The following is a 144,179-nucleotide window of genomic DNA, read 5'->3' as shown; positions in this document are numbered from 1 at the left end:
GGAAAGCACTATTTCCCTTGCTTGAGCTCGTGTACACATGTGCGCCTATTTTTTTCTATTTGCTTCTTCCTTAATTAATATACGCATTCCTTACTAATTTGTCAGGCACCGCCGGTGCTTCTCTGGATTTTTCCATATACCGACTATATATAAAGGTAGGCCAAAAAACACCACCCCAACATGAAACACCTTTTTAAGACTCTCTATCCAGGATTGCAAGTAGGTTAAACGAGCATGTCTTATGCGCGACGTGGTGCCTTCGGCATTTTTTGGTGCAAGAGAATCCGCCGTGAATTTCTTCGCAACTGTTTCACATTGAAACACGGCGTTTTATTTCGTACTTCTCAAACTCGCGGGAATGCTATACAGAGGTTCTGACACCGCATAGTCGCGACCATTGAGTTAAGCGCTTAAGCCACAAATTAACATCGTCTGGCACTAAAGTAACACAGCTAACGCGCACATCAACTGAGACCATGGCCTCAGAACGTTTAACCTTCCTTGTCCCGAGTTCTATGCATGCAACAGGCGCTTCACTTCTATGCGGATGCCTTGTAAAACGTAATTCTGATGCGCCGTTTGATAGACGACACAGACAAAAGCGGAAGTAGCATTCGCGTACCATTTTGCCTCCTGTTATGAATATGTGGAGGCGTTCCTTTTGGAGACAGCGTAGCGAAATTCCCTGAGTTCTCTATTCTTCAGGTGCGTGCACCATGATATACGTATACCTGGATTACATGGCAATTCGCAATACCACGCTTTGAGTAAGCATCTGTTAGGTCCTTTTATTTAACGAAAATTTGCACGACGTTGAACCTGCCAGCCGACCGCAAAGCTGTTCGTGTCAAATTGTAAACGCGAGCATGCAGGTAAGGCTAAACGCGAGAAGAAACGCAAGGTGCACACAGTTTTCGGCTGCGGTGTATATGACAGACAAGGATAGAAGAAAGGTGGTGGGCGCTTTCTTACGTTCTTCTATTTCTTGAGTTCTGTCCTGCGCAGCAGCCCAAAATACGCTCAACAAACTAACCCACTCACCATCTCGTACATTACGGTAAACTTCATTCGTGCGCAGCAATGCGACTGAAAGAAATAATAAGGATAGCGCTGTCAGTGGCCAAGAAGCCACATACAGACACCAGGTCGAGGCCCAAAGAAATAAAGAGAGGAAAATGTTTCTGCCTCATCACCTAGAGACATGAATCGCTCCACATACGTGGCGGCGAAGTGGGCGCATTACCGGGAAGCGTGGCTTCACTGGAAGCAGGAAGCGCCCGTTCCGCAGCCGGGTTCATTTATACCGCTCGCACGGCTAGCGCTGCTCGCAGTGACTCATTTTTTCGCGTCGCACTATCAAGGATCAGGCGCACCCGGTCACAACGGGGACGCTTTCTTCGGCGAAGCCCCCCTCGGCGAGTCGTGCTGGCTGGAGTCCCTCGTGGGAGTCTGTGTTGACATTCTCGGGAGTCTCTGGCCGGGCTGCGCGGACGCCTGTGGGCGCGTGTTGCGTATGTGTGTACGCATGTATTGGAGTGCATATGTGTAGCGTGTGTGTGTATGGGTGAATACATGTCCAGGAGTGAAGGTGTGCGCGAGAACAGTGAAAGAAAGGGGCGAGTACGCGTACGGGCAAGAATGAGTGTATGAGAGTGAGAAAGCGCAATAAGAAAGTGTGCGTATGCGCGTATTTGCTCGAGAGCGAAAGCGTGTGTGAGGAGAGTGAGTGAATGCGTGCGTGCATGAGTGCGTGCGCTTTGATCGTCGAAGCCTTGTTCTGTGTGTTCCAGAATAGATCAGTATATCAGTGGTCGTTGTGTTCGTGCTGCCATCCTGAGGGTGTTTTCTCCCCTCCTCTTCCTCCAAGCCTTCCTTTCTCTGTTTCTTTTTCCTTCTCCCCGCTTTGTCTGTAGTGACGACCGTGGTCTTTTGCGACTCACGACAAAGAACTGCAAACACAATTTCCCGCAATTATCCTCCTCCTCCTCACAGGCGGGGCTTTTCCTTCCAGTGAGCGAGGGAAACCGCGCTCGCCGTCGAGGCGAGTGCGCGTTGTGTCTCCGCGTCGCATATCTTGGCGGGCTGCCCGCGAGGCGCGCGTGAACCGAGGAAAACTAAAACCCACCGCCGAAACACGACGGTGCTTGGGTCGTCCCTTCTGCGTGACGACGAACACATACACACACTCGGCGCGCGCACACACACACACACTTCGACGAGGAAAGAAGAGCTCCCATGTGTGTGCGAGCGACCTGCCCGCTGTCTCGTCGCAGGGGAGGCCCCCTCCTTCACGGCGTCAAGCGACGCGAGGAATAGCGCGGCTGGGGAAGCGGAGGAGCGCTCCCGCCGCCTCGTTCGTTCGTCGTCAGGTCTGGTCTAGGTTGGCGCTAGTGCCTCCGTATATTTGACGTAACGCCATTCATCGCTGACGTCAGAAATATGCTGAACGCATGAAACGGCGTCTCTGCGCGCTGCAGAGCAGCCAATCGCCCCAGTCTCGAGACGGTATACCTTAGCATTATCACAGTTGCGGGGGAGCGCGGCATACGCGACGGTTCGTTCGTTCGTCGTCAGGTCTGTTCTACGCGAGTATGTGGTAACGCTCTCCTGCATATGACTTAACGGAGCCGATCAGTGACGTCAAAAATAGGCTGAATGAATCTGCTCTCGTGCCTGTACTCTGGGCTGTGGCTATCGAGGGATTTCACTAACCGGCGCGCTCTCCCGCTATGAATGCCTAAGTAAAACTGCTGCTCTTAAGGCGTTGATACAGCCCGGCTTAACGTGGTCACGCGCCACGCGCGGCGTAGTTACGCTACGCGCTGCGACAAGTGGACGCCTTACAGCCTAGCGTCCTCCGCGTGACTGGCGAGCGCTCGGGGCGCTTTGACGCTGCCGGCACGCGAAGAGAACGTGCTTTATCTTACGCCTAAGACGCTAGACCAGAATGCATCGCGCGCTAGCTTCGCTGGCCGACGGCATGCTGGCATACAGTTCAGGTGCACTGAAAAGAGTGCACTGAGTTTGCGATTTCACCAAACAAACAAAAGAAAAGCACTTGCTCACTCGCCTGCCGCATATTTGCGCGCACGTGCTTGGTGCAACCACTCAACGCCGCGCTGCTGTGCGATCCTGGCGTCACCGGCGTGGCGTATCCGACTTTCCCGACCGCTGCCCGGCGTGCTGGAAGCGCCGGACTATATCCGTGACTTTACTCGGCCCTAACCAACGCAGACTCTTTACTGTGTTGCCTGCGGGTTTTTTTCTTTTATTTTCGCTTACGCTTATTCCCTCCTAATTAAAATGATGCGCATCTTTTAATGCAGCTTTGAAGCAACCGAGAAGTGCTTGTCATGTGACTTCTTTTACTTCCGCGATCAAGGGCTTGCCAGTCGCACTGCTCTGAGATGGTTAGATGACAGAGAAAGAGGCCTTGGGACCTTGTCTACCTCCTTTTGCATTGCAAAAACCGCCCCCTCCCCCACCTCCACCCCTAAAGAAATAGTGCTGCTGTGATTTTCGAAGAGCACTGGAATATGTGATCGCTTGCGACTGGATGATGAACTCGCGAGCCTGAATGTCTACTCGCCCCCCCACCTATCGGTCTTTCCTCACCGACACGCAGCCAGCCTAACACAGCCTGGTTAACCGTTCTACATTTTTCTTGCCGAACGCAAACACTCTTTCCGCTCCCTCTACGTGAATTTTCGAGTTATTTCTATCATAAGAATCCTACTCAGATTAATTAGAGTTGCGTGTTGCAGTAAATCAGCTTGGTAATATGGGTTTTCAATCTCGTGACAAGCAAAACGAACGAAAAAAGAAAAGAAGCTGTGCTTAGACAGCTTTCATTTAGGAGGGATCATAAACAATACACCATTCGTGAGATTGAATTGTGAGCCGGTAAAGCTAGAAACGGGAGCAGTTGTTACCGATCACTGTGTGTAACCCACTCGGTTAACTGCGGACGACGACGGAAACTTTTCACCTGTTGCTAGCGCGCTCCATTTTTATACGTCATTGCTATTAGTCAGCGCTGAGCACAGATAAAGCGGATCACAGGTGTTGTACTATATATGGTTCAGTAATAGCTCTCCTGTTTACTCGGAAAAGTGAAGCTGCGTCTGTCGCTAACGCGCGCAGCACTTGAGTCACAGGATGACTTTGTGAATAGGACCAGGTGGCGACTAATAGAAAAGTTCTTTTACTCCGCTTCCACAGAGTATAACGGCACAGCGTAACTAAATCTATACCGCCACGACAAAAATATCACCGAACGCATTTTTCTTTAATTTGTCCCAGTCATGCTTCAATCGTGCTTATCGTGCACCCCAGAACTTCGTATTATCATCACTACGTATCTGCCCTTCCCCTCAGTATTTTATACCCTTTGTACCTGCAGCCATAATCATCATCATCGTCGTCGTCGTCGTCGTCGCCATCATCATCATTGTATTTTTACGTACCTTGCAAGGCGAAGGCACCTCCCAGATACCTCAGATTACCCCTACCCTGCACAGGCTGGTCAGGACTAATATTGTAGCCGTAATGCAAGTTTAGTTGACTTCCTATTGTCTGTATTAGGCATTACACGTCCTGGTGAAGATCTCTGGTGTCGCCTGGTTACACGCCAACTCGCGTCTAACCTCAAGCACATATTTTTCGACATAATAACTTTGAGACAATGCTAATTATTTCTCTGTCTCTTGTTGCGGCGTTTTCACGTGCTCTCGTTATCTTCCATGTACCGTTTGAGTTCTATACCTCTTGTGCCTGTTGGGCATAATGACCGAGTCACGCAACCTTTTCTAACCTCCGTATTCAGAAGTGCATCTTAACTTGAAAACCATGGGTTACTTGTTCTAAATTATGCCGGGCGTGAACATGCCCAAGACGCTCATCGCGTTTCCTTCGGCTTCAAGATCAGACGCATTTATGAATACAGAAGTAAGTGATCTTGAACCAAGCACCCCTGGTAGTGTCGTTTCACTGATTTAGAAATATGTTCAGCGTCATAATTTCTTCCACCAGCGATCCTGAGCATTACATCTTGAACGTTCTCATTCCGTTTCTTTTTTCTCGTTTTTTTTTTTCGAGACAGTTTGAGGCTGGCGGTGCCTGATGCTCTAACAGCGTCTCCAAACATGAGCTTGAACATTGTGGCTTGCTTCCGTTCAAAGAAAAAGTCGGTGTGATTCATGAGGTTGTCTATATGGGACCGCTGAACGTGGAAGGTGTCGTCGCGCAGCGTCAATGAAGCAGCGAAGAACTCCTTGCGGTCTCAAGCGCGTTGAAAAAGAACGTTATTCCACGGTGCGGAAATGACAAAGCAAACGCGGCGCTCTGAAAATAAGCTTCCTCTTAATAACCGACCTGCACTCAATTTGCGAACACTCCTTCCATTCGCAAACAACAGGGAAAACATCATCGCCCTGCTGCGGAGGGCAGTCGCGTAGCCAGCGAGCTGACCTCCAAATCTCATCTCAGCCCGGAAGCGAGCAGATAATCAACGAGCGACGCGCGATAAATATTATTCTTTGCAACCGGGCTGCTCATCGGGGGCGCAGCAGCGCACATAGAGTGTATATATGCTCTGCCGGCTCCCTCGCAAGGGCGCTCAATCACCGGGCCGTTTCTCCCGCTGCGCCGACGTCGAGACTCACCGCGCGCTGGCCGTTATCCCGGCGTTGCCCCCGGGGTTCCTGTCGTCGCGTCTACCTCGTCACGCGAGTATTTTTCGCAATAAGGTGGGAACTCGAGCGAACTCGGTTGGCACCCATTATGGCGACACTGCGAATCAGATGGCAACACACCGAGAAGAGAGAGAGAGAGAGGGAAGGAAGTCGGAAATTGAAGGAGGTTAAACTATAGACTTTATCCAAACTGCTACCTCACGCGAGAGGTATAGAAGTTACGTAAACAGGGATGAAGTGCCCCAAGAAAAGGCTGGCTGACCTCTTTGAGGCACTTTATCCCTGTTCACGCAACTTCTATACCCCAGTGTGCCATTGGATTTCCTTACACGAGAGAAAAGGGAGAGTGACGAAAATTCGGCTGATCCCTCGCATATGTGTGATGCGGTGATAAGCGAAGCTTTATATGATGTTTACTGAAATGTCTTCACTTCACTTCTGCACGCCGCGGTAGCTCGACGGCGCTGCGTTGCTCAACTCGAGGTCGCAGGTTCAATACCGGCCGTAGTCGCCGAATATCGATGGGCGCGGAATGCAAAAAAAAAAGCATGTGTTCCGTACATTGGGTGCACATTAAAAACCCCCAAGTGCTTAAAATTATTCTGGAGTCGACCATGACGGTGTGCTTCGTAATCAGATCGTGGTTTTCGCATGCAAAACTCCCCAATTTCACATTTTTCTTTTTCACTTCTTTTTCACGTCTACGTAACTCAGCGCTTAGTGCACGCTTGGGTCTCATTACGCTCAATGAACTACTTTTTTCCACATTAGGCTGCTTTTGTTGCAGACTTCTTTGTAGTTCAACTTGTTCCATTTTCCCTAACCGATACCTCTAGTTCTACTTGTCTGTTCGGGAACCCACCTGCAGCGGCACCCATGCTCTCTGTGCTATCGGCCGCGAATGTTCCCATACCCAGTTATACATGCACATTTGCACAGAATCGTTTTACCATCACATCATCATCAGCCTGTTTGTTTTTTTTTGTGTCCACTGCAGGACGAAGGCCTATCCTAGCGACCTCCAATTATCCACTTCGTGTGCTAGCTGATCCCAACGTGCGTCTGCAAATTGTTTATTGGCACACATAGCCAGTGGCACACGCCACCCAAGTTGTGTAATCAGCAAGAGAACAGCCAGCACCCACAAAACGACAGACTTGAGTACACGACTGTAAAAGCACAGAAGCGGAAACCCACGGGGATAAACCGCTAAACTGTCAACTGAATGTTTAAACTTTCAGATGATTGACTGTTGCACGAGCGCAGATGTGTGGGTGCCACCATGTGTATCTATTAAAACCACGGAATCATTAACCTTTCTATTTAACTTTCCGTGTTTTTGTATATACATTAAACTACCAGTTCAATGCATCTATCAACTGAAGTTTTAATGCACGAATACAATAATCATTCAGGTGCATGCGCGCTGTGCAAGCACAGATGTACATCTCTGCATTTATTCAATGCAAAGGTGCACGCAACTTCGGCTTTATTGCATTCGTTCATTGAAAAAAAAAAGAAAACATTGAAGCAACTCTAACAAAAGTGCATAACCGGAAACGCAGACGTCTCTGTTATGTTTAGTGTGTTTCTTCATTGCAAATAAGTGTTTGATGCACCTGTCCATCGAACGAATGCAGGAAGCGAAAACCTTCGCTTACGTATTTGCGCAGATGCATGGAACTTTCAGTCGTCCACACACTGCCTTGTGATACGTGCGGTTCTTTTTTTTCTGCGCATATCGCCGGCTCCTTTCGGGTCGCTGCCGTCACAATGAGTATTTTCGCTTCCTCCGGCGTCAGTAAAGGCGAGGCAGGGAGTCATTCCCTACCCCCTGCGCAGCGCGGTTGAGGTGTCCTCTGCTGAGAGACAGTTACTGCGCTGCACTTTACCCCAACCTTTCCTTCCCATCATCAAGAATCTCCTTCTCTCTCTCCGCGCGACACTGTACTCGCGGTGCCTGACGCACACGTTCGGGAGGCGACCGAACGGCGTCTAGGGAGCCTCGGGGAGGTGCGCGCTGAGCTGCGCTTCGCCTTCGTGCGTCCTTCCATACGCCAGGGCCGGCGATGAGCGCCCGTGATCGTGGCCCTGCCAGACGCCGACAAAAGGTCGGGCCACACCGGCGCCGCGGCGGCGGAGGAGGAGAGACGACGCGCTTCGAGACGGGCAGGAAAATGAGGAGGAGGAGGAGAAGGATGAGGAGGGCGCGGTTAGAGAGAAAACCACGAGAGGTGCAGGCGAGACGGTCGCGCGGTGCAAGACACAAAGAGTGCGTGGAAAGACAGAGCCTGGAGGAGGGTTGGAGCGCCCAGAACACGAAGCATAAAAGAGAACAGAGCAGAAAGAGGGAGAGAGGGAGAGAGAGAGAGGAAAAGAAAAGAAGACAGTTGGATGAGAGGGACCAGGCAAAATGAAGAAGAAAAAAAGCGGCGGTAGTGGCGAGCACTTGCCGAACTCGGTTCTAATTTTAGGACCGCCCTTCCCGAAAACTGCTGCCGCCTTTCATCTTGTTCTTCGTTCCGTTCCGCGGCCGACGTCAGCGGTGACGTCACCGCTAACAAGGACGGAACGCGAACGGACGGGCCGCGCTCTAGATTCGCACCGAGCCTGGCGGCCTCGAGAGGCCGCGGGTTCGTATACGTTCTCGCCTCGGAGGCATTGTTTCGCGTCGAGTGACCCGGCCGTTCTGCATGCGTTGTCTGACTCTACGTGTTTTGTTTCTTTTGCTACGGGCCAGCCAGAGCGGTGCGGTCTTGTTTAGAGGCGTCCCCATAAAAACGAACTGCTGCATATTCTAGCGCTCTTGAAAGCCCATTGTAACGACCCGAGGACGAGTTGTTTGCAAAGTGAGTTTGCGTTTGGAGAAGGTAGCTTTTCTTATCCCCCGCAGCCTACATTTCAGGTTGTAGCAGACCTATTCGCCCTGCTGCCTTACTGCTGCAGTTGACGTCAGAAGTCTTGACTTACTATTTCACGAAGCTCTATGCAAAGTTTCAACAGTAGGAAAACGAAACGCAAGAAAACTTCGTGTCGAAATTGAGAGCTCATGAAGAAAAGCCCGCTCTTTGCCATTCGCCTGCAGAAAATCTGTGATCTGATATAACGATATCGAAATTTCAAACTTTTGTTCACTTATGCTCACGCGCCCACGCACGCGCGCACATGTGTACGACAGGACAACAACAGCTTAATAGCCTGTAAATCTGGCTACGCCATACGCATTAAAGCTCAAAGTAAAGCTAACTTTACAGTAAATCAATGTTTTGCACGTGGAGTCAGCAAATTGTGAAACAAGCAGCTTACATTGTACGACAATCTGAACAATGGCTCATATTAGTTTTTTTTCGCGGCTTTTTCTAACATCCCTCTCCCTCTACCATCCCCCTTTCCTTAAGAACTGCTCGCTGTAAAAGCGTGCGAGGTAAGATTTCTTAATGTCCTAATCTTTTACTCAAATTACGTTTGCAGAAAATAATAATGGGCTTTCAAATGTAAACCGTGATGATCGTACTGTTCCGATTTATAACCGTTGTTTTACAGACAGACACTTCTACTCTACAAACGGACGCTGATGTATTCCTGCATGCAGCGTAACAGCAGTATAGGATGCTGTGAAGCTAAGCCACACTGCTCGTCAGTTTTGAACTTGACTTGTGATCTGGTCGCAGAACACATATTCACGCCCGTCACATATTGAGAATCAGCGATGAGATTAGGCTCTTGTACTATACTTAACTTCCGCTTTGACCTTCCGCAGCATTTGCCGCGTGATCAATTTGGTCATCGCACGATGAATGGCGCAGCAAACGGTAAACTTGTTCACGTGAATTCAACTGAGTTTGCGTGTTATGTTGAACGATGTTTGTTTGCATCTACCAACATCATGCACTGCAATTTTCACTAGTGATTTCTTTTTGGCCTAGAATAGAAGTGGCGACGCTTTCCAAGCAACGAAGGCCTGGCGGCTGTTATGCTGAAGTCAGTTGGTTGTTGAAAATTCTCTTTTTACGTTTACTGTTTGGTCATTGGCTCGACTTGTTGATTTATTCGTAGTTCACTTCTTTTTCTTTTTGTTCGCAATTTTCTCCTTTTCATGTAATATCAAGCACCTGATCTGAAGTAGTAAGCCCTGAACATAGCAGGGCTGACGTCTCCAGCTTTCGTTAAACTTTTTCTGTCACACATAACCATTTAGGTCTGTTGTGTTACCATCTTACTATGTGATAAATCTTTCACCCGTTACCGAACTTATACTACGGTGGTTGCCTGGGCTTGTTGGTAATTCATAATCAGAATGTGCAGCGCAAAAGACAACACGGGGACAAAAATGAGACGGGACAAGCACTGTCTCCTCCTCCTCCTGCTTCTCCCCCCCCCCCTCCCTCTCGGCACAGCGCTTGTCCCATTTCAGTTTCGTCCCCGTGTCGCCTCTTGTGCTGCAGATCCTCAATAATAATAGCACTGTGCATTTTTTATTTGACTACATACTTCGTTATATTATTTTCAAATATATTTAGTGCTAGTACTCACGTTTAGATTCGTTTCATTCTGGCAAACATCCACATAAAACCTTTTGTTCATCACATAATATTGACATCTGCTGCCTCGCACTGTAGGTGTTGACGGGCGCATCAAACTATTCAAGCAGTTCTTTTTTCGGCCCTCCCCAAATAAAGAACGGAAATAAAGTCAATTCATTACATTGCATTCCTATTCGGAGCGTCTTTAGTATAGCGCATGTCTTGTTCACCTGCCGATGAGGAAGGCAATAACGCAGCTTTTCCGCATTGTAAAGTTACTTTTCGGATCCTTTCGCTTTCCAGGGTACGGCAACATCGCGCCCAAGACGCCCCAGGGCAAGGTGGTGACCATCTTGTACGCCATCGTGGGCATTCCCCTAATGCTGCTGTGCCTGTCGAACATAGGCGACGCCATGGCCCAGAGCTTCAAGTTCTCCTACCGCTACATATGCTGCTCCATTTGTCACCGGAAGGCTGTGCAAAGGGTGAGTTTTAAGAAAAATGCATTAAGAAAAATGAGACGATAATGATGATGATGATGATAATCATGATCATCATCATCATCAGAAGCAGGATGAGGAGGAGTTTTCGCACATGGACCGAACATTGCAAAAGTTGAGCTGCGCCGCACGAGCAGTCATCAAGTGCAGTAAGGTTTGAAGTCCGTGAGATTACATCTGGTAGTAGAATGGCAACCGATAACGAAAGGAATACTAGTGGCTAGGAGGGATTTCAACCCGGGCCCAAAAGGCTGCGCGCCATTCATTCCACGTCAACGCACACTGCTCAATATTCACACTCCAGCTCTGTATCACGGATGAACTTTAGGAGGAGCCGAAGCATCTCCCTTCTAAATATACAGCGTCCTTGCGAGCTGAAAATACCGCTTACCCTTGAGCGTGGGCCCATCTTGCGCTTCGGGCCATCTATAATAACGCTTTACATTCTGCGTCAAATTATGGACATTCTAACAAATAGTTGTCTATGTAATCAATAGCTTTGCAGTGCACACACGACGGTTAAACGGTCATTGCACCTGTCATCGTTTAAAACAGTCCCTTTAATAATATAAAAAACTGGCTACCCCACCTATTGATTACTTAGTAATACTTACGTCGATATGGTTGCCTGATCCACAGAGTCTCTGACTGATCTGTTGTTTATCTGATTTATTCTGTCTCAGGTTGCGGAAATGTTTGCGTGTGCCCTGATTTGCCCTTTCCTTCCCTCTCGAACTCTACGCAGGCTAAAGGACGTTACGCGCGCAAACATTTCCACCATGAACAGCAGCAACGCTACCAGCAGCAATTCCAAATGCAGCCCCGGTCCGTGGGCCGCAACATGGGTCAGGGCGCCGGCGCAGGTCACGGTGAGAGGACTCTTGTCTCGTCATCAGCAGGGCGGTTTCGCAGCGCGTGTTGAATATTCACCCATCCATCGACTCCTTTCCCGATTGCTAATGGCAAAATTTCAATTACGGTTCAAAGGCGAAAGCGCGCAGGAGGGAAGACACACGAAAGGGCAGGCACGTACAGATCACTCAGATTTTGTTACTAGGGTGCAAGAAAAAAAAAGAATCATGCGCTTTTTTAGAGCATGCAGTGGATATCAGTCGGCGTCATTGAGGTATCAACCTAGCCCTCTCATGGTATCGCCGAACTACGCGAACACTCAACAACTATAGGTTTAGGGTAACGCAAAGAAGAGAAGACTCCTCGCTTACCAAGGAGCCAAGCGGTCGACTTCCTTGTTTTGATGCACCTCTCCTATTGGCCATGCCACGACCCCATCTGCACAACATACGTCGAAAGAGCGCCGTCGCTTTTGAAGTGCGTTGCGTATGTGGGAAGGTGAAGGTATATACGATGAGATTGATTTTATTTGTTTTATGAAAGACTTTCCGCCTCTTCTTGTAGCCTTGTTGTTATTTCTCTTTCCTATTTTTGCTTCTAGTCTGTTTTGCAAAGGAGTGATTAAGGTTGTCAGGCATCGACGATTAAAAGAACGCTCCCGTAGAACTAACATCTCGGATGTGAACAGAAAATCCTCGCGAACTTTGTACCCTGCTTGAAAAAGTACTTATTTTATACGAACAATATTATAGCATGCAACGTTCAGTGGAAAACGCGTGTACAACTTACAGTTGGTATGCGTGTGGAAGCGCGTTTACTTTTTTTTAGCGAATCGCGCTGCGTAACGCATCTAGTCTATGGATCCGCAACTAACCAGTGGTTGTGGATACACGTGCGTCAGTTGGAATCAACGTTTCATTTCGTTTCAACGCAGGCTCGTCACTGGCGGCGCCTCCCAGCTACAAAGAGCTGTCCGCGTGCCGTCCGGCGCGAGGTGGCGGTGGATACGCCCCGTCGTCGCGCTTGCCTCCGGGATCGGCGGCGGGCCGGAGGCAAGCCGACATCGAGGCCGCTCGAGTTCCCGTCATCAGCAACAAGTACGCGCTCACAGAGGACGCCGGCGGCCCTGCCCCAGCCCACGACTACAGGACACCGCCCGCCAGGACAGGGTACGTCGTTCCGTACGGTTCTCTACGAAACGACTAGGGCGACATCTGGCGCTGTATCCTGCTATGACACTTTGTACATTATACAGCTCATTGCCTTCAGTCTTTTGCAAAATTAACTCGGAAGCGATTACTCGAGATACCCATCCTGGATACAAAGTCCGGTGCACGCGGAACTGTACGGAAGTGGTTAAATCAGGTTCGTGTCATCCGCTTTATAGAAATTTGTCACTTGAGCTGTTTTGTGACAGAAGTCGGAAAGAAACCTTGAAGTGTGTTTCGGTTGCTTCGGGATTGTGTGAAAACACGGGATGCAGCAGCAACATGGCAATTTACTACACATAGTTGCAGTTTCATCTCTTCGTTTAGGCAATGAATTACAGTTTTTACCGTAGCAAACATGCTGAAATAGTTACTTCATCCACGCACGTGGAGACGTAACCCTTGGCATCTACCCGTGGTATTCACAATTTAAAAATAAAGGAAATGCCTTTCATGTTCGTAACATAACAAATAGGCAATAAAAACCAGCTTAACAAGCGATTATATCCCATAGCTTTGTTCGGGTCTCAAGAGAATATAGCGTTTACGGCAGCTGCAAGCATGCCGTAGCGTGAAAATGATGGGAAGTGCATGGACTTGCCTAAACTTCGTCCTCCTGGCTTCGAACGGCTTTGTGGCTTTTTCAAAGAACGGCGTTATACTGGACTGGCCTGGACCGGAAAACTTTATTGCGGTCCTGCAGGACGCGCTTAGCGCGTACTTCGGCCTTATAAACGCAACGAATCTCACTGATTACGCATGTGCGGCGACTCTTACTGCTTCCGTGCGTTTGGCAAAAAAAATTACGATTGCATGAAAATTTAGGCAAACGAGGGCCAGATAAAGCGCAATAAATGAAACTACAAGAACACATGAAGCCACAAGCGCGAGGGTTAGAAAAGACCTATGTGCTACCCACCATTCGCACTGTATAGCCGAATATTTTTCTTCATCCTCCTGATGATGTGTTCTCGTTCTTCCGTTCGCGGTCGACTACAGACGGCGTGCCTGGCGCGACGACGGTGGCGAGCTGGCAGACGACGAGTCGGTGAACGCGCTCGAGGACGACGACGACGACGTGGGCGACGAAGAAGAGGACGAGGTCGTAGGTTCGGTGCCCATCTGGCTGTGCTGCGCCATCGTCGTCGGCTACATCTGCGGTGGCGCGTGGCTCTTCTACTCGTGGGAAGGCTGGGGCTACCTGGACAGCGCCTACTTCTGTTTCGTCACGCTGACCACCATCGGCTTCGGCGACCTGGTCCCGGGCACGGCACTCTCAGACGACCAGACTGTGACGCTGGCGGTGTGCGCCGTGTACCTGCTGTTTGGCATGGCGCTTCTCGCCATGTCTTTCAACCTGGTGCAAGAAGAAGTGACGCGCTCTGTCAAGTGCGTTGGCCGTAGGCTGGGAATAATTTCGGACAGGGATGACGACCGGTGATTTTTGGCTGCGAGGAGCACGCTAGAGCAGCAGAAGACACGAACCATACATTCGCGACGCCAACCAGACGCGAACCAATAGGTAGTGTTTGATTTTTGGCTGCGAGGAACACGCTAGAGCAGCCGAAGACGCGAACCACACATTCGCGACGCTAGCAGACGCACACGGGAATAGGTAGTGTTTACAAAACGGTGGACACGGTGTCATCAGTCGCTTCACGTCATCAGTTGCTTCCGATGCCGGTGGTACGGCAATGCATGACTTTCAAATTGGTCTCCGTTACTCTGAGTGGGCCGTCGCTGGGGTTGCGATGTGGACACCAACTACTGCAACGACTACTATATCACATGTGACTCAGAGTGGACAGTGCACCGCAGGCAAGTAAGGAAGAGTAGTCTCGCAACAAACTGAGTTCGAATGGGTAAAGCTTCTCATATAACGTCGTCCAGCAATTCTGAACGACGCGATAACGAAAAGAACGGATCCAGTGCTTTTATGAAGCCAAACGAGCGATGAGAAATTTTACGTGTACCTTAAAAAGAAAGTCACCGTCTGACCTAATAAGGTATAGAGTTGTCCGCTTGTCTACAGTCATTTGAAACGTATACGGCAAGCGAGGCAACGAACGATAAAGAGCAAGTGATAATATTCTAATGCGTCGCATAGAGGCAGTGTCGCAGCTGTAAACGCATTGTGTCCGTTTCACGGAGTTGCGCTTCAATGGAAAGAGAGAGAAACATAAAGGCAGAGGAGCACAGACATTTTTGACTTCGTGACCACTATTCAGCTTTAGCGGATTCGTCAATGTAAACTTGGACGACGACAGAAAAGCTACAGCAAAGATTATAGCCACGAGAATGACGCATTTTGTCTGCCATTCATGCGAAGTCTCGAGTGCAACTCAATAAGAGCATAAATAAGTGATAGCGACCAGTTAAACACCGGGAGGTGTGCTGAGCGTGCTCAAAACTTGGTGGGAAGATGCGCGGCTATTCATGAGCATACAAAAGTAAGCATGCTCACGCTTAGGCGTGCCTTGCTTGATGCGACGAACAATGCCCAATTAATTAATGCACAACGCGGTCGACCAACGCGTCATGATGATTACAGAGCCGGCTTTTCTTCATCCTCTCTCCAACGAGATAACTTTGTCGAGAAGTAAGCTGAGAAATGCAGACCAACTAAAGACAACGTTTCTCATTGGACGGCGCTAATTTTCTGCTAAAACATCACTCGCGTCTATCTGAGAGAGATCGCGGAAGATAGCAAAGCTCATCAAATCGTTATGTAGAGTCAGCGTTAATCATCCTCGCACAATAGGCGTACTCGGGTGAGACGAACGATTTTCAAATAAGACTGTTGGAGTGACGTTGCGACATCACCACAAGGTGCCTCCTTCAAACAAGTCGACAAAGACGTCGAGAAGTCAATGTACAGCACGAGGAGAGTGGGTACTGTTTTTTATTATTATTTTAGAAAGTGGTTGTGAAAGACGATCGAAGTGACGAAGATAATATAATGTAGGAGGGTGAAAGTGCCATGACAAGGACGACTATACCTGATATACCTCGATACGCGGCTGCCGTGCGTGGGACAAGAGACACTTGCAGAGACCGCAATTTCTTCTTTTGTTCTTCTTTGTTCTATTGTGCCTTATTTCGCGTTTCGCTTTTCCTTGTGACAATCGTAGGCTCACAGCGTGCTGCAAAACCGTCTGCGGTGGAAGACGACAACACACAACTATTTTTACAGGAGTCGGAGAGCTGTGTGCATATTCCGAATAAAGAAGACAACATTCAGCTCACGTGACCAAACGTTTGCCCAAAAGAGATGTTGTGTTGCTTGGGTTTAATCTCTCAGCCATTCTCTCCTTTCTTTTTCTTTCGACCAAAGACTTAATACATGCATACAAGCGTCATGTTACTACTGACCACTTCTGGGATCAAAAAAGTAAAATTCCGAGGTCTTACGTGCCAGAACCACGATCTTATCATGAAGCGCACCGTTGTGGGAGACTTCGGAATAATTTGGACCACCTGGGTTTTTTCAACGTGCGCTTAAAGGTAAGTACAGGAGCGTGTTTGCATTTACTTCCGGTTGAAATGCAGCCGCCGAAGCCACAAACGAACCCTCGACTTTGAGCTTAGCAGCTTATTGCCATATATCCACAGGCCACCGCCGCGGGTCGCTTCAAGCATATAACCACGAGGTAAACTATAGGCGAGCGAATGCAGAATTCGCTCTTAATGGGATATTAAAGAGAAAAGTGATTTGTTCTGCATCAGTAAATTACCTCTCTAGGACACCAAATACACCCCTCTTACTACGATAAGACGCTTGGTAAGCCAGAAAAAGCGCAAGAACGAAAGACGGGTGGCGATGCCTCCTTGAAGTTCCCGCACCTGGTCGCTGTGACGTCATGGATTTTGGTGGTATCTTCTAGGGCCTACTTAATCATACAGCGGTACAGATTGACTACTTGTGTTCTAAAGGGACCATATATTAAACATGGCAAGTTTCGGCAATCTTTACTCAGTCAACGCGGCCCAAATGCGAAAACGTACTTTAGAATCCCTGACGTTCCACTGACGTACCGGCGTCGGGGATTAGGCGCGAAATTCAAATACTGATACTTCGACCTTCATTTTCTCACCTAATAATCAACCTAATATTTTGAAATGACTGCGTGCAGAGTTCTCAAAAAATGCTTTATTAGTCTAAACTGATTTGTTGTTTCGCTTTAGTGTCCTTTTAAGCAACGATTATATTCTACTTGAAATTACACTATATGACGTATGGCTATGTGCCGTGTAGCCTTATGCCATTGAACGGGGAACGCAAACTCTCTATTTTCGGCACAATGTTGCAGCCACAATTGCATCTTGAATACAAATATTTCACGAGTGTATATGCTTACAATAGTGACGTAAGACCGAACGACGGAAAATACGCACTCAAAGCAAGGATTGTCGTAGTTGCCGTCGTCATCCTAATTTACGTCCACTGCAGGAACGAAGACTTCTCGCTGGGGCCTCCGATTATCTGCGGCTAGCATCAGCGGACTTCACGCTATGCTTGCAAGTTTTCTCATTTCATCGCGCCACCTAATTTTCTGTCGTCTTCGACAGCACCTCCTTTCCTTCGGTACCAGTTCTGTTGTACCATTAGATCACCGGATTCTGCTCAACGCAATATGCCGCCTCCCAAACTCCTTTTTGCTTGAACGCGTTAGAATTCTTAGGTACTTACGCAATTTCCGGTAGCTTCGTGTGTGTGCGCGCGCGCGTGCGTGCGTGTGTGTGTGCGTGTGTGTGTGTGCGTGCGTGCGTGCGTGCGTGCCTGCGTGCGTGCGTGCGTGCGTGCGTGCGTGCGCGCGCATGCACTGGGTTGTCCGTCATCGAGTGGATAGTGTATAGGGCTGCTTTGCTGAATAAACAGTGTTCGAAACAAACCAGTGGACCAACATGAGTAACTGAGTACGAAGGAATATGTACATATGCGCCACTCTCCAACAAACCTTCACTTCGGCAAGGGTCACTATAGATGCGGGACTGGGAAGGTGCCGCTATTCAAAGAAACTCTGACGCTGACTTGGAGCACTCGGTATGCGCCACAGGGCCTGTGCTTGTCTCCAATGAACCTCTCTGACGTCAACTTGGGCCCCTAGATATGTGCCACTGGAAATCTTGCACTCTACAAGGACGAAAAAGATCCCCTAAGCTTCTCCGATAATGAGTGAAGTAGAGACTTCGTGACAAGGGTTCATCAAGGACAGCAACTCAATGCGCCACGAACCGCCCTATTGGCTTTGGTGCTGCGCTGCTAAGCCCGAGGTTGCGGGAACTAATCCCGGCCGCTGCGGCCGCCTTTAGATGTGGGCTAAATCCAAAAACAAACATGTATCGTGAATTGGGTGCACGTTAAGGAACCCCAGGTGGTCAGAATTAACACGGAGCCTCCCACTACGGCGCGCTCAATAATCATACCATGGTTTTCGCATGTAAAATCTTAGAATTTAATTATATTAATAAAGGCACTATGTATGCGCCGCTTTTCAAAGCACGCCTTTCACGCCAGCGCTTTAGTGAGCTGCGCCATGAATTCACTGAGTACGCCCTTCAATGAGCCTCTCGCCAACTTGTGTCACCGAGTATCTGCCATCGAGTGTGCGGAAAGCGAGGGAACAATTCTCAGCGTTAAGAGGAAGCTTTAGCTCCGTTGCTCCTATGTAAAAGGAGAATTCGTTTTTCTCGGCAACCACTGCACCAAATTTGACGAGGTTTGTTGCATTTAAAAGAATAACTTAAAATCTAGTGACTGTTCATTTGGAATTTTTTGAGTTAGGTTGTCAATTTTTTTTTATTAAACACTGGCAACAATAAAAAATTTTCTAAGAATGAAACTATGAAATTTACAACTCTGTAACTCAACATCGAAAAATAATAATGCAATTCTGTGAATTGCATCTAATAGTACACCTAAAGCAGACAAGATTGATATTTACACATGAATATTAAAAAATTTAGTAATATGGAAATACATCCTTCGCGGCACATATGACATGTCGCGACCACATTCGAGCATACGGTTCGAGTTCGGCACCTAGCTGTCATAGCAGAAGGCTGTATCTACTACAGGAAGAGCGGACATGTTATTATACCGCGTGTCCCAATTAACGTTAGCCAAGCTGTTCAATGAAAAAAAATTGAGAAAGTGATGAGCCATTCCACTCTGTGAAGGTGGTTGACCAGCGAAGCTGTTTGGCACACGACAGTGAGGTCACACATAATTTTGAACAAAGGCACGAACTCCTTCTTTGTCTTGATGTGCGGTCATCGTGACGAAAATTCGCACACCCATTTAATGTCTTGATTGGTGGTCATTATTTCCTTCGCTACTGCAATCACATTCTTTGATAACATCAAATCAATGCACGTACACCGCTGGATGGTCGGTTGGGCGGTATCGGTACGGCATGGCAAGGGATGTCTGCAACACGGAACGCGTAAACCACTCCTTTTTCGGTACCGACACATCCACACTGAAATCACCGACAACAATAGGGGTAGTGCCATCGCAGCCAATTCATGCAAAGTGAGTAGCCATGAACCATACAGGACTACTAGTCATTGCACTCTTTGCTTGCTTACAGGGGTATGAGCCGTTACTCACAGAGGTATGAGCTCACGGGGGTATGAGCCATCAATGAGGAGAGTTCTCGACATGGTGTTCTGTATGTTGTATGCGAGATTATAAAGAATTTGAGCACTGTTCGCTTCACTTTTCTGAGTGCTTGTAGCCTCTGCCTTACGGGGATATGAGCCATTACATTTTTTGCTTGTTTACGGGAGCATGAATGCTTACGGGGCTATGAGCCACTGACGATGATAGTTCTTGTTCACGGAGAACAAAAATTCACGGAGCCCTAGCCATAAACAGCTTCGCTCTAAAACACGGTAACATAACATAACGATAACATCGATCCAAAAATAACCAATATTCAGTCACCCGTAGTTAATAGAACCGTCGAAGGGCCGCTAATATCGCAGCAACACGACAGCCAGATGAAGAGCAACGTGCGTCGGCTCCCGGAATAAAGCCCAATACAAACCGAGAGTCGGCGGTGCTGCCGAGCCCGCATCAAAGGGGCGCGCTGCCCTGCAAGAGCGCGAGCTAAATAAAAGATGCAGCTGGTGTGCACGCGCGTGGAACTAATTTCTCACTACACGCGGTGCGTCCTTGCCAACTCCTGCGTAGGCAGACGGGTTCCGCTTTTGGGGCCACACGAGACTATAGGGTTACCGAAAAGAACAAGAGAAACACGGCCAAAAGGCGACTAATTTTGTGACACTCCGATCCATCTATTGAGAATATATATATATATATATATATACATATATATATATATATATATATATATATATATATATATATATATATATATATATATATATGTGTGTGTGTGTGTGTGTGTGTGTGTGTGTGTGAGAGAGAGAGAGAGAGAGAGATGATATTGCACACGGACTCCAACACATTGACTGACCAATTGCCTTTGCGCAAACTTCGCCCGAATCTGTCAATTTCCGTTATCATATATTTTAGCAGCATGGCTGGATGGAAACAACTTTGTTGGCTCACGGGATTTAGCCACGGGGTTGTTAACACCAGCACACAATGTTTTCCTATCGGTTTCCAGCCTATTGCCTTGTGACTCTTGTCGTTCTTTATTTATGATTCTTTTCCCTTCATGCGGTCGGTTTCATTTTTTTTTTTTTTGTACCTGAGACATGCAGTTTAGCCCATTTACGGTGTTCTAGCATTGCTTAAAAGCCATGCTGGGACAGTGTAAATGAAAGTTAACGTTTATCATAACGTTCCTTTGACCACCCGATTCTAGATGGATTCCTCCTATTCGTCATGAGCCAAGAGTGAGTGAAGAAACTTTATTGCAGGTCCGACGAGGATGCGAACTCTTCGTGTACCCGGCTAGTTCAACGTCGGGACGACATGAGCCAAGAAGCTAAATAACGTCAACCGCGTCGACACTGACGCCTTTCTGTCGCTAAAGAAGTATGCGTCAATGAACAGCAAACGAGCAACTAAATGAGAGTGAAATCAAAGCAGAAGTTAACACCTATTTTATACTACGGAAATATTCTTTGCGGCTTCCACAAAAGTAATTTTCACTGTTATAGGAAAACGTGCCTTTTGGATGTAACCGAACAGTCTTGCCTTTACGGGTCAATGGCTCGAGCACGCAGAGGAGGTAGTCAGGAAGCTAGTTGCAGTTGTCACGGCTTACTCAACTGGAACTGTACTCGAACAAGTCGACGAGGATGACAGCTCCTAATACAGTCAGCGGTAGCCGGTCAAATCATACGGCTTATACAATCGGCTAATGCGTATAGTGTAGTATTGAAAGAGTGCCATTGCGTGTTGTTTACTAAACTGTAGTCAATGCGACAATTTGAAAATGTGATACATTCGTTGCGTATGCATCTGACAAATATTGGCCCGTATTGGCAGGAGGTACCACGTCACTACGCAATAGCGACCTGACACCTCAAGCGCGCTTCACGCAATAAGCAGGCATTGATAGCGTATATAGAAACCAAACAACACCGATGGCGCCGAAAAGAAACTCAGAAGCGCAAGAACAAAATGGACACGGAACTATTCCTAACATGTTGTAAATTGTTTTTGTAACATAATCAGCGTGTAAATGCCATTGTACGAATGAAAAATAACGAAGACAAAACCTGCTTCGCAAGAAAGGGGGGTAGGCGGCGAAGTGCCTAATGTGAAACGAGAACGTGGCTTTCTGTTGCAAAAACAAAACGGCCTCTTCGCTACAAAAGCCGTACAAAGGATGATCCGTTTGCCGACCAGTGAGGAGCAGATAACACCAGACTCACACAGCACCTCAAGGAGGTTGAGGGGGAGGGTGGGGAGCGTATTCTGTAAGTGTTCGTCGAGTGGACATGTCCATTCCGTCTGCTGATGCAGTGCTGATTGGATGGGCGCGCCCATCTCCTTCTGACGCATCCCCCAGCCCTGCCAATCAAAACTTCCGCAACAGACGAAACTGACATGTCCACTAAAATGGGTATTTACACGATATCTCACCCTAAAACCACCTATCCAGTCCGTGGACGCAGCACGGCGCGTTTCAGTTCATAGATCGCGTGTGACGTCACTCAGCTTGTCTGGGTTGCCTTTGGCGAGACGCGACTCGGTATCGCTGGGCCTCGTCATGCTTAGTCCTCGGAATGAGTAGGCGATTTCTTACGCCTGAAACTTGAAGATAGGTGCTTCTGCGTCACCTTTGCAACTGTCATAGAAATCGGAGCAAATAATACTGAGGCACAGCGGCCAAAACAGAAACGATACCGCAAAATTTTGTCGCAGCGGTAACGCAATCGGCAAGATAACTTTGGTTTGGTATGACTTCCTTCCAAGTATGGCGCAAGCCTACTATTGGGGATTGGCCAAGCATAGGAAATAGAGAACGGTAATTTTGAGGGGTCATGTCTATAGAGCGAATGCCACAGTGAAAAAAGAACACACAAAAAGAAACAAGTAACAATGTTACAATAATTTAGCAGGCGGTCCTATTCATCGTCTACCTGGCTCGTTTTGTCGTGCTGCAAGCCCTTTCCTAAAAATTCTTTACCAAAGTGGCGAACAACAGGTTTCACAGAGTCACTTAGATGACTGTGGCGTGTAATATTTCGCTCTGATTTGCTTCAAAACGATTGTAAGTTCCATGATGCAAAAATGTTTAAACGTGTCAAAGCAGAAAAAGATGATCTATTCAACATTATCCACACAAATATAGCACAAGTATGGCGTCAAAAAACTCGTGATGTGCGTTCACTCACTTGTTCTGACCCTTGAGTAGACGAGAAAGGTAATCTTGCGAATGCAACAATGAATGAATAATTCCCGGATTGAGTTATAATCAAGCGCACGACAATCAGGATGACGTGGCACCATTGAGAGGCACAGTCTTGGAGAGGACGCGCATAGTCGTCGGAATGCCGAGCGCGGAGGAATAAGAATACAATAGAAAAAAAATAATTTTTTTCTCAGCTATACGGCCAAAGACGGTTGTCACATCGAACTGCCTTCAGGCCACTCACCTTTCACATTTCGTCCCCACCGCCCCACGCGTTCGAGCAGGCCGAGTGAAGGCGTCTATACGCCAGCAGGCGTGACTGGTTCGTTGGAGACTTCACTCCGCATTCATTTATTTATTTATGAGCGCGGCGTGCCCGTTAACGTCTCTCTTCCGGAACGGGCCCCGCGGTCCGCGCATCGGTCATCCCCTGGCGTCGCCGGGCGCCATCCGTCAGCGCGTCGCGACAGCTGACTTTGACGACGCGGTGAGGAGGGTTGGGACTCGGGAACCCAAAACGGACTGCGACCGCGGCCGCAGCAGCAGCCGACGCGAGCTCCTCGGAGCAGACGAGCCGTCTCTGCGGACGAGCTCGCGGCAGCAGACGACGGGATGGATTGCAGCGCCAGGTGGCTTTTTATGACAAGATGGCGCGGTGGGCGCGAGACCGGAGGATCAACCTTAGTCGTCTGTAAGCGTGAAGCAGAACCTAGAAAGCGCGCCTGACAGCGACGCCGCACGGTGGGGGGTCCGGAGATGAAAGAACAGACTATCTGACGCCCTCCGAGTAGCGAGGATGTGGAAGAGGTAGAGAAGTCGGTTGCCCAACTCGCTGCTTAGCGAGGGGAAACATCGTTACGGAGAACGTTGCGCCTTGAGTCGTTCTTCTCTGAAACGAGGCACTTCCTCCGCTAAGAAAGAGCTGTCCGCTGGGGGGGGGGGGGTTACTCCAACAAGACAAGTTCACGGCGGTCGGAGGCTGAGGTACCTCGTTGCAGCTTCCGTGCCTGGAGTGTACGCCTCATACCACTTACTGAAAATTAGTCAGTGGTCGAGTGATTCATACGGAAGGAAAAAGGTGCAGATTTAAAGGCCACGCGGTAAACTTGACGCTTTTGAACAAGAATTTACGCATGCTTTAAACAGTCCCGTGATCGTTATGGCGGCGCCAAGGGTCATCAGTATTGAAAGTCAACAAATCCCAGCTCACAAAACATACGAGAAGAAACACGTCAAACCACAGTAACTTTCGCGCAGCGATCTTAAGAGTGGCCCGCGTTCTGCAACGCGCCGACATACCAATCCCGGAGATAGCGGAGACGCCGTGCCGTGGTGGTGTCCGAGACACGTCGGATCCAACAGCGAAAAACGAAAACAATGGGAATTGAAGTAAATACATGATGTAATGACGCAGCTTCAGATGTTTCTTACACGTAATTTTATCTATTCACAAGTGCTGAACCTTTACGCGGTCTATAGTTACAAGTGGGTTGCAAATGAGTGATATACGGATTATGGAAATCGAAGTATACGATTTCATTTGGCCAACAAAGGTTAATTCTTTTGGATGAACGGCGATTTCAGCGCACAAGTACTGCCTTTCATCTCCCCCAGAAGGTGGTTGCCTTGGTCAGGAATCGAAAGTGCGACTTTAATAATTGTTCTGGGCTGTTGAATGCTCAACAGATGCTGAACCATCGTTCGTTAGTAAACGCACAAAAACGTTTTTTAAAGTATTCATTTTTCGGACAATGCAAGGCATATTGTCCGCGGGTAAGGACAAAAGGAGGTTAAAAGGCTCCTGACGGGGTCCTTTTTGCACTGCGCGCCACAGCAACAGTGTTCAACTTACAAAACGAACGTTTTTTTTTTTTTTTTTTACAAATATGAAGAGTAGTTAGTTCTGTCACACAAAAACGACAGAATTACAGAATAATATCGCGTTACACAATAACAAGGCACTAAAAGCAACGTATTCACACATTTAGTGAACACCGTTGCCACACCTTGTACACAGAATTCGTAACATAAAGAGTGGCATCTTCACATATTAAGTTGCATGTTTCGAATTGAACGAAACTGCAGTTTAAAGACCGGTTTCTCTCACCATGGAAACCGCCTGTGGGTCCTCATCTGGCGGTGTATATAGGGCGTACCAGAAATAGCGGCTTAAACTTGCAGGGTGGCAATGGTTTATACAGATACGGCCCTCATGATCGAGAACACGCCTGTCTAGAGCAATAGACACGTCTTCAGTTACGCCACATCACACTACCTCGCGGCGCTAAGACCAGGTTTCTTTTGAAGCGCCCGACCTCTAAACAGATTACGGACGGCATAGTGAAGTGAAAAAGAAAAAAAAACGGCGTTTGAAAGAGAACACAAGGAAGGATATTGTACCGCTGTTAGCCAAAAACCTGCCTTTCTTTTTTTGTCTTTAAACATGAGCGTCGTGCGTTTACACTAGCGCAAGTGGAAGCCAGATGAAGCATCGCGGGGGTTCTCCGCACGATAGGCGCTTAATATGCTCTCTATACACCATAACAGCAAATGACAAGAAAACAGTAAAGTAAATGCACAAGTGGAAAGCAACCAAAAAAGAAAAGCTTGCTCTTCATAACTAATTATTAATGCAGATACCTTGTGCTGAAGCTCTCCATAGCCAAAACACAAAGCCAATAAGCGAGCGGTTGAAGGAAAATGGGTGTAGCGGGATGCCATTTCGACGGTGACTCCTCCGATCGCTTCTCACGAGGCAATTGTCTGAGATGTGGAAACGTCCAGCTGCGCATGCTCGGTAGTAAACCCGGCATGCTTCCAAACGAGGTCAGAAGCGCGAACACTCCCGAGCTTCAGCCCACCAAAAGCTCGGTGCGTAAGACACAAACGAACGATGATGCGTGGGTCGTTGTCGATTTTAACGTCGCCTCGTTTTTTTCGCGTCGCTCGCGGACAACGTCAGTTACACTGTAATATAATAATAATATCTGGGGTTTTACGTGCCAAAACCACTTTCTGACTATGAGGCACGCCGTAGTGGAGGACTCCGGAAATTTTGACCACCTGGGGTTCTTTAACGTGCACCTAAATCTAAGCACACGGGTGTTTTCGCATTTCGCCCCCGTCGAAATACGGCCGCCGTGGCCGGGATTCGATCCCGCGACCTCGTGCTCAGCAGCCCAACACCATAGCCACTGAGCAACCACGGCGGGTTCAGTTACACTGTGGAAATACGTGAAAAATTCGCATTGCCCACTGGCTGGTGCAAGGTACCGATAGGGCAATTGTTCTATGTAAACTGCGACTGGTCATGATAAAACAGAAGCTCTACAGTATGTCTGAGCGACTCAATTAGTGCGCGTTATTGCTGCGCCGTTTCCCTGGCGCTAAGTCGGACGACAGGAATCATGCTGCGTCACCTTACATGACCTTGACGGATGATCTCAGCGCTGAGTATCGGGACATTCTACGCACTTGTGCTAGAGGTACCCCACGGTTTATTCTCTTGCCTTTCTTGCTTGTGCCGAACGATAAGAAGAACGGAAGCAGAGGGGGCTCGGTTTTTTGCTGGTTACAGTCATGTGAAGCAAACAGACAATGAAACCAGAGAAAGCAAAGGGAAAGCTAAGCATTATACATAATACATAAGGTGTAGAAATAATAAGGAAAATGGAAGTGAAAGTGGACGAACATATAGCTTGTCGCGCAGGTGGCAGCCGAACCCACACCTTCCGCATTACGGAAGCGATGCTCAACACCATTAAGCTACACCTCGACGGTCTTCATCCTGTCAACTTTCTCTGCTTTTCCGTCAACGTTCCCCTTGTGGAAGGAGAAGAGCGCACTTAGGATCCCGGCTCGAATGACGGCGGTAAATGACCGGGAGCGGCGTCGCATTGAGAGAGCATGACTTAGCCCGAAGGTCGGTTATCGTAGTTATTTTTATTTCATTTCATTTTGCTATTATTTTGTTTTTATTTATTTTATTTTTTATTATGCTTCAGGTTGCTCCGGCTCAAAACTTGTCGGACACCGCGTTCTGAAAATTGCATCCACGACAGAAAGAGAGAGAGAGAGAAAAGAATGAAAGGCAGGGAGGTTAACCATGGTAGCGCTCGGTTGCCTACCTTACCCGAGGAGAAAGGGAAAGAAAGATGGGAAGGAGGAACGTCAGTGTGCGCACACTCGTTTCAGCGCAATCATGCGAACTGAGTTCCCTTGCGTGAACTAAGCATTCACTCACGTATAGTGCTGAAGCGCTCTCGTACAGTCCGGTTGCCTTCAAGAAGCCCGTCAGGGCTTCGGGTCTCTTGTGCATAATCAGAGTTTTTGTGCGTGAGTAAAGTTACTTATACCCGTGTCGTCCAGATTAGATATCTATTACCCTATATTTAGAGCGAAGCTGTCTATGGCTGAGATCTGAAGAAGAAACGTGTCCGAGATGTTGACAAAAACAACGCGCCGGAGCGATCCCAACTGTTTCTGCGCGATGTTATCAGTCGCGGCGGTCTTTCTCTATGCATTCTTTTTTCGGGCAGGCAAGTGGAGAGGGAGGGACAAGAAGGAGGGGCAGGTGACAAGCTGTCGATTGTTATCTCGCTTGCGCTCGTTCGTCGCGGGAAGGGCTATGAAGGGCTGGGAAAGGACGCATGCACTTGGGGCAAGCGAGCACCACCCTAGCGACGTTATCAGCACTTGCACTTTGGACCTGCTACGGGCAGGACGCACACAGTTCGCTCTGAGGAACCAGAGCGTGCCCTCAAAGAACGAGAGCAGAAGCGCGAATGGGCGCGAAAGCGACGAGAAGCCAGCGCCAAGGTATATGCAAACTGGTAGCGAAGCTTCCATAGAAGCATAGAGTTTCTCACTATAACACCTAGAGGGTAATCTGGCGCCACCGTCTCTGGGAGTTTCTTAAGGGGGCACCGTGCCGTCATGGGAATGACGGTATATGTGTCTGCGAGGCTCGTGTTGGCTGGTGTTGTAAGAGGCTTCGTCTAAAACGTGGATATGGCTACGCAAATAACGCGTTCTCAAAGTAAAATCTTCTTTAAATATTTCCATTCACCCATATTACATCTTTACTCACCCACGATGCATGACCAAGCGAAGGAAAGCAAGAACAGACGACCAACTGTTTCAAAGCGAGCGCGAACCTTGTCGTCTGTCCTCCAGTTTTAGCGGCCCGCTGATACTTCTTACGTAACATGTAGTCTTACACACAATGACAATTTCTCATAGTTAAACAAAACATGTTTTCGCGTAATAATAAAGCTAAAACAGCTTTTCACGTGCTGTTCAAGTAGAAAATGAATCATTGTGACAGACGGAACGGTACTTGCCAAGCGCGTCTTCAAGGTGTCCTGTCTCTACGAGAATCCACAATATACCGGCATTCCCATGCATACCACAGCGCAGAAGCGCCAGATTTCCCTCTAAGTAATGTGGTGAGAAACTCTATGCATAGAAGCCCACATGCCAACAGAATGGCGGCTCGTTGCAGCCGTCGCCATCTACGTAACAGGGGAGGGGGGGGGGACAACTAACAGCAAGCAAAAAATAAACAATAAAAAGTGACGTCGCAACCGGAAGTGGCAATGGCGTCAATATGGTATGCCTCTTGGCGCGAAATTTTGAATTTCTTTAGCGTCTGGCATTTCGACCGCTACCCCGGCAGTTATTTTTCGTTTCAGGCTGAGGCGAGCTTGGGACTCACCTCGCCTGAAGCGCCAGCATGTCATTAAGCTAATAGGAAGGGCGTATGTCTTGATGTGAACATAATTAGGCTGTTATGAACGGCAAAAGCTCCAGTACGTTCCTTGGGAAGGTGAGGGTATAGGATCGAAATAAGTGACAGTGCCACAAAGGTCTCAAAAGCAACTTCATTTTTATTCGTCTAGAACGATGCAAACGATATAATCGTCCAAATAAAACACGTTTCAAGGGGTGAAAAGTACTATGGCCAGCACACAGTTGTAATGTACAGCGAAATATGCGAAACCTGTTCACAGAATCATTCGCTATTCCACGCGACGCCAGGTATTCAAATCCAACAGTTATAAGACAACATTGCCCCGGATTATTATTTAGAAAAGATTCGACTTACTCATTTTGCTGCCCGTCGGAAACTCGGAGCCTTTGTTTGGGACAGTGAACCAACATAGCGCGACGTTTCTTCGCGGAGCGTCCCGCATTTACCGTCACGACGAGACACAGCGCGTCGGATGCCGCAGCGTGAACTTGCAGGATAACAAAACAACTCCACTCACACCTTTCGCCAATGAAGGGCGTGCGCTAGGTCACGCGAAATTTGAAGTGACGGGCACGCCACACTTTGAACAAAGACGCAAGGAAGTAAAATAATAAAAAAAGCTCGGATGATACCGCCGCGTTCAAGTGAGCAGCGCGATTCCTCACGATATAATAGCTGGTTTGCACAAACTTGCCAAGTCTTGCGCCAGAATTACGGGTTGGTAGGGAACAGCAAGAACGAACTAATAAATTGTGAAATAGAAAAAATAAATTAACATTTCCTGTTTTAGTACAGCAAAAGTATTTGAAACGGAATATTTACTGGTATGACAGCATTTCAATTTAAAATTTTCGAACACCCTTTTTTTTCACATAGCTTTTATAGTTTCAGTGTTTGTCCCCCCTCACCTAGTCGCGCTTCAATCGTGCGCCACTAACTGATATCTTTGGCCATCGGTTTGGCACGTTTTCAGTTCCAAGCTTCGCAACCTATTTAGATGGACCTTGCTGCTGCCGCCGAACGCGCAGCTGCCGACAGGTCAGGACTATCGAGTATGTGCCGTGCAGACGTAAGATGGAGCAATAACCGCCCAAAAGAAGCACTAAAATGAATAGAGAGAGAAACAACTTTATTAGACCAAGGGTTGCGGGCACGTAGGTGCCAGGGTCCCCGCACGACCCCACTGCTTCTACACGTTTGTGAGTTCATGGAGTTCCATGACGTGGGCGGCCCGGTCTAAATCTTTAAGGCGTTTCGGATTCGCTATATACGGAAGCCTTGTTCACAATGGGTTGGAGGAACGTTCATGGAAGCTTATTTATTCTTCATCGCTTGACGCAAGCAGCGCGTGTACGACGGGGGGAGGGTTCCCCCACTTCGGTTGAGCGTGTGACGTGTTTTCTGTATCCCCAGTGGTTCCAGATACAGCCGAGATTTCAGGTTTCTTTCTCGATCGATAATTCTTCAACTTTCCCGTTGCATCCGCATGCTCGGCAAGGGCATTCGAAACTGTTCGTTTCTTTCCGACATCGTTCTGATGCTGCCTCAGTCTCTGTCTAAGACAAAGTTGCCCGATTCGCCGATGTATATGCGTAACCACAATCTGCGCAGGGTATCTTGTAGACTACGCCAGAAGAAGACTATCGGAAGCCTGTCCTTACCGCCCACGTCTGCTGGCCTCAGCTTGCACACGGGCACGTGTGCCACCTCAACGTCATAACTGCGCAGAACGCGAGACAAGGTTGCGCTTATCCCAGGAACGTAGAGTATGGCAGCACGCTTTCTTGGGCGGGGATTCGCCCCGGTCGGACGGAAGGTGGGACTGTCGTCGCGACGGTCTCCGACTACGCCCAAAAGAGACATTGAGACATTTGTAATAGACGCCTTTGGTTGGGTCTCATCCGTCGAAGACAAGTCGATCACCACAGCGGGATACCTTAACGTCGACCCAGCGCGCCCCCACGGCAAGTGGATTGTATCGATCCTGTTGGAAGGGTTTGGAACTGGCTGCTACATGGACGCCAATGTGCTGACCCCGCGTCACCGGTCGCGTATACATATAACCTTTGGCAAGAACGTGTCTAGCATAGCAGTACAACCAGTCGCGGTGCACCACAGCAACGACAAAGCTATGGTCACTGTGGTGACGAATGAGAGAAAATAAAGAGGATAACTACTACGAAGTTACTTGTATGTGTCTTTATTCAATCAACATAGCAAAAACCATATCAGTCAATATAGTTGTCGATATAATCATTCCAATATAGCTTCGCTGGTTATGCTTCTTCACAAAGTGGAAGAGCACTGAACTTTTTTTTCTTTTTCCCCCAAAGAGTACAATCGTATATTGCTCGTGTCCGCTTGCTGATGCTCTGACCATTTGCCGCTCTCATTAGCTTTGAGCTGGAGCACTTCTGGAAGGTGGACATGCCCTCCTGTTCTGGACGAACATGATTGCGAAGGGCATACCTTCGCAATCCATTACAACCTGCTGAATCGTCTCCATATTTATTCTGCCGCAAACACGGGTCTGCGCCATGTGTACTATTCTGGACATGATCAAATTCCGCCTTGTTGTCGAATTCGGTAATGGCGCCATTTTGAGCCAGTCAGAGACTGCGGTGGGCCTCCCTGATTGACTCAAGATGCCGTCGTTACCAAATTCGACACGGTCCAGATTAGCACCACCAGTCATGAATTGTTTACTCCTACAGGTCCTCGTACTCGGGCAGCCAGCTCGGGTCTGGCAAAGTAAGGCACTGTTAAGCCTCCCCTTTGTGCTGCCGTCCAAGTTCTCCATCGTGCTACATGCGCTCCCTCTTGCGTGTCTCTTCTGTCGTCCACTTGATGCAGTGGAGCACCCACAGCGAACTCCCAAGAGTACGCTTCGCCGTGAAGCATAAAAATAACGTCAGCCGTATTCCAGAACCTTGGGAAAGAAAACAAACGAAGGCTCAATGAGGCGTGAAACGGGGGGGGGGGGGGGGGTGCGAGAAAGGCAAGGGGAGGAACAGAATTGAGAGCGACACTGCAGCACCGGCGGGGCGTCTCGAAAAAGCCCCTCACTCTGGCGAGCGCTCCGCCGCCCCTTCTGTCCAATCAAATGCAGCGATCTGTCTAGCACAGATCGCAGAGCTCAGCATAGCTCGGACGGATGACGCAGGCGGAGAAAAGATAGAAAGCGTAGAGAAGGGCCGTGCGGGGTGGGATCCCCCAGCACGTACTGCTCGCCGTCGCTTGTGAACAAAGCCCGGCGCGAATGCCGGCCGCTTCGGTGACAAATTGCCTTTCCCCCTCGGAAGCAACGAGATTTTGGGCGGCGCACTTGTTCGTTTGTTGTCGCTGGCACCGCCCGCCCGCGTTTTTGTTTACGCCGGGATGCCGCCTGTCCTTCTTGTTCCAAGTGAGAGACGACTATAGGCTCCGAGCCTTGGAATTCCGAGAGATGTTCGTTACAAGGACTTCGCCCACCTCCCCCTCCCATTTCTTTTATCTTGTTCATACGTGCCATACTTATCCACAAAGCTTGAAGGTTTTGAGAGTAATCAAACGCAGGGGTGCTGTTTGCAGAAACGTTCGTGCTTGGGCGATGGACCTTGCCGCAACACTCTATCTGAAGAGCAGGACTCTGGTGCGAGTTAGTTGGCTCATTATCTTGAAGTCAACTTCTACCAGCGCGAGGAAAACGAGAAGCTCGTATGTTTGTCTTCGTGTTCCTCGTCCTTCGTGTCGTTTTCTTAACGCTGGTATAAAGTTTGCTTCGAGATCTATACGATCTTCGAGATCTATACAGACGCTGTCACAACCTACGCAACATTATAACTGCACTCTGCACCCAAACGAACAACATGAAGTGCTTCCTGTACTGACACTGTGGACGACGCACTCGAACAACAAGCGTATAGGCTGGCGTGAAAACAAGGCCGGAGTCGGTTCTCGCTGACAAAGTGCGGAGGCACGAATACGTACGAAAGTTGTGCTTATCGATTTTGACTTGACTTAGGAAGAGCTACAACTTTGTAGCAGTTGCTACGATTGGGTGGATGTTTCATTTTCCCCTTTATTAATTCCTTCTCTCTACCTTGCGGATTTCCGCAGGGCTGTTACAACAACATCACCAACCCAAGAATAGCACAAGATGGCAAACAAGATGAAAGAAATATAACGCAACAATGAAAATGCACATATTTAATGAAGTAGATATACGTATCTAATGCAGGATTGTGAATAAAAAACCGCTACACAAATAGGACGGAGGGAGACGTCAACACAGGCCGGTTGTTGGAGGATTCAATGGAGGATTCACACAGGTTTTCTGAATCTTTTGGCAGTACGGAAACACGTCATGCACATCCGTTGGATTCAGGTCGGTTGAGTGAACCCATCCTAAATAGGCATGCACGCAGTACTAAACACACACACACACGCACACACACACACACACACACACACACACACACACACACACACACACACACACACACACACACACACACACACACACACACACACGCACGCGCACACACTTGTCCTTAATGCAGAATAACATGGCACAAGGCGCGTCAAGGCAACAAATAACATACACTGAATACCCTACAAAGTATAAACTAATTACTCAATGTAATTAAAGTAATTAAACACGCAGGCAGAAATGCAATAAAAATGCAAATCATCATATGTAATTGAAATAAGCTCTTTGTGCGTTATGTTTTTGCCATACTTATTGCTGTTAACATAGGTCCATAAAACTCTACTCTTACCAAGTACCCTTTTGTATTCTTATGTAAGTGCCTGTATTACAATGTCTGCAGACCCTTCTAACCCACACCTGTAAAAATCCCTGATGGGATTGACAGTATCACAAAAAAAAGCGTAACAGTTGTGCTCCCCGCCCATTGATCGTTCCACTATATATATATATATATATACAGCATGAGGCCCTGTGACGAGACAACACTGTTAGTGTCAGTGCTGGCTGCATTTGCAGCTGGCGTCTGTAGCTTATGCTGTTCAAGAGAAGGCTGCCGTATGCCGTAGTGACACTGGCCTGCGTCCTTTCCATTACATTAAACCTGGCAGTAACTCCAAACCGCATGATCACTTGACCTGACAATAGCCGCAGTCGTTCTGTTTATAAAGTGGTGACGAAACAGAGAAACCTCAGAATAGCCGACTGGCATTATGCAATCAAGGTAATCGATCGATGAGCCGCACCGTCAACGTCCCGCTCCTGCTAAACTCCTTTTGTTGTAATGAATGAATACGGAGGGTGGCAGTATAGGAATGATAAAACGGCACAAATCGTGAACTCACGATGGAAACAGATTTCTTATTCATTGCGATAACAATTATGTGGACACTCCAAGAGAATTTTCACCGTCGGGTCACCATAAGGTACCGTATAACTTAGGTATATGTACGCTATATGCAATGCAATGCTACATGACATGCGGTGTCTACGCGGGTTATATTGCCACACCTTTCTACCATAAAAGTTGCTCATACAAGGTCTTACATTCTTGAAAATATTATTTCTCGGAATTTTGAGAATGACATCCCACAAACAAATGTCACGAAACAAAACACCGACAGCGCATGCCTTTTATCTTAAACGTTCTTAGACATAAATATGAAATGTGCGAAACAATAATATAGCTCTGACGTGAAAATGATGGAACTTTATTGGCGCGGCTGTGCACTACCTCCGGGATCGGCCCAGGAAAGAGGTTTGAAACATGCCCAATACGAAAAGTGGTGGTATAGTCGCTCGAAAAAGAAGTTGGTTTCAATTATTAGACATAAATGAAATTGTCCGATGGCAGGATCCAGACAAAGGACCCCTAGCACAACGGCTGGCTTTTACGTGGCTTACGTTTGCATTAATTCATACCGCCACTACAGCTACGAGTCTTGCACTTCGTGTAATGTTCTAACATGTTGCCATCGCATTCGGTGCATCGCCCTTATGACGAAAGTGCGATATCTTATTTCACATCCATAAACGAACGCACGGTCTGCGATAGCCTCTAAATAGAGCAACAAGTTCCTTGCTTTGGCCTGCTTCCGCACCGTGTTTATTCCTGCCGAAAGACAACGTCCCAACCGTTCGCGCCCTCTCACCGACACCCTCAACATTTCAACATTACAATCCCCCCCCCCCCCACCCTTCCTTATCACTCGTCGATAAATTGCCCGGCGCAGGAGATTGAAAACTCTAAAAACCTTCCGAGAGTCGTCTCTCAGCAAGCATCCAGCGCCTCGCCAGAAGTTGCGACACCGTCACCGCACCAGCGCCAGCAGCTAGCGCCATTGTCGCGACGATCAGGCTGCCGCAGCTGCTGCCCTTTGTGCTGCCTCCCCATCACCTTCGCCTCCTCCCCCCCACACCGGTCTCCGCCGTCGTCTTCGTTTTGGTTATTTTCGCCCGTTCTTCGGCGCTGCGGCGCTTTCAAAATAGAGCCCCGAGCGCCGTGTCCCAAACGCACGCCCGCGCCGAGCGCGTGCGCCTCGTGGTCCCCGCGCCATCCGGCACACCACGGCGAGGGCGGCGAATCTCTCTTCTTCATCGGGCACCGCGTCGTCGTGCCCCCCCCCCCCTCCCCCCCTCCTCTACTTCCTCGTCACCCCCGTGCCGCCCTCTGTTCTCCTTCTCTCGCTGCCGATGTGGCCCCTCCGGTAGTACGCGATGGTTGCCCCGTGTTGCTGTTGCTGCTGCTGCTGCCGCCTGCTAAATCTGATCGACGCAGCTGTAGCATGACGCGCGGGTTCCTCTGTACCGCGACCAATTGCGAGCTTTGCGTTCCGGCTAAGCGCTCGTGCGTGACGATGGTCGCTCGATCTTTCGAATAGCGTAAAATAGCTGATGACACTTCTCTCTCTGTCTTTAATACCTCTTAACTGCATCATGGTTCTTCTTGTATGACACAAAAGTTACATATTGGTCTAGACGTTTCTATCTCTCTTTAATACCTCTTAACGGCATCATGGTTCTTCTCGTATGACAAAAAAGTTACATATTGGTCTAGACGCTTCTCTCTCTCTTTAATACCTCTTAACGGCATCATGGTTCTTCTTGTATGACAAAAAAGTTACGTATTGGTCTAGACGCTTCTCTCTCTCTTTAATACCTCTTAACGGCATCATGGTTCTTCTTGTATGACAAAAAAGTTACATATTGGTCTAGACGCTTCTCTCTCTCTTTAATACCTCTTAACGGCATCATGATTCTTCTTGTATGAAAAAAAGTTACATATTAGTCTATCTTTTCACAGGGTAATATTTCTTATTTCAGTTTGCCTTTTCCTTGCATTTTCTTATTTCTTTTTTATCGCATTTGTACCTATTTCCCTATCCTCGACTCGTCCCTCATAGCCTATGCGTGTCACAGTTGAAACAACAACAGCAACAACAACAACATCGAGTGAGCCTATTGGCGAATTGCTCGCAGCTGGTATCCCTTTAAGTGGCAACTAGGGCAAGTAAGGCCAGCTCCCGCCATTTTACAGAGGCGTCAGAATAACAGCGATTTTTGCTCCATTCAGGACGGATGAGGAACAAATAGGGAGAGAGGGGGAGGCAAAATAAATGGGGATATAAAAAGCGATAGGTGGTGAACCGTTGGAGCGTGGCCCTTCCTGGCTACACTGGGCTCACAAGGTGTTTAAGCGTCTCTTCGCAAATTTGTGGGCGCAGAATGAATATACTTGAACTAAGCTCGCTCATTTTACCTTTCTCTTTTTTTTTCTCGTCAGCTCGAGCGCGAACCAATTACTGCGAGGCCACTGTGGCCATGAGGTGCAGGCTGGCGTCACGTGGAAGGCGCATCTCGACGGCAGCCGATCTATACGCGTCCAAAACGCAGTGGCGAAGAGCTGACCGTCACCAGGCACGTACCCAGGGGGGGGCCCGGGGGGGCCCGGGCCCCCCCCCCGAAATCAAGTGGCATACCCCCCCCCCCCCTCCCCACCTACGCCACCACTCCCCACACATTCCTAAAGCGCCGCCAGATTAATGTTGAGACTTGGCAGCTATTCATCGGTCAGCCTTATGCTGCCTTTTTCACTCCTTTTAGATGGCGGTAGTTATCGGCATCTCTTGTAATGTGAAGGACAGTTTTCTCATAGATTCCGCCCCCGCGCGATTAACTCGAGATGCGTTCAGTTGTCACCATCTATTCAACCGTCACGCGCATAGCTGTTGCTTTTGTTAGTTCAACCTTCTTTGTTTAGGCTGATCCTGGGACCAGGAGAGGGATGCGGCTGTTACTTAGCTGGTCTGTATACTCTCATGGAACGAGTTGCGGCCGGAGAAAACGCCAATTACGTTTAACTTTTCCCTTTGCTTCATTATTTCCTTGAGTTACGGCTCGCCGCTACGCTGGCAGATGCCCGGAACCATATACACGTGATACGGGTTAGATAAGGTGGGAAATAAAATAATGTGAAAGAGCGTCCATCATGAAACCCTGCAATAACCCTTAAACCAATAAGCAAGATGACTGTTGCCCGTTACCTCGTCTGTTTTTCCCTAATTGTATAGCACTTTTCGTGCAATATTGGCAACTGGAAACAAAAATCGCAAGGAGTTGAGAAATTAAGCGATCTACTAAGCGAGAGAGCCAGCGCTACAACAAAAAATGTTGACCGTTGTTTATGACAATATTTATGGATCAACATCTTTTTATTTAAAAAGGAAGTAGAGGAAACGCCGCCGGAAGTGGAGAATAATTGCTTGCTGTGAATGACGCTTCTACAGCTATCGGTCGAACCGCCTCACGTAGCCACTTCTCTGATGTGCTTATGTGGGTGTTTTTCTAACCTTTCTCGGTGAGCGCAGTACGTCTATAATCGCAGAGTCCTGCGCTCTACGCGGTTGTATGGGACTGGCGGCCGCACACCGTTACGCAATTCGCGGAACTGTCAAAACTGATCCACAAGGCGAAAATAACTGATATTCGAAACTATAACATGAGAAAGACTGAAGAAGCCGTAAAAAAATGAACGCAGCCTGAAATCAGTAAAAAAGAAACCTGGCATAGGACAAACCATGATGTATGCACTAAAAGATAAGAAGGATAATATCATAAGCAATCTCGAAGATACAGTAAAAGCAGCGGAAAAATTCTAAGCTGACCTGTATACAGCACCCAGAGGAGTCACGATACCTCACTTAGAAACAGTAATGAACAGGATACATAAACTCTCCTATAACTAGCGATGAGGTCAGAAGGGCCCTGCAAGACATGAAACGATGAAGAGCGGGATGAGAAGGTGGAATAACAATCCATTTAATCGAAGATGGAGGAGACATAATGCTTGGAAAACTGGCGGCTCTTTATACGAAGTGTATATCGACTGCAAGGGTCCCAGAAAACTGGAAGAATGCAGACATTATACTAATCCACAAAAAAGGAGACGTTAAAGAATTGAAAAATTATAGGACCATTAGTTTGCTCCCAGTATTATATAAGATATTTGCCAAAATAATCGCCTATAGAATAAGGGCAACACTGGATTTTGTCAACCAAGCGAACAGGCTGGCTTCAGGAAGAGATACCATACAATGGATCACATCCATGTCATCAATCAGGTTATCGCGAAATCTGCAGAGTACAATAAGCCTCTCTATGTGGCTTATATAGATTACGAAAATGCATTTGATTCAGTAGAGATACCAGCAGTCTAGAGGCACTACGTAATCAAGGACAACAGAACGCTTACGTAAAAAGCTTTAAAAATATTGCTTTGTTTGTTTGAACGAGGTGCGTGGGCGCCATCACTCCAGAAAAGAGGAGGAAGAACGAACTGGGCTCGCGCTGTGAATATAACCGGTCAGCGCTGTAACCATTGTTGTAAATATAATCTGGAAATAGTTTCTCGCCTTATTGACTCGTCCTTCGCGTAAGAATATATACAGAGGTTCTACAGCTACCTTAATTCTACACAAGAAAAGCAGGGAGATACCTATAGAGAAATGGGTCAAACAGGGAGACACAATTTCTCCAAAGCTATTCACTACGTGCTTAGAAGAATTCAATCTATTAAACTGGGAAGGCTTAGGAGTAAAGATCGACGGCAAATATCTCAGCAACCTTCGGTTTGCCGATGACATTGTTCTATTCAACAACAATGCAGACGAGTTACAACAAATGATTGGAGACCTTAACAGAGAGAGTGTAAGAGTGGGGTTGAATATTAATATGCAGAAGATGACGATAATGATAAATTGCCGGGCAAAGGAACAAGAGATCAGGATCGCCAGTCGGCCCCTAGAGACTGTGAAGGAGCACGTTTACCTAGGTCAATTAATCACAGGGAACCCTGATCATGAGAAGGAAATTCACAGAAGAATAAAAATAGGTTGGATCGCATACGGCACACATTGCCAGCTCCTGACTGGAAGCTTACCATTATTATTGAAAAATAAGGTGTGCAATTAGTGCATTTTGCCAGTGCTGACATATGGGGCAGAGACTTGAGAATGAGTTAAGGACCGCGCAAAGAGCGATCGAACGAAGATTGCTAGGTATAACGTTAAGAGAGAGAAAGAGAGCCGTTTGGATCAGAGAGCGAACGGGAATAGACGACATTCTAACTATCATCAAGAGGATAAAAATGTAGCTGCGCAGGTCATGTAATGCGCCGGTTAGATAACCGTTGGACCATTAGGGTTACAGAATGGGTACCAAGAGAAGGAAAACGCAATCGAGGACGACAAAAAACTAGGTGGAGCGATGAAATTAGGAAATTCGCGGGCGCTAGTTGGAATCGGTTGGCGCAGGTCAGGGGTAAATGGAGATCGCAGGGAGAGGCCTTCGTCCTGCAGAGGACATAAAACAGGATGATGATGATGATGATAATGATGATGGTGATGATGATGATGGTGATGATGATGATGGTGATGATGATGATGATGATGGAGGTAGTAGGCCCCCCCCCGAAAAAAAATCCTGGGTACGTGCCTGACCGGACCGTTTGTCGCGGCTAATGTGGCGTGGGGCCACGCCGCGTTATTTTTGGTGATAACACACACGGCAATTTTTAAAATCGTCGATTGCAACATCCGAACGCGTTTCACAGGCCGGAACGAGCCAGCGCTGAGAAAAAGGTTAAAAAAAAAGAAAGGAGAAGGTACGCCATGCATTACGAAAGCTTTTACAGGTGACAGCCTTTTGACTGATTGATGGAGTTTAACGTCCCAAGGTATCCCAGGGTCGAGGCGTTAGTGTGACGTAGGCGGTGCCCGATGCAGGGTTTCACAACAGGTTAGTAGCTAGTAGTCACAACTACTAGCTCTCGCCAGTAGAAAAGACGCCTATACCAGCCGCTGTGGCTCGATGGCCGCGGCGTCCTGTTCTTGAGCACAAGGCCGCGGGTTCGATTTCTAGCCGCGACCTCAATCAATCCTCACTTACGTGTCATGGTCATGATTTTTCTGCGCCCGCGCCATTTCCTCTCGCCTACTGTTTCAAACGATTAGGGGCCGATGTAATTCCAGTACATGCAAATAATTTCAGTGCCACCTGGGTGTTAATCGACCTGCACCTAAACCTAAGTACGCGCGCGCTTCTGTATTCCGCCTCCACTGGAACGCGGCGGGAATCGACCCCGCGACCTCGTGCTGGGCAGCCGAACGCCATAAGCCGCAAAGCCACCGCGGCACGCGAAGATTGTTCTCTAAAGCGATGCGACCGTATGCGCTCTTGTGCAAGCGCTTCGAGAGAGGAAATTCGGGCAGCGAGGGGTCGTCACCTTGTCAAGACGTTATTAATAAGAGGCCTTACAATGACTCTACAGTGCCAACTAGCCCAGATTTCTACTCCCTCGCAACGAGAGGTAAAGATTTCAATAGAATAAGCGCCAAAAAGTGACAGCACACAAGAAGAAAACCAGACAAGACAGGAGCGCCTTGTACTGTTTGGTTTTCTTCTTGTGTGCTCTCACTTTATGGCGCTTATTCTATTGAAAGCTATGCACCAACTAGCCCCACAACGTGTTTTACTGGAGAGGTAAAGAGCCACGCGCATACACCAACCGCAGCATCGCGTATGGGACGCGACCGGACAGACAATTTCGCGGCATGCGCTATCGCTGGCGGGGAACGCACGGAATGCGGCCGAAATATATGCTACTTACTATAGGGACAATCTCCGCGCGCCATCGGGTCAACTGCAGAAACCGAAGCGAGCGAGCGACTCGGTCGAAGGCACGCGACGCCCGGGAGGGGCGCGGCGCGAATATTTGGAAACCTGCCGCGGCGCGCCACAGATAAGTCGGTGCGCGTTCCGGGACGCCCAGCCCCCGGGCTCGAGCCCTATGCACAGATCGGCATCGGTCCCAAGCCCATTAGGCGGCCCGACGACTTCGGCGTTCGCCCTATAATGCGCCTGCATTGCGACGTACGCCTTTGGAATTGCGTACGTGTCACCGGATACACCTTGTGCGCGAGGCCGTGTACGGTGCCTGGAGGGCGTCGCAGTGGCGCCCCCCGGCGGCCGCCGCGTGGAGACGAGGAACGAAACCTGCGGTGGATTCAGAATCGTCACAGGCATAGGGAACTGCGCAAATATAGAGATGATCGTGGTGACGGGTGCATTGAGCCAGGCGTCACTCGCGCTACACAACGAGGAAAAAGTTTGTTAGAGGTGTCTAACCCTTCAAACATCCCACTATCTTGTTTTACCGCTCTTACGTCTTCTTTCGCTTTTAGGTTGAGGGGAATGCACACTGTCGCGGTTCGACGGGAACAAGAGGCAACAACACGTAGAGCAAGACGGCGGAACAGCCTGTTGCAGAACCACCAGAACAAAGACGTCTTCTTCGTCTCTGCCTTTTCCCAGTCCCACCACATGGAGTCCATCAAAGCACTATCCTCATCGTCGTCTACATGTCTACATACAGCACGCGTCTATACTGCGCGGGCGTTTATAAGCGACGAGTGAGTGGTGAGTGAGTGAATAAACTTTATTGCAGGTCCGGCGAGGACGCGAACTCGTCGCGCACCCGGCTAGTCCCACGTCGGGACCGGCAGGTCTAGCCCACCGGTCGCGGGTACGCCGGACGCTAGGATAAACTTTTAGTCGGGAGTCAGCGATCGTGTTAAGTCTCTCTTCTTTGTCCTTGTTGATGTGTGCGTTGTTAGTAATAATGCAGAAGTACCGACTCGCCCGACTAGCCACCGTACTATAGTATACAGATAGAGGTTTTAATATATAGGCAGAGGATGAGGGAGATGTAGGCGAAACGCTGGACTAAAATAGATGTAGACTTTTCTTTTCAGGTTTAAAAACGCGCAAATTGTACTTAAAGAAAAAAAAATGGCTGTGGCTTAGGTAAGGTTAAGCCCAGGATGCGAAGCATACTAGCCTTTATTTTAGTTGTTGAACCACTGTTTAGCCTGGTGAACTGCTGTTGCTTGGCTATATTTGGTTCGGCTAGACGAAGAAACAACTCATGCATTACTTCTTCGCCTTCAAGAGTGGAACGCGACAGCGTTCCCGTCGACCCGCCAAGGGGTGTAAGACAATGGGCTACAGGGCAGCGACTACGCGCCCCGCATTGGACGCGGTGAGCGTCGAGCAAAGCAGCGTTCGGCGCGGCAACGAAATGTGCGCCTGAGCAAGAGACGCACGCCTTAGAAACAGCGCGTTTCTAAGGCAACACCGCATTCACTAGAGGCGCTTTTGTACCGCTTTGAAGCGTTGTACTCGTGGCTCAGTGGTAGCGTCTCCGTCCCACACTCCGGAGACCCTGGTTCGATTCCCACCCAGCCCGTCTTGCAAGAGTTGAGCCAAAGCCACTTCTCCTCTGTCGTGACGTCACGGTGTCACGTGATTTCATGGTCACCGCCGCGCCTGAGGAGCTGGGTTGAGCCCTCGTAATATGCTTCGCATAAAAAGGAAATGGTTACGTACTCGCCTATGGCTGCACGTATGGATATGCAGGATATGGTTGAAACAAAAAATTGGCAGTAGCTTAGCTCGGCTATGCCAGGATATACGTAGCGAAAGCTAAGGCATATGACGGTTAGCCTTACTTAATCTTGATTACAAGTCCAGGTTAGTCCTGGTTGTCTAGCTATGTTGCGGCGTTTAGCCAGTCGTTCGGCGCGCTGTTCGTCTGTTTCCTGGGCGATTCGCTTCCTCTTCCTCTCGTTCCGATGTCGATACCGGGCCTCCTCCTGCTTATCAGAATTGTCGCCGTCCATATTGCCGCTTAAACTGTGGTTGCGGCGCACGCGAGCTCTCCTTTTAAATCCTCCGACATGTTATCAGGCATGCGACGCAGCTGGCGAAGCGAGCGGAGGCGAGCGCAACGACGAGGAACGCGGTGTGACGTCATGTGCCTCCTAGGAGCGCGGCCACGGTGCAACCGCAAGTTCAAGGCCAGTAAAGCTTTCGCTTTAAAAACAGTCGGCCCGACACGTGATCATGCCACTGTTTGTGCCTTGCGCCACCATGCTAGCGGCGTTCCGTGCATGCTTTCCGTATATGTACGGAGCCTAAATGGAAGCGCTTGCATTTAGGTTCCCTAGCTTTCCGGAAAGACAATGGGCGCGCGATTGCAACGGGCGCCTGCCGCTACTCGCACATTGCAGCGAACAAATGCGTACGTTGCAAGAAATGACCGAAGTTACACAAGCATGTATCGGGAGCGAATGGACGCAGACCGATGGGCGAATCACCCGAACAAGTATGCGCATCGATTTAAAACCCCACCGAGAACAAAGCACACGGGGCCGAGTTCGCCGAGAGCAGGTTCACATGTTGAGCGTACTCGTGGAAACACGTCAGAGAGAGAAAGCGAAGGGAGAGCAGGCTTTCGAAAGCCGGCTGCGCGACGTAACGTTTTCCTTCTAGATTCTCTCCTTCCTCCACGACTGCAAGCACGCCGAAACCTCGGGCAAAATCGCACAGGCGCAAAGCGAAGAGACGAGCCTCGCGGGCGCAGTTGAAAGGGTTAACAACATGCGGCAAACGCGCCGTTTACTGCGAATCGCACAGTATATCGTGACGGTATCGGCGGCGACGAATCTCAGAAGGGCCACTCGTGCATCCCTCGGTAAGGGGCGGCCGCGGGCACCCTGAGGCGGCTGCTCGGAAGCGGCGCCACGTTGAAGGACGACACGTTGTCCCCGTGCGCGTTGATCTTGAACAGCACCACGCCCGTCGTGAAGAACGACAGCATGCTGAGCACCAGGGACACGGCCTTCATGAACAGGCCCGGAACGATCTGCGCGAGAGAATGCGGATGAGGGGGAGGAGGGGAGCGCGCGAGAAAGACAGCCCCGCCACGCGACCTGCCGGAAACGAACAACGCACATATCGGATGTCCTGGCTTTAGTGATATCAATTTGTTTTTCTTTTTCACATTTAAAACAAGTTCCCTGTAGCGCGCAGCCGGTGGGCCACGGCGGCTTTTTAAAGGTTTGGCGGGCTTTCCCTCAAGCGGCAGAAAACAGAGCTACGCAAACAGTGATGCGTCGCAAACAACTAAAAGTACTCTTTGAAACGTGTTCTGGAAACCTCCTGTTGACATAGCAGCATTGAATGAAAAATACTGTAAAATAACCGGTAATAATTAGTTAATAAAACACCAAAGCACTGCAGCCTTCGTCAAATGGTTGCTAACATACAGGTGATTTCATCCGCGCAAAAGACTTTGCTTTTGCTCCACGTTAGCTGGGACACCCGCTGTATGCGCGTTAGAGGCATGAATGTGTGTGACAGTATAGCATGTCCCCTTTTCCAGCGTGCGGAATCATTTACACCAGATTCGCAGAGTGAGGCCTGCCATTCCATTCCAAGTCCATCTCACTGAGTGAAGACCCCCATAATTCCACTCCTTTTTAACTCCCCGAAACGGTAAGAGTTGGACTATTCCTATTCTTGTAGTGGGAGTGTAAATGGGATATTCCATTCTTTCAATCCCAGTAAATGAAACACTTTTTGAGTAGTTGTTTACTACTTGCGCCTGCGTACCTACACTCTAAAAACAGTTTACACCCTTTTGGGTGTAACTTGCCGCCGGTGGGGAACGATCCCACAATGCGAAGTTTGTGGGATCGTTCCCCACCTGTGGCAAGTTGTTTTCTTCATTCACTTTAATTTTCATGAATTTACTGTTTCTTTATTTCCTTTATTAAGCACACGTAATCTCCCCTATGTTGTCCTTGGTGTCAGTGTTTGTTGGCTTCTTATGATATGACTCGTAAAAATCGGGCCCCTCAGTTAACCCCCTTTCTTCTAGTTTAAATAGCGCTGACGGCGTTCGAAACAGCATCCAGCACCTGAGGCCGAACCCACAAGACCTTTTTAAGTGCTCTTAACCATTGGTCTGTCTCCTTCGCTAACTATATGTCTAGCGTTTTGGGTAGGCTTTAATTTTATCTCATACGAGCCCTGTTTCCGACGAGGGCGTTTCACCGGAGAGTAAAGGAGTAACCAGAGTACTGAGCCCATGCAAATCAAGCACTACTGTGCACAGTGCCTCGTGGCAGTGATAAGCTATGCGGCGGTCATTTTCTTTTGCTTGCTTTCGAAGTTTGTTTACAAAATTTGCCCACCACGTCTTGAGTGCGACCGAAATACAGCGCAAAGCACCGGAATGCGGGAAGGAAGAGGCATGAGGTTTGAAGATATAACTACAAACACAAGCGCTACAAACATGCGATATAAACGCCAACACAAGCACAGAAACTACGAGCACGAGCCCTACAAACAAGTGTCACAAGCACAGACTACAGAAAAACTACAACCGCAATCCCGGGAAGGAAACGCATACTCAAATCACTTTTCCCTTGTCACATTTTAGTGCTTTATCCTGCTTTCCGATCATGAACCTCGACCAACCCACCCATGGAGATTGCTACCACAATAGTCAATAAAAGTTCACATCTTCGTGTTTGCGTCCTCTAGAACGTAAGGACTCAAGTAAGCACTGATTGTAGACGAATGAATCATCTTCTCGTGAAAAAGAACGCTGGTTATGTACCGCGTACACACAGCTATAAGCATGCTCAAGGCAATACGTACCATATCAATGACGGAGAGACCGCCGATTTCGAAGACGATGGCGTTCCATGCCTCTGACGAGGGCAAGATGAACGCGAAGTTGTTGGCGAGACCCATGGGTAGCATATAGTACAACGCGTTGGTCCGGCTTTCCCTTTGCTGCGAAGTTGACAAGCACGTGAACGGACGCAATGAATGACGCTGATTCTTCGAACTGCGAGCAAAGCGCGACACGAAAATGTGATACAAAACGCTGGCGATTCTCTCGAACAGCAGAGCGGCGTCGGTGTCGGTTCTACTGCTAGAAAAAATGACAACACGAACGCCAAGGCGAATGGCACACGCGTAGACCGAGACAGAGTTTCCTACAATAATTACTAGAGGGAACTCTGGCGCTGCAGTCGTTGTCCTACCATGGGAATGATGGGAAGTACATGGATTTGTCTGATCTTCGTGCTTATGGGTGGATTCAGGCGTTCTTGTGGCTTTGTATATTACGCTATATAAATGTTATTGTCGTATATTTCAGCGTATTCTTCGAAGTGCAGAACACGCCGGGAACGCGTACAATTGCTATTAATTGCAACGATTGAGCTTGTCTATGTGCCCAAATCGAAACGCACCAAGCATCTCAAAGCACTGGCATGCCCTCGATAAATTCATAAGTGCGTTTCATTCGCTTGTCGATACATGCATCTGTGGCTTAATGGTTTCAATATCAGGCTCCTGTACTAGAGTCCCTGTGTTCGAATCCTGCCGTCGGGCAATTTTAATGATGTTTATTCAATTATTTATTACTCAATAAACTGTTGGAAATGACGAGTTTACAAAGTCATAAATCCGTTTGAAGCCAAAAAGGACGAAGTTTAGGCAAATCCATGTACTTCCCATAATTCCCATGCTGGAACAACCGCTCCCATTGTAGCTCACGTAGACACTAGCGCCAGAGCTCCCTCTAGTAATTTTGTAGGAAACTCTATGGCACGAGAAGCAGCAAACTATAAATGCTGGCGCTGTCGGCAGTCCTGAGGCGAAGGCATATGTGAGCGCAAGCGAGCAAACGCGAGCGGCGTGGCTGTTGAGCTGGTTTCTCTGCGGAACAGCAAAGTTTCACGCGACGGCGCTCGTCGAATGGCGGCAGGAGCTGCTCGTGAGAATTGATGCCCATATTCGCATCGCAAAGCTTTCAATTCGTGAGTGGACTTTGTCACTGGTCGAGTGCTTTCGCTAATGAGATGTACAACATCAAGGCTAGAATTTGCTATTACGACAAAATTCTTGCGTAAGAAGTTTTTGTGAATAGGGGCACAGTCACACAACTCTGCCTCATAACCCTACGGAATACACGCGATGGGAGTGTGGTGGTGGTGGTGGTGGTGGTGGTGGTGGTGGTGATGATGATGATGATGATATTACCTAAAACTCAGTGATGGCACATGCCACTAAGCTTCATTTTAGTACTTTTCTGTTGTGTCTTCAACTTCAAATATTAATGTACACTAAGCTGCCAGCATTCTCTATCCAGTCTCCACAGTCATATCTACGTTTCCCCTAATGTTTTCAATAACACGAGCCTCGGTCAGGCTAACTGCATGCGTCCACATCTATAGTTGCATGGGTGCTGTATCAGCCACCGACTGGAAAGGACTGCAACCCCAAGTTTGAACTATAGTCACGACGCTCTAGCGGCACGACAGCTATACTCAACGGAGATAATGAATATATTTAGATCTCAAATGTGAATTAAGGCTAACCGATATCGTAATACTAGGCAAAAGTAGGAATGCCGCGGCAGGAGAATCATTGAGAGCTTACTTTACCAAGTAAGCGGAAAACGAGTGCATTAGTGATACTTTCGTTGCTTTTTTCAGCAAAGAAATAAGGTCCACGAGCGTGGCAGTTTAAAGACGACGTGGTATGTTCTTTCGTGCTTTGTTGTTTCATTTCCCCTTGTGTGTGAATTATCGCGCCTGTCGGGTATGTTAATGGTATATTATTGTTGCCTACAAGGTGGCAACAAAGCCAAGTGGTAGCAGCGCTCCGTTGTTGCCCGTCATCTTAATTGTGGTCACGGTTTCCTCGGTGTCAAACACGTTCGGTTCTCAATAAAGAGGCGTTCGTTAGAATACGCGGCTGTCCGTAAAAATTTCTATAGGGCATCGTAATTGGGAAAGCCACTGTAGCGCAAGTAAGCCACCAGCGGCACCTGGTGTTGGTGAAGCCACGGTAGCGCAAATAAACAACTAGCGGCACCTGGTGTCGGGTTTTGTCTGTGCCTCTTTATTTCCGCTACAAAGGCTTCACCGAACACTATAGACTAAGAACCAATTGTTGCATTGAATTCCCCAAAGAGGGGCCACTGCAGTGGTCGGGCGTCTGCGCTCACCTTCCTCTCGGCGATGTCCAGTATCTGGTGGATCGTCATCTCCGCGTTGGTGAACTCGCTGATTATGGAGCTCATGAAGACGGCCAGGACGAGGTTGGCCACCGGGTGGAGCTTCACCGTGCTCGCCGCATTCACGGCATCGCTGAACAACGAGCTGCTCTGTTCGTTGCACGCACGTCGCGGGATGGAAAGGAATGGACGAAAAACGTCTTAAGCATACGCACCAACGAACCGACGAAAAAAGTCGTCAGTGCATAGACTGAAGGTAAACCGAAAGGCTCCATTTTTGTTCCAACCATGCGAAGCAAAACAGGAAATGAAGCCAGAAAAATTATGTGGAAAACGAGCTTTATCTTTTTGTTGTTGTTGTTGTTGTTGAAACGTAGAAATAATAAAGAGGGAAATGAAAGTAGACAAAAAGACAACTCGCCCGCCGGTGGGAGACAAACCCGCAATTTGGCCTGACGCTTGCGGTACTCAGCCATTAAGCTATCGCAGCGGCTGTCCTCCCGTCAACTTTCTTGGGAACTTGTGCAGAGTAGGGGGGGTTAACCAAGCGAGAGTTAGCCAGCGCCATTATCAGCCATGGCGGTGGATGTGGTACAGGCTTTCAGATGCAGGCGTCACGTGGTACATATGAACTTGAGTGGGGGGGGGGGGGGGGGGGGATTGTCAGGCTACCCGCCAATAAACCATCGCAGGCAGATTCCTGGAATAAGGGCTGCTAAAGTCGAGGGCATCGCTGCGCATTGAGCGAGATAAATAAGACCATACGAGGGGTTCAATAAGGCTAATAGTGAAGCAGTGTGGGGCGGCTTACACGAAGCATTTCCACGGTTCATAAGCTTCCTACAAGTGACAGTGAGCTTCTGCGCAGTAAGGTGATGAGTTAACGACCATGTTCTTTTTCTTAAGTGTCGCTCGTTGCTTAGTTAGCCACTTACTGTGCGGCCACCTAATCGAACTAGTGCGATGATCTTTAACCTCGTAGGCAAAATTTACTTACTGCTAAAACGCTTCGTGCAATCTGGTCATTGTAAGAGCTTTTATGTTAGTTGCGCTTTTACGATTATTAAATTAAACCCTACAATTTAGATTGTTCTTACGCTTTCAAAACCGTGCTAAAAGAGAAACGCGCAAGGTAGCACGTGCGTACCCGGATGACCTCGGTGAGCGTAGATCCTCCGCCAATGATGAAAATGATTGCCCAAGGCATGTTCTTCTGGATGAACTTCCACTCCATCAGGCGGTGCTCGAGCGAGAAGTTGAAACTCCTCACGGGAATCATGAACGCTATTAAGGCGATCAGGAACCCCACCGATGAGTCAGTCACGTAGCTTCTGCAAACATAATTCAACAGGTCGAAGCTCGAGTGGCTTCTTACCTTCAGCAAGTGTTGCGCCAAATAAACCCTCCCACCTGTGCTCTCCCATCTAACAGCGATCATGTATTAGATGTGTCACTGTTGGCTCGGTGTATTGCATTTAATCGCCATATGCTCGAGCTTAGCACCCCGATTCAGTCGTCTGAAGCGATGCTGTGCTAACCCTTTCTAGGGCAAATTACACACAAGTGCGCATAGGGTGCGTCTGTAACTGATGTGTCCCTTCATCCGCCCCAGTGGCTTTGCGGCTATGGTGTTGCGCTGCTAAGCACAAGATTGCGGGATCTAAATCCCGGCCGCGGCGGCCGCATTTCGATGGGGGCGCAATGCAAAAACGCCCGTGCCTTGTGCATCGCGTACATGTTAAATATCCCCTGGTGGTCAAAATTAATCCCGAGGCCTCCACTATGGCGTGCCTCATAATCAAATCGTGCTTTTGGCACGTAAGACCCCATAATTACATTCAATGTGTCATGTCTCGCACTTTCATTCTTAAGCTATGTGCTCCGGCAAAAAAATCGCTTAATTGAGGTCCTCTGCGTAAAAATGCGCGCTAAGGGGACATATAGCGAAGGAACGACAAGCAACAACTGTCGTCCATTTCTCTTCTCTTGTGTCCGGTCTGCATGCCTCACCTTTTTTGCATAATGAATCCTTACCAACTAGCTCAGCTTTCTGTCGTACTAAGCAAAAAAGTCGAGACGAATAAATTTGTCTAGGTTCAGGGCGCCAAATTGTACGAGATGATCCAGGTTGACGATTGGAAAGCCAGTGCAATTACTGAAAGTTCTTTCATCCAACTTTAAAGACCTCTAGTCGGTGCGATTACATTCGATTTCTCTGCACACTATAACGCAAGTGCTTGTATCCCAGAAAAACATTTGAATAAAAACCATATATATTATCATACATAGGAAGCCCACAAACAATGACAATGTTGGCTTCTTATGATATGACTAATAAAAATCGGGCCCCTCGGTTACCTTCCCCTCGTTATTTTCTGCGTAATATACATATTGTCGCCGGACGCACCTTCAATATATCTTCGCTTGTGAATCACAATAGCTTCCGGAATTTCAATGTTGTATTTTGAATAAATAACCAAGCCAACGTAACACACGCAATAGAGATCGCTGGAAGCGTCGTGTTCAAGATAACCTCGCTCTCCAAGACAAACGTCAATTACGATACCTCCCGGAATTTCCATGTTGGCTACAAGTGTAGCGCCACTTCTCGCTACACGTCCTCCCCCCCCCCCCCCCCCCCCCTCCGCGCTTTTTCAGAAAGAAGCATTGGTAAGAAAACCTGCCTTAAGCAAATCTTATGCAGTTTATGGAGGTGTAGTGTATAGGGTTTATAGGTTATAAAAACGCTGGCACAGCGCAAAAGAGGATAACAAAGGGGACGCACAAAATGGCAGGACCTGTCGCTTCGTGTCTCCACTTAGTTTTCGTCTTTTGCACTGTAGCAATTATGAATAAATGCCAGCTATCCAAATACACCGTTCTCTAAAAAACGATTAAGGTTGCGTCCTAGGTCATCGATGCTTCTTGGATGAGCGCAAGCCATGTTGTGCCCACAAGATTGACTAGAACGACGTAATAATCACGACGACGTACACTCGGGCGATGCCGTCCACATGCGCGCGTACACTTCATGCTATATTCAGGAACAAATAAATAACCTGCTTCACTGGTGAGCATCTTGTACTGCGAACAAGGCGTCCGTGGGTCCACCGGTATTTGATTTCATTGTCATCGTGATCAGTGTCAAGATTTGAAATTGCTACAATTCAGCTTTCACCCAGCTTAACACAACTGCGTCACGATCTTCAGTATATATGCTTGAATAGTAACGCCACTATTCTGTTTTTAATACAACATAAACAAAGATAGCTGATTATTGCACTGACTCTTCTAGTCCAAGCATGTCGGACCATCCAGGAATGATTACGGGTCTCTTGGTCGCCCAAAGGAAGAGGCACAGGCAGAAGAGGAACGTCGACAGCACTTCGGCGTGCCTGCACACACAGAAACACACACAACAGAAGACCACGGGCTGAATGCGCAAAGCCGTTTTCATTCATCTGAGTTTGCCATTATCTCGACCACGTTCGTTAGTATGTCGAATATCCAAAGTCGCTGGCACTTGCTTTTACAAGCAAATCTCTCGAACCGACTATTTTGTGAAAACGGTCCCTGGGGTAATATTCCGAGCTTTTCGCTCGTGCGAAAGAGCTAGTATTTGCAATTTCACCGGTCGCGTTCACTAATGTTGTGCTCGCTCTTTCTCTTGGCTGATCCTCACGGTAAATCGGCTGATCCTCGGGGCAAATTCCTCGCAAATTTGGGCCCTGGGCCAGGACTCACGCATTTCCTCTGACGCATGTACCACCAGAAATTCGCCATTGCCCCTGCTATTGTCTAGATGCACGTCGATTTGTATAGTAAGCAGTGAGTGCCGGAGAAGCAGCCAACAAAGAAACGCTCTTAGGAATAGAAGAAATATTGTGGATGCGCGCCCTGAATGTTTTGTTACCCGCCGTGGTTGCTCAGTGGCTATGGTGTTATAGGCTGCTGAGCACGAGGTCGCGGGATCGAATCCCGGCCACGGCGGCCGCATTTCGATGGGGGCGAAATGCGAAAACAGCCGTGTACTTAGATTTAGGTGCACGTTAAAGAACCCCAGGTGGTCGAAATTTCCGGAGTCCCCCACTACGGCGTGCCTCATAATCAGAAAGTGGTTTTGGCACGTAAAACCCCATAATTTAATTTTTTTGAATGTTTTGTTCCCTATCATTGGGAGCTTATACACAAACAAGGAGTTTTCAGACTTACGTCCGAGGCATGTTTTGAAGTTTGTCCCGGACGACTTCTTTGACTTCTCTGATGTCGAGTCGGGACTGTTGCTCACTGAAACCATGACAAGTTCGAGCTGGCGTCACTAATCATATATCCACACGGAATGACGTCAGGATTTATGCGCTACTCTATAAGACGGAAGCATTAAATTGTTCATTTGCTCCCAGCATGGTTCAGTTAAGCTTGTCGACAACTGCGCGTCGCAGCTACAGCACTCCGATGGATGCGATGTGCAAAAATCGCTGGGTGCAGACATGTGAGCTCATGTCAGGTAACGAGGGATTGTGAGCGTTAATGTGTTCCTTGTACGCATAGACTGTTAAGCTAGCTGATAATTCACTACAGCTGAGCACTAGTTTGGCATGCAGGGTCAAATAGCAATGACGAAGACGCTGGTAATCTCCCTCGTAACACTAGGACGCAAGTTCGGTACATAAGCCTCTGCAGGAATATATATGCATGAATTTCCCTCTGTGCTCATTTATAGCTGATAGAATATATCGATAATGTATCGCAGGTTTTATGAAGGAAACATAAACATGAGGAAGTGTTTTCACAGCAGCTCTCAAAGTCTAATATCTTTTCAGAATTGAGTTATATGGCATGCGACAGCCTAAGAATGCAGCGGCAAACACTACTGTCCAGTTCAAATAAAATTTCCACAGACGCGCCAGCCAATTGTGGTTCTTCATTCTAGTGATGCCACGGCGGAAAGAAAATTTCTTTCAGTTTCGGTGTCTCTCGGGAACAATGTTTCGGAGGGTGGAAGAGCGTGGTCTTGCGGGTACAGTGTGTATTGATTTGTACTGATTTCGTGGGTGTAGCTTGTACTGTGGGCAAGCTTGTACTGCATCGCGGGGCCATCAGGTATACTAATAATTAAAAAAAAAATAAAACGGTTCACTTACTACTCCTTGAGGTAAACGGTGTACAGGAATACCCATCCCATGAGCATGGAGATCATGCCCACGGGAAAGCAGTAGAGCGCCCACGTTGTTGGTGTCATCAGTTGGTCTCGTGCATCCCTGCGGAAGTTGAGAGTGACGATAACATGGCTGACGACGTCATGGTGCAAGAAATACACAACCAGCACGAGAATGCAACAGGCGGCGTCCGACTTCCAAGTGGCGAAATATTCGTGTTCCGTCGTACAAGGGAGCTTTATTGTTATACTAAGGGTCTCAGTAACGGAGAAATGAAGGTGCGTAATGCATCATCAGGATCACCATCCTATTGCACGACTCCCGGCCACGGCGGCCGCATTTCGATGGGGGCGAAATGCGAAAACACCCGTGTACTTAGATTTAGGTGCACGTTAAAGAACCCCAGGTGGTCAAAATTTCCGGAGTCCCCCACTACGGCGTGCCTCATAATCAGAAAGTGGTTTTGGCACGTAAAACCCCATATATTAATTATTATTGCACGACTAATGCTGGACGAAGGCGTCTCTCGGCAATCTCTAATCGCCCTTGTCTGGCGTCAACCGATTCTGTCCACTGCCTTGAAGATTTCTGATCTCGTCACACCTTCTTATCTTCTGCCTTCCTCGACCTTGCTTTCCTTTCTTGGCACCCTTTCCGTAACTCTAATACAACAGCGGTTATCTGCCCTGCGCATTACCTCATCTGACCGCATGCGTTCCTTTCTCTTAATCTCAGCATATCAGCTACACCAGTTTGTTTTTACGTTATACACCCATCACTTTTCGTTCCGTCTGTTGTTGCTTGGGTCTTAAGTTTCTCACGCTTGCTCATTATAGGTTTAAGCCACATAGCTTACTATGGCAGAGTGCACTGTGTCGATGCTCTTATATTCAAAGAATATGGGTAAGCTGTTGGTCATGACCGGACAGCGGTTGACATTCGACGCTCCAACTTATTTTTGATCGTTTTGAACATACTTTTCGTGATGCAGATCGGGTATGTCAACTTGGTCTAAATGATTCTAGCCTTGCACAGTTTCTACAGAATGCCAATCATGCGGGCTTGTTTTGTTGTTAGGCTATTCAGTATTAGCTCACTCCTCTGAATAATAATTCCCGAGCCGACTTGTCCAAAGCAATGTTCGAACCAAAGTGTTTTGAAGTAATGTTGGGTTGGGCTATTCAATGCCTCACACCTGTTGATTCGATGGGACATGTCGTTGTTGATGCGGTTGCCCGTGATGAACGAGAAGCCTCCGAGCGTCGCCGAGTAGCCGATGCTGAGCAGAAAAGTCTTGCGCAGCTGCTTGCTCTTTCTGGGCATAGCGAAAGAGCAAAACAAGGTTAACAAGAAAATATGTCTAAGACATGGCGGCCATGACGTGTCTCCGATTCAGCCATTACTTCCGGTGCATGCAGCTCGCAAAAGCATAGTCTTCGAGATCTATTTTTGTTACTGAGAGGCAAGCGTTGCCGGGGCGTGAATTTAGACAACAACTATTGGAAAGACTACCTGGTTGCACGTTTTTGGTTTATTTCGATTGTTCCGAATAAAGAAACGCTAGATTAAAGACGAGGGCTAAATTGTTCTCTATTCATTGATCTTTATTGTGCCTATAAGCACGAGTATAGGAAACGGATGAAACAGGACAAGTCCCTCCTGACAGCTCAGACGTGAAAGCGCAGTCAGGTTTCAAATAAAATAACTCTGCAAAGGCAAATTAAGCCTGCAAAACCTCTTCGTCGTCAGACAATTGTTGGAGCGAACGTTGAAAACAGCTGTTTGATAAGATAGCTGGCACATGAACACACAAACTGCACAGCAATGTGGCATCGTCGCATACGATGACGGTTAGTTTTGATTTATTTTCAATGAAAAAGGGATATGTCTCATATAAACATTGTGTAAATAAAACGGACTGCGATGACGCTTGCGATGACACGATGACGCTTACTTCTGCGTCAGACAGGGTGCGTGCAGGGAGCCTTCACATGGGTACACGCGCTCAAGCGCTAGACGTGCTTATGAAGGCTACCTAGAAACATTGATACAATTGCGCCATCTGTCCCCGGGAGGCAGAACTTCCATGGTGAAGAAAACAGAAGACGAGGCGGGGCGGTTTTTCGCCATCCTGGCAACAGTGCCTGATTCCCGCATCAACACACTATGGGTAAATTTTGTTAAGTTCATCGTGATAGATTGTGTAATTCAATTCTCGGATAATGCACATCTTTTCAGCCATACGACACGATAGGCCACGCTAAGACGATGAAGGTTGTGCCTCGACTGAAAGGCGTACTTCCATGTATCATATAATAACTGAAGATGATCCTCGGCTGCTAAGCACGAGGTCGCGGCATCGAATGCCGGCCATGGCGGCCGCACTTCGATGGGGGTGAAATGCTAAAAATACCCGTGTGCTTAGATTTATGTGCACGTTAAAAGAACACCAGATGGTCCAAATTTCAGGAGTCCCCCACTACGGCGTGCCTCGCAATCAGATTGTGGTTTTGGCATGCAAAACCCCATAACCTATTTTTTTTTTAATTTTAATATGATCCTCCTTTACTGCAACAAATTACGAAGTCTTCTTAAATGCTGAAGTGCATGGCGATGCAAAAGCTTATGTCAGTGCCATCTACAAAAATTCGCCTAGCCTGGTGTAGCGTCGCTAATGCACACGTTATTACCCATTTTATATATCGTAAATTTATATTTTGACGGGAACATTTCAAGTATCTGGCATAGTCCAATACAAAACCTGCAACCACGAGAAGCTACGCAAGCCAATTTAAGGGCAAAGTTTGTTAATAACCTACACAGATTCGATGTGGACGACCTCTTCGTAGTCCGGCTCTGAAATAATAAAAAAAAGGATAAGACCGTTAAGGCAGTTAATAAAAAGAAAGAAAGCATGAAACACGATAACTTTTTCTCGCGCTATTTGAACTTACCAAGCCGCCAAATTATCCCAACGTAATGATTTCGCCTTGTCCTACGCTTTTCTTAAGGCATAACATGCTGATACGAGTATTGCAATGTGGTCGAGTACCTAGTGTCTAAAATTAATCATGCACAAATAAAGGGTACTAAACTTAGATTCTAATAAGCAGCACAATCTATGATCTATGATGATTTATGTTTGATGTTTTTACCAGTGCTTGTGTAAACCTTTTTGATACCCCTCTTGCATAGGCCCTAGCTTGGGCCTGCAGTATTTTGTAAATAAAAAATAAAAACAAAGCCAGTAACAGGCTGCTAGTGTGCGCAAAATCGGCAGTTTCACTCCTCCTTAGTGTTCAGGCACAGCTAAAAGCACTAAGAGATTCTTAGCATAAAATTGCGACGGAAAACAATTACCGTAGCAATTTCGAGCCTCCCTGTTGCACATAGTGCCATTGACCAACATGCTCTCGCTCACCAGTTGGCGCTAGAGGTGCGTGTTGACGAACTTGAACTACAAGTCGCACGTATAATGGAAAACAGGGGTAAGGCGGGAGATGGAAATTCAAGACGATGAGCTAAGCGAGAACAAAGTGAAAGCGGGAGCCAACGTTTCAAGTCGACTTGTCTTTTTTAAGGACGCGCGTGTAATGCAGGTCTCCCGGTGACGCTTCAGTGTTTTCTGTCGCGCGGTATTGTGACATCATCTATCATGGTTCCGGCAAATGACGGCTGCTGGCTCCAAGGTTCTTGGCGCATAGCATTCTGTACTTTCCCGCATTTCTATTTTTTTTTTCGCGTGACTAGAAAGGTGACACGCAGAAGGCTTAAAAAATTAACTGAACCCATGTGTATACTTACATAGCCAGGACAACTTTGCGGGATCGCATATCTCGGCGGCAAATATGATGAACTAGGGTCTTCATACACAAACCTACATGAACCAGTGCAAACACTAAATAGAAGTTGCTACCGCAATTAAATTTTGCGCGATTGCTCACCTCGAAGGTACATACGATGCACACGAGCCTTCAGACAAGGTGACAGGAAACAAGTAGGCACGCTAAGTACATCTGGCTGTAGCAACTCAAATCGCCACAAACTAATCTCAACCGCCGTGGTTGCTCAGTAGCTATGGTGTTAGGCTGCTGAGCACGAGGTCGCGGGATCGAATCCCGGCTACGGCGGCCGCGTTTCGATGGGGGCGAAATGCGAAAAACACCCGTGTACTTAGATTTAGGTGCACGTTAAAGAACCCCAGGTGGTCGAAATTTCCGGAGTCCCCCACTACGGCGTGCCTCATAATCAGAAAGTGGTTTTGGCACGTAAAACCCCATAATTAATTAAATACTAATCTCGGAGGCACATACTGTCGCGTGGTGGTGATGGCGAACAAGGCAGCAAACTTGCGAATGAAGAAACTAGCGTTTTACTGGGCGAACCTGTGCCCTGAAAAGCAAGTTACAGAGAACTGCGATAGCGGCGAATACAGTCGGCAATCGTCGAAAGTCTGATCAGCGGCTTAAGCGCGTCGGCTTTTATACATCAGTCATCGAAGATTCCTGCAGAGTAATCGCTGGGGCCCGCGTGTCTTCCATAAAGTTCTACACCATTCGCGTCACGCGTAAATGCGATCAGATCGCACAAGGTTCGGTGACAACAGGCGCATAGCGGGTAGAACCATCGATAACTTTCGAGAAACTTCGTGTACATGCAGGCGCGTCATGCGCTGTGAAATAACATTCCTTAGGCTGTGAAACGTGGTCGCCCGATAAAGATAAGCAGGTACACGTGTCAATATGAAACACAAGAGGCGTTGGACAAGAGGCTTCACAAAGTGCTGGCGGCGAGCGCTCTGTCGTGCACCTCTTCGTTCTTTGTCACGCTGTTCAAAATTCTGCTCTTCGCTTTCAATAGATTAAGCGCCAAAAGTGACGGCACACAAGAAGAAATACAGACAGGACAAGGCGCTTTTCTTCTTCAAGTATTTCTTCTTGTGTGCCATCACTTTTGGCGCTTAATCTATTGAAAGCTATGCACCAACTAGCCCCACAACGTGTTTTACTGCTCTTCGACCAAGCGTAACTTGCTTTGGCAAGTCAAAGCACGGGAACAGTGTCCGCAGTACCTTCTCCCTGGTTCTCCCTCTTCCGGAGCAGCTCGTTGACGCGCTTGCGCAGCTTGCTCTGCGAGATCTCGAAGATGAGCGTGTCCACCACGGTCATCATCATGCTCGTCACGGCCACGTTGCTGATGAACATGGACAGGAAGAACACCATGCCCATGAAGGACAGCATGAGCCACTTGACGCGCGGCCCCACGATCAGGATCAGGTTGTACGACAGGCGCCGGTTGAGGCCGCAGTTTTGTGCGATCAGCGCCACCGTCAGGCCGGCTATGGAGCTGGCGATGGGCTCCTGCGGGATCGAGTTTTCCATCCCTTGGTGTCGAGCTAGGATTCGCGAGACCGTAAATACGGAAACGGAGAGTTTTTACCGAAACCCGTCTCGCGAGCAAGGTGTATACGGTGTACAATTGCGGAAGTAAAACGGGCAGTCGTCGGCGTAGAAATTATGGGGAAGAGTCGACTTTAGGTTTCGTGGCACTTAAGGCACAATTTTACATACCAAAATCGAAGAAAACATGACATACTTATGTGTACAGTTGAGATGGCGCACTGAATGAAAGGTGGGCACATGGTAGACTCGTTGAAAGCAGCTTTTCAGATACATTAACGGAAAGCAGATTCCTGTTGTAGGCGAGCTCATATCGATAATACGAACACACTGAGAAGAAGAAATTAATCAGTTAACAAGCATCATACAGGCTGGCGGACATTTTAATAGAAGCGTTTGCCTTCCTTTGTCATTGTCAAAGGCAGTTTTGTCATTCGTGGTGCAGCAGCATCATGAGTTCTTTTTCTCTTTTGCGAATCGCCACCACAGCCAGCGACCCCCGGCGGCGACACTCCTGTAACCCGAAAAGGATAACCTGTCAAATATGACAAGGCCTCCTTTGACAAGGATAGGTCTTTCTTTCCCAACGTTGGCCAGCCTGACATGGGTGCTTTCCTGGCTAATCCTTTTTTAACTGTTTAGGTACGATGACATGGATGCATTGTCGCACTACCTCGCAGTTACCATTAATTAATTAATTCATTCATTCATTCATTCAAGCGGCTGTATTGCCAAGTCTCCTAATGAGTGAAAGCGGAGGGAGAGGGAAGGGCTACAAAACGGGAGGACGCGGCCAGGGATGCTAGCTCAGCTTCAAAGGGTTGGGGTGCAACATATACACTGATCTTGACCAGCTCTCTGGTTGTGCATTCTGCGGCAGCTCATTTCAGTTACACCGAGAGCCTAAGCGGAGCAGGTAAAAAACATAGAAAGGTTACAATACGTGGACCACGGTCAGTGTTTGCAAGAGCTGTATAGGAGCGCGCACAAGTTCCGCAGTTCCTTAGTCAGGCACCACAAAACAAAGACATGCGGCTCACGTTGAAGTAGTACTTGGCCAGGTATCTGGTGGTGGTCAGGTTCAGCATCGGCCCCATTATAAGCGGGAAGAACGAGGTGATCTGGTACGGCACCGGCTCGAAGATCCACAGCATGATCATCACCGTCATGATGTAGATGCACTTGATGGGCTGCACGGTGCGCACGAACATACCAAGTATTGCCAAGCTGTAGAAATTGACTATTTATTAACTCGCGTTTCTTATTATTCGCTTGGCTACGGTGACACAAATGCTAGTTCAAGAGTCAAGCGTCTTCTAGAGATACAGTTGTACGCAAATGCTTCTTTTAGGCCCAGAATGAAGCTGCAGGTCATACACGACTTCAAAGAGGTGATAAAGCTTACAACTGAGAAGCATTCATAGCAATGACACGTTATAAGATGTTTGGAGCTTGTTTTGAAGCTTGCGTGTTTCCTGACAGCGATGCCATCATTGCCGCATGGAAAATCACCAGGAACTTAAAGGGTTCCCAAAACGAAATCTTCGCAGTTTTAATATACGTCCTGCTCGAGGGACTTAAGCAGGTGGCACCATTTTTCAAGGGCAAATTCTTTGCAAGCTGAGCTATCCACGAGGCTTTCATTTGATCGCGCGGAGGCGAGTTAATAGAAAGCAACTCGAAACTTTATTATTAATTTGTCTCCACTCCTGCTACCTAGCTCAGGTACTGAGCGTCTTCCTCGGTAAGATGTTGGTCACTTGTTACCGACTGCAGGACCAGAATGAAGTTTTCACCAGTTGCGAAGGTTTGTTCTCGAAGAAAACGTCCGGCGAAGCGTTTTATGCAGCACAAAGCTACAACTCTTCATACTGCTTTCCTATCAGTTTGTATACTATCTTTGCTATGCCAGTTTTTCCTATCACGACTCGATCATAGCCTTGAGATCGTCCACAAAACTCATGAGGAGAAATCAGTTGCGTGTCCAGTCAAGTTCTAAAGAACTTTGTTGAAGACCTAGTTCCAGCTCGGTATTAACCAACAATGCTTGAAACGGGTCTAGTTCGTAAAATCTCCCGATTCTTGTGATAGCGCGAGCGCGCAAAGACATTGACACATTTACTAGTTTTTCGGATAGAAGGACATGGACAGGGGTGTTAATTTTGCGTAACAGTACAAGGACAGTTAGGTTGCGCTTCACTCATTCAGTCACCTCTCATCGTGCTCGTGTCTCTGTCCTAGTGTCGTGCCCTAACGCTAGCGCAAAAAGAAATCATGGAACAGTGATAATCACGACTGCGAGGTTTACGCGATTCATGTGGCCATTCACGGCGTATAGGCTACAATGATGAATTTGGATTTCGCTGTTATATTTAATACTTGGGGAATTTCATGTTGTTAATTTGTTAGCAGACTGTTCCTTGCAATTTCCGCTTGTTATTTTTCGTGTTGATCCCCGAAACTTTCGATTGCATAGTTTAAGTGACCGTTGCACGCTCGTCAATGCGAAAGTCTGCTGGGAACCAGTCAAGCTGCCTCAAGTAGCCTTTAGCCGGCCCTAACATCGAGCTTTCGCTGAGAAAATAAAGTTTGAACTCGCCTGGGTGCCGAACACGAAGACCATGGGCAGCAGGAAGAAGGGCGTCATGTATCCGATGGCGAGCTTCATGAACCCAAACGTGGTACTGTGCTTGCTCACTTCACGGTGGTGTTCGCCCTCGCCCTGGGGAGTGGCCGCCGCTGCCTCTTTGCGACGCATCATGCTTCACAGTCTGTCTCGGTGTGTGCTGTGCGAGAGAGCCGAGAGCGCGAGGCAAGCGATGAATGGGGGTGTAGTTGGGTTGGAGATATCCGGCATGCAAGCATGGGATGTCAAAAATCGCTTAAGTATTTAACCTGCATGCTAAGAATTGCCAACTGATTTGTTTAAGTTCTCGCTTCTCTTATCTCAATCATCAGGGCGATTTTGCAGACATTTGGAGGCAGAATACGAGAAATACAGAACCCTTAACATTTTACCTGTCATGCCTCCCCTGAGCTTTACAGCAAACTACAGACTAGCGTTACACTCTCCCATAAAAATTTACTAACTTGCCGGGCGCGTTCTTGTCCGCCCCTCACCCTCCACTAAAAAGGACAAGAAAATGAAAACGTTATAATAACAGGGTTATTTTTTCATAAATCGTGCTGGATAAATGGTCTTACAGTTAAATGTATAACGAAAAGGAGAATCCCCCATCGCTACCACCAGACAAGCCTTAAAAATTTGGCCCGCTGATAGGCAGCCCCCCTCCTCTCTCTCCAACGTATTGTACGCGAGTATGACGGACCCAAGTGTCCAGAAACAAGCGAGGCTTCGCATGCGAAGCCTGCACTAAATTGCAATGTTACAGTACTGTCCACTCTTAAGGGGACACCAAATTAGGCTTGAGGGACAGATGCGATTTCAATCTTCACCCGACCGCCTCGGCGTTATTGCTCCATTATATAAACCTGTCTAACTCGTCGCACCAAGGGCATTTTTCCCACAAGATCGTGCGTTTCCCTCATATCGTTTTCAACACTGCTTAGGCGTTCTCCGAATGGTACATAGCGCTCTCATATCGTCCCTCGCCGTGCGCAGATCAGGTCGGAATCGCGTTTAAATTCTCTCTCTACATCTTCCGACACAGCTGGCTATGTCAAGCGGGGGAACGCGTAACGGAAACGGAGCAATGCCTCACCTTTGGAGATGGCAGCTTACGTAGATATCCAAGGTCGTCGTCGGCGTAGGCAGCGTACAGCCGGTTCTGCTTCTGCTCTCTCGAGCTTCAGTCGCGTGCTCGTCGAAGCTGCCGTCTCGCGCTGGCTGGCGCATGCGCTTCTTCATCGTTCGCTTTGTCTGTGGCACGCACTTGCCACGCCACGGAAACGTGGCAAAAAGCCAATAAGCAGTGTTTTGATAAAGGCTACGTAGCTGGAGTTGCAGCTAAACTTTTTGAGAACATTGGGATTATGACAACTGAAATCCGATGGTTTCCCGCGCATATGGGGAAAGTGAACGAGACTCGGGTAAACCTCAATGAGGTTGCTCATGACTTGGCACGAGGACTTGCTAACCGTGGCAGTCACAACCGAGCCGTTCACCATTAAGCCAGGGAATCTAAAGGTCATTTAATTACACACAATTACGTTACCAAACATTACTGTTTAGGACGCAGACAATTCCCATTGCCACATTCAAAACTGAACAGGGCTCAGGCAGTCTCACTGCGCTCATTGCAAACGGGTACATATCCCGCACCGTACACCATTAATAAAATATATCCAGAGAGGGAGATTAGGATGGACTGCAATGATTGTAATGGTATCATTGGAATTAGACATATGTTGGCGGGGTGTCCCGCGACTCTCCCCAACCTCGTTGAAGAATGGACACAGTGGGAGAAAAGGATTCAAAGCCCATTGTTTCAGGACCAACTAAGGGCCGTCCAGAGGGCCCATGATGTCGCTGAAAGGCTTGGCCTGACAGTGCCAACTAGGGAGCGGCCCGCCTTGGCTTGAGAAGTCGAGCCTCCGGACCTCATTACGATAAAAGTTTTCACACACACACACTTCCATCTTCCTTCCTCAGCCTGTTTGAGCACAAGGCCACGGCTTCGACTCCCGATCGCACTGGCCACACGCGGCGCGGTGGTGCAACCCTATTCAGGAGAATTTTTGGAGATGATGGGCGACGTCAATGGGACTATCTTATGACTTGCGCGTAATTTGTGATTTCATGTTTTATATGTTATGGTGTTTATGCGTTACGTAATGAAGTCACAATGAGCCAAGTTGGCATCAAGAGGCTTAGCGAAGAGCGTCACGTGTACCCAATGACCAAGATTGACGTGAAACATTTTTATTTGAAGAGCGGCGCACACCCTGTGTCCCATACACAGTGACAGTAGGTAGCGACCACCTTAAGGCTCATTCCAATCCTGACGAAGGCGGCCAAAAATACAGCGGTGCAAAGACCGCATCGAAGTAAAAAACGATGCAGGTTACATTGCTGCTCAAACGAAATGGCGGCTGAGTAGAATACATAGAAACTGTGAAAGAAGGTCGCCTGGCGCACAAGTAAACGTAATCATGCTTTCTTATGTGCTTAATATGGCCTACATTTAGTTTTCTAAGGTTCGCACACGCGAAGTGTCTAATGCAGCTGTTATATGTGCTTCTCTTCGCTTTTTCTTGTCGACGAGAGGCGGCGTGATGTCACAGATACGTCCTTCATGAGTTCCATTACTTAGTCTCGAAGTTGCCTTCTTAGAAATCAAGGCTGACTGTCTTCAATGCTAGTCAAAAGTGGGACACATGCTTTATACGTGCTTGCAAGCTAGAAGGTATGGTACCATTATACACTATAGCTTGCTAGAAGCTATGTAGGGTTTGTATAGTGGTTGTTCGGGGGAAAATATGTTTAACAGTGGTAAGGCGGCTTAATTCTAGCCACCCCACTACTGTGAAAGTTTCGTTGCCCTTACATACTCGGGTTCCGTCATCTGAATAGTGTGGGAGGAATCAACACCGACTGTCCTCCGAATTTTTTTCGCGGAAGACGAAAATGCAGGACACGTCTTACACGTGCACGAGAAGAAGATGAAGAAACACGTGCTGGACGTGCGCTCGTGACGAGGCTTGTGACCGAAGCTGAGCGCTGTTCTCCAGGAAAATATTCCGTCCAACCGAGAGCGAACGGCCTGTCTATACCACGAGCTCGGAAAAGAACGTCCCTTGAGTCTTTTTTTCATTTCTTGGCCCGAGGAATCTCAAGTACCCCTCCCATGCTACCAGGACAGGAACGGGCCGATCCTCCCAAGAATGAAGAGGCCCCCCTGGTCTCCAGGTATGGCCACGGCAAGGACATTGGTGTCCTTCACGACACTGGTTCCGTCGCGTTTCCCTCCGGTGAACAAAAACCCCATTCTCAGCTTCCTCGTTTTTATAGTCTGCAACGGAGGCGACGAACGTTATAGCATGGTCACCATCGCTAGGCATGAGATTGCCGCTCGCGCTCGGACACCTTATCTTCTCTTCCTGACCGTGGCGTTAGTCGTTCTGAACTCTTATAGTAGCTAAACTACGCAAGAGAGCTTTGTCACTATTCGTGGGGCACCTTGACTAACGTGTTCGCTGTCATGATTTCGCAGCGTCTGTCCGTAGAAAGCAAGTTAAGCGCAAGAAATACTCCGTATTTTGCAAGAACTCGTCTCATTTTACATTGTTCTTGCTATTCGTTCTTGGATAGCGCGAAGCCGCGCCGCTGCTATTAGCGGGATCGGCCTTTCGGTGGGCCGGATGGTATGAATATATTGGGGGGGGGGGGGCGAACTCGCAAAGCACCCCTGCCCGTATTCGCAAAGAAAGTTACATCGCTAAAACTGTTTGTTGCATAAGATGCCAGTCAGTCGTAATGTGGGACATATTGGCGAGGGCCCGAGACGATTGGCATACGGCACTTAGGACGAAAAGCTCTTAGAATTAGATTCCCCGTTCGTCAGTATTACTTGCCATTAGTTGGCCACGCCTTCTCTAGTATGACTCAACACGACAGTTGGACTCTGCCCTTTAGCGTAAAATTTCTTTTTGTGAATGCGGCCCTAGAGTCTGAGGAAAAGAAAAGGGGCCGAATAGACAAAGATTTTCGTTCAGAAGTACTCTTTGCCATTGGCAGGCCACTGTCACCAATATTATGCCCCGCATCAGAATTGGCTGGAATTTGCTGCTATACGAACAATTCTAGCGTACAAAAACTTATTGTGTGTTTGTGAATACGGCCTAAGGTGCGCAACGCAAACATGCAACGGACGCGTATCGTAAGCGTCTAATCGTTTCTCCTCTACTATATCCCCCGCACATGCAGGCACGATTCCCTGGACAGTGCCAAGGAGCACGAGGAAATGGCCATCAAGCCACCGGACATCGTGATGCTGCTAGAAGCACAGACGGGAGCCCTTGTGTCGCTGGCCATCGCCACGGGTTGCCTGCTCATGTTGGTCGGCTACATGCGCTCCATGAAAAGGTGGACAGTCTAGCCGGCAGAAAAATTTACACCATTTGGGGCGTATCTTGTCCCACAAAGATAATCGTCATCTGTCTTGCCCGCGTTTCCTTTCTTTAACGCTGCGAGCCCGGTACTTCCCAGTCACGAACGGCACGCGCGTTTCAGTGTGACGCAGCATTCTCGACAGGAAAGTAGCGAGCGCCGAGTTTTCAAGAAAGGAAACGCAAGCTAGGAAGATTACGATTATTGTTGTGGGACAAATATACACAACAAAGGGTGCAACCTTTTTAAGAGTGAGGGCCAGCATTGGCTAAACACCTCACGTGGTATATTGTCTTGGGCAACAGCTCGCAGTTCGCGCGTAGCTTGATACAACATAACATCGCAAGACCGCATAGAGGGGAGATGCAGTTTATTATCAACACGGTGGCCTATGTACACTAGGCAAACGTGAATAGAGAAAGAGGTCCAGAAGTGAAGAAACTACTCGGACCTCTTGTATTAACGCGTTTTAATAGACTGAGGGGAGGGCAGACGGAGAAAACCAAGAAAAAAAAAGAACACGTAATCGGCACAGAAATGGCTGATTACGCACAAGAAATGGAATAGTAGACTAAAGAAAATTTGAGCGCGCATTGCATAAAGAAAATACGACAGAGCGATGAAAATGCGCCATGTCGCCGTATACATACGGAGGTAAATGAGTATATACGAAGTCACTTTGCCTGAGGCCTGAAGCTATGAAGGTAATGTAGGAAAACGTAAACGAATTTAACTCTTTTATGCCCACCGTATCATATATACGGTATGCACTGTTCTGGTAACTCAACATTGTTATTTAAGAACGGCATGTTTTAGGCATAGCTGGAGAGAGAACTTTTCATTGCGGATAATTCAGTGAAACAATTACCAATTATTTGATGTACTGATTAAATTGAAAACATCATCATCATCATCATCATCATCATCATCATCATCCATCTATTTTATATCCACTGCAGGACGAAAGCCTCTCCCTACGACCTCCGATTACCCCTGTCCTGCGCCAACTGATTCCAACTTGCGTCTGCGAACTTCCTCATTTTACATATTTCTTTCTCTGTTTTTTTGTACGAATGTACTTTTCATGGGCAGATATAGAAGTTGTCTAGTTCTCATTTTCATTGATGTTGAACTGTGCTTGGCGTAAAAAGGCGAGGCTGGTGGAAGCACTGGTGGCTCGTTTAGTCTACCACATATTTTGTTTTTGAGTAACTCGTTTAACGCAACTTGCTGGGGCATTGGTGGCGTTAAGGTGCACAGAATGGAGAGACAAAGAGCATGGTGGGATGGACCATCAATCTGTGTCAAAGGGAACGCCGACATAGCTCCAGAAGAATAGAAAAGTGGGCGAGTTGCAAACTATCCACTTTTGAGAAGCGCACCAACTGAGGAACACAACAGAAAAAGCACAGGTCATACCCACTAAACTTTGAACATTGCCCCCTTCGGCAATGTGTTGAACTTCATCGCAATACATCAGAGTAACTCAAAAACGCAACATTTTGCAAAAAAAATATATGTATGTCAAAATATCAGCCGAAGTTCAACAAGTTTTCTTGAGCAACGTCGTGAGAGGGTACTTCCTTCTAATAGCATGCGCATTTACGGTAATTATTCGGCACTTGGTGCTGCGTCACGGCAGTGTCTTCTCGCGACCAAAACACTGCTATAACGCAGTGCCGACAAAGTGCCGTAAAGGCGTGTTTTATTAGAAGGAAGTCCCTCTAGACGTTGCTAGTTGAAACTTGTTGAAACTCGGCCAATGTTTTGAAATATATAAACATCTACAGCCTCGGTGAAACTGAGAGAATTTACTCGATTCTGATGTCAGCCCGAGCAACAACTTGAGCAGCGTCACAGTGGGTGCAATATCAAAGACAGCGTTAAGGAATATAAAGGATTAGGGTGCTTCTTTCGTAAGCTCGAAATCACTTCTACTGATAATGTATTTAGAGTCTTCGTGCAGCAATATGTGTTCATTTGTCCCACCTAATCTTAGCCAAGCTGTTCAACGAAAGAAAAAAAAAGAAACAGTGCGATATACAGTTGTAATACATACGGTGTTCGGTCGTCAGAAGTCTGATGAACAAACAACGTAGGTCTCAAAATTGTATTTTGAGCCGTGTTTCTTCTTTTCCTTCTTTTTTTCGCTGGACAGCTTAGCTAATGTTAGCTGGGACACTGTAATCCTTTACTTGCTTCAAATATAAACGCACTTGCTTTGATCAGCCTGTGCTCAGGAATGGGATGCAATTTATTCAATTATCATGTAGGACCATGCGGCAAACCAGCGAGGGAATTGCTTAGCGACGTGCCTTAACACTTTTACTCCCCCCTTTTGTGCAGCGGGTGTCGCGCGTGTCGCGAGGCCCAGCGCTACATGGACTCTGTGGGCGACGACAGCGCTGACGCCTGCGACGACTTCTACCAGCACGTGTGCGGTCGCTGGGACAACGCGACGCCGGAGCACAGCTTCGTCGACTACCTGCGTCACCACAGCTGGATCCGGCTGCGCTCGGCGCTCGAGGAGTACCCCTGGAAGACGCGCCGGCTCTCGTGGAGTTTCGCGATGATCTCGATGCTCTACGAACACTGCCAGCGCGAACTGAGCGTCCCTCGGAACCTGGTCTACATGACCGACCGAGTGGCGGAAGTCACCGGCCTGTCCTGGGAGACTCTCTACCGCAGCCACGACACGGCCGCCTGGGTGGACATCCTGCTGCGCATGAGCCTTGTCTACGACATGCGCGTGCTCCTCGCCGTCGAGTACGGCCGAGACGTCGGGTGCAGCTTGACACTGCGACCGGTCGCCGAAGGCGAGAAGCTCAGCTCCCAGCGCGTGCGAGAACTCCTGGACGAAGCAACTAGGCTACTGCGCGGCGAAAATAAATTCGAGAGCACGCTCCTCGAGCGCTACCCGAATGTCATCCGGATGCACGCCGACATTTCAGCCTCGCCTGCGCAGTCTATTGACTCAAGCCTACAGAATGCAGCGCCGAGCGAAGCATTCGCAATGATAGGCGTCGGTTCCGTCGAAGACTGGCTCTCGTCTCTGGCTAGTTACACGTCGAACGCGTCCAACATCACCGACGACTGCCTCGTGAACGTGCACTCTGCCAAAAGCCTCCAGTTTATCCTGAAGCTCTTCTTCAATGCCCATCGCGCTGTCATGGCCCTCTACCTGTACGTGCATCTGCTCAACAAGGCCTCGGAGATGGCGTCCATGGCCGGCACTCGAGCCATGGCACAGCTGCACTGCCAACGTGAGATTATGCGACCAGAGCTGTTCGCCGCTAGATACGCCATGTCCGTCTATACGCTGACCAGCGAAGAAGTTATCGTCGGCGTCCGAACCACCATGGCGCACGTCCTGGTCAACATTCTGGCGCTGGTCATGCCGCCCGAAAGCGACGACTACCACGACGAGGAGCGCCCGGAGCTCCTGCAGGCACTGGCACGGACCGTACGGTTCCACTCTTTCAGAAGCACTTTCGAGGAGCGGTTCCTGCGGCTGGAGACGCACAACGTCACGTACGCAGCGTTCCCACAGAACCTGACACTCTACGACGCCATCTTCATCGGCGCTCTGCGGCTGAAGTCCGGCTACCTACTGTACGAGCAGGCCAACTGCAGCGCCGAAAACCCGGACCAGGCCGAGCTGTTCGCCTTCGACGTGACACCGCCGTGCGTGGCTGCCGCGGTCCTGGTGCCACCCATGTTTTACGATGGCGCCGAACATGGCCGCAACTATGGGTCGCTGGGCACCGCGTTCGGGGCATCCTTAGCCAAGATGCTGCTGCGATCGAGTGCGGAGGGTAGCCCCCGGCAGAAGCACGCACGCCGAATACTGCTCGACAGGGTCCAGTTCTGCCATGGCGAGTCGGCGACGTCCTTGCCTGGCGAGGCGGTCGAAGAACTGGCCGCGTACGCGCTTGGCGTGCGAGCGGCGCGGCGCGCCTTTTACAAGGCTGTGGAGTGGGCCGGCTTGTCGCACGAAGAGCTTCAGCGGCAGCGAAGGCTCTTCCTGAAGGCCAGCTGCCTGCTGACTTGCCTTCACTCACACGCCAATGGCTCGGGTGCTCTGGACGTGGGTCAGCTCTGCAACGTAGCACTCCGCCACCTGCCGGACTTCTGCGAGGTCTTTGGTTGCCACGTCGCGCCTCCTGCTCGACCGAACATGGTCTGCACCAGCCTGCTGTGAGGGGCGCTTCAGTGGCACCCAGACAGACGTGTACCTGAACATTAGCGTTATGAATCGGCGAGTGCGTTGCGTGTCGACCACTCGCGCATATTGGACCCTACATACTCGTGTGTTTCGTTTATTTTTTCTCACTTCGCGAATCTTTTACGTGTAAATAACGGTGATTTCTCGAAATGCATATACGCCATCGGTTATTACACTCGTGGTCGTCGTAAAGAAAATAACAATGGGTTAGCAGGAGGTAAAGCCATAGTGCGCGCATTTGCATATGAGGTGCGCGTTACTATACATTGGCCACGTGAAGAAGCTCGAGCACTCTCTAAGTATACTTAAAAACCGATAGCAACTCCAGTGTGCAATGAGGGAGTGCGTTCTACGCGCTCCAGCCTGGAAGATGCTGTGGATGGTCCGCGGGAGCTCAAGCCTGCTATGGCTTCCTGCAAGGTGACCCTCCTCGCACTTTCACCCTTTTAAGGCGCAGCTGGCGCGTAGCAAGCGCTGTTTGGTTTCACATTCGCACTCTTGTTTCGCGAGAAACTGAGTGAAACTGCAAGATTTCTGCGCTCGTAATGCGCTCTGAGACGCAACCAAATGGCCATTCTTGGGTGGACCACATAATTCTGAATGCTTCGAATCGTAAGGGTATTGCGTCGCCCTGCGATCTGCAATGAATACCGCAATTTGTGTGGCGCGGTACCTCTAATAGCAGTGTGAACAATTTCTATCACAAACCACTGCTGCTGCCTCTCGCACCCCATGTCGAGTTCTCCAACTCGTCGTGGTTCAAGAAGTGCAGCAACGGTGCCTCTTTTCAAAGCGCGCGAAATGCAACGGCGGATGCGGAAGCGACATAACACGGGCGCAGTCTCCTAGAATCGCCGGTAAGCTACACTCCAATGGCGTTGCGCCCGTACCCACTCAAGTGCGTCACTTTGGAGTTCGAAGCGCGGTAACTTCAAGCAGCCGTTGCCATGCTTCTAAAGTGCACGCCGCCTTCCATATATGTGCTATGTTGCTAGGGTGGTGCATTATATTTAAAATAACGTACAGACTCTTGCAAGGGCCGCATCTCAAACTTGGCAGACCAAAATTTTGGGACAAGTAGCTTGGAGACGACTTCAGACGAACACCTACCCCAACCCCGTAGCCTATCACTACTACTACCCGGACCAATACCCTAATACATGTAAGCATTGTAAGCAAAAAGCGGATCTATTCCATATTATGTGGTCGTGCTCAGCAGAAAATCACACAAATCATGAAATAAGTAATACTGAGCAATGGGAGGCCGTGTTGCTCAGCTCCGATCCTGACCTGCAGGCCAAGGTCATCGAGAGAGCTGAAGAAGCCGCCCGGGCCCAGGGGCTCGTGGCTGCCTAACAACAAGGTCATCCGTCAATACCTTGTTTCCAAATAAAGTCTTTACTCACTCACTCACTTGGGAAAATATTCCAACGGAGAAGGAATCGCGTTCGGTGCCCCAATGCCGCGCGCGCGTATCAGCGAATTTCTTGCGCGCTGCGTACTCGCGCTTGCCGCTTTTATCGATGGAGAGAGCCAAGCAGTGACCTTTAAAGCAACGGTGCATCCGGGAATCTGGGCTGTGCATAGGTCACTGGCTGTGCCGGCACCATCTTTACCAAAAGGTTCTGTCCCGTGTATGGGCCACACCTCGTCAAAATGATTGCAAAATAAGTGCGTCCCTTACACGAGTCTATGCAGCATTCAATCATAGTTGTGATGAATGAGCTTGCAATTTTATTTGTGGCTCGAATGCGATACATTGATTTCAAAGCTTGCGAAAGCAGCAGTTCACGTCTCACGCTTGTGTCTCTGGAGAGTCAATCCTTATTTCTTACTTGACCGCTTTGCCATGACTCGCAAGGCACACATGTTTATCTGAACGCGAAATAGTTCTGCAGGTTTTAAACATTTGCCACCGGTAAAAATTTCGAGGCAGTTGATTGTAGCACTGAAGACAAGTTATCCACTTCAACCCAGTCATTCATCGGTTATCCATAAATATACGGCGGTATTCGCGGTATGCTGAACCGAGCTGGCAGCTTGATCAGGAGGGCGTCACATCCAGGACAGTATGGTTGGCCGAAGCGGTTGAACAGTGAGCGGCTTCCAAAGAAGCTTTCTGGAACCACCAAGGTATCCGAAGGTGGTATCCTTGCGTGGACAGTTGACGTAACCGGCATGCCTTGCATAGAAGTTGGATCCTTCTGATACCGCCTCATGTGACCTGTGTTAGTCGTCGGTACATACTCGACTGTGAAAGATTCTTGCGCTTTCAGTGTGACTTGCTCAGCCTGCGGGCGTGTAGTCGTTAGCGGCGAACTTGTTGGAGAGCTGGAGCTCGTGATGGCTAGTGATGATGGCGACCTTGTAATGACCCATGGAGTAAACCTACGCACGTAAGCTGGTTTGTACCGCCTGGTTGCACTGGTAGGTGCGGTAGGTGTAGAGCGGTCGTTGATGCCTTCGTGGTGCAGCTCTGGAACCTTAGACAGCGAGTAAAATGAGGGACCAGTTGTCCCTAGTTCTTCAGCCGAGGTATCCTCGCGCTTAATCTCGTCCTCACGTGATGAAGCGTAGTTCAACTGCGGCATGCTTTCAGTCAGAAACGCGGCCGCATTAGAACGCACTGTTACAGTAGTGTCCGTCGAGGCACTTGATGACGTCACTTCATCGGTTTCTTCTGTATAACGAGTAGTAGATGACAGCGTATGAATCGTCGTCGATTCGGCCATGGGTTCTGTTACAGAGGATACCCTGACGGTTGCGCTGGAAGCACTATTATTTGAATTCGAAGCAACGACTGTGACTTTGAGACCTTCCCGTGTTCCGGGAGCGTCCAATAAACCAGTCACTGACATACTGGCTGTCTTGAGCGTGGCGGACTCTGTCGCGTGACTTGAGTTTTCTGCTGTGGCCACGGTATCTCCGTCCGTGGCTGGCTGAACCTCGTCGGCAGACGTGGAATCCACCACTTGGGTTGTTATTGTAGGTGAACCATGATCGGGAACGGACGCAGTCGTCTGTTTTGCGTCATCATTACCATCGTCTTTTGCGTCTGCAACCAAATTTGATGCGTCTTCGGCAGGACTTCCGTGAATGGGTGCAGCTTCACTGGTTGTAAGAGTAAACAAGTTTGAAATAGTGTCATTGTTATTAGTCGATGCTACAGCTGGCAGACTGGTAGTATCCGTGCTTGTGGTAGCTTCATTTTCAAGCGCTGACGTATGCTCATTCATGTACGCGGTGGTTGCTGGCTGACCGGTACTGCTTTCCGTCGGGTAACTCGAGCTTTCTACTATGGCGACGGTGTTTCCGTCTGTAGTTGATTGACCCTCGTGGAGAGACGTCTGTAATAAGAACACCGTGGGATCCACAACTTGGGTTGCAATTGTAGCTGAACCATGATCGGGAAGAGACACAGTTGTCTGCTTTGCGTCATGATCTTGTGCGTCTGCAACGAAATTTGATGTGTCTTCGGCAGGGCTTTGGTGAACGGGTGCAGCTTCCCCGGTAGTAAGAGTGAACACAGTTGCACCAGTGCCATCGTCGGCAGTCGATGCTGTAGCTGGCAGACCGCTGGTGTCTAGGTTTGTGGTAGCTTCATTTGCAAGCGCTGACGTTTGATCATCCTCGTACGCGGCGGTTGCTGGCTGACCGCTAGTGGTCATGTTTGTGGTGGCATCAAGTATACCTTCATTTGAAAGCGTTGAAGAGTCATCATCGACGTAGGGGATGGTGGCTAGCCGACCCGTCGTGGTCACGCTTGTGCTAGCCTCAAACTGAATTTCATTAGTAAGTGCCGACGTATGACCATTCGTAGATTCTGGTGCGAGAGTCTGTGGCATCGCAGGGAGAGTTGCACCCGTCATGTGTCTTTCCGAAGTAGTTAACGCAGCAGACTGAGAGGAGACTGTAGTATCTTGGGCGATGGAGTCGTCTTCTACATATGACTCAGACGTGCTGTCACCGAACGTCCCTGAGGCTGGCCCCGAATTCCCATCCGGAGCGAAGAGAGGTGGCGAGTACGTAGTTGCTAAACCTTTCGTCGTCAACTGTGCGGTAGTTTGCGTTGTTTCATGGGTGGCTTCAGCGTGAACCAAGGTAACCGGTACCAAACTGTCGTCATCGAATGGCCGCGAATCGGTCGGCAACGCATCAGTTCCATTAGCCGACAAGAGAGGCTCCAGAGAGAAACCCGTTGTTTCTTGCGTTTGCGGCCTGGTCACCGTGTTTTCAGTAGGAGCGTAGGTTGTGTTGTAAATTACGTCATTCGCCTCGTACGGTGACACTGTGTCCGAGGGCGCAGTGATCGCGTCGCTGCTCCCGAAGTACCTTTTGAGCGCCTGGCCGGGCCACCAACAGGCAACACTTTGTGGCGCGAAAGAGGCCACGCTGACAGCCAGGAGCGATACTGTGACTGCCTGCGTCGGGAAGAAGTAAAAGCGATTGTCAGGGCGATGTCACAGCTACATAATGAAGCGTTCATTTCAAGCAAATGTTAGACAAAGAGGCACATAAAGGAATGGAGCACAAGCGTAGTCTAGTTTGTGTTAGGAGTATACACTGTCGTGTAAGCACAACCTCGATTTGCGACGCAAAGCAGTCGCCGAGAAGCTGAGCTTCTCCCTCACCTTTGCATGCGTGGTCATCAAGCTGGTCGTGCGCTGCACTCTACTTCTCATTGTGTTCTTTCCCTTTTTACCCTTTCCCTTCCCTCATCACAGCGGCTGAGAGGTCCACCATGCAGTGAGGCCGTGCTATATGCGGTTTTCGACTTGCAATTGCATTTATCTGTCAGTTAAAAGGTGTTCGCCGCTACGCATGCGTTGCGGCACTGTTCCAAGCGCACATTCCTTTTGTTAATTCAGTGGTGTTGGACGGTGAATAGAAAGCACTGTTGTCACAGAAACTCACACATGCGCCGAGGCTTTGGTTTAACGCCATATTGCGGCGGATTTATTACAGAATGCGAGTCTACACATCGCTAAGGCAACATGCACCAGCGCCGCTGAACGAGTCTATATGACTTCGCCATCGGTGTAGATCTCAGCAGCGGTCAACTGAACAATGCCGATGTTGAAATACTTAGCAAGTTCACTTAGCAGGCAACATGTGGAACGACTAACGAAGTACATACGTACATGCTCTCAATTGACGCGCTCTATTCATCTATGGTTGGACCTTTTGCCCACATTTCTCTTTTTCTTGCACTTCTTTGTCGTATCACCGCTATCGGCGTTATCAGCCGATGATTAGAAAACACTTCGTAAAACGAAACATTTTGGAGTTCTTGAAGCATGTACGTCAATTCGTTATTACTGAATGTACTATGTTCCAGCAATACGACTCCTACTGTCGTCATACTAAATCTGTAGCGCTCGATTTCCTTCCTACAGCTGTAGTGTATCCTATATACAACACCACTAAAAGCTCTTTCGACATTGTAGTTGCCATAAACACACGTGATGTTCCAACCTATAGTCGGGTACAACTTTAGAAGAAAGGGGAGGCCCCGCCCAGATAACCGAAGCGCGACCACCGATTGCCTCCGCTACTAAAATAGTGCCGCACAAGAAACCGTGCTTCTAAAACGCGCTAATCTCGGTATAAATCAAGACTTTTGTGTTTTAATGACTGGCTTGGTAGAGCTCTCGTGATTGGAATACTACAGCACCTGCCGGATCGCGAGAGAAAACTAACCCCGTGTCTTCTACAACGCTGCGCGTCGTCTGCTTTTTAGCATCATTGCAAGGTACAAAAGAAGGTCTGCTCGGCATGGCTTTTGCAACGGTTTACCTGGACACAGTACATTTACTACTCATTGTCCAAACTTAAAATGAATTATTTGCTATTTAACAAGTACTTAAAAAAGCAATGTATTTGTCGAAACCATTACAAACCTGCGGCGAGAAGACAATCGAGGCAGGAAAGATACAAAAATGCTTCATTCATCGTTTTAAATAAATACTCTTGGTTTTAAATAGCATAAGATTGACATATTTTAGTTTTTGGTTTTCACAAACTTGTTTTCAAGAATGAGATAGGGTTTTTTTTCCCCTTTGCAAGCCTGCAGTTTCGCCAGTTCGCGTAGCGTCTATAGCATCAGCGATACTCGCTTCAATCTTTCATCGCGGGATCACGGCACAGGATAAACGCACGCGGCACAATTGGTGCGTAGTAAGCTCGCAATAACATTTCCGGCATGACAGACCACCCCAAGCAGTTTGGGAATTCACTCTGACGAGGGGCAGACGCACACGACTGACGCGATTCGGCTCAGTTCGAAGCGTGGGCGGCCATCATCGCCATCGGCGGGATCACCAGCCGTCCGGCTCGTGACGTCAGTCTAGAGTGCGCGCCCATTGGTGTAGGCTCGTGTGCATCCGCCTTGGAGGAGTAGAGTTTTTCTAAACTTGTACTCGACCATAGAACCGTCACCAACGAAGGCGCAACTAGGTGTGTTTCTCTACTGACTGTTAACGAACGTTAGTGCAGGGCAATCAATAGATAATACTTCCAGCTGGTCAGTCAGTCAGGCCCCACGCACACAACGCACATGTATGATTCTTTTTCAGCAACGCCAATAGCTGTAATTAAATTAAAATAAATTGTGCGCTTTATAACACCTCAAACCTGCACAGTGGGTTTGGACTCACGAGGCATGCCGTAGTGGGAGACTGCGGATTATTTTTGAGCGCCGAAGTTCTTTTACCGTGCATCTCATTCCACCCCCATATAGAAATGTAGCCGCCGAGGCCGGTATTCGATCCCGCGACCTCATACTGAGCAGCGCAATGCCATCGCCACTGAATTACCGCGGCGGGTATCTAGTAGCTGTAACGAAGAGGTACAGCACCGAATAACGAACTTTCAGGTTAGCTGGCACAGCTTCACGAGCAGTCAATCAAATCTGCGCCACAAGTGAGGAATCACCAGAAATATGCTAAGAGGGAAATCTCATAGCCCACCTTCATCGTGAGAGTTCCCCGGCGACTCGCCTACGCTGACTCAGCAGGAACACGAGGCTGCTTCCAAGCGTACACGGTCCCGTCCTGGGCTCTGTCCCCCGGAACACTGCCGCACCACGCGCCCGCGTGCAGGACGCCAAACCTAACTATGGGTCCCGTTCGCTCTTCGCAGGATTCTTGGAAACGACGGCGACAGTGGGGATACTCCGGTGGGCGCACGACAACTGTGCCCCCTTCGTCGCCGGTGCCTGAATGCGGTGGTTCTTTGCAGAACAAGCCAACGGCGACGCCACAATGCGAAGTGCCAGCGGGAGAAAAAAGCCCCCGCTAAACTTCTCGGAAGCGGACCGGTGGCTTTGTGCGCGGTGTCCACTTGAAGAGGAAAGCGCGAAAAGCGGCGCTGTGTCCGCCCACATTTCTTCGCGTCGTTCTGCTTGCGTATTTTTGTAATTTTTCTTTTGTGCTCTCCATTTTGGTGTAGGAAGGAAACGGCTTCTTTCTGGTGTGCGGCACGTTGTAAGGCATTCCTTGCGCGCCGATCCCTCTGCTTGCCCAAAGAGTTCGAAATCCGCGACGTTTTCGTTGAGAAGCGAAAGTCTCTCCTCGATCGAACTATACCATATCCGGCGTCTACTCAAACACGGTCGCTATGGTTGTGTATGACGGCTGACTTGAAGTAAAAAAAAAAAAAGACGAAAGCCTTAAAACACAACGGCAAGCAGAACACAAAGCCAATCGTTCCTCTAGCATTTTTCGCGTGTATATTTGTTGTTTTCGCGCTTGTCTTCAATACTAACGGTTTTGTGTAACACACATACCGAGGCGTCCTATGCCCTACAGGTGCACAGGTGCCAGTTGAAGGCTGCTACACGCAGACATTATGTGTCTCGGCACTGTTCACGGCAGTCAAGCGTTAGAAATGCAATCGCGTGTTGCAGCGAAGCGAGCGGCCTCCCAAGCAAGGCTGGCCAGTGATATCCGCGCTGCCGGGCCCTCAGCAAGGTGGGGCAGCACCGGAAAAGCCACGTATGTTTCAACATCACATAGCCGCTCTACGAACAATTGATGAAACGACCGCATCATTGCGAATTTTCTGCGTCGACGCACACTTGGACGCAAGTAGTTAAACAACAGAGATAGCTCGTGAGATAAGAAAGACAAGTACTCTTCGATCGCTTTAACCCGATTACTAGACAGGGTAAAACTTCATTACAAGGAACGGCGAAGCACCTTCCCGCTGCTGAAGTGAAAGTTCGCTCAAATGAAACTTATGCACTGCCTGTAAAGGGGGCGCAGGCGTGAAAATTTTGCAATTGTTCTTAACGCTGATCGAGAAGTCAATAATAATTAATATATGGGGTTTTACGTGCAAAAACCACTTTCTGATTATGAGGCACGCCGTAGCGGGGTCTCCGGAAATTTTGACCACCTGTGGTTCTTTAACGTGCACCTAAATCTAAGTACACGGGTGTTTTCGCATTTCGCCCCCATCGAAATGCGGCCGCCGTGGCCAGGATTCGATCCCGCGACCTCGTGCTCAGCAGCCTAACACCATAGCCACTGAGCAACCACGGCGGGTGATCGAGAAGTCAGCTCGAGGATTTCAACCGAGCGGTATTTCGCGACAATGTACATTGAAATTGTACAATACTTTTATCGGTATTTCTATTAAAGTATAGGAAAAGATGAAAAATGCAAGAAAGATGGGACGAAGCAGCCCGACAAGGGTGGTTTACCGTTACATTTATGGCATGAGCGAAACTCTAAACCTTTTTATTAACGCTCGCGTCCTTGCACGTTGACCGCAGAACGCCCAAACACCATTCCCCACCACGCAAGACTGAAAGAGTTTATTCGCTTTTATTTCAGGCCATGAAGAGTACACTTAAACAAAAAAAGCAATGGAATGTTTTTAGTAAGAAACTAAAAACCTAATTAGTACAGGAATCATTTCGTTTTCGACTTTGCTTGGCACTAACTTTATTGGTTAGCTTAACCACTCACACCTAAAATTTCGCTGTATATTATAAAAAAATATTAAAACGCTACAACTGACCTTGCGTAGACATTGTCACTCTGAAATCTGAATTTTGAGGCGTCAAGCTCTATGTGGCAAATTCGATACGCCGGGCTTGCCGGGTTCAGCACAACGCGAAGCAACCGCAAAACTGGACGTCGTAACTGAAGCGCCGTACACGGTAACCTTGCTACAAGCGAAACGGCAAAATGGCGACAGAATCATCTTCAGGCCCAAGCTTCAGCAGCCTTCGTAATCGTTAGGCGGGAGTTGCCGGAAAGCGCGCCTCGTCCCTCTGACCTTGGCCCGCCGAGACGCGTCTGGCTCTTATGACGGCATCAAGTGCTACTTAAGGGGAGGCAGGGTGTCATTTCGCAAAAACGTTCGCCGGCGTTTGGCTTCCTCTTCGTGTCTCCATGTCTGGTGTTAGCTGGTCATCCGCGCTTGGAGGCGCCGAAGGCGCTATCATCACCGGAGGACTACGTGTGGCGATGGACTAAGAAGCAACACTATGAAGCCCAGGGAGGACGAAGCAAGTAAAAGCCCAGGGCTAGGTAACCGTTCTGTAAATTCAGCTGTGGAAGTAATTAGGACGGCGGGATAAACTTGCGATAATGGAGGTGGATGAAAGTGGAAGACAACTTTTCCGCCGGTGGGAGTCGAACCCAGGACTTCCGCACGACGCGTGCGGTGGCTTTGCCTGCAAAGCGGCGTTTAGAGCGTCTTTGTGCATGCACCCTCAAACTTGTGTACACCTTTAGGATATTTGGGGTGTCTTGGAGTGTTTTTGCACCCAACGGTGAGTTCGGTCATCTGGTACATACAAGAATCACGCTTGTAAAGCACGTGGCGTTTAATCGCTTTCAGAGCCTTTACATGACAACTTGCAGAAGTTTCAGCGCAATATTCTACGTATTAAGCAAAATAACACAATTCACCATATCGGCTTGTGAAACAACGGATGCAAGTGAACGTAATCAACATAGTTCGAAGGGAAAAAGCAAAAAAAAAAGAGAAATTACCGCAACTCCCGTTTTTCTTTCCGCACGGATGTAATGAGTGCATATTGGTACCAACACACTGCGCATATATATATATATATATATATATATATATATATATATATATATATATATATATTCAGTGTGTTCGTATTATGTGTTGGATTTTTTGGATTTTGCTCAGCCGAAACTTAAACGTTTCTGTCTGCCAGAGGAGTGTGCAAGTACGTTTTCGCAGAATATTATTTTATTTTTATTTATTTGCGGTTATAAGAACTGACGCATGAAGGGGGTTACAAAGGCGGCGTAGACAGTGGCGCCACCTTTTCCTCTGGTGGCGATAAATACAGGCGTGCCGTGAAGGAGCCGCGCGCATCTATACATACATTGCGCTAAAGGTGTTCGCGGCACGCGGCTAGCGGCGGCGGCTGCGATTTTAATTTTAGCCGCCCCGACGATGTCCTCGACATTCTCGCTCATCCAGGAATAACCGATCATCTATAACCGCGCTCGCTGACGGGCCGCCATCGGCGGGCTAGAAATACGCCTTTCCTCAGGAATATGCCGGATCGGACGCATCGTAAACCTTTCTTCCTTTTCTCTCTCTCTCTCTTTCTTTGCGCCCCTTGTAAGGCCGAAATTCCTGCGCAATCCATCGGTAAGGCGAAATTAGGCAGTTTTAATTATTTATTTATTTATACATACTGCAGCGCAATTTGCGCTATAGCAGGAGTAGGTTAAGAAAATGTACAGAAAATGCATTAGAGTATACAGCGGTAAACACAAGTGAACACTTTTAAAGAGCACAGATGAGAGAAAAATACACAAAAATACAAGTGAACACTTTTACAAAAGAACACCGGTGAAAGAATACACAAGAAGTTATACAAATGCTGCCAGGCATACCCATGCCTGATTATGCCCATACCCATGATTATGCATCTGGGATGGCGGTTGCAAAAATTTGGGATGAGCATGAGCGAATGGATCCAGGTAATGAGTTCCAGTCTTCGATTGAGCGGGGAAAGAAGCTGAATTTGAACATGTTAGCACCTGCGTAGTAGGGTATTAAGTTTAGGTCATGCGAGCGTTAACTGTATTAACCGTGCGGACGATATTGCCCACTGGTATCGCAAAGTAGCGCATGAAACACCTCGTAGCACCTCACCACCTCACCATCGCCAGAACTGAGCGACCAGACGAACGCAATGTCTTCGTCATCCTTAAACGTGACCAATGCTTAGAATTAGTCGTTGCACACCGCCCCTCCATCAATCTAGTAACGCAGAAGAAAGACATGAAAGTAAACCTTACGTTTGCTATATAGTCCCTCAGGTCTGGTTGTTGTTGTTGTCGTCGCCTTTAGCATATGACAAGTACTCACAAGGTAAGGCTTGGCCAAGGTTCTTTATGGAAACATAATAAAAGTCCTATTGCGTGGTGATATTCCTGTAATATTTCGTCTTGTGTGCGCCGCCTTACGACACCAGGTGGCAATACGGAAGTAAACCGCACACAATGGCAGCAAATGCGTGCATTTGCTACATCTCCGGAAAAAAAAAAACATTTGGAAGATGCTCAAGCCTCGCCTTTCAGAGTGGAACGCAATAGCATTCAAAGACCCCTGACTCTTTCTCACGCTTCCGGGCAACTGCAGCGTATGTAACTGTAACGTTTAACGGAAACGCTGGCGGCGAACGCTATGCACCGAGGCGGGCTTTCTGATAGAAACGCGGCCTCTTGCGTGGGCCGCGATGCGGCGGAGGCGAGCGCTATCCGGAAGTGTTGCAACAAACCGGGCGCCGCTCCGTGGCCTCCAAGTTACTCGTGCCCCGGCGCGCGCAAAGGGCGGACGCCGTGGCCGGACTATGAATAGTAGAAACGCTGGAAGGGTCTGACTTTTTGCGTAACATAATTATGTTTTCTCGTATATTCAAATTACAATCTGACGCTATCATGTCTGTAGGTTATATGTAAGTCGTACTTTACGACTTTTCTACGTACTTCAGCTTGAGAAACTCAATTAGTTTAGTAACTTCCTCGTGCCACATGGAGGACCTGGGTATAGGTGGTTCGAAAATATTTATTTGCCACAATACAAGACACAGTACAAGACACAGCCAGCCACACTTCCACACATGCTGTGGGACTGCACACAAAAACACCCCGACACTAACCCCACGACCCTCTCGTCGTGATGGCACGCTGCCCTGCGCAGCTCCAACCTTGACGACCAACTCTGGGCGACCCAGCAAGCCTGCAAGGCGGCTAAGAGGCAACACCTCGACGTCCCTACGTGGGAGGCCTAGGCCCAGACACCACCTTTTGCTGGTTTCAATAAAGTTTATTCAGTGTGTTCAGTGGAGCTGGTTGGTTCATCTTTAGAATAAAAACAGGAACAGCGCAGCACAGTACGAGCGAGTACTCACTCGTTCTGTGTTCCGCTGTTCCTGTTCTTGTTCTAAAGTTTATTCAGTCAGTCAAATGACGTCCGACGGCGGATATTCCGCGACACGGGGCGTTAACGCTTTCGCGTTAAAAAAGAAAGAGAATTGTTTACCGAGCGGAATTATTGCTCGGCTAGCTTGTCCGTAAACATATACCATTTACGGAATACCGTGTAATGATGACGTGGACGTCAGTAGCAGAGCTAGTGGTGGCATCTTGTGGTGCTTTGTGCAACAAGAACGCGTTACAAACTTTTTTTCTACTACGTCGGCGTTTCCATCTAATAGCAATAAAAACGAAACTGCATGCTCCTGTTTTACAGTAGCAACTGGCTGATAGATAAACGAACTCGTAAGCAAATAAAGGGAAAAAAGCAGGACCCACTCTACTGAATTAAGTTGTTTTGTCCACGTAAGCTAGGCATACCAACAAAGAAAAGAACGCTCTACTTTTTTAACGTATACCATTAACGTTTTTTTTATAACGCACCACAATAAAACGATTTAGTATAAAACGATCGAAACATATGCATATGTTCGTGAATGTGACGTTCAGGGAATGCCATGTGTAAACAAAATTACCTAGATGACGAGTATAAGCTGACGTATAAGCTTGGAACCAAAACGATAACCCAATGCAGGTGCGTGGAATTCAAAAAATCCAAATAGTAAATGCATGAAATACTCCAAGATAAGTAGCTGAATGCACGAGAAAAGAACTTGTACCAGGAATGAATGCCTTCGAGGAACGGCCACAATTTCTGCACATGGGAGCCAAGGTTCAATGCGGAGGCAAGATATGGCTTCGTTTATGTATTCTGGAAGAAGGCACTGAAGATACGCTTACACTTCCAGTATAGCTGAATTTATTTCGTCAACAAGGAGTTGACATCACTAACCTCAAAAAGTCCGGCTCACGTAATTTGTTTGTAATGGTGCGAGAAAATCGTTTTATTTAGACTTTAGCTGTTTTGGTGAATTTTTATATTTTGTTTTCTTTTGTAGTAACGCTGCACATATGTTGCTGTAATGCTCTTAGTATGAGTACTGTGTTTATCAATTTCTGTAATTGATGTTTTGCGTGCGTTTATGTACCGTGCGTACCTATGTTTTGTTTTACTACTCTTCAAGTACGCTTTTAATATATGCACTGTAACGGCGTAGTGCATGAGCAAATAGACTCAATTTAGCTTTTTTACTGCGGTTGAAATCTGACATCGGTTTACGTGCCCTTTGCCTTGCGCAGAGGGCCCGATTCTCTGTGCGGTGGAAAATATTGCACTTTTTGTTCGAGCCTTCCTCTATCATTGACGGAAATGAAATTGAAACTGAAAATTCAGATAGCCTCGTGGAAACAGACAACAAGCTCCACATTAAGAGACAAAACCAAGCTAATAAATATGTGTTCAACGCTTTCATAGAACGGGTATATAAGTGGCAAAGCGATGTAGAAAAACGAAGTCGATCAAAAAGAACTACTTTGAAACCTCTCATTTCCAATATCTTTAATAAATCTGCATTGTCCTCTTCCGACTTTCCGCTTTGAAACTGTCGTTGGAACAATAAATTTTGCACTACAAGAAAGTTTGAAGTGAGCCTTACAAGCTCGTCTACGTTAGCCCAGTCCCACTTTTTTCACACAGTTCTGACCTGACCCCCCCTCTGTTCATGTCGTTTTTGCAATGCGACTGAATATCTAGGACAGCTCTTTTTACAATGTCGCCGCTTCGATTCGCGAAGCACCATTTCAAAAGCGTGGTGTGAACTTCGCTCTTCCTTTGGTACTTTTCTTTTTGTGCTACCACTCTAGGTGTTAGCCGCAGATTGTCGCGCCATCTTCGATGTTCTGAACGCGACAGAAATTGCGCTTTATTATTTTATTCGTGTAGTCGAACTACCTCGTTATAACGAAATAATAGATATTACGAAGCAAGTGAAATTTCCCTCGAATTTTCCACAGAGGTTCATATTACTGTAAATGCCATGAATGTGTGTAACGAAGTAATTTCGCTGCAGCTGCAACTTCGTTATAACGAGGTTTTACTGTATTCTCGCTGTTTGACTCCATCATCTAGTTTTTACTCACTTCCTATCTTTAATAAATATTTAGTGCACGATATTATCCGCAAGTAACTCCGCTTCAACTAATTTTCCGCTATGTGAAAAAAATAAATTGTTGAACCATCCTACCGCCACATTCATGGCCAATCACCCAGAGCGGGTTGCGCCGCTTCACTGAGGATGAAACAGCCAATCAAACTTGCCATACATTTAACTCTTCCGGTCAATGAAACCGAAATGCCGATGGACATGAGAAAAGTTTAAAAGAAGCAAGCGTTGGAGTGTGTACTGTCACACCAAAGCACCAGGTTGCAAAAAGAAAAAAAAAAGTCATGCGCATGCACACCGTTAGCTAGGCGCCAGGTCATGTAGCAAAGTTCGGCGTAGAACATTACCAGTAAAATAATAAAATAATCCGTCATATCAATACAAGAACGCGTTCCATTATACTGCACAAGTTCCAACGCGCGCACAGCCTTTGGCTCGTTCATTAATGACTTGACGTCAAAGAGATGTTTGGGTCCGCCAAAAAGACTGATATATATATAAGGCTGTTTTTTTCCAAATTAAGTACTGCATTCTTATGAAAAAAAATTTAAATGAGAGAAACTCTATATAAGGACAACAATACGTAGATCATAAAAGAATCAACGTTACAAGTGGCTCATACGGTAGCACGTATTGCAAGAGAAAGGCACCATAGATATTGATGTTAACTTATCGGACACAGGCAATTAAGGATATAATAAATGCTCCCATAGCTATGCTAACTCATAACTCCAAAGCCCATATACAAGAGAAATGAATTAATCGGAATCGTATGCCTTCCAAGCTATCAGTCGCAGCCGCCATCTAAATATAATCCACAATCTAATCGACTTCCAAAGTGGATCGCACACCATTAAAGAACCATCAGCACAAAACAAGAATATATGTTTGTGCAGTACCGGTGTGTATTCCACCAAAACAATAGCGCTAAGTGTGCGTGCGCGCGCGTTGTGTGTGTGTGTGTGTGTGTGTGTGTGTGTGTGTGTGTGTGTGTGTGTGTGTGTGTGTGTGTGTGTGCGTGTGGGTGTGTGTGTGTGTTATTTCGACAAGTACCTGTAGCTAAGCATTGGCCCAAAGGCCTGGAGCTTGATCGTCGAGGGAAAGGGGGGGGGGGAACAAAAAAAAACACGTCTAATTATATTGCTACGTCAAGTAGTCATCTGAACAGGCACCTCGTAAGCGAAAAGCACAATTCCGTTTTCTCTGCGCCTCCCTCCCTTAGTGCCTAGCTGACGGCAATGCTAGCACCTCCGCTTGGTTTCCGTTCAAACAGGATCATAGCCCCCCCCGTCCGCTGTCGGCTCTGCGCCCCGGTTCGCTCCGCTCCCCATGGGAGTGTCAGGCTGGCATTTTCCCCTTCGACTGCTGCAGCACATATTCTTTTTTTTTATGCTTCACTACCAGGCATGACATGCAGATTTCCTCCCAGGGTGGGTGGAGGTAGCGGATCGACCCTGTGCGGGGACCGGGTTAGGTAGGCGCAGCTTTAGCGAGCCCAGACCGCTGTAAAATGAGACGTTCTCACCGCAAATTGGCTGCTGTACGCTTAGCCACAACAGACACTGTATCGGCCGCTGTGATTCCGTTTGGAAGGAAGCGGCGGTTCTCGCCTGTAGTGCGCATTGCCATCGGCTGGGAACTAGAGTCAAGCTCGAGCGCCCTCCTCCATAGTGTACCTAGGCAAATGCAGGCTTGTAAGTGAACTGCAATAAAGTGCGAGTAAACCAAAAGTGCCCAAACTTCTCTCTCGCAACTCGCGCACGCCTACAAGGGTCGGGCAAAGGCCGCGCAGGTTTCGCGCGTCTGCGCCCTTGACAAAACGGAAACACGGCTTGCTCCGCTAACCGTCACACGATCTGCCGAGCGGTAGGAAGAAAGGAAGAAGGATTCGCAAGGCGACACGGGCTCACACGCAGAGAAGCCGAAGCGTGCGGCCACGCTCGTTCGTGTTCGCCTCTCGAAAAACGCGACTTTGAGGCGTTCTAAAGCGTCCGAGATTCCTTCGTCCCTCGGGTCATGCTGATGACGAGCACTTAGCACCATTATTGGCAGCGGTACACTAATGTTCGTAACAAAGACGAGCCTAGCAAGGTTGCTTGCATAAAAATGTGACTGAGAGTACCAACGGTGGCCATGTTCAAGCCTGTCTTACACAGGGTATACCGCTGACCGGTGTGCCCTTCGTCATAACTTCCGCTGCTAGTGTAATTTTCGAACTTGCGTTACTACTTCCGAGGTGCAGATACTTGCAGACTGACGAAGACTCCCAAGTCTACGATGATAATCATGATGGCACTGGTGGCGTTGATTTTACAAGTGTCCCTTTTGATACGAGCCGGTGACAAACAGTCATTTAGCCAGCTCGATCTAATCAAGGCGTATACATTCATCGCAGTCTAGCATTTTGCCTATCTCTTCTTCATCTTTTATTACTTCAATAACACCTCTGCCTCTGCATTGTACAGTTAACCACGCCTGTAACGACTACGGTTCAATCTATCTCTTCCCTGCATTTTCTTTCTACCAATTTTCTAAACGTCTCTTGCGTATCTCCACTATACTGGCCAGTTATTACTTCGATACGCTTTGAATCCGAACGCGTTTGGAGCGCTTCTTAGCCAAGGCACTTTATTGTAGCGCCTCCTTGCAGGCATTCGGCGAATGACGGCTGTTGCAACCAAGATTTTGGTACGCGTGCCCTTTTGCGTTTCTCTTTTTTTTCTTTTGCGTTTCTTCACATGGTTATTCATGGGGCCCGTAAGAGGCTTAAAACAAGATGACACGGCCAAATGAAACATTATGTTAAACAAGAGTGAGCAAGCATTCCAATTCATAGGCAGCTATACCACACGTTCTATTTTTCTTATTTTTTTTTCGTGATCCACAGATTATGGAGCCGATATTACGCAATACTCGTTTCAGACAAGATTATTCACGAACTAGCGCAAATAGTGTTAGCAGGGCTTCCTGTCGCGCGGGTGCTGCTGACGAACGGCGAAGTAGACGAAGCGCGCGACATCACGAGCCAATCGGTTTCACGAGCCCGCGTGCTGCCTCATCGCTCGTCACCGAGAAAGCACACGTCTGCTCCAGGAGCCAGCCCCCTCGTTTCTGCACCTGCCAATCTACTACGCCGCCTTGTCCGCCATGCAGTCCAAGCCTGCATACCCTCCAGGGAAGCGGAAACGCCCGAATCCCCGCAAACCTTCCGTCTCGTCCAGCTCGGCTTCATCAAAACGAGTAAGCGACGGGAAGTGCTTGTGCTTGCGAAAAATGACCTAGGTACATTTCCTGAAGACCACTTCGCCCTCTTCGTTTACAACCTTTCGCCTATTTTATTCTAAACGCCCTGCCTTAAAGTTCGTTGCGTACCGCGTTGTGTGTAAAGCCGTCGGCACCGCAGAGTCTGTTGATTAGTGGTGACACATCTACACAGGCGAAAGCCGCTTATTTGCTTTCTTTTTTTTTTGGTCTATAGTGGTACCCCTCATAGGCGTACTTACCGGGGAGCGGGGGGGGGGGGGCACTTGCCCTCCCACTGTTAGCGTGAGTGGGCAAAGCATGCTAGTTGCCCTCCCCCCCCCTCCCCCCTCCCCCCGGCACTTCTGAAAGCGGGCACTTTCGGCTGCATGCACGCTAGAAAGTCTAACCAGACTACAGCTGAAGCTTTCTTTTTTCTTTCTTAACAGAGTGGCACCGTAAGTACCGCTTTCCTTTACTGCGCATCGCCTGCCCTTCGGCAGTGAGCATCGTCTTTTGGCATGGCCGGCATGGCCACAATTAGTACATGACCGGGGTTGTTGGAGAAATATGGAAGAGGCCTCTGCTTTGCAGTGGGCGTAACCAGGCTGATGATGATGATGATGATGATGATGGTGATGACGACGATGATCGTCTTTTGTGCCTCCTCGGGACGCGCCATAGCAGATGACGCGCGAGGTTCGACAAGCACGCTCTCGCTGCAGAGAAGGTAGGGCGCTAACCTTGCGTCAGCTTGGGCTACTTGCATCATACTCAATTTTTTGGCACCGCTATATCCGCATCTGATAACACAATCAGACTGCTATAATATACCTGCGGGCGAGAAGGAGGTCCGGATAAATTATTGTAGTCGGCCGCGCCTAACGACTGGTGTGTCTTAGTGACGGCATGAAATCGTTGCATTATCAAATACTGGAACTATTTAGACTCCGTCCAGAGATATCACCATCACAAATCTAATCAAACCTCTTCCAGGTATAACTGTTCGATTTCACTGCGTAATCACGACTTATCGTAGACATGATCGTGATCATGATGAAAACGTTTTATTTAAAGGAAAAGGGTAGGGGGGTTAGGAGAAGGGCAGTCGGATTTTTTTTCCGGAATTCCGTTGGCTAAGGCCACCGCCCTAGCTCTTTCGACGAGGGCTCGCTGGTCCTCGAGGGTCGAGCTGGACAGGGCTGCCTCCCATCCTTTCCACATTGGCTGCTGTATAGCTTTTAAGGCACTATTAGCCTGGCAGGCCCATAGCAGATGCTACAAATCCGCTTTCTTCCCGTAGAATTTGCACTCGGCCGAAAAGGATTGTGGCTCAATAGTATGTAGCTTGACTGGGTTATTAAAGGACATGGTTTGTAATCTTTATAAAAGACATTCTTCTGACCGAAGAATGTCATTTACATGCTCGTGAAAATGACCTTGGTCGAACGTGCAGAGCCGTTTCAACATTGATAATACATTGACTTAAATTTTTTTTCCAAGAACATGTATCACTCCTGAATTTTGTCGATTTTATTTCCAGGCAGATTCTAAATGAGAGATACACTATTATTTGTTTCCTTGCAGGAGCAAAATTAAACAACAGGTATTTCATATTTTGAAGAAATGAGGGTCAAGTTTTGTTGACGTGTACAGAACATTTTAACTATGTAGGTTGCTTATGTGCTGTGAAAACCGTTATTGAATACTCTTTCTCCCAATCTTTATACTTTATAAACGGCATTATTTGTTTCCTCCGATGTCCTCGGTAAACTATGCGGGGCACAGTGTCTATATGTGTTCAAAAGTACGAAGCAGTGTTCTGAGTGACGGAGCGATAAATGTTTATCTGTAGGTTCATTGCAGCCTTTGTAGAAAGTTGCTCATTGATTTGTTCCAGAGTATCATACAGGCACTAATCGAAATGTTTTCAAATTGGAGGGGGGGTGGAGCGCGGCGGGGGGGGGGGTGATGGACACCAATGTAAATATTACGGCGCAATATCATGTGTGTTTATGAATTACATGCTTTTTGAATATTCCTAACAAGAAGTGCTCTCAATCATATTGCATGCTCGCATCGTTTCACACGGTAGTTATATGCGGGCAACTCTTTAAAGTAGGCAACATGGTTACAGGAAAGTGAAACCTTTATTGCAACTGTTCGAAAGAAACAGCGTAGCTGGAAATATGGTTGTAATTCTCTAAGGTCTGCCACATCTACAGTGCTTTTTTTTCTTTGTCGTGAATATTGCAAGTCATTCATGTAGATTGTACTGCGTTGTGTACAACCTCGACTATACTATGACTTAAAATAGCGAAACATTTATGCTGTGGTATAGAATAAGAACAATTTTTTGCTTAATTATTGAAATTTGTAGCAAATGTGCATCTTTTATGTGCGCTGTACTGCTGCTACTGGGCGGTATATCGTGGACCTCTGCGAGGCACTTATTGCCTTTTTGTCCATGTGTCATTTTGAGATTTTATACAGTTGCGAGAAATAAATGCAAATCCAAATAAACTTTCTAGGCCCCCGTGTCTTACCATGCATGATTGATAAATAGCTATACGTCTGTTAAACATAAAAATAACTGTCAGAAGCATTTCCAGCAGGCTATATTACTTACTTATTATACTAGTAATTCGCAATTGCCATCGTAAACAAATGAAACGACCCTCCAGAAAGCCAAGAGACAAGCCGGTCCGAGTACACGGTCAGACGCTGAGCTTTGCCCAGTCTTAAGCGCAACCTTAGCGACGTTCGTGCTGCCGGCGTCCGAGCGACACCCTTGCCTCGCGATTAGCGTGCCGAAGCCTAATAGCGAACCTCGGGTCCGTATCGCGGCCCGTATTCGCAAAGCTTTTTCATTCCAAGTGCTCTTTGCCATTGGGTATGCCGGCCTTCGCCCATACGTGCAGCATCAGGATTGCATGAAATTTGCTCTTACGGGCAATGCTATAGCGCTGGAGAGGCTTCTGAAAAACGCGCCTCGAATCGCGTTCCTCCAGTTTTGCTTCTCCCGCTCACTAAGCGGTCTGTTGTGACGCTGCTGTCAACAGTGGAAAACCTCAGTGCAAGGTTCTCATACTGCGCGCTTACCATTAGGATCAGGCTGGTATGAATGCATTAAGTGCTCGTAGAGGAGAGTTTGCTTTGGTGCAAAGATTGTTTAGGATTTTTTGCGTCAGTTTTCTTTTGGTTCCTTAATGATGTGTCGTGCGTGCAACCAACCTACCTTTGTCAATGTGCCGTTAGCTGGAATCCTTGACAGGCAGACAGGCAGAATCACTGACGGAAAACGAGTCGTTGCTGAAGTCGTTGGCCGCTCCTACGCTACTTGACGGCTTAAACGTGACAACTAAACGCAGTATGCTAAGTCCTTTGTCACCTTCTTTTTTTCTTTTCTTATTTGTGATTAGAAAAGCCAACGTTCGTATAGTATGAAGCCAGTAGAGAAGAAAGCAGACCTCACGGCAAAAGACACCAAGTCCAAGACCAAGAAGGATGGCGCAGGAAGCACTACAAGGACCACAAGGGTGAGTCAGGCACATCAAATACCGTAACCTAGTCTGCAATCCCTCCGCGGCATCTGTGAAGGGTCGGGTTTCCCCACAACTCACGAAACAGAAATATTGCCGAGATAACTCGACGATGTGTTCCACGCTTGTCGGGGGGATGAAACTTAGAGTAGCGAGAAACTACGAGATACATGCGCCTACACAGACAGCAAAGGCGACACCGGTTATAGTCCAGTTCTAATTGTGATCAAACCGGTAAAAATAAAGTACGATGAGTCAAGCGAAATGTGATGCGAGCTATTTACTGCCCAAACAAGACAGCGGCTGAGCAGCCTGCACGCAGAGTCTTATGTTACATTCATTGTTTTTTTTTCTTCCTTACCTTATGTTATTGCAGCGAGAGGGCACTATGTAGTAGAGACGTGTGGAGTTACTGTATAGCTAGCAACCTTTGGTAGCATTTAAAGTGACTCTATAGTCGTGTACTTGAAAAGCGTGGACACAGTATGGAAGAAGTAAAGAAAGGTCCCTACTAAGCACAGGGTATTTGAAAGTGTAATGAGACAACCAGTACCAGGAGTCATCAAAATGAATGTCGGAGAAACAGAGAGCAATCAGATGCAAAGAATGGAAACAAAAAGAGAATCGAGATTTACAAGACTGAGAAGAAAGAAATTGGAAGGGAAAATCTGCACGATAACTTGCTATTTGAGGCTCGAGCTGAGCTGTTTGCCTAAGGACAATACCATACCGGAGCAAATGTTCGCAACAAGATGAGGCATATTGTATGCTGCAGCAAAAATAGGGAAACCACTCAGCACATCCTAATGGAATGCGAAGGGGTTGACCCAGTGAGGCCCGTAGGTAACGTACTCCTCACAGATGCACTTGCGCGTAAAGCGGACGGAAAGATCAACCGGTATAAATTTAAATCCAAATAAACTTTCCAGGCCCCCGTGGCTTACAATGTATGATTGATAAATAGGTATAGGTCTGTTAAATATAAAAATAACTGACAGAAACATTTCCAGCAGGCTCTATTACTTACTTATTATACTAGTAATTCGCAATTGCCATCGTAAACAAATGAAACGACCCTCCAGAAAGCCAAGAGACAAGCCGGTCCGAGTACACGGTCAGACGCTGAGCTTTGCCCAGTCTTAAGCGCAACCTTAGCGACGTTCGTGCTGCCGGCGTCCGAGCGAGACCCTTGCCTCGCGATTAGCGTGCCGAAGCCTAATAGCGAACCTGGGGTCCGTATCGCAGCCCGTGTTCGCAAAGCTTTTTCATTCGAAGTGCTCTTTGCCATTGGGTATGCCGGCCTTCGCCGATACGTGCAGCATCAGGATTGCATGAAATTTGCTCTTACGGGCAATGCTATAGCGCTGGAGAGGCTTCTGAAAAACGCGCCTCGAATCGCGTTCCTCCAGTTTTGCTTCTCCCGCTCACTAAGCGGTCTGTTGTGACGCTGCTGTCAACAGTGGAAAACCTCAGTGCAAGGTTCTCATACTGCGCGCTTACCATTAAGATCAGGCTGGTATGAATGCATTAAGTGCTCGTAGAGGAGAGTTTGCTTTGGTGCAAAGATTGTTTAGGATTTTTTGCGTCAGTTTTCTTTTGGTTTCTTAATGATGTGTCGTGCGTGCAACCAACCTACCTTTGTCAATGTACCGTTAGCTGGAATCCTTGACAGGCAGACAGGCAGAATCACTGACGGAATACGAGTCGTTGCTGAAGTCGTTGGCCGCTCCTACGCTACTTGACGGTTTAAACGTGACAACTAAACGCAGCATGCTAAGTCTTTTGTCACCTTCTTTTTTCTTTTCTTATTTGTGATTAGAAAAGCCAACGTTCGTATAGTATGAAGCCAGTAGCGAAGAAAGCAGAACTCACGGAGAGGGACACCAAGTCGATCTTGAAGAACGGCGGAGAAACCACTGGAGGGACCACAAGGGTGAGTCAGGCACATGAAATACCATAACCAAGTCTGCAATCCCTCCGCGGCATCTGTGAAGGGTCGGGTCTCCCCTACAGCTCACAAAATGGAAATATTGCCGAGATAACTCGACGATGTGCTCCACGCTTGTCGGGGGATGAAAGTTAGAGTAGCGAGAAACTACGAGATACAGGCGGCCTTAATTGACAGCAAAGCCGACACCGGTTATATATCAGTTCTAATTGTGGTCAGACCGGTAACAATAAAGTACGATGAGTACAGTGAAATATGATGCGGGCTATTTACTGCCCAAACAAGATAGCGGCTGAGCAGCCTCTACGCAGAGTCTTATGTTACATTCGCTGCTTTTCTTCTTCCTTAACTTATATTGTTGCAACGAGAGGGCGCTATGTAGTAGAGACGTGTGGAGTTACTGTATAGCTAGCAACCTTTGGTAGCATTTAATGTGACTCTAGAGACATGTACTTGAACAGCGTGGACACAGTATGGAGGAAGAGGTCAAGAAAGGTCCCTACTAAGTACAAGGTATATGAAAGTGTAACGAGACAACCAGGACCAGAAGTCATCAGAATGAATGTCGGAGAAACAGAGAGCAATCAGATGCAAAGAATGGAAACAAAAGGCGAATGGGGATTTACAAGACTGAGAAGAAAGAAATTAGAAGGGAAAATCTGCACGACAACACAAAGGGCAGTGCCTTGGTATTTGAGGCTCGAGCTGAGCTGTTTGCCTAAGGACAATACCATACCGGAGCAAATGTTCGCAACAAGATGAGGCATACTGCAGCAAAAAATAGGGAGAACACTCAGCGCATCCTAATGGAACGCGAAGGGGTTGACCCAGTGAGGCCCGTAGGTAACGTACTCTTCGCAGAAGCGCTTGCGCCTCAAGCGGACAGAAACATCAACTGGTCAGCAGTCGAGATAAGGAGGATACGCCAGAGTATTCGGGGGTAAAAAGCAGGGAAGGGATTGATACGACCGGATTTTTTACTGGCATAGGTAGCAGCACAAGAGAGAGAAGATTTCAGGAAGACAAAATAGATCAAGGAGATGTATACAAAACTAATGATAGAATGAAAAGCATGTATAGCATACCTGATAACGCAAGCAGGCTATAGGTGAATATAGTCCCCGCCACGTTTCGAAGTGAATAATAATAATAATAATAATAATAATAATAATAATAATAATAATAATAATAATAATAATAATAATAATAATAATAATAATAATAATAATAATAATAATAATAATAACGATGATGATGATGATGATGATGATGACGTTTATTGCCGCACAATATACAAAACAACACAAGCAGGCCGCTCTAAGCCTCAGTTGGCTTGTAGGACCGTGTCAATGAATATGATAGACAAGGCAAAAAGATGTACATAAATTGATGAGACATGAAGGGAAAAAAAACAATAAAAATAAAACGAAAGCCAAGAACTGAAAAGAATAAGATAACGTTTGGTTATCTACATATAACAAAAGTTGAAGAGGTAAATATTGCGATGTAAAAAAATGTACAAGAGGTTAATTTTACTGTAGCTGCTTTAAGAAGTGTTTGAGCGTGCTTTTTGACGTCGCGTTAAAAATTTCTTCTGGCAGTTTAAGTATGTTAGGCACATAAGCACAGCGTCTGGCCGCACCATACCTTGTGGCTGAACGCGGAACTACATAACGTACATGTTTTCTAAGCTCCCTTGTGGCGAAAATTTTTTGTTTGAAAGCTGAATTCCAGAAATGTTTAACGACAACTGTTTCTATAAGTAATGAATGGAAGTTCGGTAGACCAAGTTCACGGAAGATATTTGCAGAAGTTACTATTGGGGAATTGTATGCAACATTTTTAAGAATGTTTTTTTATAATCCGGTCAACCCTGCATCTCCAGCGATCAGAACAAAAGCCAAAGACTGTAATACCGTACCTCAACACACTGTAGCCTAGTGCATGTGCTATAATCTTTTTTACAGACAAGGGTGCAATACTCTTGATATTAAACAACAGGCACGCTACTGACCTCAGCTTAGAACAAATAAGTGATAAGTGATGTTGCCAAGATAAATTACTATTGAAATAGATTCCGAGATATTTCACAGAATCCACATATGGAATAGGCGCACATTTACAATGGACACAGTCTGAGTTATGCAAGTAGAGAGGCATGGTAATAGCAGTAGTCTTAAGTGGGGAGCGAAAACAAGCAAGTTTTGTTTTTTGGGCATTTACAACAATTCCATTATTAGAGAACCAAAGCATTGTCTTGTAAACATCATTTTGCAACATTTCAGTGGACGTTTTATAAGAAAGGTGTTTCGCTAATATACAGTGTCGTCAGCATACTGGAATACTGAACATTTCGAAATTGCCAAAGGGAAGTCGTTAACGAAGATATTAAATAACAATGGCGACAAAATGGACCCCTGAGGAACTCCAGGTTTTAGCGACAGCTTAGAACTAAATGCGCCCTTATCGTCGGCAGATACCACCTGAAATCTGTTGCTCAAGTAATTTTCGAGAATTTTGTAGAAAGGCCCACGAAATCCCCAAAAATGCAGTTTACTTAACAAGATTTGATGATTCAGGGTGTCAAACACTTTCGCTACATCTAAAAATAGCGCACATGTGAAAAGATTCTGATCGAATGCCGAGAACACTTCATCTGAAAATTCCTCAAGCAGTGCCACAGTACCACGCCCTGAAATAAAGCCAAACTGTCGATTGGTCAGGATAGAAAATTTGTTAAGAAAAGAAGACACAGTGTGGAAAAGAAATTTTTCTAAGACCTGAGCAATGATCGGCAATATGGAAATCGGCCAATAGTTTTCAATACTATCTTTCTTCTTTGACTTGTGTAGTGGCCCAACAACTGCAGTTTTTAAGCGTTCTGGAATTTCGTCGCCTTCCAAAAAACCATTCAGTATATGCAGGATAATATCTGACAGTGCATTGAAATTCCTTCAGATGGTGTGTAAAGAAATTCCATCATATCCAGTGGGCTTGTTAGGACGGAAACTGAAAATAATTTCTTCCAGATCACCCTTCAAAATTCTCGGAAGCCGACGCAGATACTGATACTGAACGGCGGAGTGCTTATACATGGAGAGACGGCCCTTTGGGACGCGTTAACAAAGTGCCTGTTGAAAGCATCAGCCACTTCTATGGGAGGTTGTTGAAAAGCACCGAAAATAGACCAGTTATTGGAATTCACTCGTCTGAGATGATTTACCAAAGACCAAGTTTTGCTTACATTGTTTGAAGATTGTTGGAATCTATAAAAGAAGTAACGGCGTTTGGCGGCACGCAGAAGAGCAACAACTCTATTTCTTGCCGACTTGTATTCTAATCGCAGTCTTTGGTTTCTGGGAATTCTTTTGCAGCGTTTCCACAAGTTATCTCGATACGAAATGGAAGCAAGAATTTCCGTGTTCATCCAGCAGTGACTCTTTCTTATCGGCTTAGCTATCAACCATGTGCAACGTAATTCAATATGTTTCATCTGCATACAGAACCTTTCATATACTTTGCCCGAAAAATCTTCTTTGGTTAAGGATGCCCAGTCAAACGAAACGATAAGGTTATCTAGCTTGAATTGAGCAACAGTAGAGAGAAGGCATTTACGCTGCCCAGATCCATTTTCCACCGATGACGTTCCAGACGCGTCTGGTAAAACAAGACGGCATGCTACAAAATAATGGTCCGCCATCAGTTATAGAATAGTACATGACCTAAATGAACAGCTGGGAGCTCTGACCGCTATGTGATCTAAACAAGATTGCACTAGGCTATTATAAGCTAATTCCGCTCTAGCAGGAGCTGCAATTGTGCATTCCAGACCATAAGCGGACAACGTAGATGAATAATCACAGTCACTTTTCAGGGCATAAAATATTGATATTCAAGTCTCCGATCAAGCAAAACTGGTCCGCTGAGCACCACTGCCGCAGAGCTTCTTCAAGCTCAACAAGAAACCGTGAAAGGCTGCATGAGGGTGGTCGATAAATCGATAAGATATGGACAGAAAATGACGTCTTACAAACTTTGACCATCATAGATTCGGCATGTACAAAAGAAGCATCAACAGAAGAAACTTCACAGTTGTCGTTTACATAGAGGGTAATGCCTCCGCCACGACGCCCGCTTCGTGTGACAAAATGTGCGGAAAAGCCCTGCAAGGTAAACGTATCAAGGCAAGCCTGGGAAACATTGAATTCTGTAATCACAAATACGTCTACAAAGTTGTAACTGCCGATTCAGGCAGACATTTAAATTCGTCCCAGTATTTACGCAGACTTCGAATATTAACGCTCACAATGGTAAAATCTTCATCAGCACTGCACGGAAACTCTTGTTTAAATGAACTGAAGTCCGGTAGTTCACTGAATAAAAAAGGCATGTTGGCTAAGCAATGTTTTCCAGGTCTGCTTGTTTACCAATTCGAACAAGAGACGCTGTTTCATTCTTTTTCACGAAGATCTCGCCTCCTTTCGTCCAACAAAACCGACAACCCTCCTCCTTTGCCTTCGTTCTCGTTTTCCAGAAGAGATCACGGTTAACTTTGGTCAAGTTATCATTGAAGTAGATCTTTGAAAATGATGCACTTTCACGTAGTTTCTTCAGTTTTCCCCGCGCTTCAAGCCATTTTTCCTTCCAAATTACAGATTTAAAGCGCACCAAGACCACAGATGTACCACTGATTTTGACTTCTAAGCGGTGTACGGCTGCAATATCATCAGACGAAAACCCTGAAAGGTCCAGATTTGTTGCCATTTGTGTGATTGTTTGTGTTAGGCTTTCATTACTTTTCACTGGCAAACCGTGGATCTCAAGATTCTTTAGTCTGCTGTACTGCTCACTTTCATTTTGGTTTTCTTCTAGCTTTTGTATTACTACTGCACGAGTTAACACCGTTGTTGTTTCAAAACAGAATCATACTTCTCTGACAAAAACGACACCGATCCTTCTAGTTCCTTAACTGATTTCGATACAGCCGTGAACTCTTCCTGCAGCAGTAAGAGAGAATCAACCTTCTTGTGCAGAATCGGCAACGATTGCAAACTTTTTCTGATTTCCATTAGCTCACCAAACAGTGAAGACTCAGAACCACTGTTTTCCTCAAGTTCAGTCTCTGTGCCGCTGTTTAGTTTCTTGTTACTTCTGCACCTGTTACAGACCCAAGCATCTCTCTTAGCATTCCCCAATTGTAGTGAAAGTGTTAGCTGCTATTCCAGAACATGACTGTCCTAGATCATACGAATGTTTGCATTGAGACACGTCACTATTTTTCCATCACTAGGCAGAGCCTTATGACAGGAAATGCAGCTGTCATCTTTTCCCATTGTACTAGCAAACTAGTTAGATAATATAAGCATACGCTAATGTACAACCGCCGGGAAACTAATCTACAATACAGGCGTTAGAAGGGGAAAACTGTTCATGGAAGTAATTCTTGTCGAAACCCACACGGGTAGTACCGCTCACCAGGCGAAGCGCAGAAATAGTTATTGGCGCGCCGCAACTGTCACTGGAACTGGCAGCTTGTGTCGCCTCGCAGAGAGCAGTCCAGAGTGACTACTACGACGAGCAGGGGGGCGAGGCAGGCACTTTTACGTTGAGCGGCAGCCCGCAGCAAGTAGAGACGCACGCGCACTAGCGTGCCCGGGGTAGCTGAGTGCTGCAGTAGTCTTGCGGAGAAAAAAAAAAAAGCGGCGCGCGTGCTTACTGGTCAACAACGGGAGAACGTCTTCCACGTCCCGCAGCAACCACCGTCGTAGCTGCCAGCTTGTGCCCTCGCAGAGAGCAGTCCAGAGTGACTACTATGACTACTATTACCACTACTACTGCTACTACTACTACTACTACTACTACTACTACTACTACTACTATTATTATTATTATTATTATTATTATTATTATTAATAACAATCTCCTCCTTACACCTTCCAGAGGCGCATGTATCGAAAATGCATGGGAGCATTAATGGTAGGCGGTCGAGACAAACAATAGGCTTTTAACGAATTGGCTGGAAATACGAAAAAAAAACAGCGAAGAGACAAATTATAACCAGAGTCATTACAGTCATATAGGTAACGTTACAATACAGAAATGGAGGATTTAATAAAAAGACGAAGTATAAAGGAGAGACAGGCGAAATTCTAGAGTGCTATACATGCCTATAAAACCTGATTGCCCCAAGCAGGCTGCCGTGTTTGTTGCCGCCCCGTTTCTAAGAGGATGCCAGTAGAAATCATCATTATACATTTAAGGCCGAGACACAGGAATACCCGGAAATCTTCAAATGCTTTTTCTAATTGTGCAAAACACGTCGAGAGTAAGGATAATCAAAAAGAGAAGAAATATTTTGCGGAAACGTTTTCGGCAAACGCGGGGAAACACAAAGCAAGAAACTGGAAGTGGGCTTCACTGCGAGCCACCTGCGTCTTTGTTTTTAAATTGTAAAGACAGATCTCGCCATAAGTGAACCATATCTGTACAGTCACCCGCAAAAGTTTACGAGACGCGGGATTTGCGAAAGAGCCAAATTTCCGCGAAGCCTGCGCACGTAGCCTCTAAATAACAGCTTTGATCCGTAATCAGTTCTTGCGAACTATGATCCATAAAATTAGAAGCGCTACGCTTTAACAGAGCAGAAATCCACATTTGTCGTAAAACCCGTGCCCCGTAAACTTTTGCGCGTGACTGTACAGTTAACTTGCTTCGCGCCACGTCGGTAACACCACTGCAGCCGGAACTCTCGCATCGTTCTGTCTTCTCGGACTGCGCGTTAAAAAAGCGAGTCACGTGACAACCTTCCCCTCCGTTGAGCTACGTTCACGTTCTTATTTAAACAGATGACATTTGATGCCTGTCGTTCGGTGTTGGCCCAAGTTCGGCGTTGGCCCTACGTTCGTACTCTATACCGAAACATGGCAAGAAAAAAAAGAAACTTTTTTTTTTGTATGTCACCTGTGAGAACAGTCGTCAACAAAGAGTTTAGTTCCAAATGATTTACTTTACTTCCACTCTACGTTGTCGTCTTTGCAGTCAAGGTATACTGGCTTTAATGCTGCCCATGACTTGACCACACCATATAAGCAATGCAGACCCAGTGCGCCTAGCTAGAGGCAAGACGTAGGCAACCTATCGTGCTTTACAGCACGAACGGCCTAGCTGCGGAGCTGTCTACTGCCGTAAAGCTGGGAAGCTAAGACATTTGTTACGCGTTGTTTTATCCCTGCACATTTGAGCTCGTGTCGCATTAGTGGGCACTCTCGTTAACAATCCAGCCCGATCAAGATCGAATTTCTCGACCACGATTAGCTAACGTGCGCGAACATGCACGTAGGAGCCGATCGTAAAAGAAAATATTGATCCCGGTCGTGCTCTGTTGCGATCGAAAGTGCCCGTGCAACACAAGTATTAGCAGCACATTTCGTAAGGTGCGTTGAGGAGGAAGCCAGTTAGACAGCCAAGAATAAAATAATTGGAGAGACATTTTATGATAATTCACAACGTTCACAACCGTTAAAGCCACAGCACGGTATTTGAGAATCCGGGGAGCTAGGAGAAATATCTTCCAGTGGCGACTATTCATACGTGGAGCGTAAAAGTAGCACAGAACCCAAACAGAACACTTTCTTTGCTCTGTAGTAGATGACACTCTTTACTGCAATAAAATTCATATATGCAACCGACGCCTTGCAGATGACATTGTCCTGTCCAGCAACGCTGGGGATGAATTGCAACAATTAATTGAGGGCCTTAACCGAGAAAGTGTAAGACTAGGGTTCAAGATTAATATGCAGAACACAAATGCAATATTCCATAGCCTGACGAAAGAACAAGAATTTGTGATTGGCAGTCAACCTCTTCAATCCGTGCAAGAGTACGTTTATCTAGGGCGCTCACCCACAGGGGACCCTGATCATGAGATGCAAACCTACAGAAGAATAAAAATAGGTTGGCAGGCATTACCGAATATCGACTGGAAGCTTGCCACTGTCGTGGACAAGAAAATTGTAGTTATTGCATTCTAGCGGTCCTAACATACGGGAGATCGCTGGAAGAAGCCTTCGTCTTGCAGCGGGCATAAAAATAGGCTGAGGATAATGACAATAATAATGGTTAATTCTTTTAACGAGAAACACGGTTCCGAAATGCGAAAGATGAATCCATACATGTTAAAAGGTGTATGGATTTTTGTTTTTGTTTTGTTCACTATAAAGAAATGAAAATTGGGGGCATGTGCACAATATATCGAAGCGCAATACCTTGTAGAAGTCCAACTTGTGCATATTTTTCATAATTCCATAAATAGCCGTTTACCTGCTGTTGGACTCATAATAGATTTTAAAAAAAAACGGTGTATATGCGAAGAACATAAGAAACGACGTTTTCACATTCTTTGAAAGCACCAATATTTTTTCATACTTGTTTTGAGATATTGATTTTTAGTTTACAAGATAATTACGGTACTTCTCTTGCTTCAGGTATGCGTTTTTTCAGCCTTCGATATGTACCGAAAACATACGAAACGACGCTCTGATTTTAATGATTCTATGAGAGCTATAATATTTTGCATGGTTGTGTTGAGAGCCTTGTTTTTAATTCACATAATTTTTATGCTGTTCATGACTTTTTTTTCTCTCTTTAGGGACGCAGTAAGAACTGGATAGATGATTTCCCGGATCCGAAACCAATTGCGGTAAGAATTGGTCACCCAATCAAGCGACACCACGCGCAATATATAGGAAACCAAGGAAACCAAGGAAACCGAGAGAAGTTCAGCAGGTCCGCTCACGCATTACACTTTACAGAACGCATGCTGGGTTACTAGAGATGTGGATCGCGACAACAACGCCGGTGGTGGCATCTATTGACACTCTGTGCAATCACACCGCGTCATAAACCTTATCGTGCGACACACTGCTCTCGTCAGAAGGAAATTTATAAACAAGAAAGCACTGTACGTTAAGGATTACGGCACTGCCGAGGTTTTACGCAAACAGAATGCGGTGGCCCATCGCTCTAATACCTAATCTTTCCACTCTGGTGAAACCTTGCGCCACAAGCTGGCGCCGTTCACGTCTACGTCACCCGCATCCAGGTGCTACGTAAGGGTAATACGTAGTGTACGGACAGGCTAAATCCCACTAATTTTGTCAGCGATCGAGTCTGCAGTTAAGATTTGTATGCAGCATCTTGAAACGATTGCGTAAGATTGTGGCTTCACTCAGCCTGGGGACCCAGTGAGGAAGGGGGGATAGGACTTTAGAAGTGGCTCGGGAGGTCATTTGCTGATATGCGACGCGAGACTAAGACCATAAGGCGGACTGATATGTGGCGCATGGCAAAGAGCATAAGGCTGAGCGATGTGATTGGGAAATTCCCAGGTGTACACGCTAGACGGATATAGCGGACGCGAGGCACGTGTAATCGGCCTACGTAGTTGGCACAAAATAGGCTGATGTCGATGACGACGGGTACTGCACAGCCAGCGCATACCAGACAGTAGATCGAGTACACCACGTTCAGCGCCCGTGCGCAGCACCGTGATGAAAGCACCGTGACGAAAGTCCCAGTCCTCGCTCTTTCTTGCTCTACTTGGGATCAAGGGGAATGCCAAGGACAATGACAGCGGATTTTCCTGTGAATATTTGCAGGAGTGAAAGCCGGGGAGAGAGGTGCATCTGGTCTATCCCACTCCTATCTTCAATATATTTACAGTCAGAGGTAAAAATGAACGCCAAACGCAAAAGCAAAACACACGCGCACATAGGTTTCGCAATGTCCCCAATTAACGAACATATCGCTGTACACACACACACACACACACACACACACACACACACACACACACACACACATATATATATATATATATATATATATATATATATATATATATATATATATATATATATATATATATATATATGTACAGAGTATCTAGGAACAGATGACGCAGAAATCGAACGAGAAAAGACGGAAGCAAAGTTGCAGTCATTTTGCAAGCATTGGCATGGAATCGGTGTCGGGCACCCATATTTAGCTTTGAAAATAATTGATGCTGCCGCACCATCTTTTCTCAAACCCCTAACTTCAATAGAATCCTTTTGGTGCCTTAAATTTCGATCTCGTGCTGCCACTCTGTTTCTCGTGATACCAGTACAACACGCTTCTTACGACAGTTTCCCTTTAGCCCGCTATGAACTGCTACTGCCAGCATATGCCTTGCGGCAGTGGCGCCATACAGTGAAATCAGTGGTAAAATCGGTGTGTCCGATTAGCTCTCGGGAACTCGTTTTGCTTAAGTGCAGGTCACCAGTTTATGCTACACTACCCACTTTAAAGATAAGTTACCCGCTGTATTTAGTCAAAATATTATAGTGATCTCTCGGAAAACAAAATGACCACCCAAGCACTCCGTACACATGGTTAACCAGCGAAGCTGAAACGTGCGGCCCCGACATTTATCACTGGGTTAATCACGACGGCTCATTAAGCGACGGCTTGGTAGACTGCCGGATCATCGGTGCTCTGTTGCTCCTTGCGCTCGGCTGCACGAGCCTGTTATGTGCCCTAGCTGCAGCATCCACTCGGCATAGACGAGCTTGTTCTTTGTTCAGCTCGCGGCGTTGCTGATCGAAAGCTGCCTGCTCATAAGGAGTACGTACGACCCATGGCCTACGCATTTTGGAGCCGGGCAGAAACTGCTGCGCACGAGCTCGGCAGAGACGGAGGGCAAATACGTCACTACTGGCGCGGCTAATCGAACACCACCTAGATAGCACGAGGCCTTCTCCCTCCGGTCCATGACGTCATGTTGCCTGGACAGACTGCCATAGAACCTAATCGGGATGCTCCCGAGAAAGCAACAGTAATTTTGACGCCACCGCTTTCATCACGCCAGCCGTGCCAACGGGCCAGGTAGCGTGACGTCATGGATCGGAGTAAACAGGCTTTGCGCTATCTAGGTGGTGTTAGCTAATCGCGCGGCCATCCTTCTCTCTTTTTTTTTTCTCGCATGCGCATGGGGTTGCGCCGGAGGAGTTCTCAGCCTACAGACTACGGACAGACGGTCGAATGGGCTTGCCATATACAGCTTCGCTGCAAAACCGATGCGCCTGAAATGATCGATACCTCATGCAGTACATGAAAGAAAAGTTTCCGATAATTGGCGTCCAATTAGAGCAGCAATAAGTGCTGGTATGCCAACTGTTCACACAACGAGGGCACCATGGTAAATTAAAGCTCTTCTAAGGTCCTGGAATCTCCCCCTTCCCTTTTTTTCCCTTTCCCGAAATATAAAACACACCGAAATGAGTGAGATGCCTCTCAATGAAAATATTCCCGACGACATTTTTGTAAAAAAACTAACATTAACGAAAGCATTGCTTAATGAATAAACTTTGCCATGTCACCCGTCAACGTGAGCGGTTTCAGTGGCACCGACGCTGACACCAATGTTCTGCATGCCTATTGCTTTTTAGGCTCAACCCCAAGGAACAAGTGTCCATTGGTTTTCTCGCGTATAGGCGCCGCCAGGCGTCATCCTGCGTCAGGCGACGTCGACAGGCTTTCATGCTTTGCTAGCCACTTCTGGCGTTGGCGCTGTGCGATCTGGCATGAGCTGCCTCGTCGCAGACGACGCCGGCAGACACTGCTTGAGGTCGTCGCCGATGATCCGGCGGAACTTATCCATCGCGGTTGGAGATTATTCTCGCGGTGCACTTATGGTAATCCTTAAAGTTTGACGTTAGCGAAAGCTGCGCTAAGGCAGCAAAGCAGCGGTGACGGTACCAGTGGGAAGCGTTAGGTCATGATCGTGAACAGCCGAGTGGCTGCCGTCATGTCACTGAGGGTGGCAAAAGGAAGGGCCCCGAGAGGCCACAGACGATAGCCTGTGATATAGCGAGATAGCGTATATATTCGACTAAGTTGCGGACCTCCAACTCGGCCGCCCAAGATTTGAATAAAAAAAAAGTTTTTAATGACGAATTCGCAAATAGGTGCCTGCTCGTGTTCACGGTCTTGGATTTTGAGCGCATAGCGTCTGTGGTCTTCGGACATCGTTGTGAAAAGCTTAGACGTCACAGCCAAATCTAAGGCGATGGAGGCCATTGAGGGCAAGTGTATCAATGAGTGTGCTAACGAACCGACTCTGAGCAGCGGTGACAGGCACTGGCTACGTGGCGTGCTTGCATGAAAGAATATGTGCGTTATGAAAACAAAAGCGTTCACTCCTTTTCACACACAGAAACCAAGGGCTAATATATATATATAATTGATTTGAAAAAGGCAGAGAGGCCGGCCTGAGCTAACGTGATTTAGTCTGCTGCTCTGCGCAGGCGAGGGGGAAAGGGGACATAAAGGGGACAAAAGTGGAAAAACTTTAAAAGATCGACTAATACCAGACAGTTGGCGACAAAGTAGAATGAATCTAATTTATAATGGTAAGGAGGAGAAAGAAAGAATTCACTTGAAGAGACCGTTGCCAATTACATCGGTAATATACACGCTAGCAATGCAGGCAATCAAATTAAAGCTGCAATCATGAACAGAGAATAATGGCGTTTTGGGAGAACTTCAGAATGGCTTCAGAATAGGTAGACGTTTGGATGTTAGCCTATTTGTTTTTCCTCAGTGTATTGAAATATCAAGAGTAGAAAGCAGGCCATTATACTGGCCTTTTTACACATTAGAGGAGTGATCGACAACTTAGACCGCAACATCTTGTATGATCTTCTGGAAGGGGAAGGCTTAGGTAACGATTGTGTACAGATTTTGAGAGAGATTTACCTAGAAAATACCGCTTGCGTTGAATGGGAAGGGATGAGGAGCGAGGAGAAAGTTGATATCAACAAGGGACTGAGGCAGGGGTGCCCTTTATCACCACTGCTGTTTATGATGTACTACATGTTGAGGATGGAGAGGGCGCTAGAAGGATGAAATATCGGGTTTAATTTCTCATGCAGACAGGCGGGTGCAGTAGTAGAGCAGCAGCTTCCAGGTTTATTTTATGCGGACGACATTGTGCTGCTAGCTAACAGACAGAATGATTTAGAACGTCTGGCTAATATGTGTGGACAGGAAGGCAAGGATTTAGATTTGCAATTTAGGGTTAGAAAATCATGTGTTATGGTATTCAATGAAAACCGTGAACATACACTGGCAATACAGAGCCAGGAAATACCTCGGGTAAGAGAATATAAATACCTTGGTATAAAGATAAACGAAGGCAATAGATATATGGATACAGAGGAAAAAACAACAACAGTAAAGAGGAAAAGAAATGCAGCCGTAATGAAGCACAGAGTGCTATGGGGATACAATAGGTTAGAGGTGCTCCTGGGTATGTGGAAAGGTGTAATGGCTTCAGGGCCTACTATTGGAAATGCGGTTGTTTGCTTGAAATAAGGAACACAATCAGGACTCGATGGGAACCAAAGATCAGTGGGTCGCCTCGCATTGGGTGCTCACGGGAAGACTACAAATGGAGCTGCGAAGAGTGATATGGGCTGGACTAGTTCTTTGTGTGAGGGGAACTCACAGTAAAATTGGTTATGAAGAATGACTGAGGAATGTGGAAGAAAGTAAATGAGCTGCGAGAGTGTTGAGGTATCTGTACAGGAAAAAACATTGATTCACAGTAGAGGAAAAGAACTAGGAAGCTTACCAGCAAGTATGGGGCCTGTAGGGTGGCCAACACAACAACAATGAACGTCAAACGGAAAGTCAAAGAGGCTGAAATGATCTCATGGCAGGCGACAATGGAAAAGAAACCTGCCATGAGTAACTACTTAGGAGCAAAAATTAAATCAGGAAATAAACAATTTATTTGTTTATTTCAACCCCTAATGGCGCATTCAAAACTTACTGTCCTGTTTCAGGGCGTTACAATATATATATATATATATATATATATATATATATATATATATATATATATATATATATATATTAGCTAGAAAAAATACGATTGGCTTCCTGTTTTTCATTCTTTCTTTTCTAGGCTGGCCAGTCGACCAGAGGTCGCCACTCAAAAGCCAAGAAGATAGCCATCATTGCGATAGCACTGCTCTTCATCTGCGGAGCCCTGCTGACGATCGGGATATGGGCCCTCTCTCATGCCTCGGTAACGTTCTGCGACACGTCAGATTGCCTTAGACATGTCATTGAGCTCAAGGAGGCCATGGACACTAGCGTCGACCCCTGCTACGACTTCTACAAGTTCACGTGTGGCTCCTGGAAGCCAAAACAGAGAGAGCGGTCCATGATTGCGCGAGTCTTCGACGAGTCGACGGACCGCGCCATTAGCGAAATGGAGGGCCCGAGAGAGAAGACTATTGCGCCCAAAGCAGTGGACTATTTCAAGAGCTGCATCCAGCGACGCGATTTCACGTTGGATGATCTGCGAGTCTATTTCAACTTCAAGGAGCAAATCGGTTTCTTGTGGCCGGAGAAGAATCAACCAGCCATCGATGCACTGCTCCCGCTGCTGAACCTCACTATCAACTGGAACATCAACTTGCTCTTCCACCTGCGCGCCTTGCCCGCATACAAGCGGAGGCCACAGACGCTGTACATTAGACGCGGCATAGTGAGCACCAGGTGGTTGGATCCCACGTGGACACCCGCCACGTTTGCCGAAGCCGTCAAACAGCACTGCGCCCTACTCAGGATCGAACCGCCGAATGCCTCAAGCATCGATGCACTGAAGATCACCGTGGAGGACATCGTAGACGCCGCGGTCAAAGTACCGCCGGACGCCACGAGCGACACGCAGTTCACGCTCAGAGAGATCGAGGTGCTGATGCCCAAAAGGACGGACGAGTGGCTCAGCAACGTGAACAAACTGCACAGTCCCCAGTTCACGTGGACGCTGGACAGCGCCGTTGCTCTCGAAGACGACACGATATTGCAGAATGTATACGCCCTGCTACAGAAGTACAAGGAAAAGAAGCAGACGCTCATGGAAGGCTTTTCGTTCGTTTTCCTTCGAATGTCCCTGTGGTTGTTCGCAGGGAAACCAGAGTTGCGCCATGGGCCCGATCCCGAAGTGGGCCGCAATATATGGAAGCGGACCTGCCTCAAATACACGACTGGCCACTTCGGCCTGCTCGTCGCGGCCAAGCACATTTACGCGCGCTACAGCAGCAGTGTGCGCAACGAGCTCGAACGTTTCCACCAGAGCATTCAGGCCGCGATGAAGCAGCAGCTGGAAGACGCCTACTGGATCGAAGCCTCCATCAGGAGTCGGGCGGTTATCAAGATCGAAGAGCTGACGCTGAACGCGATGCCAGAGGAGAACTTCTTCTCCGAAGTTAACCTGGCCGGCCTGTACCGGGACTTCCCAAAGATCAATGCGTCATTCATAAGCAACTACATCGCGGTCGCAGCCGCCTACCGGCGCCTCATCGGCCACGACAGCTTTATCAGCGTCTACTCCAAACAGTTCGGGGCCGGCGCGCCCAGCCGATACAACTACTACTACAACATCGCCTACATGGCACTGGGCGCCATGGAGCCTCCCATACTCTACTTGAACGGTACCAAGGCCATGATTTACGGCAGCTTCGGCACGCTCATCGCCGGGTGCATGGTGCGCTCGCTCGACAGGCGCGGCGTCCTCGTCAACGACCTGGGCAGAAAGGAGAAGTGGTGGGACTCGCCAGCCTACACAGAACGAATCAGCTGCGACTTGTTGTCCGGAAGCAAGCATGATGGCGGGGGAACTGGCCAGAGTCCGAAAGCGAAGTCGATTGGCGGCCGCGACCCGCGCGAGGTTCGTTTTTCGGCCTTGTTCCCATTGGCACCGGGACTGGCCGTGTCGTTCATGGCGCACCGCGTGGCTGTGACCAAAGAAGGCACGTACGTCCAGCACCGCCTGCGCGGCTTTGAAGATTACACAGACGACCAGCTCTTCTTCCTGACCTACTGCCTCATGACGTGCGCCACAAACAGCAGCGGCGAGATGTGCAACGTACCAATGCGACAGACGCAGGCGTTCGCCGACGCGTACCAATGCCCCTTCGAATCGCCGATGAACCCGAGTAAGAAGTGTACATTCTTCTAGTAACTGCAAGACCCAAGTTTATATTTATTCATTTATCTATATGCTTCGCTGCGTTATTGTTGTTCGCTTTTGTAATGTAGTTTTTATGGCAGTTCTTTCGATTGACAGACGTTGCGCTCACCCCGCAATATTGTTCTCAATATTTCTCCTATGACTCCGCGCGCGCAGTTTATTTATGTTTTTTTTTTCTGAATCCAAGCGTAGGTGTCATACTGGCTCAGTCATTGATGTTGAGCATGGACTGAAAAATCGCATGTTTGCCTTATAAGCGCGATCTCCTGCTTCGCAGACTTAGGATATAGCTACAGCTTTACTGCAACGAACTCCAGTCGCTTTCGCAAGCTGATGTGCAATTCCTGTCGGCGCTCCAGTGACTGGTCGCATCACATACCATCTTTAACAGCGAACAGCCAGAATGACCGCCGGACGAGGCTGCACACGAGTGCTGCCGCGATTTCAAGTGCCTATGTGCGCCTTATACATTTTCTGCGTGTGAAAACATTGTAAATAACTGGGCAACACTGCCGGAAAGTGGTCGTCAGAACCTGTCGATTGTGTGTGATATGATGTTACGCAATTTAGAGGCTCGCCAATATGCTGGACAGTGATGTTCTTTAAAGGGATTCTGAACCACTTTTCAACGAAGTGGAGAAAGGCCTTCGACGTTAACATGAATTATTTGTAAATACTTTGCCGCGAAAAGTATTTCAATGTCTAACATCGTCATGGCACGCAGTTCAAATTTGGTTTTGGATGTTCGCAAAGGCGTCACTACTTCCGAATTTGGCAGCAACACCGGGTCAACCTCGAAGGCTGTCCTTCAGCTTACGATGTCTCATCCCTTTGCTGTGCTACAGTGTACTAGCTACGCGAGGCTATTCTCGAATCAAGTAACACGAGTAGCTCATTTTCTTTCGCATTTAAGATGACGACGGTGATGATGATGATGACGATGATGATAGTGCCTTATTTAATGGCACAAATCCAATGGGGGGCATAGGCCATGAACCAGGTGGTAATATGATAAAAAAGGAGGCGGAAATGAATGAATAATCGAAGATGAGAAAATTAAATAAATTAGCGTAAAACGCGGTAATCGGTCTTGGAAAGATAGGAATAGTAATATGCACCTAATATTAGGAATACTTAAAGGGTATATGTAAAGATTGAATTAGTTAGGTGTTGAATAATATCAATCATTACTGTGAATTCGTGTTCTTGCTATTCGAATTTTTTAAATTAATAATTTTTCGATGGAGAAATAAAAGCACATGGGAACTATTACTACGGAAATCTTTATGTATCAAAGAAGTCATTGTAGATGGCTTGGCAAACCTTCCAGTGGCTGCAACCTAACACCGTTGCTCCAAGTGAGAGTTGAACAGTACTGCATGAAAACAGCCCCACACTACGCAGTTGAATTTCCAGTGTTTTCGTTGAATACAATATCGCCGGCACGACTGTAAAAAATTCATGAGCCATCCCACTCTGTGAAGGCGGATGACCAGAGAAGCTCTCTAGCACACGACGCAGATGTGACATAGAAGAACAAAGGTACGAACACAGTCATTCTCCTGATGGGGGGTCACCGTGACGATAGGTATGCACACACATTGTCGCATCACCTCTGTTATTAAATTAGTCCTTCACACAAGACTACGAATGGCTCACACCATCTTAAACAATGGTTCATGCCACCGTGACAAGAAAAAAAATTTAACGTGGCCTCCGCATTACGACAGCAGGGAAAAGAAATTCTGCGCTGGAATGATGACCGGAAACGGAGCTGGCTGCGGAAGAACACGACGACGACGACGAACGCGCGAACATATATCGGCGTGAGTATATATGCATGAACGCGTTCGAGCGGTTGAGCCGAAGGGCGCAAACGAGTCGGCTGTTCAAGAAGAAAACGATGCTCGAGCCACTGCTGATGATGATGGTTGTTGTTGTTGTTGTTGTTGTTGTTGATGATGATGATGATAATGATGATGATGACAGTTTCCTCTTGCCAATGAATCGATAATCTTTTCCTTATATCACCCGATTTTTGGCCCCAAAGTAAGTGTGAGCAAAGCGAAGGAGAAAAGCAAAGCTAAAGGCTCATACCCCCATAAGCAATGAGCGGCAACGGAGCCAGCTGTGGAAAGAGACGTCGACGACGAGCTCGTTCGCGGGCTGTTCGCGGACGACGGAAATGCACTAGCCATACACAACCTCGCTGTAAAGATGGATCTTTACAGCGATGTAAAGATGTGTTACAGCGATGTAAAGATGTAAAGATGTGTTCGATGGATTCCGGCTCATTGCAGAGGTCTCTACTACAATCGTTCAATTTGCAGTGGTCGAACAAACTCCATGTTCAATCGAGCTAATCAGTTGGAAGCGCGCACATCGACTAAACGATGAATGCCGCACTCCAGAATCGCGTTGGAAGTATACCGAGCGTGATGAGCTTCAACCATGATGGCGACGCACCTAGAGGGTGTGCCACTCGGGAAGCAGACAACCTGTTCGCCAGACGCAGATCAGAGCACGCTGTTGTCCTCATCGAGCTGCAGGCTCCCGGCGAGCGCATGCAGTCATGCATACCAGCCCGCGGCGGCCGCGGTATCTATACGCTACTCTGCACACGGAACGACAGGGCTGGAGTGTGCGCCGATGTGCTCCAGTCTGGCCGTAAACTATGTGGAGCGAACCAACTTTTTTCCTGCACCCGCTCGGCTATGCCGGATAGCAGATACATCCAAATTGCTAATTTTGCTTAGTAGTTCAATGCGAAGAGAATCCTGCCAAGGCGTCTAGCCAGGAGCCGCCAGGAGGGAGTACGCGCCAACAAGCGTACGTCTTGTCTGACCTTAAGTTTGGCGTGGTTCGAGGCTTGTTTAGTGCTGAATACTAACAAATAAGCGAAGCCCGAAGGTAATACGGTCGCCCTATTTACGGAAGTGCGCAGTTCCTATCGAAATTCGGAACGCAGTAAATCGCTTACCTTGGCCTTTTTATTAAACTGTGTGAATAAACGTATACACCGTAGCAGTCTAGAGGACAGAGTGCACTGATACGAGCATACTTCTTATTTGTTGCCAGCTATTTCCCTATAGCAGGCGTGTATGGGATTCTGCTGTATGACGAAATATAGCCGCACGAAAAAAGTGGAGAAGGCTTCTGTTGAAAAGGGAGCTTGAGAAAAAAGGTGACTTCGCGCTACGCTTGCAAACTCCACGCAACTCCCCAAGCCGGAGGGATCGTTCAGCACCCCTTTAAAGCGCGAACAGAAAGGAACTTCTATCTTCGAGCATTCTTAGAAACGTTGCCCTGAAAACGCCCCTTTTATGGCATGCGTACGCACTTAACGATTATTTAACTTAAGACGAAGCGCAGAAGCAGTAGCAAACTTCGAACATCACAGATTGACAAGCAATAAATTGTTTGGCTTTAGATCGCACCGACATTTTCAATCACTCTGCTGTTACCGATTTTGTCTCTTACACGAAGGAACTGTACTGCGTAAACTTGTTGAAAAGGAGGTACGCTTTCGTTTGAACTTTGCTGCTGGGAGGTCGGTCGGTCGGTCGGTCGGTCGGTCGGTCGGTCGGTCGGTCGGTCGGTCGGTCGGTCGGTCGGTCGGTCGGTCGGTCGGTCGGTCGGTCGGTCGGTCGGTCGGTCGGTCGGTCGGTCGGTCGGAACTACATCGGAGTCTGCATCGTGTTAGATATGGAAAGTGATCAAGCAAGGGGGCCCAAGCGGCGACTCTCTTCGCCGGGTATGACACCATCGCACGGGCGCCTACCATTGGCTGAAAGTGGCGTCATCTGAGCGGACTCTCCCATTGGTCAAACATGACGTGACTTCCAGTGCTCGAAGGGTTTATAAGAAGGATTCCAGAGAGACCAGGGCAGTCCCTGATTCCCTGAGTCACCTCTCTCGAACGTCTTGCCGCGGGCCGCAGCGTCCGAGTTGCCGCCGGCCCGTAATGACTGTACAACCGTTCATTGAGTCTCACCTCTTGTAAATAATGTAAAATAAATACTCCCAAGTTTGGTTTTCATCCCGAAGTCCGGCCTCCAACCCCTACATCTGGTTGGCAGCGGTGAGATCGCCTCCGAATGCATCAGCTGGTGGCAGCGCTACGGATAAACCTTCGTCGAGAGAGATCCTAAGGAACCGGGAAGAGCGAAGAAGAGAGAGCCTTCGTCGAAAGAGGTCCGAAGAAACTGGGAGTAGCGAAGAAGGAGCGAGCCTTCGACCCAGGGAGTCCGGAGGAACCGGGAACAGCGGGCGAATGAACCGGATGGCAGGGTGCTGCAACCGTAAGTGAGCGCGTGGTTTTTTTCCTTTTTATTCGCCAGAGTCAAGTGTTGTGTGTTCATTTTGATAGTTCTGGGAATCGGGGGTTTGTTGCATTGTGTGTTTGCACAAATTAATTAAGGAAAACAGTTTTAACCACCTGTCGGGGCAGCTGCCATGGATCTTAGAAGGTTGACGAGGTTAGACTTGTTGTTGGTGTGCGACGATTTGGGAGTTGAGGCGGACGAACGGATGAAAACGCCAGCTATCATAAAGGCGATTCAAGATAGTGGCAATGAAGGCAAAAGCATTGAGCTTGCTTGGGAGGTGATACAGGAGCCACGGGAGCGTGAGCGTCATGTACGTGTGCGAAAGCGTCGTGAACTTAAGAGTGAGAGTAAGCGTGAAGAACGCGAGAATGAACAAAAGCAGGAGCTTCAAGAACTTACTCTTAGGAGTGAGCGTCACGAACGTGAGAATGAACGCAAACGTGAGTATCAGGAAGGTGAGCGTCAGCAAAAGTATGAGAGAGAGAAGGCAGCACTGATCAAAGAGATACAGTATTGTGATCAGTTATTGTCACAGAGACAACGGCTGTCTGAGAATTCTGTACGAAGTACAGAGCGAAAGAATGAGGAAGTGTCCAGCGGATTTTCGCCAAAAGCCGACGAGAAGAGTAGTGCCTGTGAGATTGGCTGCCGATTCATAAGTGAAGGGAAAAGGCTAGCTGCTAACGATGCCTTAGTGGCAACAGAGGCCGTTAAAGGCCGCAAGGAGAGCGACGAGGTGCTGTGCTAACAGATGACTGTAAGACAGCTAGGCCAGCTGCGAACAAATTGGCACAGTCACCGAGCGTGTGCGTCGCTGGTAATGTTAGCGAGGTTGCTAGCGAAGAAAATGGTACTGTTGACGCGACAGACGCGAGCACCCATGTCAGGTCAGATCTGCGTGCAGAAGTGAAGTGCGAACTGAGCGATGCAGTTGAGAGTAGTTCTCGGGATGGCGAGCTCCGTAGTCCACGAGAGAACAACTGCGTTGTTCAGGGATCGGTGCGGCTCTCCGCCAGTCTAGATAGCCTAGATAGGGATGATTCAGTTGTTAATCATTCGGACTGTGCGCGTGAGACAGCGATCGATACCGACGGGCTGTGTGCCGATGCACAGCGTGAGCTGGGCATTGTAGTAGAGGGCAGTTCGCAAGAGTGCGAGTTGTCTAACTCGAGTAAAGCCTGCTGCATTGTTCCAGAGTCGGTTGAGCTGTCCGCCAGTCGAGGCAGAGAGAGTGTTGATTTAAATGTAAATCACTCAGACTGTGCGGGTAAGAGACCGATCCGGGCCGACGAAATGTGTACCGGCCAGCACGAGGCACGAGAAGGCGACATGAAAACGAGTGCAAGGAGAAAGCGCCGTAAAAAGAAGCGCGGTAAAGGCCGAAAGACGGTAACTAATGTAGCGCCGCCAAAGATGGCGAGAAACCCAAATGGGCAGGGCGCGAGGAAAAAGGTGCGGTCGTCACGGACGATGTTGACGCACCCAAAATGTTCAAACCACCGGTCCAAGGGGGACCGCGAAGCATGTTCTGCACGGACGCGGACAAAGGGCACGAGGCTGTTAAACTCCTCGTCGTTCCGTAGTTCTTTTCATAGCTCAGCGTGCAGTTCGAAGAAACGCAAGGTGGCAGGACGAGACCAGGTGGGAAGTAGCGACGCGGTCAATCGAGTTCGGGTTGAAAGCGGGGCGCGAGGACGCAAATTGGCAGAAGACCGTAGCGTCTTGGGGGAGCTGATAGTGAATCAGCCCTTTTATTGTCTCTCGGCAGCCAGAGTAGCTTTGAAACCACGCCCACCTCGAGTCAGACTCAAAGTGTGAGTCAGACATAAGCGTTTGGAAAGGGAGGCCAAGAGCGCTTCCGTAGAAATGAAGTGTCTTGTTTTTTTTTTATTTTGAGCATCGGAAAGTTTTTCGCGAATTGAGACTAGGATTTCTTTCAAGGTGTAAGGTATGAGCTCTGTTTGTGTTTTCGTTTGAGAAAGCTCCGAGATTTGAAAGATGCGTTTTAAGTAAACATGTAGTCTAGCGAGATGCTCATTAATAAGTAGATAGGCTTTTTTTGTGTGTGTGAGTAACCTGAAAGTCAAGGTTATCGTTGAGAGGCCTATCGTATCGCGCGTGTGTGTTATTTAACCTTCTTTCTTTGTTAAGCGTTTTTGAATTTTGTAAGGTTAAGCGCGTAGATTTTCAGTGAGTGCATAATTTGCACTGAGAAGCGTTCTTAGTTCCATTAGCGCGTGTCGTGTGTGGACGGAAGGAAGCAGATTTATGACTGGGTTGCTCGTGTGTGTTGAGGGCACCGTATTCTGACTTCTCTGATAAGTATGCGTGGAACGAGTTATTAAAAGACGCATTATTTTAAGGGTTCTGCGGAGTGTGTAAGTCCCACAAGTTTATTTTTCGTTTATGTCACGTGTCCTGTAGGACTTTCAGGGAAGAAACGTGAGTAAGCGTAAATGAAGAGTTTGCCTACGACACAAGTATGCGTTCTGGATAGTGACCACAAGGCTAGCGCGCTTGTGATTACGCACTTGTGAGCTTGACCAGATTGTTCAGTGGCACCAATACGTGCGATAAGTACGCCACTACGATAGATTGGAAACATGCTGTTCGTGTAGTTAGGCCACTTAAGTAATGTTCGGCTGTTTTCATTTGTTGTTTGCATCGTCAACGACCCTTTTGTTTTGCAACAACAATAGTAGTCTGGTCTTGTCGGCAATCGAGGAGAAATGCATAGCTGTTTGGAAGGGTGGTTGGAACTGTTTTGTCAAAATTGAGGAAATAAAAGATCCGGGTTCATTTTGGCTCAGTAATAGCCTGGCGAGTCAGGGGTGAAGAGCCTGCGCTTACACGTGGGGCAGCGCTGTGTTGTTTTGTTTGTTTGACGTATGTTCACCAGGGCCCAGGATCCCGAAGTTCGTCAAACGAGGCTCGACACCAATACCCTGCAGGTTCTTTCAGCGTTCCTCATGGCCGGTGAATTGAGTTCACCGGCCATTCAGAACAACCGGGGCGAGGACGAGCTGTTAGATATGGCGCCGTTTCCTGAGGCTACTTCGAGTTCCCCAAACCACATCGAATCGCAGCGCAGCTAATTGAGGAATGCAGAAGCAGGAAAGCACATTCCAGAGGAGCGCCCAGGCAAACAAGTTGAAGGCCACAAGACAAGTGCAAAGAAGTTTGCAGCCAACAAGGTCGTACGCCGCCGGGATTTGAAGGGGTCCTCGGACAATAGAGCCCAAACGTCCCCCTTTGCCTTTGAAGAAGGCATTTGCCACCACTGTGGAGCCGAGCCACCGGGAGCAGGTGGGCCCTTGTACAATGGAGCATGAGCGCCCCCCCTCCTTCTCCACCTTAGAAGAAGTGGATTGCAATTCTGCGAGGCAAGAGCGCAGGGGGATCAAGTGATCAAGCAAGGGGGCCCAAGCGGCGACTCTCTTCGCCGGGTATGACACCATCGCACGGGCGCCTACCATTGGCTGAAAGTGGCGTCATCTGAGCGGACTCTCCCATTGGTCAAACATGACGTGACTTCCAGTGCTCGAAGGGTTTATAAGAAGGATTCCAGAGAGACCAGGGCAGTCCCCGATTCCCTGAGTCACCTCTCTCGAACGTCTTGCCGCGGGCCGCAGCGTCCGAGTTGCTGCCGGCCCGTAATGACTGTACGACCGTTCATTGAGTCTCACCTCTTGTAAATAATGCAAAATAAATACTCCCAAGTTTGGTTTTCATCCCGAAGTCCGGCCTCCAACCCCTACAATCGCCAGCCACCAGAGGAAAACGTCAGGAATGCCCGAGCGCATCGTGTCTTTATAACCTGTTTAAAGCCTGTGTTTGCCGCTTCGCATGACACCGTGATCTGTGATCGCGTCAATAGTGACGGCGATCCTTTCCACTGCAATTGCGCCTAATAGCAGTTTCGTTTTAGCTTAGTGCACGTGCGCCGTGCACGTTCAGAACTGCGTACTCGGCAGGTGTAATTGCGGCGTCGATAGTGACTACTGTTTCGTCTGCAGTGGACGCGCCAAGCAGTACTAGTTTCGTTTTACGCTGTGTATGTTGCCTGCATGCCTTTGTAATTGCATGGTGACCACCTGTCCAAGATTACATTGAAAGCGACCACGGTTTGGTCCACTGCGGTTGCTCGGATCGCACTTAAAAGTTTTTTTTTTTTACTCAGTGCAATGCCTAAGGGATAGCGCAGCCTGCATGCTGGCATCAAATGTGCCGGCGACATCGTGACAGACAGTTAGTTGTTCGTTGCTGACGAGCTCGCGGGGTAAAAACATAAGCTGAATGTGCGCGAGGCAGCGAAAAGCGTGTCTCGGATGAAGACGAGGGTCTTGCACAGCGGCCGAAATGCGAAAGAAGCAGCGCTGCCTTTTCCGCTGCGACCTCCAATCAGTGACGAGACGAGAACTGCAGTTTTCACACTGTTCTTGCGCAGTATACCCCAAAACAGGACTTGCTGATTGATTCGGTAAATAATATCGTATTGATGCAGTAAGCATTTGTTTATTATTCTCTAGGTACCCTCGATAATTCGACAATCGGCAAAGTCCGACATATTTTTTTTATGTCCCGTGAAATCCTAATTGACGTGGTTCTAGTTGATTGATTTTTAAATTGTAATCGTGGCCACTTACTTTTTTCTGTAACGTGTAGCGAGCGGCAACGCTCGTTCGTGTTCGCCTCTCGAAGAAAACGTGACTTGTAGGTGTATTGAAGATTCCGAGATGCCTTCGTCCCTCGGGTCATGCTGATGACGAGCACTCAGCACCATTATTAGTAGCGGGACACTAATGTTAGAAAGAAAGACGAGCCTAGTAAGGTGGTTTGCATAAAAGTTAGTTAAATGGGGTTTAATGGCGCAAAAGCAGCTAAGGCTATGCTGCGCCAAACACGAGGTGTTTTAAAATGCAGTTTATGAAGGAAAAAGCTGCGTTAGTAATCTATATTTTATGTAAAAATCCAGTGTCGTCTAAAAATTTACGGACGTCACAAAATGGGACTAGTGGATCATCGCCTAAAATTAGAGCAGGGTGTAACGGTATGTGTTGTTCATATAATTTGTGCAAGAGTGCTCGTCTGTGTGTTTCAATCTGCGTACATGTGAGTAATATGTGCATAACTGTTAGTGGCTGTTGACATTTCTCGCATGTTGGTGTGTCGTCTTTCCTAAGTAGGTAATTGTGTGTGATGTGTGTGTGCCCGATGCGTAGTCGGCACAAAACTACTTCGATGAACCGCTCCTGATGATAGCATGACTTCCACTCTCCAACTATGGGTTTCGTGAGATGTAGCTTGTTGTCGGAACAACGGTCCCATTCGCGTTGCCATTTTACCGTTAAGGCTTTTCTAATTGCGCGGATGCTATCTTTGTATGAGAGTGTTGTGTTTGTAATGTCTTCGTGTGCTGCCATCAATGCATATGTATCAGCTGCTTCGTTACCCGGTATCCCAACATGGCTTGGGACCCAGCAGAAACGAATTGACCTGCCGTATTCATTAAAAGCCACCATGTTTAAAATGTCTGCAATCAGGGGTTCATACTCAGATTTCAGACGTAGTGCCTTCAGTGTGTTTAAAGAATCTGTGTATATGACTGCATTTGTGTGTTTATCAGCGATAATTTTTTTCACAACAACCCATATGGCGAAAACTTCGGCCGTGAAAACAGAGGCGTGTTGTGGCAATCGAATACTTTTTTCCCAATTTTCCGTTATGACCCCCACACCCACGTGTTCTTTCGTTTTGGAGCCATCAGTGTAATATTGCACGTTATTTTTATATTTCTCCTGAAGTTCACGGAATTCTTGTGTAATGTGTTCGCGTGGGGTGTGTTTCTTCTTTAAATGTGTCAATGTCCAGTCATATAACGGTTCAAAATCGTACCATGGGGGCAAACGCTGTGGCTTTCTGGCAACCTCGAGGACTTCGCAAGGAATGTCATAATCCCGAACATATTCCTCATATCGCAGGACAAGCGGTTTGATCATGTTCGGTTTATTTGTATAGTGTAGGCGTGAGTTGCATTGTGTGAGGATGTTGTAGCATATGTGTTGTGGTGATGACTGAATTCTTAGTACGTAGGAAAAAGTGAGGAATGCTCTGCGGTGCTGTAAGGAGGGTTCATTACACTCAACGTATAAACTTGGAATAGGTGAAGTTCGGTAGGCACCACTTGCCAGTCGCAGTCCAAGGTTATGTACCGGGTCAAGTCGTTGGATGTAGGACTGTCTGGCTGAGCCGTAAACCACGGAGCCGTAGTCTAAAAGGCTACGCACAAGAGACCGGTAGACCCGTAAAAGGCACGTTCGGTCGGAACCCCAGTGCTTATGAGACAGAATTTTAAGGATATTTAGAGCTTTATTTGCTTTTATCTTCAGTGCTTTTATGTGAGTTAGGAAGTTAAGTTTGGTGTCAAAGGTTACTCCTAAAAACTTATGGTCTTGTTTCACCGGCAGTATGGTGTCGTTCAATTTTAGGACTGGATCGCTGTGTAGCCCTCGTGTCTGAGAGAACAAAACAGTAACTGTTTTCTGTGTGGAGAAACGGAAACCATTTTTGTTAGCCCATTGTGTAAGTTTATTAATTGTTATCTGGAGCTGCCTCTCACAGGTTAGCAAATTTGAGGCACGGCAAGCCACTTGGAGATCGTCTACGTATAAGGAGTGCATAAGAGACTACGGTATGATCTTATTAACTGTGTTCATTTTTACTATAAAAAGTGCCGTGCTGAGAACACAGCCTTGCGGAACGCCATTTTCCTGCGTAAATGTATTAGAATGAACTGTACCCAGGCGTACCTGAAATGTTCTACTAGACCTGAAATCAGTTAGGCATTGAAGCATTTTACCACGGATGCCGAGGTCAGCCAAGTCTCTTAAAATTCCATATCTCCATGTGGTATCATAGGCTTTTTCTAAATCGAAGAAAACTGCAAGACAGTGTTGTTTGTGTAAAAATGCATGTCGGATTTCATGTTCAAGACGGACAAGATGGTCAGTAGTTGAACAACGCTTTCTATATCCACACTGGTGAGGGTCTATGAGGTTTCTTGATTCCAAAATAAATGAGAGTCTGATATTGATAATGCTTTCATATGATTTTGCCAAACAGCTCGTGAGGGCAATGGGTCTGTAGCTGCTTGCGGATGTTGGGGATTTACCGGCTTTTAGAAATGGAACTACTATAGCTTTTTTCCACTCTTCGGGCATTATACCTGATTCCCAGATTATGTTGAAAAATTTAAGGAGAGCTTCTACAGATGCCTGGGATAGATGAGCCAGCATGGCGTAGTGAATACGGTCATGTCCTGGTGCTGTGTTTTTTCCTGCAGACAGGACTCTGTTTATTTCTTGTTGTGCGAGGGGGGAATTGTACGGTTCGTTTGATGCCCCAGTAGTGGGCAGCCTTTGTTTTTCAGCAGACTGTTTGTACTGTAAGAATTCCTTTGTATAATTTGCTGAACTGGATACTTCACGGAAATGTTCGCCAAGTATATCTGCCTGTTCTTGTATTGTTGTCTGTGTGTTTGGACTTGTAAGTAACGGTATGGTGTAAGATGAGTAATCTCCCCGAAACTTTCCTACCTGTTCCCACATGCGTTTAGACGTGACTGAACTGCTTATGGACGACACGTATTTTTTCCACGATGATTTTTCTGCCTGCCTTCTGATAAATCGTGCTTTGGCTTTGGCCTGCTTAAAGCGTAAGAGGTTGGTAAGGTGGGGTGTCTTCGTAACACGCCCCAGGCCCTATTTTGAAGCTTTTTTGCTTCTGTGCACTCGGGAGTCCACCAGGGGTAGATTTTTTTGTGCAGACGGTTGGATGTTTGTGGTATTGACTTTTCTGCCGCTGAAATTAAAACCGCAGTGAACTTTTCATTGATTTCATTTACACTGAGTTCGTTTGAAAAGACTTCGAGTTTTGCGTGTTTCACAAAAAGTGGCCAGTCGGCAAGATGTATTTTCCAGCGACGTGGCTTGGAGTTTAGGGTAGGTAGTGGGGATGTTAGCTTGATAAAAGCTGGCAAATGATCACTTCCATATGAAGTGTCGAGGACTTCCCACTTAAAATCACTAAAGACAGATGGTGAGCAGAAGGCTAAATCGAGACAACTAAATTTGTGTGAGCTTGGTGAAAAATACGTTGGTGAACCCGAGTTTAAAAGACATATGCTGTTAGACAAAATAAAATCTTCGATTACTTGCCCTCTTTGGTCTGTTCTATCACTGCCCCAGAGGGTACAATGGGCATTAAAATCTCCTACTAAAACAAAAGGCTCCGGTAACTGGTGTATTAGATTTTCCAATTGTCTAGTAGTAAAATGGGTGTGGGGTGGTATGTAAAGTGAACAGATGGTGATGGTTTTATGGGATAGAACGGTGACGGCAGCAGCCTTGAAAGAGGTATTCAGCTGAACATTTCGTGTAGGGGTGCCGCCCTGGACGACTATGGCGACTCCTCCTGACAGACGGCTAGAGTGTTCGCGGTCCTTTCGGACAACGGTAAAACCTTTAAGGATTTGACTGTTCTTGGGGCCTAGGTTTGTTTCTTGAAGGCAGGATGCCACTGGTGAAAACTTATTTATTATGTCTTTTATGTCACCTAAATTATGTAGCAGACCTCTACAGTTCCAATGGATGATGAAAGCCATTGTGAAACAATTAGAACGGTTCACTTATATGTGTGTGTTTTAGAAGTTTATAGGTGACATGTAATGATAAGATAGCTAGTCTAAACAAGGGCGGTAACTGTTCAGGTTACCTGACCTTTTGATGAAGCACTTACGGGATGTTTGTCTTTTTTAGTGCGCTCCAGGGAGCGCTGGTCCTTTGGCGTCGACGACGCCATGGTTTTTGGGTCGATCTCCATAGCCTTCTCCGAGGCGCTGGAGGATCGAACGAGGGTCTGAGACCGTGAGACGCTCGTCACGGGCCTCGGAGTTCGATTAAGTCTTGGGCCCTGCGTCCCAGCAGTCTGGGGGCCCGCCTTAGCTGACGATGGCGCAGCAATGGCCGCTGCCACCAAGGGGGCGCATGGAGGTACTACGGGTCCACTAGCTGTGACCCCTGTAGACCCCTCGAACCGATGTGGTGCTGCCCCCTGTCGCGCCACACTGGCATTACTCATTTGAGGTAGGTGAGATAATTTCTTTCTTGCTTCATAGAAGGAGATTTTCTCTTACACTGTGAGTGCAATTATTTCTTTCTCTTTCCGCCAAAGGGGACAAGATCGCGAATAAGCAGCATGCTCTCCTTTGCAGTTTGCGCAACGCGGAGGAGCATTGCAGTTGTCCGAAGGGTGATCATTGGCACCACATTTTGCGCATGTTGCCTTTCCTCTACATGATTGTGAAGCATGCCCGAACTTTTGGCACTTGAAGCACCGTCTTGGGTTCGGCATGTATGGCCTCACGTTGATTTTTACATACCCTGCTTCGAGTGAACTGGGAAGAATGCTTGTGCCAAAAGTAAGCATCACATGTTTGGTTGGGATTTGTTCGTCGTTTCTCCTGATTGTTATTCTCTGCACTTTGATTACGTTTTGCTCCTGGAAACCCTCGAGCAGTTCTTCGTCGCTTAAGTTAAGGAAATCTTCTTCAGAGATCACGCCCCTGCATGTATTTAGTGATCGATGTGGTGAGATCGTTACTTTGATGTCACCAATACTGGTGAGATCGGACATCTTTTCCAATTGTTCTTTCTTTTTAAGTTCCAGGAGAATGTCTCCACTTGTCATTTTAGAGGCTTTGTAGTCTTATCCAATTTTTTCTTTGAGGCATTTTGCCACTAAGAAGGGGGAGAGTTGTCGCATTGGGGTGGTTCTTTCGCTGTGCATGACATGGTAACGCAGAAATGTCTCTGGATTTACTTTGAATGTGAAATCGAAAGGTACTTCGGTGCGACCTCGTTTCGAAGGCCGATATGAAAGGCGGGGGAAACGTTCTGCCATAACATGGTTTCAAATTTCGGCGGCGGTGGTAGCCACCCACCACCGAGCCCAACAAGGGGACGCTGCAGGTTCCGAAAATCTGCAGGCGCCAGCTTTACACCGCCACTATAACCCAATGAATATACCCAAGGCAGGATACATTACACACGGTTAACCCTTGCCGCCAGGAAATACGGAAGTGATAAGAAGTGAAGAGAAGACAGGAAAGATGTAAAAGTGGGAGAGAAAGACGAAGATTGGAGAGGAGGACAGGAAAAGGCGACTGCCGATTTCGCCCAGGTGGGTCAGCCTGGAGGTGCCGTCTACGTGAAGCAGAGGCCAAAGAGGCGTGTTGCCTCCGCCGGGGGGCCTTAAAGGTCCGAACACCCGGCATCGGCTCAGCCTCCAGGATCCACCTTTCCCCGGACACGGCTAAGCCGCGCACGGCTACAAGCGGGAGGGTGCAACCCTCGTGTGCTCGGGTCCGTGGTGTCGCCACACACCAAACGCCTGCTGACGCAGACGCCCCTCCGGGGTATTTGCATAAAACTGCGACTGAGAGTACCAACGGCGGTCATGTTCAAGCCTGTCTTACAAAGGGTATACCGCTGACCAGTGTGCCCTTCCTCATAACTTCCGCTGCTAGGGTAATTTTCGAACTTGCGTTACTACTTCCGAGGAGCAGATACTTGCAGCTTGACGAAGACTCCCAAGTCTACGATGACGATCATGATGGCACTCCTGGCGTTGATTTTACAGGTGTCCATTTTGATACGAGCCGGCGACAAACAGTCATTTAGCCAGCTCTATCTAATAATGGCGTATACATTTATCGCAGTCTAGCATTTTGCCTATCTCTACTTGACCTTTCATTACTTCGATAAGACCTCTACCTCTATATTGTACACTTAACCACGCCTGTAACGACTACGGTTCAATCTATCTCTTCCCTGCATTTTCTTTCTACCAATTTTCTAAACGTCTCTTGCGTATCTCCACTATACTGGCCAGTTATTACTTCGATACGCTTTGAATCCGAACGCGTTTGGAGCGCTTCTTAGCCAAGGCACTTAATTGTAGCGCCTCCTTGCAGGCATTCGGTGAATGACGGCTGTTGCAACCAAGATTTTGGTACGCATGCCCTTTTGCGCTTCTCTTTTTTTTTGCTTTTGCGTTTCTTCACATGGTAATTCATGGGGCCCATAAGAGGCTTAAAACAAGATGACACGGCCATATTAAACATTATTTTAAACAAGAGTGCGCAAGCATTCCAATTCATAAGCAGCTATTCCACACGTTCTTTATTATAATGCGAAGCATAAATAAAGTTCATCATACCATACCATACCATACCATACTAGCCGCACAACCACGCTCTTCCTTGCTGCGCCGCGCGCGGCCGCGTAGCTACCATATGACGTCATAACAGCTGCAAAAGCGGAGGCTCAACTCGTGCGCTCGCCTGCATGAGTTGTTTCTTCGTCTAGCCGAACCAAATATAGCCAAGCAACAGCAGTTCACCAGGGTAAACAGTGGTTCAACAACTAAAATAAAGGCTAGTATGCTTCGCATCCTGGGCTTAACCTTAGCTAAGCCACAGCCATTTTTTTTTTCGTGATCTACAGATTATGGAGCCCATATGACGCAAAACTCGTTTCAGACAAGAGGATTCACGAACTAGCGCAAATAGTGTTAGCACGGCTTCCTGTCGCGCGGCTGCTGCTGACGAACGGCGAAGTAGACGAAGCGCGCGACATCACGAGCCAATCGGGTTCACGAGCCCGCCTGCTGTCTCGTCGCTCGTCGCCGAGAAAGCACACGTCTGCTCCAGGAGCCAGCCCCCTCGTTTCTGCACCTGCCATCGACTTCGCCGCGTTGTCCGCCATGGATTCCAAGGCTGCATCAGCGAAGCAGACACGCCCGGGATCCCGCAAGTCTTCTGTCTCGTCCAGCTCGGCTGCATTAAAACGAGTAAGCGACGGGAAGTGCTTGTCCTTGCGAAAGATGACCTCGGTACATTTCCTGAACACCCCTTTGTCCCCTGCGTTTACAAGCTTTCGCCTACTTTATACTAACGCCCTGCCTAAAGTTCGTTGAGTACCGCATTGTGTGTAAAGCCATCAGCGCCGCCGACTAATTAAGTCTGTTGATTAGTGGTGACTTGGATCTACAGAGGCGAAAGCCGCTTATTTGCTTTTTTTTTGGTCTATAGTGGTACCCCTCACAGGAGTATTTACCGGGGGGGGAGGGGGGAAGTTGGCCTCCCACTGTTAGGAGTGAATGGGCAAAGCATGCTATTTGTCCCCCTCCCCCCTGCACTTCTGAAAGCGGGCACTTTCGGCTGCATGCACGCTGGAAAATCCAACCAGATTACAGCTGGCGCTTTTTTTTTTCTTACTTGACAGAGGGGCTCCGTAAGTACTGCTTTTCTTTACTACGCATCGCTTGCTCTTGTGCAGTGACCACCGTCTTTTGTGCCTCCTCGGCACGCGTGTTTACAGGAGGTATTCAGAGACCTGGATTGGGAAGAATTGGGGATAAAAGTTGATGAAGAATACCTAAGCAACTTGCGATTCGCTGATGATATTGCCTTGCTTAGTAACTCAGTGGATGAATTGCAATGCATGCTCACTGACCTGTAGAGGCAAAGCAGAAGAGTGGGTCTAAAAATTAATCTGCAGAAAACTAAAGTAATGCTTAACAGTCTTGGAAGAGAACCGCAATTTACATTAGGCAGCGAGGTACTGGAAGTCGTAAGGGAATACATCTACTTAGGGCGGGTAGTGACGGCGGATCCGTATCATGAGACGGAAATAATCAGAAGAATAAGAATGGGCTGGGGTGCGTTTCGCAGGCATTCTCAGATCATGAACAGCAGGTTGCCATTATCCCTCAAGAGAAAAGTATATAATAGCTGCGTCTTACCAGTACTCACCTACGGGGCAGAAACCTGGAGGCTTACGAAAAGGGTTCTACTCAAATTGAGGACGGCGCAACGAGCTATGGAAAGAAGAATGATAGGTGTAACGTTAAGGGATAAGAAAAGAGCAGATTGGGTGAGGGAACAACCACGAGTTAATGACATCTTAGTTAAATCAAGAAAAAGAAATGGGCATAGGCAGGACACGTAATGAGGAGGGAAGATAACCGATGGTCATTAAGGGTTACGGACTGGATCCCAAGGGAAGGGAAGCGTAGCAGGGGGCGGCAGAAAGTTTGGTGGGCGGATGAGATTAAGAAGTTTGCAGGGACGGCATGGCCACAATTAGTACATGACCGGGGTTGTTGGAGAAGTATGGGAGAGGCCTTTGCCCTGCAGTGGGCCTAACCAGGCTGCTGCTGCTGCTGCTGCTGATGATGATGATGAAATCGTTGCATTATCAAATGCTGGAACTATTTAGCCTTCGTCCAGAGATATCAACATGAAAAATCTAATCAAACCTCTTCCAGGTATAACTGTTCAATTTCATTGTGTAATCACGACTTATCGTAGACATGCTCATGATGATGATGAAAACGTTTTATTTAAAGGAAAAGGGTAGGGGTGTTAAGAGAAGGGCGGTCGGATTCTTATTCCGGAATTCCGTTGCCTATGGCCACCGCCCTAGCTCTTTCGACGAGTGCTCGCTGGTCCTCGAGGGTTGAGCTGGACAGGGCTGCCTCCCATCCTTCCCACGTTGGCTGTTGTATAGTTTCTAAGGCACTATTAGCCTGGCAGGCCCATAGCATATGCTACAAATATGTTTTCTTCCCGCGGAACTTACGCTCGGCCGAAAAGGATTGTGGCTCAATAGCATGTAGCTTGATTGGGTTATTAAATGACATGGTTTGTAATCTTCGTAAATGACATTCTTCTGACAGAAGAATGAGATTTACATGCTCGTGAAAATGACCTTGGTCAAACGTGCAGAGCCATTTCAATATTGATAATACGTTGACTTAAATTTTTTTCCGAAAACTTGTATCACTTATGAATTTTGTCGATTTTATTTCCAGGAAGTTTCCAAATGAGAGGTACACTCTTATTTGTTTCCCTGCAGGAGCAATATAAACAACAGATATTTCGTATTTTGAAGCAATGAGGGTCAAGTTTAGTTGACGTGTACAGAAAATTTTGACTTTGTAAGTTGCTTATGTGCTCTGAAAACAGTTAATGAATACTCTTTCTCCCAATTTTTATACGTTATACACGGCATTTAGTCGTTTTTCTCCAATATCCTCGGTAAACTATGCGGGGCCCGCCTTTTATGTGTTCTAAATACGAAGCAATGTTCTGAGTGACGGAGCGATAAATGCTTATCTATAGTTTCATTGCAGCCTTTGTAGAAAGTTATTCATTGGTGTGTTCCAGAGTATCATACAGACACTAATCGAACTGTTTCCAAATTGAATCGAGGCGCGGGGGGGGGGGGGGGGGGGGAGGAAAGGACACCAAGTTAAATGTTGCGGCGCAATAGCATGTGTGCTGATGAATTACAGGCTTTTTAAATATTCCCAACTAGAAGTGCTCTCAAGGATATTACATGCTCGCAAGGTTTCAACGGTAGTCATATGCGGGCAAATCTTTAAAATAGGCGAAGGGTTACAGAAAACTTAAACCTTTCTTGCAACTATTCGAAAGAAACAGCACAGCTGAAAATAGGGCTGTAATTCCCTAAGGTCTCCCGCATCTACTGTGCTTTTTTTCTCTCGTGAATATTGCAAGTCATTCATGTAGATCATACTTCGTTGTGTACAACCTCGACTATAATCATCATCATCACCATCATCACCATCATCATCGTAAGCCTGGTGACGCCCACTGCAGGGCAAACGCTTCTCCCATACTTCTCCAACTAGCCCGGCACGTACTAATTGTGGCCATGTTGTCCCTACAAACGTCTTAATCTCATCCGCCCTCCTAACTTTCTGCCGTCCCCTGCTACGCTTTCCTTCCCTTGGAATCCAGTCCGTAACCCTTAATGACGATCGGTTATCTTCCCTCCTCATTACATGTCCTGCCCATGCCCATTTCTTTTTCTTGATTTCAACCAAGGTGTCATTAACTCGCGTTTGTTCCCTCACCCAATGTGGTCTTTTCTTATCCCTTAAGGTTACACCTATCATTCTTCTTTCCATAGCTCGTTGCGTCGTCGTCAATATAAGAGCCCTTTTCGTAAGCCCTCAGGTTTCTGCCCCATATGTTAGTACTGGTAAGACACAGCTGTTATACACTTTTCTCTTGAGGGATAATGGCAACCTACTGTTCATGATCTGAGAATGCCTGCCAAACGTACTCCAGCCCATTCTTATTCTTCCGATTATTTCAGTCTCATGATCCGGATCTGCGGTCACTACCTGTCCTAAGTAGATGTTCCCTTACCACTTCCAGTGCCTCGCTATGTATCGTAAACTGCAGTTCTCTTCCGAAACTGTTAAACATTACTTTAGTTTCCTGCAGATTAATTTTTAGACCCACCCTTCTGCTTTGCCTCTCCAGGTCAGTGAGCATGCATTGCAATTCATCCCCTGAGTTATTAAGCAAGGCGAATCGCAAGTTACTAAGTTACTAAGTTACTAATCAGCGAATCGCAAGTTACTAAGGTATTCTCCATTAACTTTTATCCCCAATTTTATCCCCAACCTCGACTATACCATTACCTAAACTAGCGAAACATTTATGCTGTAGGTATACAATAAGAACAATTTTTTGCCTAATTATTAAAATTTGTCGCAAATATGCATTTTTATCTGCGCTGTACTACTGCTATCCGAACCAACTTTCCGAGCCTCCGTGGCTTACCATGTGTGATTGATAAATAGGTATACGTCTGTCCAATATAAACATAACTAACAGAAGTATTTTCAGGCTGTTTTACTTATTTTGCTATACTATGAATTAGCCATATATATATATATATATATATATATATATATATATATATATATATATATATATATATATATATATATATATATATATATATATATATATATATATATATATATATATAAAGACGTTCCACGTCCGCCGCCAAGTTCTATGAGTGGTGGCGCTGGCTAACACTCCCAGGGTTCTACTAGGACACATAAATACCCAAGAAAGTGGATGGGAAAACGGCGCCGTGGTAGCTCAATTGGTGGAGCATCGTACGCGAAATGCGAAGGTTGTGGGTTCGGTTCCCACCTGCGGCAAGTTGTTTTTTCATCCACTTTAATTTCCATTACTTAATCGTTTCTTTATTTCATTTATTTAGCACAAGTAATTTCCCCTATGTTGTCCTTCGTGTCAGTGTTTGTTGGCTTCTTATGATATGACTCTATATATATATATATATATAAAGAGGGAGAGAGAAACTGCGCCACGCGTGACGCCCGGCTATGTCCGCGCATTAAGCCCTCCGTGGGCGGGGCCGCGCATGCGCATCAGTACGATGACAGCACGGCTGCGGCGGCACGAATGCGCCTCGGGCGTCCGCGTAATTGCCATCGTAAACAAATGAAACGACCCTCCAACAAGCCAAGAGACAAGCCGGTCCGAGTACACGGTCACACCCTGAGCTTTGCCCAGTCTTAAGCGCAACCATAGCGACGTTCGTGCTGCCGGCGTCCGAGCGAGACCCTTGCCTCGCGATTAGCGTGCCGAAGCCTAATAGCGAACCTGGGGTCCGTATCGCAGCCCGTGTTCGCAAAGCTTTTTCATTCGAAGTGCTCTTTGCCATTGGGTATGCCGGCCTTCGCCGATACGTGCAGCATCAGGATTGCATGAAATTTGCTCTTACGGGCTATGCTATAGCGCTGGAGAGGCTTCTGAAAAACGCGCCTCGAATCGCGTTCCTCCGGTTTTGCTTCTTCCGCTCACTAGGCGGTGTGTTCTGACGCCGCTGTCAACAGTGGAAAGCATCAGTGCAAGGTTCTCATACTGCGCGCTTACCATTAGGAGCAGGCTGGTATGAATGCATCAGGTGCTCGTAGAGCAGAGTTTGCTTTGGTGCAAAGTTTGTTTAGGATTCTTTGCGTCAGTTTTCTTTTAGTTCCTTAATGATGTGTCGTGCGTGCAACCAACCTACCTTTGTCAATGTACCGTTAGCTGGAATCCCTGACAGGCAGCACCACGAAAGAGTACAAGTGGTCACCGTAGTGAAGCACATGGTGCTCTTCTACGCCTCTTTGCTGCAGTCGTTGGCCGCTCTTACGCTACTTGACGGCTTAAACGTGAGCACTAAACGCAGCATGCTAAGTCCTTTGTCACCTTCTTTTTTCTTTTCTTGCTTGTGATTAGAAAAGCCAGCATTCGTACAGTGCAAAGCCAGTAGCGAAGGAAGCAGAACTCACGGAGAGGGAGACCAAGTCGATCTTGAAGAACGGCGGAGGAACCGCTGCAGGGACCTCAAGGGTGAGTCAGGCACATGAAATGCCGTAACGAAGTCTGCACTCCCTCCGCGGCATTTATTAAGGGCCGGGTCTGCCCTACAGCTCCCGAAATCGAAACATTGTCGAGCTAACTCGACGATGTGCTCCACGCTTGTCGGAGGGATGAAACTTAGAGTAGCGAGAAACTACGAGATACGGGCGTCTAAAAGACAGCAAAGCCGACACCGGTTATAGTCCAGTTCTAATTGTGATCAAACCAGTAAATATAAAGTACGATGTGTCAAGTGAAATATGATGCGGGCTATTTACTGCCCAAACAAGATAGCGGCTGAGCAGCCTGCACGCAGAGTCTTATGTTACATTCGTTGTTTCTTTTTTCTTCCTTAACTTATAGTGTTGCAGCGAGAGGGCGCTATGTAGCAGAGACATGTGGAGTTACTGTATAGCTAGCTACTTTTGGTAGCATTTAAAGTAACTCTAGAGACATGTACTTGAATAGCGTGGACACAGTACGGAAGAAGAGGTCAGGAAAGTTGCCAGCTTAGTACAGGGTATTTGAAAGTGTAGCTAGACAACCAGGACAGGAGTCATCAGAATGAATGTCGGAGAAAGAGAAAGCAATCAGATGCAAAGAATGGAAGCAAAAACACAATGGAGATTTACAAGACTGAGAAGAAAGAAATTAGATGGGAAAATCTGGACGATAACACAAGAAGCAGTGCCTTGCTATTTGAGGCTCGAGTTGAGCTGTTTGCCTAAGGACAATACCATACCGGAGCAAATGTTCGCAACAAGATGAGGCATATGTGTATACTGCAGCAAAAATAGGGAGACCACTGAGCACATCCTAATGTAATGCGAAGGGGTTGACCCAGTGAGTAACGTAGAAGCGCTTGCGCTTAAAGCGGATGGAAGCATCAACCGGTCAGCAGTGGAGACAAGGAAGATACGCCAGAGTATTCGGGGGTAAAAAGCAGGGAAGGGATTGATACGACCGGATTTGTTACTGACATAGGTAGCAGCACAAGATAGATAAAGAAGATTTCAGGAAGACAAAATAGATCAAGGAGATGCAGACAAAACTAATGATAGAAAAAGAAGCATGTATAGCATACCTGATAACTCGAGCAGGCTAGGCGAGTATTTGACCCCGCCACGTTTCGAAGTGAATTTGAATAATAATAATAATAATAATAATAATAATAATAATAATAATAATAATAATAATAATAATAATAATAATAACGTCCTACTTCCACATTCCAGAGGCGCACGCATTGAAAATGCATGGAAGCATTAATAGTAGGCAGTCGAGACAAACAAAAGACGTTTAACGTATTGGCTGGAAATACGAAAAAAGACAGCGACGAGACAAATTAAAACCAGAGTCATTACAGTCATATAAATAATGTTACAATACAGAATTGGAAGATTTCATAAGAAGACGAAAAATAATGAAGAGACAGGCGAAATTCTAGAGTGCTATACATGCCTATAAAACCTGATTGCCCCAAGCACACTGCCCTGTTTGTTGCCGCCCCGTTTCTGAGGGGATGCCAGTACAAATCATCATTTTACATGTGAGGGCGAGACACATGAATACCCGGAAATTCTCAAACCCTTCTTTTCTAATTGTGCAAAACATATCGAGAGTAAGCATAATAATCATAAAGAAAACAAATCTTTTGTGGGAACTTTTTCGGCAAAAGGAGGGAAATACAAAGCAAGAAATTGGAATTGGGCTTCACCGCGGGCCACCTGCATCTTTGCTTGGAAATTGTAACGACAGCTCTCGCCATAAGTGAACCATATCTGTACAGTCACCCGCAAAAGTTAACGAGACGCGGGATTTGCGAAAGAGCCGAATTTCGGGGAAGCCTGCGCACATAGCCTCTAATTAAAGGCTTTGATCCGTAAGCAGTTCTTGCGATCTATACCGTGATCCATAAAATTAGAAGCGCTACGCTTTAACAGAGCATAAACCCACATTTGTCGTGAAACCCGTGCCCCGTAAACTTTTGCGCGTGACTGTACAGTTAACTTGCTTCGCGCCACGCCTGTAACTCCACTGCAACCGGAACTCTCGCATCGTCCTGTCTTCTCGTACTGCGCTCTCAAAAGAAAACGAGTCACGTGACAAACTTCCTGTCCCTTGACCTACGCTACTCCTTTAAAGCAAGAGATGACGTTTGGTGCCTGTCGTTCAGTGTTGGCCCAAGATATTTAGTCGGAACATTCGTACTCTATACCGAAAAATGGCAAGAAAAAAAAAACATTTTTGGTATGTCCCCTGTGACAACAGTCGTCAACAAAGAGTTTAGTTCCAAATGACATACATGACTTCTACTTTAAGTTGTTGTCTTTGCAGTCAAGGTACACTAGCTTTAATGATGACCATGACCTGACCACACCATAGGAGAAATACAGACTCAGTGCGCCTAGCTGAAGGCAAAACGTAGGCAACCTATCCTGCTTTAGAGCATGAACGGCCTAGCTGCCGAGCTGTCTGCTCCCGTAAAGCTGGGAAGCTCAGACATTTCTTATGCGTTGTTTTATCCCTGCACATCTGAACTCGTGTCACATTCGTGGGCACTCTCGTTAGCAATCCAGACCGATCAAGATCGAATTTCTCGGCCACGATTAGCTCACTTGCGCGAGCTAGGCCGTAGGAGCCAATCTTAATAGAATATATCGATCCCGGTCATGCTCTGTTGTGATCGAAAGTGCCCGTGCAACACAAGTATTAACAGCACGTTTCGTAAGGTGCGATGAAGAGGAAGCCAGTTAGACAGCCAAGAATAAAATAATTGGAGAGACATTTTATGATAATTCAGAGCGTTCATAAAACTCCGGGGAGCTAGGAGAAATATCTTCCGATGGCGACTATTCATACGCGAAGCGTAAAAGTAGCACAGAAACCAAACAGAACACTTTCTCTACTCTGCAGTAGATAACACTCTTTGCGGCAATAAAATTCATTTATGCAACCTACGCCTTGCAGATGACATTGTCCTGTCCAGCAACGCTGGGAATGTATTCCAACAACTAATTGAGGGCCATAAGCGAGAAAGTGCAAGACTAGGGTTAAAGATTAATGTGCAGAAGAAGACAAAGGCAATATTCAATAGCCTGACGAAAGAACAAGAATTTGATATTTGCAGTCAACCTCTTCAATCCGTGCAAGAGTACGTTTATCTAGGGCACTTCGTCACATTGGACCCTGATCATGGCATGGAAACCTACGGAAGAATAAAAATGGTTTTTAGCATGTGGCAGGCATTACCAAATATTGACTGGAAGCTTACCACTGTCGTGGAAAAGAAAATTGTACTTTTATTGCATTCTACCGGTGCTAACATACGGGAGATCGATGGAAGAAGCCTTCGTCCTACAGCGGACATAAAAATAGGCTGACGATCATGACAATAATAATGGTTAATTCTTTAAACGAGAAACACCGTTCTGAAATGCAGAAAAGAAACGAAAAGGCAAAGGAAAAAAAATGTGTTTAATGACACCGGTTGACGCCCTGTATCAAAGCGGAAGCTTGTAAGATGAATCCATACATCTTACAAGAGGCGCTTTTGTTTTCTTCACAATAAAAAAAATGAAAATTGAGGGCATGTGCACAATATATCGAAGCGCAATAGCCTGTATACAGGCTATAGATGTGCAACTCGTGCATATTTTTCATACTTCAATAAATCACCGTTTAGCTGCTATTGAACTCAGATTAAGAAAACGGTGTACATGCGAAGAACACAACGAAACGACGCTTTGACATTCCTTGAAAGCACCGATATTTTTTCACACTTGTTTCGAGACATTGATTATTTACAAGATAATTACGGTACTTACTTCAGGTATGCGTTTTTTCAGCCTTCGAGATGTACCGAAAACATACGAAACGACGCTCGGATATTAATGATTCTATGAGAGCTCCGATATATTGCATGCCTGTGTTGTCAGACTTGTTTTTAATTCACGTAATTTTTCTGCTATTCATGACTTCACTTCTTTTTCTGTCTTTAGAGAAGCAGTAGGAACTGGATTGATCTTGATCTTTTCCCGGATCCGGAACCAAATGCGGTAAGAATTGGTCACCCAATCAAGCGACGCCATGCGTAATATATAGGTAACCAAGGAAATCGAGAGATGAGCGGATTTTTCTGCGAATCTACGCAGAAGTGAAAGCCGGAGAGAGAGGTCCATCTGCTTTATCCCGCTCCTATCTCGAATATATTTACAGCCAGAGTCAGAGTCAGTCAGATACAAAGAGTTTTGGCAATGTCCACAATTAACGAACATAAGATTGGTGGACATTACATATATACAGTATCTGGGAATGGATGACGCATAAGACGAAGGAGAAAAAAACGGAAGCAAAGCTGCAGTCATTTTGCAGGCATTGGCATGGAATCCGTGGCTGGCGCCCATATTTACCTGTGAAAATGATACTGCGCACCATCTTTCCTCAAACCCCTAAATTCAATAGAATCCTTTTGGTCCAACCTCCCTGTCTTAAATTTCGATCTCGATGTGCCACTTGGTTTCTCGTGATAGCAGTACAACACGATTCTTATGACAGTTGCACTTAGCCCGGTATGAACTGCTATACTATAGGCACATGCCTTGCGAGAGTGGCGACATATACAGTGAAATCAGTCGGAAAATCGCTGTGTCCGATTAGCTCTCGGGAACTCCTTTTGCGTAAGTGCAGGTGGCCAATTTATGCTACGCTACCCACTTTAAAGATAAGTTACCTTCTGTATTTAGTCAAAATATTATAGTGATCTCTCAGGAAAAGAAAATCACTGCCCAAGGATCGACTCCGTACACATTGTTAACCAGCGAACCTGAAACGTGCGGCCCCGACATTTATCACTGGGTTAATCACGACTGCTCATTCAACGACGGCTTGGTAGACTGCCGGATCATCGGTGCTCTGTTGCGCCTTGCGCTCGGCTGCACGAGCAAGTTTTTGTGCCCAAACTGCAGCATCGGCACGGCGTAGACAAGCTTATTCCCCTGCTCAGCTCGCGGCGTTGCTGATCGAAAGCTGCCTGCTCATAAGGAGTACGTATGACGCATGGCATACCCATTTAGGAGCCGGGGAGAGACTGCTGTGCACGCGCTCGGCTGTGACGGAGAGCAAATACGTCACTACTGGCGAGGCTAATGGAGCACCACCTTGATAGCACATGGCCTTCTCCCTCCGATCCATAACGTCATGTTGCCTGGCCGGACTGCCTCAGAATTTAATGGGGATGCTCCCGGGTAGGCAACAACAGAGTAGGCGAGGCATCACGCCAGCCTCGCCAATGGAAATTTTGGGCCATGTAGCGTGACGTCATGTATCGGAGGAAACAGGCTTTGCACTATCTAGGTAGTGTTAGCTAATCGTGCGGCTATCCTTCTCTCTCTTTTTTTTTTGCGCATGCGCATGGGGTTGCGCCGGAGGAGTTCACAGTGTGCAGACGACGGACAGACGGACGAATCGGCTTGCCATATACAGCTTCGCTGTAAAAACAATCTGCCTGAAATGATCTATGTCTAATGCAGTGTATGAAAGACAAATTTCCGATAATTGGTGTCTAATTTCAGCAGCAATATGTGCTGGCATGCCTGTTGTTCTCCCAACGAGGGCATCATGGTAAATTAAAGCTCTTCTAAGGTCCTGGAACCTCCCCCCTCCATTTTTCTTCTTTTTTCTGATATAGAGAACGCATTGAAATGAGTTCAATGCCTCGCAATGACAATATTCTCGACGACATTTTTGAAAAGGAACTAACAATAACGAAAGCATTGTTTAATCTTTAAATTTGGCCATGTTATCCGTCAGCACATGTGATTTGAGTGGCACCGAAGCTGACACCAATGTTCTGCCTATTATTACTCTTTAGGCTCAACCACAAGGAACATGTGCCCATTGGTTTTCTCGCGTTTTGGCGCCGCCAGGCGTCATCCGGCGTCAGGCGACGTCGACAGGCTTTCATACTTTGCTAGCCACTTCTGCCGTTGGCGCTGTGCGATCTGGCACGAGCTGCCTCGTCGCAGACAAGTCGCTGACGACGCCGGCAGACACTGCTTGAGGCCGCCGCCGATGATCCGGCGGAACTTACGCGTTTCGGTTATCCGTTGCGGTTAGTCCTGAAAGTTTGACGTAAGCGAAAGCTGCGCGAAGGCAGCAAAGCAGCGGTGACGGTACCAGTTGGAAGCGTTACGTCATGATCGTGAACAGCCGACTGGGTGCCGTCATGTCACTGAGGATGGCAGAAGGAAGGGCCCCGAGAGGCCGCAGACGATAGACTGCGATCTAGCGAGATAACGTATATATTCTACTAAGGCTCGCACCTCCAGCTTGGCAGCTCAATATTTGAATAAAAAAGTTTTTAATGACGAATTCGCAGATCGATAGCTGCTTGTGTGCACGCCCTTGGATTTTGAGCGCATTGCGTGTGTGGTCTTTGGACATCGTTGGGAAAAGTGAGGGAAGCTCTCATTAAAATTGATTATGAAAAATGACTGAGGAATATGTAAGAAAGTATATGGGCTGGGAGAGTGTTGAAGTATCTGTACCAGAAAAACATTGATTCACAGTGGAGGAAAAACTATGAAGCTTCGCCGCAAGTATGCGGCCTATAGGGTGGCCAACACACCATCAATGAACGTCAAACGGAAAGTCAAAGAGGCTGAAATGATCTGAAATGAAAAGAGGCTGAAATATGCGTATCGGAAATGGAAAAGAAACCTGCCATGAGTAACAACTTAGGAGGAAAAAACGAAATCAGGAAATAAACAATTTATGATAACTCAAAGGGAAGCTCATTACTTTTCGAAGTGACATCAGGATACATTAAACACGCACCTATAAAGCCAAATATAAGAAGGAAGAAGCATGTGCTTGCTGCAGTAAAGCTAGGGAAACGATGAAGCATGATTTATTAGAATATGAAGACATCTGCCCAACGGTCGATTTAGGCACTACTGGCCTCCTTGAAGCCCTTGGATTCAGCGACAGCGGGGGAAAAGGAAACATGTCTGTAATAGGGATTAGTAAGAGGCGATTGGAAGATTGGTGGAAGAAAAGTAGGGAATTGCAAGGTTCACAATAGGGGGTCAGAAAATTTGGTTGTGGAAGTTCATAGTGTTTTTTTTTTCGTAACTTAGGTAGAACATTAGGCAGTATAATAGCAAGAGCTTGGTGGCGCAACCCACCACCCCGTTCCAAAGGGGATGCTCATAACATCCGTCCTTCCAAGGTGTGATCAGGGATGATGATGACATAGAAAGAGCGATGCGTAACGGTGAAGGCAAGTTCAATATTCTGATGATAAAACATCGAGGAATCTCATGCATGAAGCCCCTATCAGGTTCCGTATCTAGTCTGTAGTCACTAGTTCAAGTGAACTTAAAGATAAACGCGGTAGAACGAAGCTGGTGTGTGTGGCCACCCATCCGGCATCAGCACAAACGCCAAACAAAAGCTTTACAAGATGTAAAGAGCTGCGATAAGAGGCGCTATCATGGCGAGCACCTGCAGTGCACATTTTGCAGCCGGATTCTCTAAACCACCGAGAATCACGCACATTGACTCTATCAGGTGCTTCATCATTTTCTGTACGGTCTCCTTCTCATATTGTCCATCTCCTTGTTTGGGCGTAGTGTCACCGGTTTCATTGTCGCTATCATTCTTGGCTTCATGGCGCAGAGGACCAGTACGGCCCGCTGGCATTGCCGTAGGCCTAGAGGACAGTAAAGGCCATTCCGTGTTTGTATCAGCCGGGGCAGGTGAATGTTTGCCGCGTGCTCTCATCTACCTCGAATTAGCAGTAGGCGCTGTTACAGTCCTCCACGCACGCAAAGGCAACGGTGGTCGTGGCGCCTGTGCTCCGCTATGTACTTCTTCTGAAATGGCTTTGTGATGCTTCTTTCGCGAGCATTGGTCCCTTTGGCGAACAGATTGAGCAGTCTCTTTACGCTAAGATTGGTCTCTTGCCATTTTTCGAAGAATACGAACTTCTTGTTTCATCTTCGGGCATTCTTTCGAAGCCGCTTCGTGAGAGCCACTACAGTTGGGACATCTAAATGGAGACGCATAACTGTCGGTGGTATTATGCTCTCCGCCGCGACGAGAGCAGGTGGCTTTACTTCTACAAACAGCACTCACGTGCCCGATCTTGACATTTTCGGCACTGAACAAGCCTGGAACCGAATGGTCGTACATGGTGCATTACCTAGCCCACTTTGACAGACGCTGGTAATGGCCAAGAAGAAAATATTAACTTGATATATATGGAGTGCCTCAAGCGGTGAATCCCAAGAATGCGCACCGAGGACCTCAAAAGACTCTTGAGGTCCGCATGCTTGATTTCAAGTCCCACGTCAGAAAAACTGCAGTCGTTGTCTTCTTCCCATAAATAATAAAGGAGCGGACGGATATTGCGCCTAACTATGGAATGGTCATTAACTTCTCCAGTATTGCCGAATTTTTCTCATCTGTTGTCGGGATTTCCTTGCGATCGAGCGTTGATCCTGATCTCGTTGACTTGCCCAGGGGCCACACTTTATAAATATTCGGTTAGAAACTGCCTGCTGAGAAAGTTGATGCTGTGTGACGGCGAGAGCCGCGCATAAGAAACCATGAAGGATTCCTGCTGATTCTGATTCGATGAAGTGGTCTCAGTCGACATACGGCGCGACTTCTTCATAAGGCGGCCCATGGCTATGGTGTACTCGCTCTCAGAGTCCATGGCTTTTGGCTTTGAGCTCTCCCAGGAATCGAGTTGGTCCAAGCTTCCAAAGGCACGTCGTCCAAAAATGAGCGATGAAGTAGACGACTGACCTTGCTAAGGTGGTCGCGGGAACATCTTCCTCATCCTTGATGAAGTGACTCTCACGAAAATGGCGAAAACGCAAAAAATTGCCCAACAGCGAGAGACCCAGAGCACCAGTGAGCTCAGGGCACTTCTTTCTCTTCCCAAGTGCACATAGAAAGCATAGAAATATACGGCCAGAAAAAGTTTGCAATGTCCCATCCCAATGTAAGGGCTGCACCTCATCAACGTAAGAGGAAAAAAAAAAACGCGGATATTACACGAGAACATAAGGCATTTGGCTCACAAGTTCGCGGCAACATTGCCTATTGATCACGCACGTTTTCTGATCTATTGAAAACGTGTATCAGTGCCTCGTTGAAAAAAAAATGTTGCTTTAGCAGCTCTGTTTTCTTTACCAAACTGACTCTTCTCCTCCGGTACTGCATCTCGTGCTGACATTCCGGCGGCTCATTTTTCAGACTTGCCGCTGCGGCTCAGCAAGAGGACGCAGGCCGATATAGGCGGAATATCGGAACGCTCGTTTACCATGTTTTGGGTACGCATTAAAGCACATCAGGTGGTCAAAATTAATCCAAAGCCTACCCCCCCCCCCCTTACCCCACCGCAAACGGCGTCATTCAAAACTTACTGTCCTGTTTCAGGACGTTATATATATATATATATATATATATATATATATATATATATATATATATATATATATATATATATATATATATATATATTAGCTAGAAAAAATATGAACGCCTTTCTTCTTTTCATTCTTTCTTTTCTAGGCTGGCCCGTCGACCAGTGGACACTCAATAGCCAAGAAAGCCATCATTGCGGTAGCACTGCTCTTGATCTGCGGAGTCCTGTTGACGATCGGCATATGGGCCCTATCTTTTCCCTCGGTAACGTTCTGCGACACGTCAGATTGCCTTAGACATGTCACTGAACTCAAGGAGGCCATGGACACTAGCGTCGACCCCTGCAACGACTTCTACAAGTTCACGTGCGGCTCCTGGAAGCCAAAACAGAAAGAGCGGTCCATGATTGCGCGAGTCTTCGACGAGTCGACGGACCGCGCCATTAGCGAAATGGAGGGCTCGAGAGAGAAGACTATTGCGCCCAAAGCAGTGGACTATTTCAAGAGCTGCATCCAGCCACGCGATTTCACGCCGGATGATCTGCGGGTCTATTTCAACTTCAAGGAGCAAATCGGTTTGTTGTGGCCGGAGAAGAATCAAACCGCCATCGACGCACTGCTCCCGCTACTGAACCTCACTATCAACTGGAACATCAACTTGCTCTTCCACGTGCACGCCTTGCCCGCATACAAGCGGAGGCCACAGACGCTGAACATTAGACGCGGCATAGTGAGCACCAGTTGGTTGGATCCCACGTGGACAGCCGCCACGTTTGCCGAAGCCGTCAGACAGCACTGCGCCCTACTCAGGATCGACCCGCCACCTCCCTCAAGCATCCAGGAACTGAAGATCACCGTGGAGGACATCGTAGACGCCGCGGTCAAAGTACCGCCGGACGCCACAAGCGACACGCAGTTCGCGCTCAGAGAGATCGAGGTGCTGATGCCCAAAAGGTCGGACGAGTGGCTCAGCAACGTCAACAAACTGCACAGTCCCCAGTTCAAGTGGACGCTGGACAGCCCCGTTGCTCTCGAAGACGACGCAATACTGCAGAATGTACACGCCCTGCTACATAAGTACAAGGAAAAGAAGCAGACGCTCATGGAAGGCTTTTCGTTCGTTTTCCTTCGAATTTCCCTGTGGTTGCTCGCAGGGAAACCAGAGTTGCGCTATGGGCCCGATGCCGAACTGGGCCGCAATATATGGAAGCGGACCTGCCTCATAGACACAACTGGCCACTTCGGCCTGCTCGTCGCGGCCAAGCACATTTACGCGCGCTACAACAGCAGTGTGCGCAGCGAGCTCGAACGTTTCCACCAGAGCATTCAGGCCACGATGAAGCAGCAGCTGGAAGACGCCTACTGGATCGAAGCCCCCGTCAGGAGTAGGGCGGTCAGCAAAATCGAAGAGCTGTCGCTGGACGCGATCCCAGAGGAGAACTTCTTCTCCAAGGTCAACCTGTTCCAGCTGTACCGGGACTTCCCCAACATCGGTGCATCGTTCATAAGAAACTACATCGCGGTCGCAGCCGCCTACCGGCGCCTCATCGGCCACGACAGTTACATCAGCGTCTACTCCAGGCAGCTCGGGGAAGGCGCGCCCAGCCGATACAACTACTATTACAACATCGCCTACATGGCACTGGGCGCCATGGAGCCTCCCATACTCTACCTGCACGGCACCGAGGCCATGATGCACGGCAGCTTCGGCACGCTCATCGCCGGGTGCATGGTGCGCTCGTTCGACAGGCGCGGCGTCCTCTTCAACGACCTGGGCAGAAGGGAGAAGTGGTGGGACTCGCCAGCCTACACAGAACGAATCAGCTGCGACTTGTTGTCCGGAAGCAAGTATGATGGCGGGGGAACTGGCCAGAGTCCGAAAGCGAACCCGATTGGCGGCCGCGACCCGCGCGAGGTTCGCTTCTCGTCCTTGTTCCCATTGGCACCGGGACTGACCGTGTCGTTCATGGCGCACCGCGCGGCCGTGGCCAAAAAAGTCAGGTACCTCCAGCACCGCCTGCGCGGCTTTGAAGACTACACAGACGACCAGCTCTTCTTCCTGACCTACTGCCTCATGACGTGCGCCACAAACAGCAGCGGCGAGGAGTGCAACGTACCAGTGCGACAGACGCAGGCATTCGCCGACGCGTACCAGTGCCCGTCCGAATCGCCGATGAACCCGAGTAAGAAGTGCACGTTCTTCTAGTAACTGCAAGACCCAAGTTTATTTTTATTCATTTATCTCTTTGCTTGGCTGCGTCATTGTTGTTCCTTTTTGTATTGCAGTTTTTATGGCAGTTGCCTCGATTGACAGACGTTGCGTTCAACGCCGCAATAGTGTTCTCAATATTTCCCCGATGACGCCGCGCGCGCAGTTTATTTCTCTTTTTTTTTCTGACTCCAAGCGTAGGTGTCATACTGGCTCCGCTTTTGAGGTTGAGCATGCACTGGAAAATCGCATGTTTGCCTTAAGCGCGACCTCCTGCATCGCAGACTTAGAATATAGCTACAGCTTTACTGCAATGAACTACGGGCGCTTTCGGAAGCTGATGTGCTTTTGCAGTCGGCGCGATAGTGACTTCTCGCATCGCATACCATCTTTAATAGCGAACAGCGAGAATGACCGCCGGACGAGGCTGCACACAAGTGCTGCCGCAATTTCAAGTGCCTACGTGCACCTTGTACACTTTCTGCGTGTAAAAATATATATAAATAACGCGGCACCACTGCCGAGAAGTGGTCGTCAGAACCTGTGGATTGTGTGTGATATGATGTTACGCAATTTACAGGCTCGCCAATACGCTGGACAGTGATGTTCTTTAAAGGGATTCTTAACCATTTTTCATCGAAGTGGAGAAATGCCTTCGACGTTAACATGAACTATTCCAAAATACTTTCCCGCCATAAGTACTTCACTGAAAAGAAGCGGACCGGGAGCACCGCGAAGACCTGTGGTTGGTTTCGCGATGCTCGCAATTCCTACGCTGCGTAGGCTACGGGGGGGGGGGGGGGGGGGGGTGCTTTGCGGTGCCTACAACGCTCCGCCTATTTAACATCGCCATGGCGCGCAGTTCAAATTTTGTTTTGGATGTTCGCAAAGGCGTCACTACTTGCGATTTTGGCGCCTTCAACGGGTCAACCTCGAAGGCTGTCCTTCAGCTTACGATGTCTCATCCCTTTGCTGTGCTACAGTGAAGCTAGCTACTAGCTGCGCGCGTCTATTTTCGCATCGAGTAACACGAGTAGCGCTTTTCCTTTCGCATTTAGGACGATGATGACGATGATGATGATGGTGATGACCACGACGACTACGACGATGATGATGATGATGATGACTTGTTTAATGGCACAAATCCACTGTGGGGGTAGGCCACGAACCAGGTGGTAATAACCGATAGCACATGAAATAAATTAGCGTATAACGAGGTAGTCGGTCTCGCACAGATAGGAATAGTAACATGCACCTAATATTAGAAATACTTAAAGGGTAGATGTGAAGATTGAATAAGTTAGGTGTTGAATAATATCAATCATTACTGTGAAGTTGCGATTCTTGCCATTGCAATTTCCTAAATTCATAATTTATTACAGGAGAAATAAAGCAAATGGGAAAGATTACTACGGAAATCTTTATGTATCACAGAGGTAATTACAGATTGCTCGGGACACCTTCCTGTGGCTGCAACCTAACACCGTTGCTCCAAGTTAGTTGAAAAGTACTGCATAAAGGCAGTCCTAGATTACGCAGCGGAATTTCCAGTGTTTTCGTTGAACAGAAAATCGCCGCCACGATAGTGAGAGAGAGAGAACAACTTTAGTAAAAATGCCTGCAAAGTCGGTTAGGCTCCCTTCACGCAGGGAGGACAAGCTTTTACCGCGACGCGGCCACTACGTCAGTCTCGTGCATTGTGCTCCTCGAGGTTTTGCTTCCTCGCTACTTCCGCGGATCCGAGAGGGCCGCCGCCCCCTTCCTGGGGGTGCTGCCCTCCTCCTCGGTTTCGCGAGGTCGCTGCCTCTCTAGAGCTGCCGAGACTTGCTGGACGGCCTTCAGTTGTGTATCTTGGTCATAACTCCTCGTTGCAGCCTCTAGCTGCGGCGGGATCGTCGTCT

At 47.5% G+C, this 144,179-nt stretch overlaps 5 protein-coding genes across 6 annotated transcripts in view; 4 read left to right on the top strand and 1 right to left on the bottom strand.

Moving 5' to 3' along the window:
* Nucleotides 1-16,111, top strand: part of LOC135900875 (potassium channel subfamily K member 18-like) — a 38,796-nt gene extending 22,685 nt beyond the window's left edge. Inside the window, exons 2-5 of the mRNA XM_065430467.1 lie at nucleotides 10,520-10,701; nucleotides 11,462-11,585; nucleotides 12,503-12,737; nucleotides 13,776-16,111. Coding sequence (XP_065286539.1) covers nucleotides 10,520-10,701; nucleotides 11,462-11,585; nucleotides 12,503-12,737; nucleotides 13,776-14,217 — 983 coding nt within the window. The 3' untranslated portion in view covers nucleotides 14,218-16,111. The remainder of the gene's footprint in view (nucleotides 1-10,519; nucleotides 10,702-11,461; nucleotides 11,586-12,502; nucleotides 12,738-13,775) is intronic.
* Nucleotides 16,112-43,315: 27,204 nt separating this feature from the next.
* LOC135900913 (Na(+)/citrate cotransporter-like) lies at nucleotides 43,316-62,175 on the bottom strand. The gene is made up of 13 exons (XM_065430525.1): nucleotides 62,054-62,175; nucleotides 60,931-61,117; nucleotides 59,372-59,521; nucleotides 58,004-58,292; nucleotides 55,752-55,788; nucleotides 54,128-54,247; nucleotides 52,918-53,034; nucleotides 51,986-52,060; nucleotides 51,061-51,168; nucleotides 48,921-49,104; nucleotides 47,765-47,923; nucleotides 45,400-45,537; nucleotides 43,316-43,597 (listed from the first exon to the last, which is right to left on the bottom strand). The coding sequence occupies exons 2-13, from the start codon at nucleotides 61,090-61,092 to the stop codon at nucleotides 43,400-43,402; spliced, it is 1,737 nt and encodes a 578-aa protein (XP_065286597.1). The 5' UTR covers nucleotides 61,093-61,117; nucleotides 62,054-62,175; the 3' UTR covers nucleotides 43,316-43,399.
* A 1,779-nt stretch (nucleotides 62,176-63,954) lies between these two features.
* Nucleotides 63,955-69,798, top strand: LOC135900912 (uncharacterized). Its single transcript, XM_065430523.1, has 3 exons — nucleotides 63,955-64,200; nucleotides 65,218-65,376; nucleotides 67,747-69,798. The coding sequence occupies exons 1-3, from the start codon at nucleotides 64,139-64,141 to the stop codon at nucleotides 69,599-69,601; spliced, it is 2,076 nt and encodes a 691-aa protein (XP_065286595.1). The 5' UTR covers nucleotides 63,955-64,138; the 3' UTR covers nucleotides 69,602-69,798.
* Nucleotides 69,799-87,115: 17,317 nt separating this feature from the next.
* LOC135900873 (neprilysin-1-like) lies at nucleotides 87,116-110,253 on the top strand. 2 transcript variants are annotated; one of them, XM_065430464.1, is made up of 5 exons: nucleotides 87,116-87,407; nucleotides 90,830-90,946; nucleotides 92,769-92,882; nucleotides 101,545-101,595; nucleotides 106,906-110,253. In XM_065430464.1, exons 1-5 carry the CDS (start codon nucleotides 87,315-87,317, stop codon nucleotides 108,967-108,969), a joined length of 2,439 nt encoding a protein of 812 aa, XP_065286536.1. In that variant the 5' UTR covers nucleotides 87,116-87,314; the 3' UTR covers nucleotides 108,970-110,253. The 2 variants fall into 2 exon arrangements, with proteins under 2 accessions (XP_065286536.1, XP_070390535.1); XM_070534434.1 differs by lacking the exon at nucleotides 87,116-87,407 and adding an exon at nucleotides 87,430-87,449.
* A 14,695-nt stretch (nucleotides 110,254-124,948) lies between these two features.
* On the top strand, nucleotides 124,949-142,824 carry LOC135900872 (neprilysin-1-like). The gene is made up of 4 exons (XM_065430463.2): nucleotides 124,949-125,219; nucleotides 130,510-130,623; nucleotides 134,634-134,690; nucleotides 140,218-142,824. Exons 1-4 carry the CDS (start codon nucleotides 125,133-125,135, stop codon nucleotides 142,273-142,275), a joined length of 2,316 nt encoding a protein of 771 aa, XP_065286535.1. The 5' UTR covers nucleotides 124,949-125,132; the 3' UTR covers nucleotides 142,276-142,824.
* The last annotated feature ends 1,355 nt before the right edge of the window (nucleotides 142,825-144,179 follow it).

This window comes from Dermacentor albipictus, chromosome 2, assembly GCF_038994185.2.
Source record: "Dermacentor albipictus isolate Rhodes 1998 colony chromosome 2, USDA_Dalb.pri_finalv2, whole genome shotgun sequence".
Taxonomy (NCBI): domain Eukaryota; kingdom Metazoa; phylum Arthropoda; class Arachnida; order Ixodida; family Ixodidae; genus Dermacentor; species Dermacentor albipictus.
This window is presented reverse-complemented; position numbering and strand designations above follow the sequence as displayed.

Coding starts and splice junctions, on each gene's coding strand:
- LOC135900912 (XM_065430523.1), top strand. CDS start 64,139: ATGCTACCAGGACAGGAACGGGCCGATCCTCCCAAGAATGAAGAGGCC. Junction 64,201..65,217: donor GAGGCCCCCCTGGTCTCCAG/GTATGGCCACGG, acceptor CCGCACATGCAG/GCACGATTCCCTGGACAGTG. Junction 65,377..67,746: donor TACATGCGCTCCATGAAAAG/GTGGACAGTCTA, acceptor CCTTTTGTGCAG/CGGGTGTCGCGCGTGTCGCG.
- LOC135900872 (XM_065430463.2), top strand. CDS start 125,133: ATGGATTCCAAGGCTGCATCAGCGAAGCAGACACGCCCGGGATCCCGC. Junction 125,220..130,509: donor GCTCGGCTGCATTAAAACGA/GTAAGCGACGGG, acceptor GCTTGTGATTAG/AAAAGCCAGCATTCGTACAG. Junction 134,691..140,217: donor CGGATCCGGAACCAAATGCG/GTAAGAATTGGT, acceptor TTTCTTTTCTAG/GCTGGCCCGTCGACCAGTGG.
- LOC135900873 (XM_065430464.1), top strand. CDS start 87,315: ATGCAGTCCAAGCCTGCATACCCTCCAGGGAAGCGGAAACGCCCGAAT. Junction 90,947..92,768: donor GCACTACAAGGACCACAAGG/GTGAGTCAGGCA, acceptor ATTTGTGATTAG/AAAAGCCAACGTTCGTATAG. Junction 92,883..101,544: donor CCACTGGAGGGACCACAAGG/GTGAGTCAGGCA, acceptor TTCTCTCTTTAG/GGACGCAGTAAGAACTGGAT.
- LOC135900913 (XM_065430525.1), bottom strand. CDS start 61,092: ATGATGCGTCGCAAAGAGGCAGCGGCGGCCACTCCCCAGGGCGAGGGC. Junction 54,248..55,751: donor GTCGTCCACATCGAATCTGT/GTAGGTTATTAA, acceptor CGCTATGCCCAG/AAAGAGCAAGCAGCTGCGCA. Junction 45,538..47,764: donor TGGACATCGCCGAGAGGAAG/GTGAGCGCAGAC, acceptor TCAACTTCGCAG/CAAAGGGAAAGCCGGACCAA.